General features: G+C 38.0%; 1 protein-coding gene across 3 annotated transcripts; it reads left to right on the top strand.

The window, feature by feature from the left end:
* The first annotated feature begins 84950 nt into the window (after nucleotides 1-84950).
* LOC145979814 (MFS-type transporter SLC18B1-like) lies at nucleotides 84951-143877 on the top strand. 3 transcript variants are annotated; one of them, XM_083112832.1, is made up of 13 exons: nucleotides 84951-85071; nucleotides 90506-91031; nucleotides 94165-94260; nucleotides 96435-96508; nucleotides 106946-107093; nucleotides 109395-109463; nucleotides 111010-111100; nucleotides 112054-112193; nucleotides 122351-122544; nucleotides 127097-127192; nucleotides 130820-130894; nucleotides 136023-136116; nucleotides 138249-143877. In XM_083112832.1, exons 2-13 carry the CDS (start codon nucleotides 90600-90602, stop codon nucleotides 138519-138521), a joined length of 1782 nt encoding a protein of 593 aa, XP_082968958.1. In that variant the 5' UTR covers nucleotides 84951-85071; nucleotides 90506-90599; the 3' UTR covers nucleotides 138522-143877. The 3 variants fall into 3 exon arrangements, with proteins under 3 accessions (XP_082968958.1, XP_082968960.1, XP_082968959.1); XM_083112834.1 differs by lacking the exon at nucleotides 84951-85071 and adding an exon at nucleotides 85196-85550; XM_083112833.1 differs by lacking the exon at nucleotides 84951-85071 and adding an exon at nucleotides 85196-85573.
* Nucleotides 143878-144179: the final 302 nt, after the last annotated feature.

The raw sequence follows: 144179 nt of genomic DNA, 5'->3' as shown, positions 1-144179 counted from the left end.
AAACAATTGCATTTCTTGAACCTTTACAATTATAAAACCAAGGTTTTTTCCTAGTGTAATCAACATAAGGACGATAACTTTAACCAACGCTTTCTAATGCATTATTACACCATAAGTTCCATTCTTCAAAAATTTTCTTCTTAACCCTCGGCAAAAGATCTGTGTAATGCAATGGTAACTGGATTGTTTCATTCAATTGAGCAGCTTGTTTTGCATATCTGTCTGCTTGTTCATTTCCGTAAATATTAATGTGTAATTTTACCCACACATAATGAACTACCTTTCCATTGCTAATTAAACTATTAGTTGCACGAATACAATTGATGACATATGGTGATATTTTAAATAAATTTTTATAATTAGAAGAGGAAGAAGAAGAATATGTATTCTATAGCATGTTATTGATTGGTTGTTATAGTATCCGTGTGTAAGATGTACGTGAATGGCTTCCAGGCATTAAAGTTATGTTGTTAATTTGAACCTACGTGTTTGTATGTCTGGTAAATGTATAGATAAGAATTCACACACAACAAAACAAGGCTTACATCTATGGCGCAGTCGTACAGGATATTCTTGGTGATTCTTCGTAAGAAGAAGTATGGATGAAGACGTCGCGAAGAGTACACGACGATCATCATTCCAGCATAGGTTTATGCAAGGAGAAATTGTGTCGGCTTGATCAATTTCTACGGTAAGAACCAAGATTACACGGTTTGTGTACTATTTACAATAATTGCACAAGGGTAAGGTTCAATCAATGCGATACAAATTGTGTCTACGGCGTAGATTACAATAATTGTACAAGAACAAAGTTTAAATCAGTGTGATACGGATTGTGTTTAAGATATTGTGATATTTAGTTGACCACAATTATGAATATGTTCGGTTTGAATTTATTCTCTGAGTTCCGGCCAGATTCGGAAGAAATAGAAGATTATTTAACGAGGTTCGAACAGTCTTGCTTGGCTCATGATGTTAATGAAGCCAGGAAGGTACCCATACTGATTGCAGTTATAGGGTCTGAAGCTTTCAAAGTGCTGAAGAACATCCTTGCACCTGAACCAGTCGAACGGCAAACGTATTCGATCCTCAAGAACAATCTGCTTAAACATTATGGCCAGAGAACAAACAAATATGTGGAACGTTTTAAGTTCAGGCAATGCATGCAGGAAAGCGGCGAGGATGCAACACGATTTATGGTACGTGTTAAGCAACAAACACTTAAATGTAGTTTTGGCCAGTACTTACAGGAAGCCATTGTAGAGCAAATAATTGTAGGCGTTCGGTCTGACGCCATTAGAAAGAAATTACTTTCTGAACCTACATTGACTCCAGCAAAATGTCAAGATATTGTGCTTCGAATGGAATTAATTGAACGGGAAACACAAATGTTCACACATCGTGAAAAGGAATGTAGTTCTAATGTAGTTGCATTTGCTGGGACACAGAAATTTAAACCATGTTTCCAGTCCTCGCAAGCGCACAAAAAGAACTTCGTTAATCCTCAGAATAGAAGTTATAAAAGCATTAAAGAATGTGATAGATGCTCCAGAAGGCATTATCTTGGACATTGTCCAGCAAAATATTCGATATGTTCATTTTGCAAAAAGAAAGGTCATTGGCATGTAAAATGCAAGTTTAGGAAAAATAATGGTGGAGTTGCGAGTAAGACAATTACAAGTGATCAAATATCTACGCCTAATATTAAACCTTTAGAAGCTATTGTTGAACAAAACATACATAACGAATTTCATGATTTGTCTTTATTGCACGTTGAAGTCAGTGATTCTCATCCGCCAGAAGATAGTACTTGCACTATTTCATCGAACACAGAAAATACGCAAGTGGAAGATGCAACACTCACTCGTTCAAAAGCAAGGAGTGTTAGTTTCAAGCCAAGAGCACAAGCTATAGATGGCACTAATGTTCTTGTGTCAGCAGAACCGTGCATAGTTGATTTGTGTATTGATAAGCGAATTGTACAATGTGAACTAGATACTGGATCTACAGTTACTTTGTTTAATAACAAGTATTTCAAACAATTGTTTCCACATAGGCGAACACAATTTACTTCACTAACGTTACGAGGCGTGAATAATGATACGTTAAAGTTGAAAGGTCAAACCTTAGTGGATTTATCATTGAATGATGTATTGTATAAATTGCCGGTTATATTGTGTGAAGAAGAACTGCGTTATCCGTTGATTGGACGTTCATGGCTCGACAGTATTCATCCGGGTTGGAGAAAACTGTTAACACAATGTAATACTGTGTTGACAAACACGGGATCTGAACGAAAGAATAACGGAGATATTAATACTAAAATACCGGAAAGTGAAGGTTTGAGAACAGCTAATTTATTATCTAGCAAATATGCTAGAGTTTTTGATGGTGATCTATCAAAGCCCATCACACCGTTTAAAGTTGATATACCTTTGAGAAGGAATGCTTCGCCTGTTTTTAAACGACACTATGAAGTTCCATATGGACTACGAGATAAAGTGGAAAGTGAAATAGCGAAGTTGGTCGAAATAGGACTCTGGGAGCCTATTATGTACTCTGACTGGGCATCACCTCTCGTCGTAGTTAAGAAAAAAGATGGTTCATTACGCCTTTGCGTTGATTTTTCTGGTACTGTCAATAAAATGACTGAAAATGTGAAATTTAACATAGCCAAGCCAGAAGACATCTTTGTAAAATTAAGGGATTGTACACATTATAGTATTATAGACCTTCAGATGGCTTATTGTCAGTTGATGTTGACTGAAGAGGCGCAGCACATCACAGTCGTCAATACTCATGTTGGATTATTCCGGATAAAGCGACTCTGCTTTGGAATCTCTATTAGCGCGGACATATTCCAGATGTGTCTTGCAAAGATATTAGGAGATACTCCTGGTGTTTCCTTTCATTTTGATGATGTAATCATCGGTGGAACTTCGGAACGTGAGTGTTACAATAGAACATGTGCTGTACTGTCAAAATTAGATGCACATAACGTAAAAGCAAGTTTAACGAAATGTGTATTTGTTGCCTCTCAAGTTGAGTATCTCGGATACACTATTAGTAAAGATGGAATTATTCCATCTGAGAAGAATTGGGACGCAGTGGTTAATTGTCCAGTACCACAGAATTCTTCGCAGCTACGTTCGTACTTGGGAATGTTGAACACTTTTAGAAAGTTCATCCCTAATCTTTCGGCCAAGATACGCCATATTACAGGACTTTTGAAGAAAAATGTAACTTGGGATTGGTCGAAAGAGTGCGTTCAAGAGTTTGCTCACATATCACAGGAACTTAAAGAACTACAACCTATAATACCTTATGATCCTTCAAAACCAGTAGTGTTAATTTGCGATGGATCACCTTATGGATGCGGAGCAAGACTTTGTCATCGAGTAGATAGAAAAATTCAAACAATTGCATGTGCATCTACAACGTTGTCAGAAGCCGAGCAGCGTTATGCTCAAATTGAACGTGAAGCATTGAGTGTAATTTTTGGAATTAAGAAATTCCATAAGTTTTTGCAGGGTCAACAGTTTGAAATTGTGTCAGATGCCAGTGCTATTAAGTATATATTTAATCCTGATAGAGGTATCTCGAAACACACATCGAACCGACTATTAAGATGGTCATTATTCTTATCGGGGTATAATTACCGTGTAGTTTCTTCGTCGCATGTACCTGTGGCGGACATGTTGAGTCGGTTACCACAACAAAGTGAAGCTCCAATAGACATAGACGCGACAACTTGCAACAGCGTTGACACACGTGATTCAAAAATCTCTTTGAATGAATTTAATAAAGCCACATTAGAAGACCCACTGTTAAACAAGGTAATTTTGTTTGCCAAACATGGTTGGCCAAATAGATTATCTGTAGAAGATATTCAATCCGGATTGGGTGTTTTCCTCGAGCGACGACGTCTTTTATCTGTGGAGGATGATTACCTTAGCTGGATGGGAAAAATTGTTGTACCATCCATATTACGTGAAAAGGTATTAAAATTACTACATTGTAATCATTCAGCATCTCGTGTTATGAAAGATGCAGCTTCGTCAATATACTGGTGGCCAAAGATGCTCAAGGACATAGACAAATATGTTGATAATTGCAATATTTGTCAATCGGAACGGAGGAAAGTAAGAAAAGGCCCTATAAATGAGTGGCCAGAAGCTTCACGCGTAGCAGAGAGAATACACGTAGACCACTTTTTCTTCGGAGGAAAGAAATTTCTTATTCTAGTCGACGCATTCAGTAAATGGGTTGACATATGGCCAGTTCATTCTCTAGATTCGGCGGAAACCATACGTTGGATATTACAATCTTGTTCTTACTTAGGCCTACCAGACAATATTGTGTCAGATAATGGTCCTGCGTTCAGTAGCCTAACTTTCCAGAACTTCTGTTCACAATACGGAATAAGGCACTTAACCATACCTCCGTACCATAGTCCGAGTAACGGAATGGCCGAGAGATATATTCGGACCGTTAAAGACCACTTGAGAAAATTGGTATTGGAACACCCCAATTTAAGTTCATTACAAATGGACGCGAGGATCGCGGAAGTTCTTCTGTTTTTGAGAAATTCCAGATTAGGAGAAACTCAAAGTTTGCCTTCTGCTTCCGTGTTGCGATTTCAACCAAGACTCTGGTGGATGGTAACAGATATGACTGAGCGGGAAAGGCGAATGGATCGCCCACCATTTCTTGGATCACGGCGGAGCCGAGTAGAGAGGAAGACACTTGACAAAACTTATCTTGCATATCTTCCGAATGATCCAGTCTGGGTGCAGACCCCGAAGGTAAATTCGCCCAAGCATGTACCAGGAATGGTATTGTCTAGAGTCGGCAACAGCCTAATATATAAAGTGCAGTTGTTCGACGGATCGACACGAACGGTACACGTCAGGTGGCTACGAAAACGTGAGTGTGAACCAAACACCTCAACAGATCTACCTGATCCAAACCTTGAATCGATACCAGAAGGACAGCCGGAGGATGCAGAGGGAAGAGATAACCAAAACCAACCATATACAGACGCTGGGCACACACCAATCAGAAGATCGAATAGACTTAGGAGACCTCCTGATAGATACGGTGAGACCAGCACTTAAAACAAAACAAAAAGAGACTCCAGGAGGAGATGATAGACGCATGATAAGAGGAAGAAGAAGAATATGTATTCTATAGCATGTTATTGATTGGTTGTTATAGTATCCGTGTGTAAGATGTACGTGAATGGCTTCCAGGCATTAAAGTTATGTTGTTAATTTGAACCTACGTGTTTGTATGTCTGGTAAATGTATAGATAAGAATTCACACACAACAAAACAAGGCTTACAGACATATGGTGATATTTTAAATAAATTTTTATAATTAGATTGTATTGCTTGTAAAACACTTTGCGAATCAACCAGTATTAGAAATTTCTGTTCAGGAACTGTACCAATATAAATCAAAGCTTGATATACCGCATATATTTCTGCTGTAAATATGGATGCCTCCACTGGTAACCTAAACATTTTTGATATATTTCTTTCAGTATCATAAAGAGCTGCTCCTACTCCACTTTCAGTTTTAGACCCATCTGTATATATATGATAAAAGTCTTCCCAAGATTCTCTAAACTCAGCTGAATGATTATATTTCGGGAAATATATATTTTGAATTGGTTGTGTGGAAAATTCTAACGAGTATACTGGCAATGTTCTTGCTATGAGTACTTGACTACATTCATGATGATATTTACTAAATAGTTGTACCCAAAGCGTAGCTGATTTATCATTGGTTATTCCTGAATCATGCAGCTCTAAAAGATTTAATAAAACATCATTGAAAGGATGCCATGGTGAATGTTGAATTTTAAATAACATTTTTATAGCAATTAACTTTATCCTCACAGAAACCGAACATTCTACTGACTCCATATATACCACTACATTAGGATTACTGTTCATTAATCCCAAACATCTTTTTGGAATTTTTCGTTGCTGGACTTCTAGTGGAGAAAGTTTTGTTACTGGAAGATTACACAAGACCATTAATCCATAATCTAATACTGCTCGATAATAATTCTTATAAAACATAAGCATGCTGGTAGGGTGTGCTCCCCATTTGGTATTCGCCATAGCTTTAAATAAATGAAATATTTTATCGGATCTATTTTTCATCATATTCATTTGATACTGCCATGATAATGAAGCATCAAGGTATACACCTAGATATTTTACTTGTGAAACAATTGGAATTTGTAATCTCCTAGGAATAATGTTGAAAATATTTTGAAGACCCTTATGCTTAAATACTACTATTTTGGACTTTTCTAAAGATATTGATAATTTTTTCTGCTTTAACCATTCGTTAAATTCTATTAATTTATATTCAAACATTGAAAAGTCTTTTAAGTGATTGTTTGAGTCTAAATATATACATACATCATCAGCATATTGTAGAAACTGAAATGGGGAATCTATTATTGTTTTAATATCTGATAAATAAACATTAAATAATAATGGGCTAAGAGGACTTCCCTGTGGTAGTCCTTGTCCAATATATATTGGACCTACCATTTCTGAACCAAAATGAAAATAAAGTTGTCTTTTAGATAACAATTTCCATGTCATTATGAGTATACAATGTGGCACTTTTAGTAATTGTAGTTGTCTCAATAGAACAGTAATATCTACGTTGTCATATGCACTTTGAATATCAATAAAGGCTGAAAGTACTGATTGGTTTCTTTTAATAACGCTATAAATATGAGAAGATAATGTTACTAATGCATCCTGGGTTCCATAACATTTACGAAATCCCATTTGTCTGTGAGAAAATACCTTTTGACCTTCCATAAACCACTCTAATCTTTTTAATAAAAGCTTCTCGAAAATTTTTGCCAGTACGGAACTTAGAGCTATTGGGCGATATGACTGACCCAACGAAGGGTTTTTCCCTGGTTTTAGAATTGGTATAATAATTTGAGAGGTCCATGCAACGGGAATTTTACCCGATAGGAATATTTGATTGAAAATTTTACATAACATGCTTAGTGCATTCTGTGGAAGATTTCGTACCATAGAATACGTAATTCCATCAATGCCAGGAGCAGAATCTTTAGACCCTTGAAGAATTTCATGAATTTCATTTACAGTGATAGAGGATGTGAACCCCTTTGAGTATTTTGATGTAGATGAGAACGTGCAGAATATATTAGGAGGTTCACAGGCTGATGTAAAGGGTGTAGGAATGACTTTATTAATAAAATCGGTTTTCCATTCAGTGGACAAAGGTAAAGTCCGACTTACATGTGCTTTTCTAAGTGATCTGAACTTGCGCCATATGAAGTCTAATTTTGTGTTAGGGTTTATTTCTTCGCAATATTTTTGCCATGAAAATCTCTTAGCCTTTATATATACTTTTCTAGATTTTGCAGTAGTTCGTTTCAAATTTATCAAAGTTGCAGGTGAAGGAGCACTTACAAATTGTTTCAATGCTTGTATTCGCTTCCTTTTTGCTTGAAAACATTCTTCATTCCACCAATCTATTTTAGGAAAATTTCGATCATATTGCGGTTTTAGTCGGGGACATGCATAATCCATAACTTGAGTTATTATATCCACAAATTTATCATATTGTACAGTATATTGGCTTTGATATTCTTTAGCTGAAAATTTTAAGTCTAAAACTGAATTATATTTCATCCAATCTGCCCTCTTTACGCTCCACTTACGAATTGTTTTTTGTTTTATTAATTTTGGAAATTTTTGAGATAATGTTAGCGTGATGAAACATGGAAAATGATCACTAGTTCGTAAATCAAAGTCTATTTCCCACACAAAATCAAAACACTGATTATCAGATATTAAAGTTAGATCAATAGAGGACATATTATTTCCATTTGGTGGAACATGTGTTGGAGATCCATCATTTATAACTGTCAAGTTATTATAATCCATCCAATCTTCAACTGTCTTTCCCAAAGTATCAATTCTATGATCACCCCACAATGTATTATGACAATTAAAATCTCCTGTTATGATAAAGGGATGTTGAAAGCCAGATATAAGAGAATTTAGATGAGAGCTCTGTATTTGTTGCGAAGTATAATGAGATGGAATATACAAGCTAATAATATTATAAAGTAAGTTGTTTAACTGAATTTTTATACCGACCACTTCTACATTATATTTGGAAAATAAATCATGTGTTGAATTAAACTGAATTTGTTGAAATGGTACACTTTCATGAACAAAAATTCCCACACCCTTATTTCTCACATTATAATCATTTAATATACTATGATAGTGAGCAATATGAATATTTTCTGATTTTAAACCCCATACCTCACTAACGCAAATAATTAACGGGTGACACTCATCTATTAATTTAATTAATTGAAGTTTCCTTGCAGAGAAGGATCTTAAATTCCATTGTATTATTAATGGCAAGTATTTTCTTTGCTGGTAACACATTGTTGTTTTAAATTAAGGGGTGTCCCCGAAATCTTGTAAGTCTTGAATTAGTTTTAAAATTTGTACAGAAATTTCGTTACATTTTAAGATTATTTTCCTAATATATAATAAATCATCACTCACTGAAATTGTTGTGGTAAGTTCAGCTATTAGATGTAGCAGATTTACTAGCGATTCTTTCTGAGAAGGACTCTCCGCTGTTGTCCGGCGTCCAATCGAATCTGATTTTCTATCCTGTTCCTTAGAGGAACACGTCGTGCTCACAGGCTCACTTGAATTAGCCACTGCTGATGATGTTGACGCAATTTGTGGATCCTTGTGTTTATTTTTGTCCTTTATCAAAACAGGTTTAATTGTTTTCCTCAATTGTGAAGCAGAATGCAGTATAAAATTTTCCCCGTGTTGTTTTTTAAAACTTTCATAAGACCGGTCAGATTCTGGTGGCACTTTCTTCCAACAGAGGTTACTCAGATATGTGTCATTTCTTCTATTTTCCCAATCTGTAACAGAATTTAATCTGATCGTAGTAGGACTTTCTGATGTGCAAGGACTTTCCTTGTTTATTGATTTCTTTCTTATCTCTAGCAATTTAGGAAAGTCTTTAGCAGAGGTCGCATATGTTCGCTGTTCATTTTGTGGATCAATTCCAAAAAGTACTTGTTTCCTAGCATCTTGATAGGAGATGTTGTTATAAGCAATCAGTCTTTGTATTTCTCTCTCTTGCTCCCATCTTACACATGACTTATCGGTAGATAAGTGGTTTCCTTTGCAATTAATACATTTAGGACTGGCATTGCAGATTCCATGTTCTGCTTGACCGCATCTATAACACACGGGAGAGGATTTACACTGTGTTTGTGTGTGTGAGAAACGGAAACATTTCTTGCATAAAATCACAGATTTTACTTTTGGCTTCACTTCAAATATTTGTCTCCACAACTTCACTTCTTTTGGTAACTGTTGAGATTGAAATGTTACACTAATCAGTTTAGTAGGTTCTTGCCTTACTTCCCCCTCTTCATTGAAAAAAGTTTTCTTCATCCTTATTACATCTATTATTGGAACTTCAGCTCTAATGTCTTCGATTATCTCGTCTACTGGGATGTCGGTAGGTACACCATATATTAATCCTTCTCTCACTAAAAGACCTTTAGGAATTCTGGCTTCTAAATGGTATTTTTCCTTGATGAATTCATTTTTAGCAAATTTATTTGCATCATATGCTGTGCGAAATGTCAATTTTGCCTGCTTCAAACCACTGTGTTTAACGAATTCAACATCAACCTTCTCCTTACACAAATTATAACCTAATTTTACCGTATTCAAGCTCTGTGATCCAGGTAATGTACTGTCCACCAACACGATGTATGGGCCTTGATGTCCCTCATAATATAAAAACATATCATATGCCTCATTTCTATATTTAGCAACACCAACCTTTGTACTTGCACTTACTTTCGGATTTTTTGGGTTTTTCTCCACTTCAGGTTCCGTGCATTCTTCCCGGTAACAGTAGTATAAGCCGGAGACGGATTTCTTAAAATTTACAGGAGAAAAGACGAGAAAGTACTTACAGAATTGTGTTCTTGAGGACTTTCTGAAGCCGGAGATATTGTTTTTTAGAATCGTGCTACGTATTTTGCCTGTAAATAAGGTATTTTTCGTCAATCATGCATCTCCGTTGTGCGATAGCTCGTGCCGCCATTACCGTCGACTACGTGAATCAAATGTTCCGTAACTCTAGAACTATTATTCTCAAATCAAACTTCAATTAATTAGATCTCAAACTAGAAAAACAAACAATTCAACACGCTATTCACACAGAATCCAAACGATACCACCATGAAAATCCACCTTCATAATCTGGAAATTCTTCTTCTTTCTTCTTCTTTTTTTTTTTTTGTCCCTGTCAGCATTATCTTGTCGACTTTGGACATCGTTATTGTTTTGTTTTTTTCCTTTTAATGTTTTCTTCTAAAGTTGGCAGTTAGTTTCACAAATGAATCGGAATCACAAATATATAACAATTATTATAAATAATTCACTTTTTTTGTCCATTTTGCTGTTTCTTAAAAATCACTTTATATTTCAAGTCTACATTTTCGAGAATATGCATACAGCATCCATATTACTGAAGGGGATAAATCTGTTAAAATGGATGATAGTGATATTGGAAATGGAATTTTTAAACGTTGAAAACCTTTGTAGAGTATGATTTGTTGATCTGAATAGATTGGACATTCTAGAATTAAATGTTGAGCATCAGGATTATTATTGCCACATTTACAATTTTCTTGAGTTTTAATTTTTATTTTTGCTAAATGTGCTGGTGTACGTACGTGTCCTGTTCTTAATCTATTAATAAAAACTATGACTTGCCGTGGGAGTGTGTATGAATTGAACCAAGGGACTTTAGATTTAAATTCTGCAATCCATCTATATGTGTTGCCCACAAACTTAAATTGATCTTTGCACCATTCATTCCATTGTTCCATAAGTTTGATTTTTACTCGTGGTAATAAATCAGTATACATTAACCTATTGAAACTTATGAGTTGTAAATCTCTGGCCTGTTTAGCGTATATGTCCACTCTATCATTTCCTACATTAATATCATGTGCTTTGACATGACTGAATTGTATGTCAATGTTTCTTTTGCAAGCAAGTTGAATTTGTTGAATAATTAAAATAATAAGATATGATTGGTGACATAATTTGGGATAGGATGTAGATAATGCTTGAAGAACACTCAGCGAATCTGTAAGGAGAAGAATTTTTTTAAAGTCTTCCGCTATTCCATATTGTAAGGCTTTGTATAGGGCGTAACTTTCCGCAGTAAAAATAGATGAATCTATAGGTAATCTAAATTGTTGATAAATGTTTTTCTCTGGGATGTAATAGGCACATCCTACACTATTGTTATTCTTAGAACCATCGGTGTAAATCATTACATGCATTGGCCATTTTTCTCTGTACAATGCATGTAAACCTAGATCTCTGAAGTGGATTGAACATTGAGTATATAATGGAATATCTAGTTGATAGATCAAAGGATGTAAGAGAGTGAAAGTATTAGATCGAAGTTCTGGAAATAAGTAATGACAGTATACAAGGAAATATGAGGTGGTATGAGGATTTATTACATCGGCTTCAGCCCATTGTTTTTGTATTTCAAACAATTTATTAAATGGATGAGGATGATTTTCCCATGATTTAAGGAGGAATTTTATTGTTAATTGAATCCGCCTGTGACTCAAAGAAGTCTCTTTACTCTCCATATAAACACTTACATTGGGGCTTGATTGCATAAGACCTAGACAAATTCTCAATGCTTTTCTTTGTAATATATCTATTTTGTCGAGTAGATTGGATTTTGCTCCCCCGTAGCTGAAAGCTGCATAGTCGAAAAATGAGCGAAAGCAATTTCTATAAAAGAGAAGTAAAATTTTTGGGTGGCCTCCCCATTTTGTTGTTGTCATGCTACGAAATATGTTTAAAAACTTTTGACCTTTGTTTAATAAATATAAAATGTGTGTATTCCATGTAAAACGTCTATCAAAATGTACACCTAAATATTTGTGAGAATCTGTCATTGGGATGTCAGAAATTTGTAAAATATTATTGGGATAACTATCTGTGCGTTTGTTATTAAAGCAAATGATTTTGTATTTATTTTCACTAAGGGTTAATCCTGCATTATGAAACCATTCTCTAATGGTGTTAATTAATCTCTGTGTTTTAATTATACCTTGGGTTGCATCATCTGTAGTACAGTAAAAACAGAAATCATCTGCGTATTGTACTAACTGGAACGGATAAAGAGGTAAGGAGTGAATTTCATTTGTGTAAATATTAAATAATAAAGGACTTAAAGGTGCACCTTGAGGAATTCCTATGCTAGTGAAACGAGGGTCACTAATTGTTTCTGAGAACCATCCATATATCTTTCTATTGGAATATAGGTTCCATATGATTAACGATAATTGAGGATGAATGAAAAGATTTTCTAATTTGTTACAAAGCATATGTAAATTGATAGAATCATATGCTTTTTCCACATCTATAAAAAGACTATAACAGTGTGAACGACTAATTTTGCTATTTTGAATTGCAGTGCTTAGGATAGCTATTGCATCTTGACTGCCATAATTGATTCTAAAGCCAAGTTGAGTAGGATAAATGAAACGTTGACGTTTAATCATAATCTGGAAAATATACACCTTTAAAGGTTCCGCCATTATCTAATTACAATTTGGTTAGCTCATTAAAATTGATAATCTTTGATTGGTGAGTTTATATTTACATCATAATAAATGCATGTGGCGTTAAACGAGCTGACTTTATTAGACTAATACAAAAAAGTTAATACATTAGATCATAAGCGCTCTGATTGGTGCGTTCACGTTTGCGTCACAAAGTGAGCCATACAACATGTATATTTATAAACAGTATCAAGCAATCAAGATGATACTACATCTTTCTTCTTTAAATATATATGTACATTCACAATCATAATGCAAAATTACAAAATGTGCAAGGTCGTAACAAGCAGCAGCAGCAGCAGTGATGATGATGATGATGATAATAATAATATTTATTTCAGTCATGAGCACGATTTCACAACCAGGTACATCACTATGACAAAATTGGCCATACAAAATTACAAAATTGAATACATAATTATAAAAAAATACAGTAGATTCTACAATCTTATAGATCATCATAAATTAAAATTGTAGGTTTCAACAAGATCAGCTACTAAACCTCTGGCCTTATTTAGACATGTAAGAACTGAGATATCTTGGAATTTTATAAGATATTAAAAGAAAATATTTACTGTCTATTTTGAAAGTTAAGATGTTCTGTACAAAATTCAACTGTGTTAATCATTCAGAGCAATGTTGGTCATAGTATTTTTTTTAAACTTTGTGCACAATAGCCTGATAAAAAGTTTTTTTAACGGATTCAACTTTTCGAAGGTAACTGATGGCTGTCAGAAACCATAATTCATTAGCATATTCAAGAATAGGACGAACTATCGCTTTATACAGGTATATTAAGATATCTTCTTTTTTTAAAACTTTCCATGAGAAAAATATGTAACCAAACATCTTCTTTACTCTATTAGAAATTTCTGAAATGTGCTCATCAAATATGAGAGAGCAGTCTACTAATATTCTTAAGTATAATGATAATAATAATAATAATATAAAGAAGTTTCTGAGACTCGGCCACTTCTGAGAAAAAATCCTACGGCGGCCTTGGATGAATGATGGAGTTGATGAAGAGACACTCGAAAGGTTCACGAGTCCAATTATTAATTCTCAGAGGCAAAAAGAGAAAATGTTAGTAGACATGGCCACGAAACAGAGGCTGTATCCGAAAGGTCCCTGACGGTCCGAACGAAGTTTTCCACCATGCGAACAAAAAGGAAAACTACACGTCATCAAAGACTACATGTGTAGCTGACCTTTTCATACATCTGCAAATAAGGAAGCATTCCTTCATTCTGCCTCCATCAGTGACACTTTCTCTGCAGTGTGAATTCCCATGCAGATTGTCAACCAGCGTTAATTTGTATTCAAATTGAGTGCAGGGGAAGACAACAAATTCATGTCGTAAGTCCTGAAAAGGAAATTGGAATTTTGTTTTTAATCCGCCATCAGTATTCATTGAGACCACGCTCTGTTTACTTCGGGCTGACCACGTAGGCAGGAAAATTTCAAACATGCCACTTGTAATTTTCTTCCTCGCTTCGTTTCTGACTATTTACCTCTGCACTTATAATGGCCACTGGCAGTTGCGGCGATTGGGTTCCAAAACTAGAGGGGCAAGGGGGGGGGGGGCAAGGACAGTTTACTTTCCCTTGGTAGATAAAGGTTTAGCATAGTGTGTGAGCAAAAGTGGCAAAAAGAGGGGGGCAACCGCCCCCTCCTAATCACCGACACTGGCCACTGATCAAGATACGCTCGGTACATTCCTTGAACTTAAATCTTGCAGAAAACGATCATATTGTGCTGATGTATGTTTACGTCCATGCCATATTTAGGCCTGTAGGCACAGTAGGCACGGGCCTAACGGCGCGCGAATTTCAGGCGGCAAAATTGCTGCATTAATCCGGGCTTCTCTTTCTATTTTTGCTTCAATGCCATTTCCTGCTCATTTCTCGGTCGTTGTTGCACGACATTGTTACCAAACGCCTCTTGTTCCGGAAATTGTGTGCCCGGTGGGTGTCGAAACAACTGACGCTCAAACACAAAGGAAACGCATGGGCACAGCGCTGACATTTCTGCAGCGTTACCATGATGATGACGATTTTCTCAACCGGATCATCACAGGGGATGAAACGTGGGTTGCATACAGTACCCCAGAAAGCAAGCAGCAGTCCATGCATTGGCGTCACAGTGGATCTCCATGCAGGACGAAGTTCAAACCGACTGTGTTGGCGCGAAAGGTGATGTGCACGGTGTTCTGGGACGGACAAGGCATTCTGCTCATCGAGTTTCTGCCCAGACTGTGAACGCTAACCGTTACTGTGAAACACTGTGAACATTGCGACGAGCCATTCAGAATGAGCTATGCGGTAAGCTCAGTGCCGGGGTGATCTTGCTGCACGACAATGCGAAGCCGCATTGCAGCCCTTCTGGACAGGTTCGGTTGGGAGGTGTTCGATCATCCATCGTACAGCCCGGATCTCGCTCCCAGTGATTACCGCCTGTTCTTGCACCTGAAAAAGTTCCTGTCCGGTCAACATTTTCACAGCGACGAAGATGTTCAGACGGCTGTCACACAGTGGTTCGGCGCCCAGGCGGCAGACTTCTACGACCCAGGTTGACAGAAGTTGGTCTCACGCTATAACAAGTGCCTGACTTCCGGCGAGAATTATGTTGACAAGGAACTGGACAACTGCTGTATCTATGCTATACTATCAGTGGCGGAGCGTGACCTTTCCAACAGCGTAAGCCTATCATGATGAAGGTTATTTCCCGTTGTGCTTATTTTTGGGCTGACATGGTTAGTGATTTATCCACACACATCGACCACCCCGCCCCCATTTTTTCAGAACACTTCCCTGGAATTTTTCACCAAATTAAAAATTCTGGATAAATCCCTGGTATTGGTGTTTTCTTTGCTAGGCTGTATATCCTACATTTAAACTGATAATTAAGTCAGTCTTATTCCTATCACAATGATTAACGTAACGATAAAAAATATGCAAAGTTAGATAAAATGAATAATAATAATAATAATAATAATAATAATAAAGAAACGGAAACGGAAGGAAACAGAAAAGTGCTGTGCTGAATACTTTTTTACAACCGCATAACCAAGTATCAGCTTCGTACCCTGAATCACAAATCAGCGCACTTTATTTTTCGTTTCTGTTACTATGCCTGCTAGAGAAGGAAGGGGTGGTCCTAACTACATCCACAAGTTTATTCTTGGCAGCAAAATTCTTGCTGGATAACGGCGTCTTCAACAAGTTCTCCACCCCACCGCACAATCACACTCATTTTATTCCATAATGCACTTCACTATCACACCACAGCACAGGGCCGACAGTCCGCTTTCAATAGATGGAATTCGCAAAGGCAATACCTCGACAACAAGAACGGGGAAACAAAAAGAAACCAGATCCAAAATTGGTCACTGCTCAAAGCAGTGATCTTTCGGACTGTGAGGGGAATATCCCTTATAAATAAATTCCCTCTCTTGCCTTAAAATTCCCTATATTTTAGTAAAAAAAAATACAATATTAATTATAAAAGAAATGCTCACTAATTGTAGGAACATATTCAGAAATTTCTATCAAAGGACATGTAAGTGCTTTCTTAGGATAATGTAAAAGCAAATCTAGCACCTAAAAGATCATAAACAGGCTTTTCAAACGCTGTTCGAAGAGAGTTTGAATCACGGACTACGTAATTAATAATATCTGGTTCACATTTGACATGAGATTTGTAAAATTGGTTCAATCTTCAGCTTTCATTAACATTTATTAATTTATATTACCAGCTGAATTCATACATAAACGGAAAACAGAGATCTTAATATTTCTGACGTTTATGCTCTCCTACAAGCTAAAAACAGAAACAAGAATTTAGCACATCAATATGAATCTAGTTTTCCCGTATCCCGCTCATTTTTAGGTTTCTCCTTTTTCCCCTTCCTGTTAGATTTTTGCTTCAGAATTCCCTGTTCCTGAAAAAAAACCTCCTTGAAGCACCACCGGCTCAAATTTCCTTTGCCGTCAACCATTCATACCCGACAACGCTGGAGTCCCTCCTCTTGCAGGATCTGTGTCTCGCTGGAGCGTATTCAGTGAAGCCAACCCAAGCATAATGGTGCTAAATCTCGCACAAATTTTAAAAAGTCGTTTGTAAGTTGGGGATATAAATAAAACAACAGGGCCACTTTTCGTTCTGGTTGAATTTTCTCAAACTTTTCACGTATAACGTCGAACCCATGCCGTTGGTTGAACCATTCGAATTTGTATTTATGTTTTTGTTATAAATTAATATTAATAATATGAAAATCACAGAACAATTTAGTAGTATGTAGCATAATTTCGGAGTTTAAACGACACCATGGATGTCCAGAAGGGGCAAGGCAAGGAGACACTTCCTGAAAAATGAATGTCAACCATTTTCACACATACAATTTCAATTCAGTCACATCAAATTGTTAATTATTGTAAGGGCGTTGCAGAAAAATGTTAACTTCAAATTGAATTAGTATATTTTGAGAAGGGAAATATACCTACTTTACCCCAACCCCTGAAAAAAAAAATACTTTGCTTAATCCTCCCTGGTGGACGTCCATGATCAACACTTTTTCTAAACATGAGGTTTGCAACGCTGCTGTAAACCTGTGGCCGTGGGTTTACAAACCTAGGGTTTGGCCCGCTCTTCTCCCTATATTCCTTGCTCTTCTCCATCCAGATACGGTAGGCAACGCTCCTTCGCGGTCAGAAATTTGAGTTCCCATGTGCCCCCTGGTGCTGAAGTGTTGCAATCTAACAAACAGGATCTCGAAGACTGGTATCGGGCCCAGTTGAACTTTGAAGTTTTTACGAACTTTGTCATATAATTACATACATTTTACTAGAATTAATAAAATGTAAGCCCGGCTTACACGGCTTACATGGACTGCTATGTATGCTATGTAACAGTAACTAACTAACTAACTCTCTAGCCTTCTTAAACCCGAAGGTTTACAGCTGCAGCAATACAAGCCTTCCATCTGTGTCTATTCTGTTCAAGATATATATAGGGGAAGGTGGGGGACTTTGCAACACTTTTCAGTTTAATTTTTTTTATTCAAAAACTGTTACAGTTGGAACAAGTTACAAATATGCTATGAAATGGTACATCTTTTGGCTACTTAAGAAACAAATATGAAATTTTAATTTTGAACCTGAAGTGAGGAAAGTCTGTTAATTTAAAGCAGGTCCGAGTGTTGCTATGTTCCCCATGCATGGGGTAAGTTGCAACAGTGTTTGGGGTACGTTGCAACAGGGATTATGCGTTGTCTGAATGACACTATTTGCAATCAATGCACACATAATAAGGATTTCTCTCCGCGCACAGCCAATGGGACCACATTTTGCATTGTTTGCACTGCACCCAGTCTTCTTCTTCTTTGTAGGATTCTCCACACACTAAACAGTGATATTCTTTGCAAGAACTTTGGAATAATGTTTTCTTGCACGTAATTTTCTTCTTGCCCTTTTCCTTTGCACTACTCTTTTTTGCATCTTCCAAAGCCTTTTTTTCAGGTGTGTCTGTTAGAATGGCACTTCGTTTACGTTTACGATTCGTCGTTTTCCTGGGTTCAGCCTTTGTGTATGGACGAACATTTTCAGGAGAGAAGGAAACTTTAGGTCTACTCACTACTGAAGACATTTGTGTGCCACTTGGACCCGGCATTTCAATTTGCGAAAGCAAATGTTCATTTTGAACATCACCTGAAGATGATTTAGTTGGCAGTGCATCGCACCTGGCAGTTTGGACTATGTCATCACTATCAGATACGGGAGGCCTACTATCTACCTGTCCTGCTGGATTTGGTCGATCTGAAACGAAACACGACGCAAAGTCGCTTTCTTGGAATACCTCAGAATTGAAGGGAAATATTCCTGTTTGAACAAAACCTGATGTTATGTTGGTAGGGGTAACTGCATTCAAAAATGCTGTTTTAACTATCTGTGGTATGTCGTAGTTTGTAAGAGTTTTTCCTGGATGATTCTTATGCAGAGAATCAATTGCCCGGCCACACACTTTGTAACGGTCCGCCCTGGATCGTACTTGGTTCGATGGGTCTATTGAGCCTCGGCTTCACGCTCAGTATCGCTTCGGGGCTTGAGTCTCCTCGGCTCAAGGTTCGGGTTATTCCGGCTTCTTCAATCCTCGATGTAAGGTCCCTCGTAATTCTAGGTCAAAGGTTCTCAATGTACTTATAGATCTTGACCAAGATTCTATAAGCAATCGACAATCCTTTTTCCCACTAGGTTCTGTCGATATTCAGTTAAGTACCCAACTTCCTTTTCTCTTTTCAGCCTCTGACCAGAGAACTGAAAATTAATCCGTGACCACAGAATAAGAAAAGGTGTTCCCTGACCAGGGACACAAACGTTGACTACTAACAGTCTATCGACCGATCCCGAATTCTGGTGTATCCTACGACAATCACAATCCTCTCAATTATATCTCCTGACCAGGAGCATAGAACCGAGAGAACATAAGCCTTCTGACCAGAAGAGCTAAGTAATTGTCCTAAGGTAATCCAGAATAAACTAATTCCTAGTAGCGACGTGGAAGTAAGCGCAGAAATACGGGTGTAAAAAGAAAAGACGGTAATACGAGTTCCGTATTTATCTGGAGTTCGAATACAAAGGCCACGGGCCATTTTTTTTTTTTTTTTTTTTTTTTTTTTCGTTGGCATGGCTTTTCTGCCACAGCATCAATTTTATTTTTAGCTGTAATCTCATTAATCTGTACATACTTGAGTGTTATTACAATATTTTACATGATAAAGTACTTTTTCCTCCCGCGACTGTGGCAGGGAGGTTACATCGGTTATGTTCCCTGACAATACAAGACAATACAATAAGCAACAACATAAAACATACATAATGAGAGACATGGATAATTCATTTACATTAAAGTGTCCAATATATTACATAACAATATATTGTTCTTGAATTACCTTTACAATGTTGTAAAAAGGAGTGATGTTACAACTGGTGGTTGTGTCGGTAATGTGTTGACCGTTGTTACAATCTTGGTAGCTTCATGATATTTCGCCTCGGTCTGATGGTGCCAATGTTCCTGATTAAAGGATTTACGTGGTGTGGAATTTTCGCCCATAATCGTTGCGTTGCTGTTTCAATTACCTGCGTGAGAGGTGGGCACTCGAGGTCCTCGTGCATTTGTACGATTCGCGTTGCTCTTGCGTATCCTCCAATTATGCGTAATGCTCTATTTTGGCTTATCTGGAGCTTTTTATGATGGGAGTTTGCCATGTGCCTCCAAGTTGGCCCTGCGTATGTTAGTATCGGTCGGATCATCATCCTATAAACGTGAAGTTTTGCTGACAACTGTAGTACTGGTGAGCGGAGTATCGGGTAGAGATATCCAATGCGCTGATTGGCCCGTCTGGTTGTTGTTTCCGTATGCGGTCCAAATGTCATGTGACGATCGAGAGTAACGCCTAAGTATCTGATAGCAGTTGCACCAGGGATGATGTTCTGGTACAATTTGAGCGGTATTTTGGTTGTCGTGGATCCAAGACCGAACTCTATGGATTGACTTTTTTCAGGGTTTATTTGGACTTTCCATTTGCTTGCCCAATCCTCAAACTGCTTGAGGTATCTTGTCATGGAGTTAACACTTGTGGTGAGTTTCCTTCCCCATGTGAAGATGGCAGTATCGTCTGCATATGTTGCTATCATGCCGGATTTAGGTTGTGGAATGTCAGCCGTATATATTGCGTATAGCAGTGGTGAGAGGACCGATCCCTGGGGGACTCCTGCTCGTACAGGTCGTGGCCCTGACCTTTTCTCATTGAATGTGAGTACAAATTTCCTATCCAGGAGATAGCTTGCTAGTACTTTGCAGTAGCAGATGGGGAATTTGAGGTCGTATAGTTTATACAGAAGCCCCTGATGCCATACACTATCAAAGGCTTTTTGTACGTCCATGAAAACTCCTAGGACTCTTTGTTTTCTATCCATTTGTACTGTGACGTTATCGATGACCCGCAGTAGTTGTTCGGTAGTGCCATGGTTGGGTCGAAACCCGAATTGATGGTTTGGCAATATGTGATTCGCCTCGCAGAATTGCAGCAGTCTTTTCCTGAGTACTCGCTCGAAGAGTTTTGCTAGGTGAGAAAGTAGACTGATAGGCCTATAATTAGTAGGTATTTCGGGATTCTTCCCGGGTTTTGGCACGGCGATGACGTTGGCAAGTTTCCAATCTCGTGGGTAGTAGCCGTTCTGCAAGATGCTAGTGAAAAGGTGAGCAAGGTAGACATGTCCTTTTCTTGTGAGTTGCTTAAGCGCCGTTGTAGGGATTTTGTCCAATCCCGGTGCTGAATTAGGCTTCATCAGTGCAGCGGCTGCGGCTACTTCCCTCGGGGTAACATGAGGGACGTCCAGGCGCATGGGGAGGCGTTTCAGTTCTTGTAGTCCCTGTTGAACGAGTCGTTCTGTGGCTGGGTGCTGGAGATGGTGATGCGGCACAAAGGAGTTAGTGAAGTGGTCCGCTAAGATGTTCAGCTGAGCTGGTGCATCTAGGATTTCTGCCGTGTCCGTTCGTAGAACTGGTGCAGTACGTGTCCTCTTGGTATGGAGTGATCTCGCTAGTTGCCAGAACGATGTATCCATTTGGGATAGTTGTCTGAGGCGTTCATCCCAGCGGTCCAGCCGTTCATTAAGTAGGTATTGTTGTAGATACTTCTGTACTGTCCTCCAGTCGGCTAGATGGACTGGTGCCCGGGATTGGTGCCAGCGGCGTCTCGTCCATCGGGAGAGTTGAACCAAGACGTGTAGCATGGGTGTTGAAGCGGAGATCTCCGGGTCTTTATGAAATGTAGTCGACTGGTACCAGGCTTTGGTGACTGTCGTGGTGATGTCCAGAACGGCACGGTCTATTTCTGCTGGAGTTTTTGGCTGGAGTCTGGGGTTGATGGCAGCATGGGTGATTTGTTTGTAAACATCCCAATTGGTAGTGATTCTTTGTAGCGTCTTGAACCTTTGGCAATAGATGCCCTGTGCCAGAGATGTGATCACTGGGAGATGGTCAGATGATAGATCCATCACGACGAATGGCGCTGTGCTGGTGCCAATGCCTTTGAGGAGAAGGATGTCCAAGACATCAGGTAGTCCTCCTTGCCTGGGATAGAAGGTCGGGTCTTGTGGCGCCATGATGTGAAAGTCAGTATCAGGGAGCGTGTTATATAATAGATTGCCCGCTACATTGGAAAGCCTGGAGTTCCATGACGGGTGCTTCGCATTGAGGTCTCCTCCAATGACTATATTGGGCCCCATCGCCTCCAATTTGAGTATATCTGTTGCTTTCAGAGGTTTTTGAGCAGAGCGGTAGGCTGATACGAGGATTAGTTCCATAGCAGGTGTTTTTACTTTAACTGCGAGTGCCTCTATGGAGTCAAGCGTAGGTGTGGTGATCTGTATGGCAGCAATGCCTCGGCGTATGATGATGAGGAGGCCACCTTTTCGCTGGCCCAGACGGTCGAGACGAAAATGGCGGTAATCTGGGATTTTCCAATTTATGTGAGGTTTTAGATGTGACTCGTTGATCAGTGCTATGTCGATATGGTGTGTTCGCATGAAGTGCTGTAATTCCAAGGTTCTGTCTTTGATGCCATCCACATTCAGTGTGAGGAGGGTAATCTGTCGTAGGAAGTTTCTCTGTTTAAAAACAGCCATCTTTCTGCATGTCTAAGAGCGTTTCGATGCATATGGAAACCATATTCATCCCAGATGGTGCTGCTGCGAGTCGCTGAAGTCCTCGAGTGACATGCTGCCATATTCTTTGGAGGTTCCATTTGGATGCCAGTTCTATGATGGATTGCAGGCCTTGTCCTAGGGTTGGAGTTGTAGGTTGTTGGTTGGTAGCGTTGGTGGGGCGCTGAATGGCCCTTAGTGCTCTGCCGGCGTATGTCGTGCTGGAAGTGTTGGCTGATGAGGTAGATGGACCCGCTTGCGATGCTGACGCTGAGCCGACAAATCTGGATTGGTTTTGCTGCTGCGTGGATGTTCGTGGCAGGTTAGTGTTGCTGTCTGCGTTGATTGCCCTCAATGCTGGTTTAAAGATGCGGCATCCGCGGTAGTTTGCCGGGTGCTCCTCACCACAGTTGACGCATTTAGCCGGTAAACTTCTATCTTTCTTTGGACAGTCTCTTGAGTCGTGTTGCGCAGTACATTTCACGCATCTTGGTTTGGCATAGCATTGTCCCGAGGAATGTCCCAGTCTCTGACATTTGAAGCATTGTAGTATTGTTTTGGTGCGGTATGGTTCAACGATCATGCTATACCAATCAAGGAATGCTTCCTTGTAGATGTCGGATGCGGTTGAAGTTCTGGTAAGATTGACGAGGTATAATGGCATCGGTTTTCTGGTATTAGTGTTGTAGTCCATCTGCTTGAGCTGGCTGACGGAGATGACAGTGTAATGCTTGGCTTCTATATGGTACTTGATGTATTCTGGGTCCAGGTCAATTGGTAGAAGACGGAGTACCACTTTGAGAGGTTTAGCTTGGCGTGGCGGTCCTATTGCGTACTCGTGATGTTGGGTGTGCAGTCTATCCTTCACTGCGTTGAAGTCCGCCTCTTCTCGACATTGAATTCTGACACCTGATGCCGTGACTCGGACTCTGGGTTGTTGTTTTAGTTCCCTACAGACTGTGGATACTAATAGGTGCGGTTGCTGTATTCCGTAAACATATATCGCTGGAAAATGAGTTCGGGTGGGCGCATTATCGCTTTCATCAATTAGCATATCTCGTACGTCATCTTCGTTCGAGCTGGAGCTGACATCATCGCGGGTTGTTTCTTCTGTTAGGTTGTTATACATATTATGGGTCGGGATTGGTGGCGGTGGGGCCTGCAGGAAGGTTGCTGGGCATGGATGTGCCGGGAATTGATAGGAAGATTGGTCGTCTTGCGGGAGTGAAGTTTGTTGCGGGATTGTCATCGGATAGGTTGGTTTTGGGTTGCCAATATTGTTGGATGCTGTTTTGGCCTTGTCTTCCTGGCCTAGTCGTTGTCTTTTATTGGTCTTTCCTTTGGGGATGGCCCCAGTAGAAGTTGATTTGTTTTGTTGTTGTTGCATCTCTGGAGCTGCTTGATCTGCTGTCTTGCTTGTGGTGCCTCGGATATTTATATCTGGGTTCGGCCTATCAGAAGAGGTTTCTGTGGTCCAATCAGAGCGCTGGTTTCTGTCTTGATTTGGAGCCGACGCATTGGTTAGTGTGGTCCTCGAATCAGAGAGCGAGCTTTCCGATCGTCTTTCTTTCGATTTATTGGCTGGTCTTTTTGGCTCGCGAGAGCGTCTGGGATTGGTCGGTTGCTTCTCACTCATCTCGCCGGCGCTGAATGGCTGCCCGGCGCGATGTTCTTCTTTCTCTGCACTAGAGTCTTGTTAACACCGTGAGGTAGCTGACTCTAGGTCCCTACGGACAGAGGCCACGGGCCACCGAGCTTCGCTGCTTATATAGGATTTCTCGGTGCCGTGAAGGATTTACAAACTTTTATCTTAACATCAATTTTACATTACAATAAAATACATATTAATAAAATATCAATGAGGAACATAATTAGCTACATGCAGAAATTACTATCTTTAACCTTCTGTGAATATTAAATATGCAATATAATTTTCATTGTTACACTCAGCATTTAATTTGACTAGGGAGTATGGCTTCTTCCAACTCCCCTCTCTCCCTGCAACGGCCACGCGAAAAGACAACAAAGAAAAGAAAGAAAGTTTACAACGTTAAAATGTTAAGCAAAATTTTTTTAAATACAGGTTTTGTCTTGCGCGGGCATAACTTTCGTTTACCTTAACGTAACTAAATTCTGATTGCACCGTCTTGCAGTAAAAGAATCAGAGATTAATATGATATTAGTTAAATTATTGTCCTCCAAGAGACACGACTGATATAGCGTGGGGAAGACAGCCTAATCTTTCGTCTTTTCCCCGGTTTCAACGTTTACATAAAGTTGAGTCTGCCTGGCTTCTACACAATAGCGATTGCTTTCTCGTGTGGCCGCGGTGGCTCAGTCGGTAACGCGTCTGACTACCATGCTCAAGGTCCCGGGTTCGATCCCCGGCCGGTTCAAATCCGGGAACTTTTCTAACGGTGAAAGCGTACCTGGGGGAAACCCTGGGGGGTAAAGGCGGTCAGGGGCGTGATGCTGATCACATCACCCCCACTTACGACCGGATCAAGAAAGTGTGGGGCGTTACCCCCACACCCCCTATACGCCTTCATGGCGTGGTGCTATGCACAGGGGAACACTTTACTTTATCTTTTTTTTCTCGCATTGTTGTCCCCGATAATGAAATTCCAGCTCAGCTTGCTGGCAGAAAGAAACAAACTCTTTGAACTTATATTTAACATCTGGATGTATACTCTATATACGAGGTGGGTTCCACTTTTCTTGGTAATTAACCATTAACACCCAAAAATTAAAAATACCAAACAAAGGAAAATATTAAGTTCATATATACATTTGTAACGTGGAACTGCTACACGTTACAACTTTCTTAAATGGACCAAAAACACTGACATCTAACGGTTGTAGTTGATGCGAATAGTGTGGAGGAAATGACAAAAGGGTAATATTATTATTTTTGCATTCATCTGAAGCTTCACAGCTGAGATGGGAAGAGTGATTATCGATGAAAAGAAGCACAGGGGAGTTTTCGTTAGGATTCACCTGAGAAATGAAGTGTCGAATGAATTGGACAAACGTTTCCTCAATCATCCAACCTGAACCAGTAGCTGCTCCAATGCAGTCTGTTGGGCCATCTCGAATGAAATGGTCCCGAAAGTTCTTACGTGGAAAGTAGTTGTATTTGTGGTGGGGACAGCGCGAGAAAGGAAGAGCATCCCCTCAAGCAGATTTGCTACACTTAAAACTTGCTCAACATGCCCATATGAGTTTTTTGAGCAAGTGTGGAATCTTGTCTAATTCAAGATTTTTGTAAAAATGCCCTCGGGAATTTTTCAGAAAAGAAGAGCTTCCTCAGATTGATTTGCACATACTTACAAAAGTTGCATCAGCCAGATTTTTGTTCATAAATTTGTCAAAAATTGATATATTTTTGACCACACCAGAAATTAAGCTTATACACATATATATTTACTTCTGGTTTAAGTTTAATTGGATACCATTCAATTTGCTTATCTAATATTAAAACAATGTAATATGTAGAGCCCTCTTCTAGAATTGCTCCGTGTTTGCATGTTTCCCCTCTGTGTCAGTGTGTGGAATTCCCGAGACGGTAGTATTGATTTTTTTCCTCAGCGCCAGTATTTACAGAAATTCCCGATTATTGCATCAGCCAGTTATGTGAGAGTGACTGAGGGGAACAGATGTGTTGATACAGTGCTTCTCATACTTACAGGCCTGTTTGGTTTAATTGAACATTATAAAATCTGATATTTGTTGTAATCCACTCATATTTAGAGTCAAGCTTATATTTGTCCCAGCCTGTTATACAAAAATTAATACATAACAAGGTCATTGCCATTCTATACATGCATGTCCGTGCAGGCATTTGCGGAATGGCAGTGTGAATGAATATTCCATTTGTAAGCTATTGGCTTTACAACCTGTCATAATAAGCATAGAGATTGATTTAAAACCCAGGAAATTTTATATAAATACCAAATCCAAAAATATTAAGTGTATATACACATACACACATACACACACATACAAAGCACAGTGCTGAACCCAACTGATATTTTTTATTCAGTATAAAGTTTTGAATTGAATCCCAGGAAATTGTATATAATAAACAACAACAAAAATGCCGAATCAAAAACATTGTAATCAGTGCAATAAAAATATATCCAGCTCTAATTGGGCCAGACACCAAAAGATTTGTAACCCAGATAAATACAGAACTCCCACAATAACTTGCCACAAATGCCATAGAAAATATAACATGGAATATTTCACATATAAACATAAAGATACTTGCTCTGCTCAATCATCAACATCTGGTCTGAAAAGAAGGCACGAAGCACCTGTTAATGCCAGAGCAGCAAAGCAGCCACGCTATGAACCTATCCATAGCAGTTTTAAAGGCCAATTAAGGGATCACCGGTTTGTATCAGAGCCAAGATGTGGAATTAATAATTTTTTGAACAGTGTAAATCCTAATCTCCAGGCAATTCTAAATGCACAAAATGGCTCTTATAAGTTGTCCCTTAAATTGTTTGTACAATATAAGAAGCCAAATGGCACAAAATTTACACAGCCCCACATAACAGAAACTGTACCGGTTTATTCAAATGCAAATTCAGACACAATAATAAGCAGGTTGATAGATCAACTGAATATTAAACACTCTGAATTTGCGGCAAAAGAGTCCGGATGGAGCCTATGCGGTTCATCACACAAGTTATATATTAATATTTCTGAATTCAGCCCATTAAAAGGTTCCACTTATGTGCCATTACCTGCTAATATCAAAAACAAAAGAGCCGTGGTCAATATAAAAAATAATGACGCGAAATGCTTTTTGTGGTGTATATTAGCTGCTCTGTATCCAGTTTCAAGGGATCCTCAGAGAATAAGTTATTACAAACAGCATGAGCACGATTTTGATGATGTAATGGAGGGTTTAGAATATCCAATGTCAGTTCAGAATATTGATAAATTTGAAAAAAAGGCCAGGCACATCAATGGCAAACAATTATCTATTAATGTATTTATTTGTTCCACTGGCAATTGCCCGATAGCACCTCTCAGAATCAGTACACTTGATGATGAATCTGCTATTCCGATTGATCTGCTCTTAATTGAAGAGGATAGCACATATCATTATACTCTGATACATAATCTTGAAGCTTTAGTGAGAACACAACTAGACAAATATAAAAAAATATTTAAGTTGTGCAGAAGATGTTTAACTGTATTTGATGGCAGGAAAATGGTTAAGGGGGTTCGGAAAGAGAGTGCAGAAATTGCAAAAAACAAGTTAATTGAGCATCTGAAATACTGTGGGAACCATAAACCTGTTCATATGGTGATGCCCAATCCAAGTGAAAATTGCAAATTCAAAAAGTATGAAGCCTTTTTGGAACACCCAGTATATATTGTCTGTGATTTTGAATCGAACGTCAAACCTCTTGCATTCTGCAATCCAGATCCCGAAGAATCTTCAATTACACCATACCAGCAACATGAACCTTCCAGCTTTTGTTTTATGGTTATACGGGATGGTGTTGTTATTAAAGAATATTCATACAAGGGACCAAATGCCATCAAAATATTTGCACATAGAATAGAAAATGTGTGCAGTGACATAGCATCTAACATCTTATTAATATCAAAGCCTATGTTGCCTTTAACAGAGAAACAGATTGAGGATTTCAACAATACAGAAAAATGCCCGGTATGTGATTGTGAATTTTCAGATACAAATATCAAGGTACATCACCATTCTCATACAGATGGTAAATTCTTAATGGCCCTGTGTAATAGCTGTAATATTAAGATCAAGAGACCAAGATTTATCCCCATATTTTGCCATGGAGCATCCAATTATGATTATCATCATTTAATCAGGTACGAGGGGTTTGACAAGCAGAATTTAAATATTTTAGCTGAAAATGATGAGAAATATATATCTATTAGCAAGATAATTAAAGTTGATGGTGTTCCTATTCACATAAGATTTCTTGATTCTTACAGATTTTTATCTGCTAGCCTGGCTACACTGGCAAATCAATTACCTGATGATCAATTCAAAATCACACGTGCTTTGTTTCCAAATCAGGACCTGAAATTAATTAGGCGGAAGGGTGTATATCCATATGACTATGTTACAGATTTTTCTAAATTTGATGAGTGTTCCCTGCCACCACAAGAAGAGTTTTACAGCAAAATCAGAGGATCTGGAATCACTGATGATGATTATCACCATGCCCAGTTGATGTGGAACAATTTAAATTGCAAGACATTTGGTGATTACCACATGGCATATTTAAAACTTGATGTCACCCTCTTAGCTGATATATTGCAGGCATTCAGAAAATCATCCATGCAAAATTATAAACTGGACCCAGTATATTTTTACAGTGCCCCGGGCCTAGCATGGGCCGCAACCTTTTTGAACACCAAAATGCAATTGGATCTGATCCACGATCAAGATATGTATCTGTTTATGGAGAAATGTATAAGAGGAGGGATGGTGCAATGTTCCCAGAGATATGCCAGAGCAAATAACAAGCATATTATGCTGCCTGATTATGATCCAGCACGGCCATCAAATTATATACTGTATGTGGATGCAAACAGCCTCTATGGTTATGCCATGATGAAAAAACTGCCATATGCAGGGCTTGAGTGGGTCGAAGATTTTAATATTGAAGATCTTCAGAATTTTGATGACAGTAACTACGGCCTGTTCTTAGAGGTTGATCTGACAATTCCAGATAATTTGCACAACATATTTTCTGATCTGCCCCCAATTCCCGAGGTTCAGTGCTCACCTGGCTCTAAACAGAAGAAGCTCATGATGACCCTGGAGCCAAAAGAAGGCTATGTCACATATTACAAAAACCTCCAGTTCCTGATGAATCATGGTGTTCAAGTGACCAAAGTTGGCAAAGTTTTGAGGTTCAGGCACTCAAGATGGTTGAAGCCATATATTGATACAAACACAGAGCTTCGAACATCTGCAAAGAGCCAATTTGATAAGGCCTTGTTTAAATTGATGGTGAATTCTGTCTATGGCAAAACTATTGAAAATGTCAGAAAACATACCGATGTTAAAATAATTACTGACCCCAGCCTGAGCAAAAAATTGATTGCAAAGCCCAACTTCAATTACAGAAGAATTTATGATGAGCACATGGCACTTTTCAACATGATGAAAACAAAGATCAAATTTGATAAACCTATTTATGTAGGGGCTGTGATATTGGAATTGTCCAAATTACATATGTTAATATTGTATTATGATGTGTTGAAACCTTTTTATAAGGATCGTGTAAAACTGATGTACATGGATACGGATAGTTTTGTTCTTGATATTCAAACAGAAGATGTTTATCAAGATATTGCACAGCCTGAATTGTTTCAATATTTTGATACCAGTGAACATACAAGGATTCAACCCCACAACAAAAAGGTGCCTGGCAAGTTAAAAGATGAGACATGTGGTGATGTTATTGTGAAATTTGCTGGGTTAAGTGCCAAGATGTACACTTTTGAGACATGTAGTGGCACTGTTGCCAAAAAGGCCAAGGGTATTGGCAAAGTAACTGTTGAAAAAGATCTTCAATTTGAAGATTATGAAAATTGCATCAAATCACAGAGTTCAATCAGAACATCAGAATCCAGAATTCAGAGTGTGGATCACTTATTGACTTCAAATATTGTAAGAAAAGTGGCTCTGGACCCACATGATGACAAGAGATGCATTTTATCATGTGGCATACATACTCTACCATGGGGGCATTGTGATTTGAAAAATGGGAATCAATGCCCAATTACAGAGCATGATTTGAAATAAATAAACATGCCCATGAACTTATTTGGGTTCAAAATTATGGAGCTGCCAACACCACAACCCTCTCCTGATATGCTGTCTAAACTGAGTGGCTTGTTAATTATTCATCTGAACAGCATACTTACAGATGTTGATGAAGAAACAGGTAAAACATTGTACATATTTAACAATAATTTAAATCATTACCAATTACCTGTAGGTGGGCAATTGCAATTTATTACAACCCCTGAGGGTGATGTCAAGATTTCAATAGGGAGAAATATTTATAGAATTAAGCACTCAAACATGGTTTCTGGCACTGTATATACTGTTTCTGCTGGTGACTGCTTATATATTGAGGTCCCTGGATCATATGACAAGCTTATACCCTTTTTTATAGAATTAAGAATCAGATACTCTATAATAAATAACCACTAAAAGAAAATGCCTAATGATATATTTGGCCATACAAGACATGAAGATCACAGTGATGAGATTCTGATGCTTGATGTCAGAGTCAAGAAATTAAGAAGTGATTTACAAGCTTTACAAACCACACTCAATGCCAGTCTTCAATTAGAAATTACAAATTTACAATTACAATGCATGGACACTCTTCTTAAAATTGATTCTGAACTCAAATTGTTGCTTCAGAAATATACTGATTTGGCAACATTAGATAATTTTCAAAGTTTAGAAGAAGCTGTAGCAGCTCTTCAAGCCAAATTTAAGACCCAGGCTAACAACTCCGAGCAATTGAAACAGCAATTGGAAGAGCAGATAAATAATGTCCAGGCACAGCTCCAAACAATTGTCAAAAGCATAAAATCACAAGAAGATTTTGATCTAGTGATTTCCACTCTAAAAGAACAGATTCAATCACTCCAGATACCTAATCTGGATCCTCTGCACAATGCCATAGCTGAGGTTAAAGAAAAAATTGAGACGCTTGAAAATTTTATGAACAATTTGCCATCTTCTGATGCTTTGAATGCAATAACTCGGAGTGTAGCAAATATTAAGCTGCAACTTGAAACATATGAAGATTTTGGAAAAATTCAAAGTACCATAACCCATCTTGAAGGTACAATAGCAGCAGTGCAAAGCGATTTGGCAAATGTACAAGAATCCCGCCTGCCTGGGATTGTAGATACCCTTGTCAGTGTCCAGCACCAAATCACAAAGCTTGAAAACCTCAACACTGAATCTGAACTATCTCATTTTCATCACTTGATCGATGATATCCAAACAAAACTTGAAATTTTACAACAATCAACACCCACTCAGGCAGATATAGCCCTGCTCCAAAATGCAATGCAAAATGTGGCTGATGCTTCTGAATTAAACAATGTAAAATTGGCACTTGAATTTTTGCAAAATACAGTATCAAATCTTCCTACATCACAGGAACTTAAAAATATTAAGAGGGCAGTGAATAGGATATTGAAATCAGAAGATATCAAGAATATCCAAGCAGAGATCAAACAACTCACTCAGACAGTGGCCACTCTTCCAACCAATCAACATATTAATGAACTGCATGCCCTGTTTGAGGATATCAGAAGACAGGTCCATGATCTTACTGCTCAAAATTCAAAATTGGCAGTTGTTGAAAATTTGCAGCAAATTGTAGCCAATATCAAGCAACAGCTAGGGACCATGGAATCCAATCAAGCAAATGCTCTGTCTGTTTTTGCCACCCAGCTTCAAGAGATTGTGCAACAATACAAGAAACTTGTTGTGGACATAAAAATTAAGCCAGGCCATGATGATGTTGTTAGGACCATCAATGAGCACCTTGAATCTGTAACAAGCAGATTGCTTACAGCAGAAAAAGAAATAACAGGCATAATCGAGAATCCAAAACATACAGTAATTCTTGAATTGTACAGCATCCCCAACAAAGAATATGATTCACCATTTACACCAGGTGGCAAAATATATATGCTGTCCCCTGCACAATTTTATTACCAGTTTTTTGTTGGGGGCACACTGAGACCAATCAAGATCAAATATTGGCTTCAACCACAGGCACACCACTACCCTACCTTATCAATAACAAATGCTGACAACAAACCAAAAATCACCAGTGTAGAGTTAGAGGATTTTACAGATCCCGATACATTAGAAACAGCCTATGCTGAAGATGATGGCTCTCTGGAATTTAAAATACAAATAGGGGACAAATTATATTTAGAAAATCCTGCAGTCTCAGCTGCTGAACACCCCATAGTTGCAATATTCTTGTTTACATATTATGTCTAGTAGTTGATGAATTATACAGACAAGCCAGGCATAATTTTAAGAGACTCCCAGTAGTCACAAAGGGCATAGATGATTTATGGCAGAGCGACTTGATTGAGTTGTCAAGTGGACAGTTGAAAAACTTAGACAAAATCAACAAGGGCTACAAGTATCTACTCACTGTAATAGACACATTTTCAAAATTTGCCTGGGCTGTGCCACTCAAATCCAAGACTGGAAAATGTGTTACAGAAGCCCTCAGGACAATCATCAATCATTCAGGAAGATCACCGCGCTATTTGCAAACAGATAATGGCAAAGAATTTTATAATTCAGTGTTTCAACAATTTATTAAAAGCCAGGCAATAAAACATTACTCGAGTTACAGTGATCTCAAAGCCTCAATTGTAGAGAGATTCAACAGAACCCTAAAAAATCTTATGTATAAACAATTCACACTTCAAGGTAATTATAAATGGCTTAATATTCTTCCAGAACTTCTACATAAATATAACAACTCTGTCCATTCCACAATCAACATGAAACCCTCTGAAGTAACTTCATCTGATGAGCAAAATTTGATCAGGACTGTTTATTATCCTAGATACCAGCCAACAACAAGAAAGGCCAAATACAAGGTGGGTGATCAAGTAAGAATCAGCAAATATAAACACTTATTCAAAAGAGGCTTTACCAGAAACTGGAGCACTGAATTATTTACAGTGGTTCAAGTTAAACCTGGGACCCTTAACACATATATAATAAAAGATCACCGAGGAGAAATTCTCAAAGGCAGATTCTATGAACAAGAGCTCAGCAAAACTAAGCAGCCTGACACATATCTCATAGAAAAAATCATCCGCAGAAAAGGCAACAAGTTACTTGTCAAATGGCTGGGTCATCCGGAAAACAGCTGGATCGATGCAAACAAAGTGATAATATGAGCACCTGGGATGTTATAAAAAGGCTGCCAGAACCTGAACAACAGAATAAGAGAAATGGCAACTTGCTGCCTGATAATATTAGGTGTCTTATTGTCGGGCCATCTGCTTGTGGTAAAACTACATTAATAATTGATAATTTTTTATTGGCACCCAACTGGTTAGACTGGAAAAACAGGCACTTGTATGTCTTCTCTAAGAGCTTGGAACAATTAAAATATCAGCAGCTGATGAAGCTATATGATGGATTGGATATTGCCACTTTTGAATCAGATGTTAAGCCACTTCATGAATGTCTCGATAATTCTGTTGTTGTGTTTGATGACATTATACTGGATAATCAAAACAAGGTTAGAAATTTCTTTACACAGGGGCGGCACAAAAACATTGATTGCTTCTACCTGGCACAGACTTTTTCTAAAATACCGAAGCAACTGATCCGAGACAACAGCAATTTTATATGTGTGTTTCATCAAGATCATACCAACCTCAAACACATACATGATGAATATGTAGGTGGGGACTTGAGCTACAATGATTTTTCCAAGTTTTGCAGCAGGTGCTGGAACCAGGACAGTTATGGGTTTGTCACAATTGATATGACAAGAAAACCTAGTAGTGGCAAATACAGAAGTAAAATCAACGATTTTCTAGACGTTGAAACATATATAAACAACCATGAAACGACCAATCATTGATGATCTTAAGTTAAGAGATTATCTTGTAAAAAGATTCAAGGGATGGAAATCAGAGAACCGTGGAATTTATGAAAAACACAAACAAACAGAACAGCCTGTAATTGATGCTATTAATAATTTAGGTAAGAATATCAAAACTGTTACAGAGCAAAATCAAGATTTGATCACAGAGCTTGTGCCTGTAGCTGCAAGGAACATATTAGATTATCCATTCACCCCACTTTCCAGTATTCATACACCTAGTCCTGTTGCTCCTAGAAGAATTGAAGCTACACAGGATCCTATTGAATTGGGTCTTCTTGCTCAAAAATATTTAACCACACCTAAAGACAACAAAGATGAGGTCTTTGGCTTATATGCTGACACAGAGCTTGATGGGAGCATCATTCATAGAATTGGCAATTTTAGAGTAACATTTATGGGAGATGATATAATTGTATATTCAGAATCTCGTCTCGGAGAAAAAGGTGCTTTTGTTAAGTACACCGGCACACCTGGATTATGGGAATTGATAACTAGGAAAAGGCCTGGCAGCTATACAGATCAAGATTATGAGGATTACAAAGAAATATTAATAAAATCAGATGCTCTATACCAGAACAATGATCCCACACAAAAAAGAGTCAAGTCTAGCAGTGGGGCAAAATACAATAATTTAATCAAGCCCATATGGTCACAGATCAAGACTGGTAGTGGAATCAAACAATACAACACCCTGCCTAAAGAATTTGTCTGGGTTGATGATGTCAGGAAACTTGTGGATAGGTTATTGGTGGTAGCTGGGGAGGAAAATGCTGGGAACCACAATTTTTACAATGAAAAGGTTGGAATTATGGACATGATAAGCACAAAATTGTCTAATTTTATAGTGAATAACACTAAGGGGATTGGATATCTCATAAAAATTATTAATACTCTACCACCTAAATTTTGGAATATTTCTGAGGGTCGGGGCCTGGTTAATGACATTATAAACAAGCTGCCATTTGAGGTACACATTCCAGGCTATCAGTATTGTGGTCCCGGTACAAAATTGGATCATAGATTAAACAGAGGGGATCCTGGTGTTAATCCTTTAGATGCTGCTTGTAGAGACCATGACATAGCATACAACACACATTCTGATCTTGACAAGAGACATGTTGCAGACAAGAAATTAGAAGAGGCTGCATTTGGTAGATTTGTAAGCAAAGATGCTTCTTTAAGTGAGAGAATATCAGCATTGGGGACCACCATAGCTATGAGCACCAAACAAAAACTGGGGTGGGGGTTGTGAATATGTATATAATAAACCTACAATGAAGGCCAAGGGTGTTATGTATCAAATACCTTATGCAGGTCTCAAATCTCTTAAAACTATTGACAGTCTTTTAACCAAAAAGCAGCGGAAGAAAAAAAGCTCTTGTCTTGCAAAGGGACATGGTATGAAATTGTTGCTTAGTACCCCCCAATTAAAAAAATTACAGCAATCAAGAAAAAAATTGCATACAGGGGGTTTCATATTTACCATCCCTGCCATCTTAGCAGCACTCGGGGCTGTTGGGAGCTTGGCTGGGGGATCAGCTGCCATAGCAAAAACAGTAATAGATGCCAAGAAAAATAGGGCAGAATTAGATGAGCAGAGGCGCCATAACCTGGCAATGGAGAAAAAAGGCAAAGGTGTTAAGAGAGCCATGAGTAAGTTTAAAAAAAACAAGATCCGCTTACAAACCAAGATATTGAAGCTTTAATCAAGCCACTGGGCATCAAACATTTTAGAGGTGTGTACATGTCTGATTCTTTACCAGAACAACCACTCAACAAAGAGTGTGGCATTGTTAATTTGGATAAGTACAAAAATCAGGGCACTCACTGGATCTGTTATCTTAAATATTTAAAAAATGAGGCATTTGTGTTTGATTCCTTTGGAGGTGTTCCACCTGAAAATTTAATAAAATATCTAAAATCACCTAATCTTTATTACAATAATGCCCGTGTTCAAAACTTCAAAGATGTTAATTGCGGACATTTGTGTTTATCTGTTCTTAGATATATGTCTCAAATAAATAAACCATCAATTGAAAATTTTCAAAAGACCTTGTGGTATCTGAAACATCATGGAGGTATTCCATCTCACCAGCCAAAATTCAATATTGAAACTCAAATTGCATGATGACATAGTGTATCCCAAAACAATAGCTCTCAGAGCATTTTATGGCTAGTACTTGATCCCTAATATTACACACCACAACAACAAAATTGCAGTAGGGGATCAAAAAATTGTCATCACTCCAGGGCAATATAATCTGTCCACTCTAAATGCTCAATTACCCAGAGGTATAGTGTTAAGTCAAAATTCTGTCACTCACAGAGTAGAAATTGTATCTGCTACAGAAACAGTGGATCTGGGTACTATAGGAGAGCTGTTAGGCTTTGAGAACAATACAAAACTCGAACCGGCCATCAAACACACTGCTATGAATATACCCAAATTCTTAGCCATAGAGACTCTGAATATTCACTGTAATGTGGCCGAGGGTATGATCACCAAATCAAATGGCATAGGCACTCACAAACAAACCGGCATCATTGCAACATTCAAACCTAATTCTGAATTCATGGAGCCCATCATCTACAATCCATCCCCAACATTATATTTTCCTGTGTGCCATAATAGAATAGATTACATTGAATTGATGGTCACTAATGAAAAAGAAGAATTAGTTGATTTTGCTGGAGCCACAACAACTGCTATCATAGAGATTAACATTTAAATAAAAATACATACAATGGAAAATATTGAGAGTTATGAGCTACAATCATTCCCTCCAAACAGGAGGACATTTGCAAATTTAAATCAACCCAACACAGAGATTGAGGTTGATCTTGATGTAGGGGATGGATTTATACACCCCCACAGAGCAGATCTATACATCAAATTTGATGTTGTAAAGCTCGATGGAACAGATTATCCGGCAAATTCAAATATAAGATTGGTAGATAATTTTGTACCACATCTGTTCTCTGAAATTGAGATCAGAAAACATGGCGTTGTTATAAACAGAATAGATTATCCCGGCATTACCTCCACAGCTTTGGCCACACTAAAATTATCCAAGACCGAAGCTTCATACTACAAAATCGGTGGATTTGAGGCTGGTGATAAGATATTATCTAAAAATCACACTGTACTGTTCCCCATGCGCCTATTGCCAGGATTCTTCTCAGATTACAAAGACATTATGTGGAAGGGTGGTTTAAGAATTACATTTAGAAGAGCTGCCAATGATAACAATGCTTTGATGAGGTACAGCACATTAAACCCTACAGGAGAAGCTCTGCCCAATACCTTACCAGATGCAGGAAAATGCATTATTCAGACTATGGAGCTAAGAATCCCAGTTGTTGAATATGAGGCCAGTTATGCTCTTAAATACAAAGCTGATATAATAAAAAATCCACAAATTCCTCTGCAATTTTACACATATCAATGCGTACAGAAGCCCGCATCTGGTACTTATTATGAGTTTGATGCCACAAATTCATTCTCCAGTATTCAATTTGACATGCCCGATTTTGTAGTGGTACTGTTTCAGACTGGAAGACACAATAATCAGGAAAAAAATTCAAGTAGATTTGATAACTGCAACATCAAAAATATATATCTTAAAAATGGCAGAAATGAGGTATTTCCTAGAGAAAATTATAATTTAGACATTTCCAAGGATGATTTTCTCAAATTATATGAAGCTTTTTCGGCTTTCAAGCGCGTCACTACTGGCAGTACTGACCTGTATTACGCACCAGATGAATTCAAAGCACGGAGACCCATGTTTGTAATTAACACTTCAAAAAGGAAACAAGTTGTGGTGAATGATAGAACAAACATTAAAATTATCTGTGAATTCCACGAGGCTTTACCAGATGACACCATATGCAGTGTCATTCTCATAGGTGAAAAATCATATGTTTATGATGTAAGAAATGAGCGGGTCACAGAGCAGTTCTAGAAGCACGATTCAAACACAGAAGCCCTTTGGATATAAAACAATACTTTACCGTCAGTTACCTACCCATTTTATACCACCTCTGCTCGTGGCAGATACCTACCCAAAATACAATACATTTGCCAAAAGTTGAAATACAGAAATATTACAATGATTATTCTGTAAGTTAAAGACTTGCAACAAGACGAAACCTTTGCATGACAATATCCATGAAGAAATTTCCTCAATATGATGGAATAGTCCCTGAAAGGGGGGCACAGTACAAATAAGAATTTCTCTTTGAGTCCCATGACAAATGACATGTAATTTCCCTCGGAAAAGGCACAGTGTAGATAAGAATTTCTCTTTGAGTTCCATGACAAATGACATGTAATTTCCCTCGGAAAAAGGCACAGTATAGGTAATATCAACAGATATAATCACTCAGGCATTTACTAATGTCTCTTTGATGATGAATAACTCTCTGAAAGGACACAATAAAGATTTTATCTGTTGGCATACAACTCCCAGGCTAGCATGATTAATTGTTGGCAGAAACATGGGACTGATCAAAAGATTGGAAAGAACATGGAATGTTTACTTGACCTCCATTCTATTGTATTGATCAGGCAGTTTTGCTCGTATTGTTGAGCTGATATTTTACCCAGATAACAAAACTCTGGTGATTCTTAATAGAGAATAATTTTGCTCTGTTGTATAACATTTTTTACCAAATTTAAGATCTGGGAGCTATCAACTAGCAGTAATTATTCTCAAAATCTCACATATAGAATGCCACATCTCTCAGGACTCGAACCCAAAGCCCCTTGTTTACAAAACAACAATATTAACATTTTGCCATCAGATTTTATGAGGACTCAAACCCGAACCTTTTGATTACAAGGCAATAAAAACCATGCACCACACTCCACTCGGTCTCAGAACCCAATAGATATCAATTCAAGATTCCTGGGATTTTGACAGAAAAACATACTATAAGCTTAATTTCTGGTGTGGTCAAAAATTGACAAATTTATGAACAAAAATCTGGCTGATGCAACTTTTGTAAGTATGTGCAAATCAATCTGAGGAAGCTCTTCTTTTCTGAAAAATTCCCGAGGGCATTTTTACAAAAATCTTGGATTAGACAAGATTCCACACTTGCTCAAAAAACTCATATGGGCATGTTGAGCAAGTTTTAAGTGTAGCAAATCTGCTTGAGGGGATGCTCTTCCTTTCTCGCGCTGTCCCCACCACAAATACAACTACTGTGGAAATATTAGCATTGGAGGTATAAAAGTCCCTTGAGCACTAACTGCCACTGCAACTGTCACAAGTTCACCTCTTTCTACACTGCTCACTATGCCAATCTGTTTTGTTCCTTTTTCGAGCTACAACCTTATTTTGTTTCATGACAGTTGTGACACCAGTTTCATCCATGTTCCAAATTCTTGAGGATGAATAATTGTTTCTGGACAGAACTTCGGAAACCTTGTCAAAAAACATGCGCACATTTTCTTTGTTGAAACTGGACATTCGTGCTAAAGACGTCGTGGGCAAGCGCACCGAAAGATCTTTGTTTCTCTGTAGGAATCCCCTGAACCATTCAATACCAGCCATTCCGTTTACCGACCACGATGAAGGAGCACTTATATCAAACTTAACTGCACAGAGATGAGCCAATTTTCGCACTTCCTGTGGTGTTAATCCAAACATAATCTCACTGGAACGCTGCAAGTACATTTTAAAGATATTATCTTCTTCCTCTGAAAACACTTTCCATAACCACAACTTATGTTCTGTAGCTCACGAGGACCACTATCTTGTAATTTCTTCTTTTGTATGTATCTTGAGAGGGTTTAATAATGAATGTTGAACTCTGCAGCCACTTGTCTTAAGCTGACATTTTTGTCATCTTCGTGTTCCAGGACTACATTTGCTCCTCTATCCATCACATCAGGCGGTGTAGTCCCCTTTTGGGTCTTCCTCTTGTAGTTCCTCATCTTTCAGGCTACCTGAAACAATAGAAATAATAATGCGTGTAATTTTGTATAAGAATAAATAAGTGAAAATTCAAAATGTGTGTTGGTTACTGAATATAGGACTAAATATACGCGATCACATTTTTCTTTTACTTGAAAAGATTGTAAAATTAGTAAACAATAAACCGTATTTCGATTTATCACATTCGGGACAGTGAACAATTACATTCAATATCTTATTAAAGCGCTGGTCTGTCATGGGGCAGTTTGCAACATTGTGGGGTTAGTTGCAACATCTGTTGTAACTTGCCTCACCGACATGTTTGATTACGAAAGCTATTCTTGCCTCCACAAAAATTGCATAACATAAAAAGCAATATCACTTTCCACACCTTCAAAAAACATGCTTTCAATTGACTACATGTCGCATGCTGTGGTCATTTATAGGAATTGCGTAAGTAGATAGTAAGTATCAGGGTCTTCTTCCGACGAAGAACTACACAAAAATGACGAAATACAGATACAGAAAGATTACCAAAGATTAGCCTGTGGGAGCAACTGGAAGAGAGTGGCTATGAAAAGAAAGACAGACACAACATCAACAGAAGAATGAAAGAAATAAAAGAGAGAGGACCGGAAGAGAAGGAAGAAAAATAAAGATGGTTTGGTATAAGAAGTATGGGAGAGACCACAGAGAAGATATGCAAAGTGCTGAGGAAAGTGGGTATAAGAACTTACAGGAAGGGAGGACGCACTGTTTTAAGTACAGCCAGCAAAAAAGAAGGAAGAAAAGAGAGAGGAAGAAGAGGAAGGGGTTATCTACGAGTGAAGTGCAGAGGATGCGAAAGTGTATATATAGGGGAAACGAAGAAGAGGTTGAAAGACAGATTAAAGCAACATATGGATGATGCGAGATTGAAGAGAGACAAGAATGCCATATTCAAATACACTAGAGAAACGGGACATGAAGTAGAATGGGATTCGGCTAGGCGAATAGGAAAAGAGAAGAGAGAACTAGTGAGAAAATGGAAGGAGGCCAAAGAAATAGAGAAGACATCATGAATTGGAATGGAGGACTCAAGATAAACAAGGAATGGAAGAATGTGTTAGAGAAAATTTAAAGGATGAGAAGAAGGAAGGAAGGAAAAAGTAGAAGAACGAACAAGGAAAAAAGAGAAGAGAAGAAGTCCAGGGGAGGAGGCATTCATTTATACCCAAAAGGCAGGAGGGGTGGGGGAATGATAAACAGGTAGTTCCAGACTCTTGCTAATCTTGACCTGTCAATCACCTGTCAATGTGGTACGAGGTTCACTATTTATATTTTGAGCCTTGGCAACAGTGATTGAAGTTAGGCGCGATTTGACGTTTGCACGGAATCGTCTGGCATTATTGACCATAACGTACTTCAAATGTTTTGTCAATAGCTTGATTTTAGTTGTTTATGTTGCCTTGGAGATTGGGCGACAACAATAAAATGGAATTAACTCGTGAACATTTTTGTGCGATGATTTTTTACGATTTTCGGCGTGGATTATCAAGACAAGAGTGCATCGATCAACTTACTTCCACATTTGGCGATGAAGCCCCATCCTTTGTCACTGTGAAACGCTGGTATAACAAATTTAATCGTGGCCGCCATTCGCTCACCGACGAGATTCGCGAAGGTCGTCCAAAATCAGTTGTTGTTAAAGAAAACATTGATGCTGTGCAAAACCTAATACTGCAAGATCGTCACGTGACATACTGTGAGATTGAGGCAACCATAGGCATTAGTTCCACCAGCATATATAAAATATTACATGATCATTTAGCTGTGAGAAAGGTATGTTCTCGTTGGATCCCACACAATTTGACAAAAACTCAAAAAGACGCTCGCGTCAATTGGTGCAAACAAATGCTCAATAAATTCAATCGTGGTGCTTCAAAAGACGTATATAAGATTGTAACAGGTGACGAATCATGGCTATATGCATATGAGCCGGAACGTAAACAGCAGACGACTGTATGGGTGTTTCAAGATGAACCCAATCCAACAAAGTTGTTCGCGCTCGAAGCACATCGAAACAAATGGTCGCCTGTTTTTTCGGGAAAACTGGTCATGTGGCAATTGTGCCTTTAGAGGAACGTAGAACGGTCAACTCTGAATGGTACACAACAATTTGTTTGACAGAGGTCTTCGGTCAAATACGGAAAACAAACAAACGCCGTCGGATCATTCTTCATCAAGACAATGCCGGCTGTCACACATCTCGTCTAACAACCGACTTTATGAACAGTCAAAAAATCGAATTGATGGGTCATCCGCCGTACAGTCGTGATTTGGCACCCAATGACTTCTTGTTCCCGAATGTCAAGAATAAATTGCGTGGACAACGATTTTCGTCGGCAGAAGACGCCGTTGATGCGTTCAAAAACCATATTATGGAGGTGTCTCAAGAAGATTGGAAAAACTGCTTTGACAAATTGTTCGAACGAATGCAAAAGTGTATTGACCATAAAGGAGAATACTTCTAAAAACAATAAAGCAGTTTTCAATGCCAAATTCCTGTTTTTTCATTGTTAGGCTCAAAATATAAATAGTGACCCTCGTATGCCCATTAGTCAACTGTCAAGAGGCGATGTGTGTTTATTTCCTTTAGAGAAATCGTCCAAGATAAGGTCTGTCAAGATGATTTGTTTTTGTGTGGTTAGTCACCCTGCTATGTGTATGTAATCTTTCTGTATCTGTATTTCGTCATTTTTGTGTAGTTCTTCGTCGGAAGAAGACCCTGATACAGGGTTGAAACGTTACTTGTTAAGTGTTTTTATTTCTTAATAAATCTGCCTTGGTCAGCAACTTAGTGTTTTTAATATGGAAACAAGGCTTAATTATATTACCTCTTGAATTTGAAATTAGCGCATTCCTGCATATCCATGTAAATTACTGTGACTGAGATCAAATTATGTGTGTGAAAATGTACTTTTAGTTTGACATTTTGCTTCTAAGGCGACTTTAGTCATCCTTGCCTCCCTTTCCAGACGTCCAAGCCCCTACATTATTATATTTTCAGCTAGAAATTTAGGATAGATTAATCTTATCGCCGTTATTAAACGATATTATACTCTTAAAAACCCAGCGGTAGGAGCTCAGATGAGTTCTTTTCCGAGGCGAGCCTCAGCAACTGGGCGGGTCGCAGGTGGCGGATAGCGAACGGCCATCAGATATGATGGTTAGCTGCGAATAAGGCAGTGCCGAATAAGCAGTCCCGGACCGAGGCGGCAGTGCTATCAGGGTCTGGGAGAGGTTGGTTTTTGGCAGGATCATCGTCAATAAAAACCCAGAAAAGCCCCTTTGATAACACTGTGTCATGGCGAGAAAGTGCCGCCATTAAATAAGCACTGCCCCTGCTGCCTTGCAGGGAGGGGAGGGATCCCCAAAGGCTAAGGGAAGGAAACCCTAACAGAAAACCAAGGGTAGGGAGGACTCTTTAGGCATGGTGAAGCCAGCCTCCCTAGGGGAGTAAACCCCAAATAAAAATCCTGGTCCCCCAAGCTTGGGGGTTTGGCGTGGGACTGACCATTCTACCCAGTAAAAGCACCTATTGTTGAGAAGCCTTCAAATCAGAGAGCCGGACTGGAATATGTAAGACGAACTGGCAAGAATAAGGATATGAGAGTAGGAACATGGAACGTATTATCTCTATACAGAACTGGAGCCCTAAGAAACCTTACCGAAGAGTTTAATAAATACAAGCTTGATATTCTTGCATTACAGGAAATTAGGTGGACTGGGAAGGATGTGTTGGAGCAGAAAGACACAGTAATATATTATAGCTGTGGAGAAAAACATGAGTTTGGAACAGGTTTTTTAATAAAGAAGAAGATGAAAAATCTTGTAATGGATTTTAAGGCAATAGATGATAGAACTTGCATTTTAAGAGTTAGGGGAAAGTTCCATAACTACAGCTTGATAACAACCCACGCACCAACAGAGGATAAATCTGAGGAAGAAAAGGATGCTTTCTATGATAAATTGGAGAGGGCTTACGATTCATGCCCCCAATATGATATCAAAATAATTCTTGGAGATTTTAATGCAAAGGTAGGCAGGGAAATCTGGGCTAAACCTGTGATAGGATCTCATAGCCTGCACCATGAGAGTAACAATAATGGAATAAAACTGATTGATTTTGCAAATAGGCATCAAATGATCATAGCAGGCACCTTTTATCCTCACAAAGATATACATAAAGCAACATGGAGAACTCCAGATGGGAGATCAAGTAACCAGATAGACCATGTAATTTTAGATAGTAAACATAAATCAAGCATTTTAGATGTACGTAGTTTTAGGGGAGCAAATGTGGACACAGATCACTACCTGGTGATTGCTAAGATCAAGAACAAAATATCATGTATACACAAAAGGCAAGAAAGTAAAATCACAAAATATGATATATATAAATTGAAGGAAAGAGACAGAAAGAAAACATATCAGCAAAAGATTACTGACAGACTGAAAAACCTGGAAGATGGCGTGAACAACACCAATCCCAATGAAGAGTGGTGTAAAATACGAGATGTAATAATAAAAGTAGCAGATGAGGAAATAGGGGAAATGAAGAAACAAAACCGTAATGAATGGTTTGACGAGGAGTGCAAGGAGATAACCAAGCAGAAAAATGAAGCATACAGAAATATGATACAAAGTTATTTTACAAGAGCAAAGCTAGAAGTATATAGAGAACTGAGAAGGAAGGAAAAGAAAATACATAAGAGAAAGAAAAAAGAGAGTGTGGAAAGTAAAATGAGACAAGTGGAATCATTTAATGGAAAACGAGAGAGTAGAAGATTCTATAGAACTGTCAATGAAATGCGAGGATTCCAAACTGGAGCATATATATGTAAGGATAAAGACGGACGACTGTTAAGTAATGACCAGGATATTTTAATTAGATGGCAGGAACATTTTAATGAACTTTTGAATGAACAAAACCAGAATGGAAATGGAATGGAGCAAGAACAGAATCAGCATACGGAAGAAGATCAGAATGTAACAAATCCCCAGCTTAATGAACAGGAAAAGCAGGGACCTAGCCTTGAAGAAGTTAAGAGTGCCATTGAGAAGCTGAAAAACAATAGAGCGCCAGGATCTGACAAAATAACAGCAGAGATGATGAAACTTCACGGAAGGGATTTCTTGAGAAGCATTCAAAATCTACTAGATAAAATATGGAAGGATGAAGAAATCCCATCACAATGGGAAGAAGGTATAATATACCCCATATATAAGAAGGGGGATCGCCTAAAAACAGAAAACTATAGAGGCATCAGCAAACTTAACACCGGATACAAAATTCTCTCCAATATACTTTTCCGAAGGCTCTCCCCGTATGTAAACAAAATAATAGGTGACTACCAATGTGGCTTTAGAGAGGGAAAATCGACCTCAGACCACATACATACAATTAGACAGATATGCGCAAAGACAAAAGAATTTGGAATAAATACATATCACCTCTATATAGATTTTAAATCTGCATATGATACCATACGAAGGAACGAGCTGATTGAAGCCATGAGGGAATTCAACATCCCACAGAAATTAGTAAATCTAGTAGAAGAGACTCTAAAAAAAGTGCGATGTAGAGTACAAATAAGAAATCAGCTATCTCAAGAATTCGAAACAAAACAAGGATTGCGTCAAGGAGATGCCCTGTCATGTATGCTATTCAATATTGCACTAGAAAAGGCTGTCAGAGAATCAGGCATAGACATTAGAGGAACTATAATAAACAAGTCAGTGCAAATGATGGCATATGCAGATGATGTGGTTATAATAGCTAGAACAACAAGAGCATTGCGTGAAGCTGTAGCTAATCTCCTTACAGCAGCACAAAAAATGGGGCTTGCAGTAAATACTGCTAAAACAAAATATATGGAAATAACCAAAGTGCATACTAGTACCACACATTTTGAAGTTAACGGGCTCTCCTTTGAGAGAGTACAGGAATTTAAATATCTTGGTGTGTATATAACAGAAAAAGGAGATTCTCTGACAGAGATTCAACACAGAATAAGTATGGCAAATAGAAGTTACTTTGGACTTGGAAAACATATGAAGTCCCGGTATATCAGAAGGAAAACAAAAGTTAAGCTATACAAAACGTTAATAAGACCTATTTTAATGTATGGATGTGAATCATGGATTATAACTAAGAATGCTGAGACAATGATCGGAAGTTTTGAAAGGAAGATCCTGCGCAGGATCTATGGTCCTATATGTGAAAACGGATTTTGGAGAAGAAGATACAATAATGAATTATATCAACTCTACCAAGATATAGATATTGTGAAGGAAATTAAACTAATAAGGTTAAGGTGGCTAGGACATATATACCGAATGCCAGATAACTCGATGTGCAAAAAGATAACGTTTATGCATATGGAGGGCAGGAGAAAAGTAGGAAGACCACCTTTAAGGTGGGTTGATTCGGTAGAAGAGGACCTAAGAATGCTGGGAGTTAGGAGTTGGAGAAGGAAGGCGCTGGATAGAGATGGATGGCGGAAGATTTTGAAGGAGGCCAAGGCCTGTGATGGGCTGTAGTGCCAGAAAAGAAGAAGAAGAATACTCTTAAAAAAAATTAAGTATTTTCAAGCCAATGAAAGTTCAAAGCAACTACGGGGAAAGGGGGTTCATTTTGCAAAACTTTGGATCTGAAAATTTTCTTGCTCGCTTCGCTCGCAATTTATACATATATGTGTGTGGGGGGAGGGGTGTATATATTGTATACACACACACACACACACACACACACACACATCAATGCAATAAAACTTAAACAGTGAGATAAAATTAGGTTTTTCTTTCCCGATAGAATCTTCATCAAAGCTTTTGCCCAATACCCGAATCAGAGGGGCTGCGCACGCCTATGCTTGTGAGGCTATCGCTTTGAATACGTAGTGTGGAAAATGAGCCAAAAAAACTAGTTCCCGAGACGGATGACAACATAGATGGCAGTGCGATCAGTATCGCAACTAATTTTCTTATGAAAGTAATGCAGCTTAGTTTTTGGAAGATTTGTGTAGAGATTTGTTTGTCTTGAAAGGCGATAAGTGAATTGATGGAAACAGTTATATTTGTGGAGTGATTTGCAGTCACGAAATGGCATTAATTTTAAAAGAAACCTAAAATAAAATAACTAAATAGCATGCGTAACGCAAGAAGAAACATCGCAATGTGATTCCGCGCGTCAGGTGTTGAATTGTGTACTAGAGTTTATTTTTCTATGTTGTTAGAATATAAATAGTATTCTGAGAGATATTTCATACCGAGGCGACAAATCACAAGTGTCGCTTGGAAGCGGTCAGTCGGTAATCAATGCAGCCTGACTGTGACCAAAGCGCTACGCGACAAACGATATGGGGATTTCACATCAAAGCTACACGGTTCCTTCGGTCCAAGGCAGCTTTCAGACCGAAGCGACACGCGACACATGTTGCTTGGAAACGAACCAATGAAGAGCAACGTTGCACACCGGAGCGGCATGACGGGCAGCACAGGCCAGCGTTCGGTTGGTGAAATCCTCAAGCGATAAGTGTAGCGTGCCGCTTGTCGCTTTGGTGCGCAATCTCCCTAAAGCAAGACACTCATTGCATCGCGCATGCGCGAACAACAAAACACAGCAACACGTTTCAAGCTATTGAGGGAATATCCCAGTTTGAGCGACAAAGCGACAAGTGTGGCTTATCGTGTCACCAGATCTGTTGTTCGCACAATTAGCAGCAAACGCTGAAGGCATCAGATGCCTGCAGTCTCGTATCACTCCTTGCTTTCGTTTTGAAGCCAGTGAGCAGAGCTTAAGTTTGTCTGCGTAAGATGGCCGCATCTACTTCAACCAATGATATCAACAGACAGAAGAACATCGCATCGGCTGCTGCAAGCACAGGCGGCTGGAAGGAGCATGGAAGTAGGATCCAACTACAAACGCAAACTCGAGGTTTACTTCACACTTAAATACTTACAAAACAAACTATAACTAGCGTTATATGCTTATGGAATATTATTCCTTCAGGTTTTCTGTCGCTTCTGTTAGTACAGCCGTGTGTTGAACAGGCACCATTGCTTCCTAAATCTTATTCAAAAGTATACAAAATTCCATGCTTTCTTACGGCGTCTTCGAATGTTTTGGTCTGACTTCTCCGGTTCTGTCACGTGACCCGGCTTCAGAAACAGCGCGCAGGGCTTACTCCTCCCTTTCTTACCTCCATGGAAGGCATCATGTCGTTGTATGCAACGTCGTATTTAGAGGGAGGGTTCTGGGAGTCAGGCTCCCCCGGAAAAGTTGCCAAGTACTAAACTTTAATAAGCAAAGTACTTGATTACAGTATGACTTAAAATACACCCTAAGAGCCTCCCCGAAGGCGCAATAGTAGCGTCGTCGTCTTGTAATCAAGTGGTCCCGGGTTCGATATCTGGTGGAGTCACATAGTGGTTCGGATCCCACTTTAAACTGCAGGTTCAGTCCCGATTAGCCTTACTGTGCATATAGTGGACTTAAAACAACAAATCAATCAAAAAGGCACCCTAAATTAAAAATAGGCATTGAGCATGAACTTATTTCAATTCTCTTCTTGCAATTTACAGTTATACTATATTAACATTATATAGAAGTACGCTAACGATTCACCAACTTTTGATTGAAATTCACATTTGCGGGGGAAAATCAATAACTCTCCTCTCACAAAAATAAATTGTGCTCACGTCTGCTGCGTGCATAATTGTTAATAACTTATGAGAAAAGAAATTGCACCATCAAAAGAAAATATATAATTGAAAGATGATCCAATTAAAATTTCTCTGAAGAAATGAAATTGTGTTCCCATTGCACTAATTGCGGCCAAATGTTTCACAATCAATTGATAATAGTTTGAATCAAATCCTCATTTGCAGGGAAGCTAGTATATAACACAACCTGGTTAATGAAAACACTTTTGCCTTGTAATCAAGTGGTTTTGGATTTCGATACCAACTGGAGGCACATGGCACAGTGGTTCGGATCCCACTATAAACTGTAGGTCCAGTCCCGATTAGCCTGCTTTGCATAAAGTGGATTTAAAACCACAACTCAAACAGTTTAAACCACTTGCATATGTTATTTTTTCACGAGTAGTTGGGGTGCTTATCTGTTTATTCACATGAAAGTTTAGAATAAATAACATCATTTGACTTAGGCGTGTCCGAAAGATGCAAAACTGTACTTGAAGCGAGCATCCTCCGAGTATGATTTGGAGTACGGTCTTCAAGTCGTGTACTTCCAGTCCACGTCTTTCGAATTGCACTTCGACCGCAGCGCCAAATACGATCAGTAGATAAAACTGAGTACTCGTTCTTTTCCTCACGTTTTAAACACTTGTTTTTCACCATAGAAATCACATAGCATTTTCAAATGTTCGTACATATACATTTCCACACATTAGAAGAACTATAACCAACAACTTGCTGGCCAATAACGTATATCTATCTACCTGTGTCGCTGGCTTTCTACCTCCATGATTTTAAACAAATGAACAAGTGCGGAAACCACGTGACCTAGACACCAACCATCTGCACTGCGAGCTGTACACTTGCGTACTTCTGTTCTTGGCGCTTTCGAACTGTACTAGGTGACGTCACTTCCGCCAAGACCATACTTCAAGTCTGTACTTTGTACATTTCGGACAGAGCCTTAGTGTCAGTGCTCGAAGTGAGGTGGAATGCCGAAGGATGTCATCCCTGCAGCTCTCGCATTGTCACCATGTTAAACCATAGAAGCATCCTCCCAGCTAACCCCAAGTCTCGACTAAACATCTCTCCAGCTAACATATTCCACAAACGCTGCTTACTAGTATGATGTTTTAGATCACCCGCCTATCAAATCTATCTGCTCTCACTCTCTTTCTACCGTCTTTACAGAACCAGGTGACGTCTTGCACTTCCTTACCTCCCTTTCTTCTCACCGAGCATCTGGACCAGACAATATTCCTACTATTTTCCTTCAAAAAACAGCTCACTCGCTAGCTACTCCTCTTGCAATGTTATACAATAGGTGCTTCTCTGAAGGCTGCTTTCCCACTCAATGGAAGAAAGCAAATATCATTCATATTTTTAAATCTGGCAATGCAAACGATACTACATGCTACAGGCCCATTTCTCTCCTTTCCACACTTGCTATTGTCTGTGAAAAGATTCTAAAGAACAGACTTCTGAAATTCACATCCCCTTGCATTAACCCAGCACAACACGGCTTTCTTCCAAATTCTTCATGCCTTACAAATCTGTCTTCTATGCAATCCTATGCCATAAACGCAATTACTAATCGTAATCAGTTGGATGTTGTGTACTTTGATCTGTCCAAAGCTTTTGATTCAGTGGATCACCATTATTTACTGCATAAATTAGCTAACAGATTTAATATAACTGGAAACACGTTAAAAATAGTGAAAGACTATCTAAGAAATAGACAACAACGTGTTATACTTCCTGGAACTAATTCTAACTGGCTTCCTGTTATATATGGTGTGCCGCAAGGAAGCGTTCCTGGCCCTCTGTTATTTGTATTATATCTGGATAATCTCACAGACCTCTTTAATTCCCCCATCTCAAGCACAATTCTAATGTTCGCTGATGATTGCAAGATTATGAGAGAAATAAAACAGCCATCAGACATGCAATTTCTCCAAAATGACATAAATAGATTCTCTGAATGGTGAAAGCGATGGAAACTGACCACAAACCCTTCGAAATGCTCTTACATAACAATTTCATTGAAGAAAAACAATCTTGAAGGTAATTATACACTCACCGACATCACTCTAACAAAAGAAGCACAACACCGAGATCTAGGTATCCTCATAGATTCTAAACTAACTTTCGATAATCACATATCAACCATCACAAAAAAGGCAATGCGTATGCTAGGCTTACTTTACAGATTCACTGAAATCCATAACCCGAAAGCACTTTCTATTTACTTCAAAACATTTGTGTCCCCCATTCTAGAATACTGTTCACCCATCTGGAACATGGCTGCTCCTTCTCATACCTCCAAGATCGACAATGTTCTCAGCTCTTTCCTCTCATCGTTCGATATAGAGTGTCGGCCCTGAGACACCTACCTAAGAGAGATCTGCTTATAAACTTAAACATAAATACTCCAGAATCACGTAGATACGTTGCAGATATGAAATTACTACATAAGATAATTAATGGAAACCTAAGATGCAGCATCCCAATCCACGAACTCTCCCTCAGAGTGCCCAGACATAAAACACGGAACAAGGAAACTTTCCACACTGCAACTCCAAGTCTGTCACTCATTCAACGTTCACTATTTCATAGACTACCAAATCAGTTCAATGTCATCTCAAACCAAACCGATATATTCAGTTCATATCCATCTTTTATCACCAACATAGAAAAAATTGTATATATGTAATGCTTTTGTGAAACACATCTGTTTACCTTGGAACTGTCTTGACTTGTTTATGTTTTATATATATATATATATATATATATATATATATATACCATCAACTTTGGGGGGGCTATGTGCTTGATAATTTGGACCTGAGAGAGCTCGTTAATGAGTTCATAAAAAAATAACCCACTGCGTAGAGCAACTTTTGCTATATTTTTAAATCATGTTCATATTTTTTTGTTGTGTATGTCACTTTATATCTTAGTGTACATGCTATTTTTATTATTGCAAAATTAAATTTAAAAAGTAAAAAGTAAAATATTGGAGCAAGAACAAAAAAGTAAAACTATTTTCCTGCGATTTGTCTTAGCATTTATGTAAAATTAAATAAAACTGTTAAATATTCGTTATTTTATGGGTTATTTGCAACTCATCACATGTATGTTGCAGACATTAAAACACATTTATGCCCTCGCTGGGACTCGAACCCGAGATCTCTGGATCAAAGCGAGTTGAGTCGACCACCCAACATGCTCGGCTACCGTGGCCGGCATAAAACTGTTAGGTTGGTCTCTTAATGTAAATACATACTTTTCAATAAAAATGTTAATTGTTATCTAAAAAACAAATGAGCAGACACAAAAGACATAGAGAGACTTTGAAACATTTTCTAAACGTTTTTCATGTTACATTTCATTTACATGAGAAATATACTAGCTGCTTAAAAACTTCTATACGAAGACGTAATTTTTATTTTTAAAAAAGGGAGCGAGTGAGTCATTCATTCATTTATTTCAGTGATCAGAGCCCCCCCCCCAATAATTTTGACAAGTCGGCGCCCCTGTTTCACACATACAATAATGCAAATAAAATCTGATTGACTCAGTACAATCTTTCAGGTGGGGAAAAAAGTGGGGTTGGAGTCGTTTTGTCCAAGAATGAGTCACCAACCTGTTGTCCAGTTTGCTTATCCTAATCCAACGACATTTGGTATTTCCAAAATTCTTACATCCATTGAGACCGTCAAATCTTGCGAATGGCAGATTTCAGTCAGTTCAACATAAATAACGGCTTATCTTCTCAATATATTAGGTAAAGCCAAAGGCGCGTTTAAAAAACTGAAGTAAGCAAAAATGGTAGAATAGGCATTCTAGGTACGATTTCGCAAAATATACACACTAAACCTCAAAATAGGCATTTATAGGCACTATAAAAATGGAACGAACTTTAAAAATTAAAGTCTACGTTTTCCTGCAAAGGAATTGAAATAGCAAAAATCCGCACCCCTCGAAATTTGCAAAAACAAATACCTCTGCTACGGGTAGATATTAGAATGTGTTATTGCTCATTAATGTCGTCCTGGCTTGGTGAGACGGAAATCTGCGTGCGAAACGGAAATATGCTAGCCAAACCCCGTTGTTAGAACCCCCATGATTCTCACTTATCGCCCAACACTTGAGCAACCTTGTGTTCTAACGTCACGGGAGAAGGCTTTTAAATTTTAGGCTAAATTCGTACGTTGTTAGGTTAGGCAAACTATGTTTAGATCTCTTAGCCTAAATAATAATTTTTCATTGAATTTATGCTAATGAAACCTAACCTAACCTCGTAGGCAATCCTCGTCTGACGTCAGTACACAAGGTAGCAAGACTGTTGTGCGAAGAGGAAGCGCTGGCATGTTCTGAAATCCCAAGCGGTTAAGCATAGGGGATAAAATGCACGCCAGTGATTGGTGCTGCCAGGTGGTGACGTCACGAAATGCGGAGGGTGGAGTTTGGAGTTTGGAGGACATCACTGATGGTTAAGTTGTAGCGCGTACAGGCTAGCCAGGAATTCTTTGTAGGGGAGGGGGGTGCGAAGTCAATACTAGAGGGGGCAAAGTTTTAATATATTGTGTCGCATTGGCAGATATAGCAGGGCACACAGAGGCACTCGCCCCCTCCCCTAAAAGAGATAAGTAACAGATAAGGGATGATATCTTGAAACTGCAACGAACAAGAAAAAACTTCGAGTAACATCAAATAGCAACATTTCGATAATGACTTTTCTAGATTCCCAAAGAATATAAAGTTTAACATTAATAGGCTAATAGGGACTGTATGTACTTGATATTTACAGGTCGACGATTAATATATACCAACAGCTTTGGGCCTCTCTGCAGAACTGATTAAGGGAGCCCTTTATAAATCATGCTTCATAATGATTCCCTCTAGTTTCCAGTATGGAAGATTTTTACACACAAAGGAATCTAACGAGAATCCAACAACGCCAGTGTGTTGTGTTATGCAAGAAAAATAGAATTAATTAAATAATAATGGTTACATATTATCTACACTTTGATGAATTGTGTAAAAATTTGAAATGCATTTTTTTGTGCTTGCTAAAATATTAAAACATGGGTCCCTTTGTCCACCACGGACTCAATTTCCTTCAAAGGGGAGACTCTTGCATCATTACAGACAATGTTTGCCTACTGGTTACGTTAACCATTTTGCAAAATATTGTGTGAATTGTATTATATTATAGTTGAAATACATGTTTTGACACCTGACAAACAAATAGGAATCCATTGATTGAATGACTACTTGGATTACAGTGCCATCATTAATATTTCATAGTAAGTTTCATAGAAAGAAATTGTTTTAATAGGGCGCAAATAATTTTACGGGGCGCCATGACATTCTCTTTAATATTTTTTTTTTCGTATAGATCATTTGGCTCCCAGGGCCGACTCCCGCCGCCCCATAGCTATGGTTATGAACTTGGACTATACGAATAGCAGACATTGCGAGCGTAGCGAGCAAGAAAATTTACGAAATGTATTTTTATTTGTATAAAATTTGAAATCTATGTGGGGGGCAATTGCCCCTCTGTGCCCCTTGCGAGTGTCCCTTGCAAGTGCCCTTGGCCGTCTGGAAGAAAAATGCAAGGAACACGTAGAAACTAATTCCATCATGAGTATCCAATTGTCCTGCTATTTTTAGATTCTCCTAGTCTTGTTTTTTTTTTTACTTCAACGTTTGCTTCCCCTAGAATAGACTTCCGTCCAAGGTCGGGGAGACAATGCCCCCTTTCCCCATGTGGTTGCGGCACTGTTTATGAGTGCCTCTTCATCAATTTCACGTCATCACTCGTTGTTGCGATTAGCTAGAAGTGGCAGAAAATCAACGTTAAGTAACAAAAATCAAATATCCATTCCCTCTCTCTACCACATGAATCACTATTTTTTATTTTTTGGTAGGGCACAGGGGACGAGGTCCTCCAGCCACCTCTCTCCTTGCTCACAATGTAACCCTCTCTCCCAGCTTAGTTGCCGTAGATGGCATTTTATTTTTGCCTATTTTTCACTGTAAGCGGTTGTGCCCCTCTAGGATTATGGTTTTACTACAGTGGAGTTGGGAAAGGGAAAGATTAAGCTCCCTTGGTTCCTGAAGATTAAAACCAAGGTCTGTGTACTACGGGTTCCTATTTGGTTTTCGTGTTTTAACAATAAGAAATACAAGATGAATAATATATGAAAAATACATGTATAAGAATAATATAATATGACTATTAAAGAATATAGTGAAAATATAATTTAATATTATAATCTTAGATCAGTGGTGTTTAATGAAATAAAGAATTGTATGAGTGGAATATAATCTGAGTGTTGTTCAGGTTGTGTAACAGACACCGTTTGGGTCCGTGGACCTGTTTCAAAAAAGAAGTAGTTATGATGTATAAGGTCCTTAGACCCTTAGCTTCTCGATGTGAGGAGAATTGCTAAACTTGTAACCCTTAGAAGGTGGGTTAATCGCTTCTTCTTCTTTCTTCTTCCAGTTCCATTTTCCCTTCCTTCCTTACCTCTTTAAGACAGTAGGAAAACATACAAAGAACACCATTAAAAATAATATATACAAAAGAACAACATAGAATTAGAAGAAATACAAAGAAATATTAAAATGAATATATATAAGTAAAAATATGAATTGTAATAAAATGAAAATTGCTAAGACAATTTAACTTCCTTGATGGTAAGAAGACCATGTCCTTAATGAGGTCCATGGAAGAGAGAAAATAAGTGATATAGATAGTGATAATCTGCTTTATGTTATAATCAATAATCAGGTCCATAGACCTGTATTATCAGAAGAGAAAGTTTAAAGTGTTTGGTCTTTAGACTCTCAGCTACTCGATGTTACGAGAATTGCTGATCTGGTATCCCTTGGATGGATTACTCACTACTTCTTCTTTCTTCTTCCGGTATCTTATTCATTATTCTTCTGCACCCATCTCCTGCCTTCCTCATCCAGTTCCTGGTAGTGGTAGTAGTAGCTCAGGCACATCGTTCGGTCATCCACACTGCTTTACCACACTTCACTAAACATTTTCTTTTCTTCCTCTAGCGGAGGTAATATAATATTTCCTTCTGTTTATTGCGGTCGGTACTTGTTCGTAATACCGTACCTCCTTCTCGTCTGGTTCCTCATTCTCTACAGCTATTGGATTCTCATTCAAGTTCTTAGCACTCAATCTGCTGCTACAGCGTCTCTCGCTTGTTGCTTCCAGATCCGGATGCAGGGTTCCCGCTTTGTTGCCAGCGACGGTGTTGTCTCTATAGTTGATCTCTTCTATTGTGGATACTGCTTCAGCTAGTCTATTCACAGACTGGAAGATGGCTGGTTCACTTAGACGTTCTTGCAGATTGACTCCACTCACACTTTGTCTAAGAGTTACAATTTGTTGGTCCGTATGTTTTTTGCACCGCAGCAGGGCGTGCTCAGAAGTGTCTTCTACTTTGCATACCCTGCATTCATTCGACGCACTAAGACCAAATCTGTTCAGATATGAGCCATATGGCCCGTGGCCGGTAATAAAGTGCACCATGCCTTTGGTAGGATAAAGCATCCTGACGCCTACCAACTGTTTCACCTCTTTTAAATACTTCTTAGTATGTTCCGAGCCCTGAGACTGGGCCCACTCATTCTGCCACTGTTGCCAAAGATGCTGGTCTATTTCTCTCTTGGTGTTGAATCTTGTAATCAGGAGTTCCTCAATCTTGTAGTATTGCTTCATCTTCCACCAATATCTTGTCGCTCTGCGTAGCACTTCTAGGTCCAGCGGGAGAACCCCCGCCACAGCTGTAATTGCTAGAGTCGATGAAGTTCTAAATGCTCCCGTCATCCTCAAGAGGACATTCCACTGGGATGCTCTCAAGATGCTCTTAATTTGCTGCTGCTTAACCAGGTGCGGAAATGCGGATGCCGCATAACAGACAATCGAAACAAAAGTTGCACGATAGTATATTAATGGGATTTTAAGAGGTATCTTTATCGTTGAGTTGCTCATCCCCAAGATGTTATGTAGAGCCGCTTCTACGTGCCCTTTCAGCTTCATTCCTGGGTCCACATAAACTCCAAGATATTTCAGTATTTTAGTGCTGGAAATAGAGAGTCCTGCAACTTTAACTATCTGCGTCCTCAGTAACCTCCCTTTAAGGAGGACCTTATGCTTTTTGTGTCTGGCTAATAACATCTTCGATTCCATGGTCCAATTATTGACCAACTCCATTGCCTTGTTGGCTCTCCTCTCCAGCTCCTTCCTGTTGTCTGCTTCACATAGAATTACTACGTCATCCGCGTAAGCTGTTACCAGGAGAACATCTTGATGTTGGTTCAATTCATCTAGTAGAGGTTCGATATTCAAGTTCCACAATAAGGGACCCAAAACGGATCCCTGAGGACATTCCTTATTTAGATCCTTGATTATCCATTCTTGGCCGTATGTGTAAAACGCTGATCTTCCATCCAAGTAGTTTTGGATTAGTGTGTAGAGTGGTCTTGGCACATCGAGGTCCCTTAATATCTTAAGCACGTAGGGCCACCACAGGGTGTTGAATGCCCCACTTATATCTAGTGCTATTCCTAACACGTACTTCCTTTGATTCATTTGGACAGTTCTTATTACTTCATTCACAGCATCCTCTGAAGAACGTCCATTTTCAAATCCATACTGTCTGTTCGATCTTTCTGTTAGACTCAGTCTTTCTTTCAGTCGCTTAAGTATTAGTTTTTCCAGAATCTTGCCAAAGTTATCTAGAAGGCAAATTGGTCTGTATGTACCAACTTCTGTATGATCCCTTTTTGAATCCTTTGGGATGGCCACTAGTCTGGCAATTTTCCATTGTTTAGGAAAAACTCCCCATACCAGACATTAGTTGTATATCACCTGAAGACCTTCAAGTAATTCATTTTTTAGAATTTTGATTGCTTCATTAGTTAACGTATCTGGTCCTGGGGCCTTCTTGCATTTAAGAGAGTCAATAACCAGTGCAATTTCCTCCTTTGCAAATGGAATTACCAAGGGTTCGTTGTTGTACGGATTGGTCAATTCCTTCCTAATCGCCTTCTGTATTACAGAATCCTCTTGTGGCACATCTGTTGGTAAAAGGTTATCCATGAGATATTGTATTGTATCCTTTCCTGTCTCTGTATATGTCTCATCACCCCTTCGTAAGGTGGGTATGGCTAAACTAGGCTTAAGCTTATTCGAGACTAGTTTGTACGGATATCCCCATGGATCTCTAGCGATTTCCTTCTGCAGGAATCTAACCCAGGAATTGACTCGATATTGCTTTATAAAATCTGCGTATATTTCTTTGGATCTCCTGTATTTTGCAAGGTTGTACCTTCGGTCTCGGTCCGTCTTGGACTTCTGGTATATCTTTTTTAACTTCCTCGTAAGGGTCCTTCGTTTTAATATATACAATGGCCATATTGTTTTCTTCTTGTTTTTGTTAGTGTGTGGGATGGTTCGTATTGCACGATCCAGTGTGTCTGTTAATACCTTCAAATTTTCGACTAATGGTTGTCCTGTCTATATGGGTTTTTGTAGTAATAACTGATTCACGTTAATCCTCAAAAGAGATTGCTCAACAGAGGTCCATTTTCTCCTAGCCGGAATATCTTGGTCTGCGTTAGAACTTCTTCCTGAGTTAATATTCCAGCCAACCATATTATGGTCACTTTGGGTGATATCCCTTACCCACCAATTGTCTATTAAGGTCCTACCCAAATGATTGGCGAGAGTAATATCGATGTGTGATTTGCCTCCTCTTGAGTTACAGAAAGTTGGAACACTTGATTTTCTATTCATCCATGCAGGTCCCTGCTGGCGATGTAATCCTCCAGCTCCAAGCCCTTTTCATCAGTATCATTGCTGAACCACTGGTGGGACTTGGCATTGGCATCCATTGATATTAGAATTTTGTGCCGAGTAAATCTTGTAACCAGTCTATCAATCATCTGTATGTATGGCTGAATCGGGTCCTTATATTGACAATACCTGTCTACCATTATCCATAAGTCCTCACCCAGCTTAACCTCTATTGCCACACAGTGTGTAGTAGAGTAATCACGTAACCATACGGCATCGATGCTTGAATTGGCGACTATTATTGCCACCTTTGATGATTCAGGCATTAGAAAAGATCTCATTCTATCAGGGAGTCCTTGAATCTGCCCTCTCACTTGATAGGACTCCTGTATTAGTGCTATGTCTATCTCATTATTTGAGATATAATGGATGAGTTCAATCATGACAAGTTCCGATCCTTGAGCGTTTATCTATATAAGCCTAAACTTGAAACAGTTCCTTTTCATAACCTAACTTTTACTAGCCATAGTCAGTGCTTGCTATCAGTCTATCGTATAAATCTTTATATGTTGGGCATTCCTGTCTTTGGCAATTACGGCTCTGGATCTTGCACGGTATGCATATCCTTACACTTGAGGAACATTGCTGTTCCTCATGCTGTTCTCCACACTTGTTGCATGTCTCTTCTCTAGTGCAATATTTCCTTATGTGGCCAGGATCGTTGCACTTAAAACACTTGAGAATAGAGATGAATTCTTTTAAATTAACCATACGAAAGTTTAAGTAGAGTTTTTCTTTTCTGAGAATAATATTCCTCATTATCAAGGAGTTTTCCAGGACTACATGTGATGTTTTTTTCATTCCGCCTACCAGTCCTAAAACTTATTTTCATGTTACTGGTGAACTCCTCTTCCGTCATTATATCAACAAAGTTTAAGTTATACAATTCTTCTGCTAGATCTTTGTCATTAAGTGATTTAGGTACATCATAAAGGATTACTTTTAATTATTTCTATCCTTGGTTCCATTATTAAGCCCTCCGATCGCAAGTTCTGATAGTTTATCATTCTTTGAAGTTCCTCTTGTGTTGCTACTTCTACTATAACTGTGTCTCGTGTAGCTCTAATGTCAGTCACTCTAATTTTGTCTCTTACTGGGACAATTTTGCTTGTTATGATGGACTGCATTTCCTTAGGCGTTTTCTCTCTTGATTTTATAAATACCGTTGGCTTTGCTGGTCTTGAGGGTTTTGGTATGTTCGCATTCTGCGGTTGGGCTTTCAGTACTCCTGCATAAGATGCACTTTCTCTATGAACCTCCTCTTGTGAACTCTGCTTCTTAAGAGTTTCTTGGAAGAATGCCTTATCACTTTTAAGTTCCTCATTTAGAGATAGGGCCACTTCACATTGCGTTTTAAGGTCTTCGTACTCTGCCAGGATTTTACTAGTGATTTCTGTCAGAAATGTCTTTGTTGACACTGGAATCTTTCCCTCCCAATTGCTGATTGCAGTTCATTTACTAAAAATCTAAAATTATTTGGTATTTCCTCTAATTGGGTTTCTACTGTCTCTGTTTCGATTTCACTCAGTTTTTCCGAGTCTTCCCCTTTTTCTTCTAATCTTCGTTTTGGGGTAGAGGTCTCCATATTATTTACGTGTCGTTGCTTATCCATTTTCCTTTTCAAAAAGAACTCTTAACCATAACCCATTAAACCTCACACAAGTACACATTACTCACTAACAAATTGTCCGTCACCTCCACCTCCACCTCCATCCATGAATCACTATTACGAAAAGGTAGACTTGGGAAACAAAAATTTAAGCAGTTACAAGTTCATATCAACACATACAAGATAAACATCCGAACACATTAGGCGCCTTTAATACAAGACTACTCAAAATGTCACAACTGTTCTAGATACTGAAAATTGCTAAATCATTTCCCGAAGTGTGAATCTGGAAGGGAATTTTCCCCCTCAATCCTGATACGACGTTATACGGAATCCCATACACACTAATAAATTACAAAATCAATAAGTGTCCTTGTTATGTTGCTAGAGTAACACATAATATAATTGTAAAGATTAGTGAGAATTCCAGGTAGGAATGTGTTCTGTATTTTTCACAGGGGGGGGGCAAAGCAGGTTCTCTAGCTACGGGCCTGAGCGCGTAACTGGATTCCGCATACCTTTACGAATTGTCATTCATTTATATAAGTTCGTGATCGTAAAGAAATGTACATAGCTATTAATATACAAGTTAAGTAGAAAGAGAAAATGAAACATATTCAAGAATAGTTGTGTAATGCCAAAGCACAGTTTTGTAAAAGCTACTTATTTAAATTCCTTCAAAATTCGCGATTGTAGATAAAATAATAAAAAATAAAATCACAAGTTCTAAGTCCCACGTAAAAGTGGTCTATTTTTATTTTGTACATTGTACGTCACTTTTCAGCACGCTTTTGGGTTAATAGCGACGATGGGGATGCAGTGATTAATCCACACCCTTATTTCTTTTTTCAAAACACCCAACAATTTTCATGAAAGCCATATTCATTGTGAATTTTGGCACTAAATGTACCCTTATTCTCTCCTAAATACGACTTTTCACCCCAGAGATGGAAAAAATTTGTATAAACCATTGTTGGGATGGTGAACAAATGAAAAGGATGATAGGACATACCACTGCCGTGGACAAAACACAATGACACGTCATACATCCATCGCGTCAACAGGAGGTTTGTTTTCCGTGATAGGACTAATGGAGGCAACTCCCTCCAAAGAAGACCGCTTCAGTTGGAAGATATCGTATTCTTGCGATGACCTACAACAGTCTTACTGGAAATTATCAGTACCTTGTAATAATTAACGTCTTCCTATGATAGTACATAATATTTACACTTGCATTTTTACGACCGATTCTTGTCTACGGTGAACTCTTCGCTGGAATTTCCGCTGTGGTGAATGTTGTTGAAGCAAGGGAATGCTTTATTAGATTAATTGTGTGGGTTTGTTTGAGTGACATTCTGACGTTCTGGCACCCCAGTCAAGGAGCACGTGAGTGCAGTGTATTCGCCCCCCCCCCGAACGTTCGGGCAAACGAGTGTCAAGCAGGGTGTTGCACTGATAATTCCGGGTTCGAATCCTGGTATTGTCATGAGCGTTCATTTGAGGGTGTCTGGCTCAGAAAGCACTCACATGTCAACCTCTCTTCAACTTAGCACACCCTGAACTGATGCAGGCTAACGAGGCATTCGCGCGTGGACTCACATTCAATATAATCCTCTGTGGCGCTCGTCTTGATTGATTGGTTTGGATTATTTTACTTCACCCCTGCTACTTTTGTCTAATCGCGAAGATAAGGATGAGTGATGATATGATGAAATTGATGAAGGGACGCTCACAAAGAACACACATGACCAGGTCAGGATTCGAACAATTGTACAATTAGTTATAATGTATACTGAGAAATCCATCTTCAGGGCTTCACACCTTTTTCGCTTGATTGCGGCTGCTGATAAGGGATGTCCGCCCGAAATAAAATTCTGGCTACAGGTGCCTGTCCTCCCCATTTTCGGCACACAATAGTCGCTATTGATTTCCTATTCTGCAAACAATAACAAGAAATTTGCTAGAAAATGAAGTTAGGTAGTTTAATTACATAGGTAATAATACACCCCTTTCATAGTTTGGTTGGAACTTTAGTCGGCTTTGAAAAATATTTAATTCTTTAGAACATAGCTACTATAATAGCGGTGATTATATTCCTCTACACTAAATTTCCAAGTTAGAGTATTAGCGGGACACCTGCCCCTGTTGCCAGCCCCCCTTGCGCACACCTATGACGTACAAGTTGCTCTTTCAGTACACTGCTTCACCTACACATGTTTTACGATTGAGAGGGAGAGGCAATTGCATTTTCACCAAATATAGATTAGACAAGAGGTACGTCTTGAAATTAATATTAGTTTCGGGCCAAGTTCCTTTTGTGTAATTGCGATTTCATCATGCTTCACATGCATTTTTTACATGTTTGATTTCTATTTATGTCCGCTAAGAAGACCATTAGCCATACCCAGAGGCGCCGAGACCCATGGAGGAGGGTAGTCCCCCCCCCCCCAATTTCGCCTAACAGGCCCAACGTATAACTTTCAACATTATTTAATTTTGCAACAATATATTATTTGTGTGATGAGAATTTCAAAAATTAATCGAGGATTCTGTGTGAGAAGATTCTAAAGTGTAAATCACCAACCCTGAGACCTTCTGTAAACAAACGGTCTTACCGATTCTATGTATCACTCCGCGTCAGCTGATTCATGACCGCAATCATCTGCTGTTACACTTATAGTTCGCCGCACCTATTCATTTTATATGAGAGCCTCTGAATGTGAGAATCCGCTCTCAAAACATCAGACGAATATGCAGCCGCATACATTGTTACTCTCCCGGTCATTCTCTCTTTCATAACCCTTAAAACTGCAGACACTGACACACCACTGCACTGGGATACCAACTTAACCACTTCATTTACTGGTTTCTCAGCATACCACTGACAGAACGTTACATAAATATTGAGTAGAATCTGTTTCTCACCCCTTTTCAAAGGCTGTTCTTGCTGGTGTTTTGAAAACAAGCTCGGAGAACACGGAGACCTTCCCGCACGCATAGAACTCGGCATGTTATTTTTCTAAGGATAAGTCAGGCAATATTATTAAGTTGCACTACTTCCTTGCTGTTCACATGATTATTTTTAGAAAATAACCAATGTTATAAAATATCATTATGTACACAAATCTCTAAGCTCATTGAAAGTTACAATGCATATTACTACAAAATGTTCACACTTATCTTGCCTTGCCATGTCACCAAGTTATTTTACGAAGTGCACTGTATTTGGCGGAACAAAAATCGTTATTAGAATGCTTGTCAAAGTTTCCAACCGCAATAAATTTACGAACTTTCTTTGTCTTGTTTTGATCATCATCATCAATATATTTATTGGACTTACAGCAATGCATATGGCTGTTTATGCCCATTATATATTTTATTTACATAAGATACAATTTACATAAAATCTAACTAACTAACTCCCTAGCCTTCTTAAACCCGAAGGTTCATGGCTGCAGCAACACAGCCCTTCCATCTTTCCCTATGTTGAACAAGTTCTATATACTCTTTTCCATCCCTACCGATTTCCCTTAGGTCCATCTCAACGTTGTCCCTCCATCTTCGTCTTGGCCTTCCTACAGGTCTCTTACCATCAGGTTTCCCAACAAGAATCCTGTCAACTTCTCTTTCCTCTGTCCTTCGTGCCACATGGCCTGCCCATCTAAGTCTTCTTGATTTAATTATTCTAATAATATCTGGACATGAATACAAATTATGTAGTTCTAAATTATGTAACCTTCTCCATTCACCTGTCTCCTCATCCCTTTTAGGTCCAAAGATTTTCCTAAGGATCTTATTTTCAAATACTCTCAATTTATGTTCCTCTTTCAATGTAAGGGACCAAGTTTCACATCCATAAAATACTACAGGCAAAATTACGGTTTTGTATATTTTAACTTTTAGTTTCTTAGATATTAAACGAGAAGACAAAAGTTTATGAAGAGAGAAGTAACATGCATTTCCTGAATTAAGCCTACTTTTTATTTCCTCTTTAATATAATTTTCATTTGTTAATATTACTCCTAAGTATTTGAATTTGGAAACTGGTTCAAACGAGTTGTTATCAATAATTAGATTTTGATTATTACCTAACACTTGGTTTCGGCCTGTAAGCATATATTTAGTTTTCTCTTGGTTAACTTCCAAACCTATCTCTTTAGCAGTTTTGAAAAATATATTTGCATTATTCTTAATTGTATTCACATCATCCCCCAGTAAGTCTACATCATCTGCATATGCTAACAACTGAGTCACACCATTTAATTTTAGTCCTTCTTTAGTTTCTTTTACCTTCCTAACAGCATATTCTAAGGCAAAATTAAAGAGCAATGGAGATAATGCATCTCCTTGTTTTAACCCATCATGAATTGTAAATTTATCAGACATATTAATACCCATACGAATTTTACTTTCTGTTTCGGTGGTGCATACTTTTATCATACTAACAAGCTTCTTAGGTATTCCAAACTCTACTAATATATTATATAATTTATCTCTTTTGACCAAATCATATGCTTTTTTGAAATCAATGAATAGCTGATGAACATTTTTATTATATTCCCACTTTTTCTCAAGTGTCTGTCTGATGTGAAAAATTTGATCTGTAGTTGATCTGTTACGTTTAAATCCACATTGATAATCACCTATAATTTCATTAGCATATGGAGTTTGATATGATCCATATTTTTGTGTGACGTCATCAGTAGAAAATGTGTCACTAATATATTTATTTTGTGAAAGAAAGCGTAACCTCCTTGCTATTCTACGTAATATTGCGCCTTATTAGTAATGTATATCTTTTGTTTAATGTTTATTGTATTTTATGCTACATTATGGGTAATTTAATGTATCTTCATGTTTGCGAGAGTTCACTATACGAATTTGTATTTCTAAACATGTATAGATGTCAGTTTTGTTGTAGTATCCTTTTGTAAATAGTGAGTGATTCATGTGTACTTTAATCTGTGTTCTCAAAAATAGTATAAAAGCGAGGATATCGCGTAAGAATCATCACACTTTCGCCACGGATCGTCGAAGCTTTTACACTTAAAAAGAACTCCTCGGTGTTGTGCATACATCCTGGTATGGTAGTTCGGGGCGCAAGCTAGGCCTATGTGAACATAGGTACGCCGATAGCCATGCATTGATGATATGCACAATACTGCAACCATTCTACGTTAAATAATAAAGCTAGCCTAAGGATTAATTTGGAAATAAAAGGCTAAAGAGCAAATATTGGCTCAGTTATCATTGCATATCTCTTGGTGTGGTAGTTCGGGGCGCAAACTAGGTCTATGTAATCATAGGCTTGCCGATAGCCACGCATTGAGTTTATGCGTTTTAGTTGAGTCAATTCATCGACAAAGCGAAATCCTCGCCTTCGTCTGAAGTATATTTGCACTATAATTACAATAAATAAAGAATAAAACCTTTCAGTTTATACATACTGCAGTAATGTGGTTTTATTTCTCTGTGCTGTGAATATTGTCTTTGCCTAACACTACCCCTGTACCTGAGAGGAGTCTGTGTACTTCACCGAGTCTCATCGTTCACCGCTGAGTATTATTAAGTTAATATTAATAGTATAATAATACGACGCGTCTAATTGAATAGAACGTGTCAAGTGGCAGCTCAACGTGTTGGCTCGATTTTGTAGTGTACAATTGCAAGACAATTGTTTAAAGTTGAGATTAATTGTGCAAGAGCACTGAACTTTCATATTTATTGAAAAGCACAGAGTTATTTTGTTTCGATATGGACAAGAAGCATTTGCGTAGCGCAAATAAAAATCTCACTTCGAGTTCAGGACTTAATGTTCCCGATTGTTGTCGGGACATTGATAAAGATAAAACCACATTTGTGTGCAAGAAATGTACAAAGCTTCTACATTTTGAATGTTGTGGCCTAGATATTCGAACTGAAAGCCACGAGTCTACCGATTTGGTTTGTAAAGATTGTGAATTATTGTCTACGGATAGTTCATCTGATCCATTAAATATGTTCAAAGCATTAAAAGCAATGATTGAAGGAATTAGCAAACAACAAGTCGAAAGTATGGGAAAATTACAGGCTGATATTAGCAATGATATCTGCAAACAGTCCGAAGCACTGAAAGCTGATATTAAACAGCAAGCTGATTCCATTACCAGCTTGAAAGCCGATATCTGCAAACAGTCTGAAACATTGCAGGCTGATATGTGTAAACAGTCTGAAGCACTGAAAGCTGATATTAAACAGCAAGCTGATTCCATTACCAGCTTGAAAGCCGATATCTGCAAACAGTCTGAAACATTGCAGGCTGATATGTGTAAACAGTCTGAAGCACTGAAGGCTGATATCTGTAGACAATCTGACATATTAAAGGAAGATATCCTCAGACAATGTGCGTTGCTAAAGGATGATATCAGTAAGCAGCACGATGAATCTATAAAAGTATTAAGAGCTGAAATAGGCGAGATGGCCTGTGAGATTCAACAACTGAAGTCTGAGAACGAGGAAACTAGGGCTCGATTCTCTGAAGAAATCCGGCAGGCTAGAGAGATAGACTTTGATGACTTCCGGCGCAGCTTGGCAGCCGATGTAAATAAAGCGACGGAAAATGTTCGCACAGATGTGGAGGATATTAACTCGAGATTCACTGGAGAGTGCAATAGGATTATCGAAAAACAGCTGACAATAGAACAGATGTTGGCCGAGGCCGAGACTGACAAAATACAGTTCCGGGCTGAGGTCCAAGAAAATATTAGTCAGATTTCAGTAGTTGTGTCTCAAAGAAGCAAGGACGTTGAGGAAATAAAAACTCAAGTAGAACAACTTACGAATCAGTTAGAGACCATGCACGTTACCCGCCAAACGGAAACAAAAACTGGATCTCGAACAACTGGTCATCCGTCTGTAGTTGCTGAGAGTGCAGCGTTACCAACCATGAACATTGAACTAAATGAAGCGATGGACAGAGTCGGTGGAGAGAGAACTAGAGAAGACAAACAAGTCTGTCGCCCACGAGTTACTGCTGATTCAAGAGCTAATGAAGTGGCGTCTGCTGTTCCACCTACCTTTAGTCTTTCGGGCGATGACAGAAGTTACAGAGAGCGTGAATCTCGCAGGGCCCGGCACAGTCTTTATGAAGAAAGGACAAAGAGGAAACGTCTAGAAAGAAAGAAAGATCGCAGTTCCTCCTCTTCCAGCACCACCTCTGACTCTCAGTATCAAGCAAAAATCAGGAAGCGAACACGAAGGCATGGAAATTCAAGGAGCGGGCCAGATGAGTCGCCGCCAAGAACTCAGCGATCAGCAATGACTGGAACTCCAAGGATGGCAGACCTTAATTCCTTGTCGACGTTCAAGGGAGACCTGGAAGCCCAGAATGCTGAGCAATACTTAAAAGAACTTAATATCAATTTTGATTTAATGCAGATTCCATACGAATACCGATTGGAAATTATTCCTCGGCTTTTCAAGGGCCAGGCTGAGCATTGGTTTCGAGCAAACCAGTTAGAGTTCAAGTCCTATTCTGATTTCTGCCGTCGTTTTCGCAAACAATATGCTTCAGAAGAGGCCAAAGAGAGGCAGCTGACAGCAGTGAGATCTCGCCGATACTTAAAGCAGTCCGGTATGAGCATGGAGGAATATGCCTGGTCTATTTACTCAGCCTACCGCAATCTGTCTGCCTATTACATAGAACCTGAGATTGTGAATTTAATCATCTCCCAGCTTCCATATAGAGATCGAAGTCTGAGTCTAGCTAATTCTCCTCAAACTGTACGGCAGCTAGCCGACTTTCTGAAAAGGTTCGAGGTGCTTGAAGAGCAGGACAGTTGGAAGCCTGTGTGGAATAGGGAAGGTGCAGGCCAGGGAAATGCTCCCAGACAAAATAGAATTGGAAACCAACAACCCAGAGTCAGACAAGTTATGCAGAACCAGAGGAATGGATATTCCAATTACAACAGGCGGCGTAATCCTCCGAGAAGGGATGGCAGGAACAACTACGCACGTGGGCCGCGTCGTTCCAGATCTGATCCAGAAGATCATTCCCGTGACTCTTCACGTAACGCCTCTGAACCCAGTAACTTCAGAGCGACGGCGCCTCCGTTTGAACCTTCTGCTTCACGTTTGACGAACGAGCAACGTCAAAGCGTCGACATGACAAGAGACTTTTGTTGGGCACCATCGACTAGTGCTAATCCGAGTGGTATGTAGTCGGATTTAGCCAGTCGCCCAACGTGAATTCTTCGTTCCCGATCACAGTTGGGCTAAAATCTTGGACTTCTCTGGGAACAGATGACAGCGTTATAAATAGTGAAGACAATCATCTTTTTGTTGTGCTGACTCTCAATGAAGGAGAACAAAGTTTTGATAGAGCACTACAACAGGCAGTTAGAAAGGAAAATTTACCCAGCACTCCATTAATTTAGCCAACTGTAACAGGCGTCGAGTTTATTTGTGTTCTGGACACTGGCAGCGAATGTAATCTCATGAGCTACGCCATTTGGAAGAAGATTAAAGAGAAGCTGCCGTCATTGCAGTTACAAACATGTCCAGATGTTAGGCTGACTGATTTCACTGGGAGAGACAAAACTAGAGTTGTGGGATGTAGACAAGTATATCTGGAGATTGCTGGAAGAAATTTATTGGAGGACATGTTTGTCTTGAGAGGTCTCGAAGCTGACTTTATTTTGGGCTACCCATTCCTCAGGAAATATGAAGCAGGAATTGACCTACAGCGCGAGAAGTTATCCCTCACCGTAGACGGAGTTCCGGTAGAGCAGGACCTCGTGAATAATGGATCTTCGACAGGGACGTATGTAAGAAAAGTCCGTGAAGATTCCCATGTCGATCAGTGGACGGCTAGTCCTGACGACATTCTGCAGAAGGTCAATGCGAATGAGATTTTATGCGAAAGGGGTAGAAGCCAATTGAAAGAAGTCTTATTGAAGCATAGAGATGTATTTTCCGAGAGACCAGGTACTATTAAAAACTTCCAGTGTGAGATTGAACTCACCACCACAGAACCTGTGTATCGATCTCCATATCCCATACCTATAGCAAAAAGGAAACTCCTGGAGGAAGAATTAGAAAGGTGGAGACAATGGGGTGTTATAATGCCTTGTAATTCCCCTTACTTGAACCCTTTAATTGTAGTCGACAAGCCTGACGGTACAGTACGCCCATGCATTGACTTCAGAAATTTGAATAAAATTGTACGTGTTCCACGGAATTCAGTTGAGCCCATTTCGGATGCCTTACAAAAATTTAAAGGTGCTCGTTATTTTACAAATCTGGATCTGGATTCTGGATATTTACAGATCCCTGTAAAAACTTACTGCCAACCATGTACTGCCTTCTCCTATAAAGGACGTCAGTGGATGTTTGCTCGAATGCCTTTTGGTATCTCTAGTGCTGTGTCAATTTTCATAGCTGCCATGCATGCTGTATTTGGTCCTGAAACCGAAGAGTATCTAACTCAATATATGGATGACTTGCTGATTTTCGACAAAGAACTCTCCAAGCATCTCGAACATCTGGACGAAGTGTTGCAGCGACTCCAAGAAGTGGGGATGACTGTAAAGCTGCGAAAATGTGAATTTGTCAAAAAGGAAATTACCTACTTGGGTCACATTGTTTCTGGAGATGCTATCAAAATCCAACCAGACAAAAATTCCGCCATTAAGTTATTTCCTAAACCTAAAACTAGAAAGGATGTTCGGAAATTTCTTGGCCTCGCCAACTGGAGGCGGAAGTTCATTGAAAATTTTGCAGCTAAATCTGAACCGCTCACCAAGCTGTTAGGTAAAAATCAACGTTGGATTTGGCGAGACGAGGAAGAACAAAGTTTCCAGCTACTGAAGAATGAACTAGTAAGAGATGCTGAATTAGCACAACCTGATTTTGAACAGGAATTCTGTATCCAATGCGATGCTTCTGGGAAAGGATTGAGTAGTATTCTTTTCCAAATGGATGGTGAAGAGAGGAAGGTCATTCAGTATGCAAGCCGAAAACTGAAGGAGAACGAACGCCATTACTCCATCCATGAGTTAGAATGTTTAGCCATAATCTTTGGAGTTGAGAAGTATGCTGTTTATTTGAAAGGTAGGCCTTTCACTATCTACAGTGATCATAAAGGGTTGGTATGGTTACAAGACGCCCGTAACTGGAACAGTCGTTTGACTCGCTGGTCTCTAAAACTCCAACAGTACCAGTATAAAATAGTATACGTCTCTGGTCGCCAAAACGATCTGGCAGATATTTTATCTCGGTATCCTGCTGATGATATACCCCAGATTCAACCTGAAAATAGCCAGCAGACATTCAGAATAAACTACCTGTGGGCCGAAAGAGGAGAAATAGATGACGTCGACAAGTGGAGAGAGGCACAATCTGAAGATGAATTCTGCAAAAATTTACTCCAATCTCTAAATTCTCAGGAACCTAACCTCAGATTGCATCGTTCCTATCGCATTCAAGAAGGAATTTTATTTAAGAGAGGATCAGACAATCAGTCCCTTTGGAAACTGTGTGTTCCGGTGGTAATGAAGCAACCTCTCTTGAAAATAATTCATGATGAAGCTGGACATTTTGGAGTATCCAAGACATTGAAGCGACTTGCAGTACGATACTTCTGGAAAGGCATGAAGGATGACGTGATACAGTACATCCGAGATTGTGAAATTTGTGCCCAGAGTAAACCAGACAAATTAGGGATACTCAAGGAGACCCTTCATATCAGTCCCAAGCAACCTCATGAGATGCTTTCTCTGGACTTGATTGGGAAGCTTCCTCGGTCTAATGGATACCAGTACATCTTGAGCCTTATTGATGTGGGTACACGTTTTGTCTCCGCATATGCTTTACGGACTGCCAGCACCACAGAAATTATAAACACGCTTCAGAGAGGATATTTTGCTCACTATCCAAACGTTACGTTTACCCTAAGCGACAGAGGAGCTCAGTTTACCTCGAAGCAGTGGAAGGAATTTACCAAAAGCCGTGGTATCCATCATGTTTGCACAACAGCTTACAATCCAAAGGGGAACATGGTAGAACGAGCAAATCAAGAGATAGTCAGATTACTTCGTTTATTTTGTTATCGAGAACATCAGACTTGGTCGCGATACATATCAAAAGTTGTTTGGTTAATTAATTATTCTATTTCCGAAACAACTGGATATTCACCTGCTGAACTATTCTTCAATCATCCTATACCCAGAGAGATCCTAACTCATTTCAATTGGCCCGAACGGGAAGAAGCCCAACCGGATTGGAAGTCCAAATTATTCTTAGCCCAAGTCAGGGAGAAGAAGAAGCTGTCGAAGGATTTAAAACAGAAGGGAAACGCCAAGACAGTGACAGTTGGAGACTTCGTGATGGTTAAAAACCATTCCTTAAGCTCCTCACTAGATAGGACCATTCAAAAGTTATTTATGTTGTGGATAGGACCTTATCTAGTAGACAAAGTGGAAAATAATGTTGTGACATTGCTAATTCCAAGGACTAAAGAATTATATGATAAGGTTAACTTGGATAACCTAAAACTGGTGCGTTTTTCGGAGGATAAAAAGAAAGAGTTTGTACTTTAAAACTAAGTTTCCTCCAGGTAGATAACTTCCTTCCTGAAACTTAGTTTTCGAAAGGAAGGGGCAGATGATATGATCCATATTTTTGTGTGACGTCATCAGTAGAAAATGTGTCACTAATATATTTATTTTGTGAAAGAAAGCGTAACCTCCTTGCTATTCTACGTAATATTGCGCCTTATTAGTAATGTATATCTTTTGTTTAATGTTTATTGTATTTTATGCTACATTATGGGTAATTTAATGTATCTTCATGTTTGCGAGAGTTCACTATACGAATTTGTATTTCTAAACATGTATAGATGTCAGTTTTGTTGTAGTATCCTTTTGTAAATAGTGAGTGATTCATGTGTACTTTAATCTGTGTTCTCAAAAATAGTATAAAAGCGAGGATATCGCGTAAGAATCATCACACTTTCGCCACGGATCGTCGAAGCTTTTACACTTAAAAAGAACTCCTCGGTGTTGTGCATACATCCTGGTATGGTAGTTCGGGGCGCAAGCTAGGCCTATGTGAACATAGGTACGCCGATAGCCATGCATTGATGATATGCACAATACTGCAACCATTCTACGTTAAATAATAAAGCTAGCCTAAGGATTAATTTGGAAATAAAAGGCTAAAGAGCAAATATTGGCTCAGTTATCATTGCATATCTCTTGGTGTGGTAGTTCGGGGCGCAAGCTAGGTCTATGTGATCATAGGCTTGCCGATAGCCACGCATTGAGTTTATGCGTTTTAGTTGAGTCAATTCATCGACAAAGCGAAATCCTCGCCTTCGTCTGAAGTATATTTGCACTATAATTATAATAAATAAAGAATAAAACCTTTCAGTTTATACATACTGCAGTAATGTGGTTTTATTTCTCTGTGCTGTGAATATTGTCTTTGCCTAACACTACCCCTGTACCTGAGAGGAGTCTGTGTACTTCACCGAGTCTCATCGTTCACCACTGAGTATTATTAAGTTAATATTAATAGTATAATAATACGACGCGTCTAATTGAATAGAACGTGTCAAGTTAGTCTTGTTAAAAGAATGTTAGATAATATTTTATATGTTGTTGAGAGTAGAGAAATTCCACGGTAATTATTGCAGTTCATTTTATCACCTTTTTTAAACACAGGAACAATTATGGATTCTTTCCACTGTTGAGGGATTTCTTCTTTATTCCATATTAAACAAATTAATTTATGAATTTCCACCATATTTAATTAACTCAGCTGGTATTAAATCAATGCCAGGTGCTTTGTTATTCTTTAGCCTTTTAATAGCATCCTTAACTTCAGTTAAGTTCGGTTCTGGAACTAAAGGTTCTGCTGTGTGGACTTTATTTACTTCTGATTTATCTCCTACATGGACATTTAAAAGGTCATTAAAGTAGTTCTTCCATCTATTTTGAATATCGCTTGGGTCAGCTAGAAAATCACCGTCTTTATCTTTTATCAAGTTTACTTTAGGTTGCCACCCCTTTCTAAACTCATTTACACCTTTATATAAATCTCTGATATTTTTATTTTTGCTGTTTGTTTCAATTTCTTTAATTTTGCTTTTCAAGTAATCTCTTTTTTTACTTCTAAACGTGCGGTTAACTTCTCGCTTTATTCTATTATAATTGTTTACATTTGTATCATCAGAGTTATTTAACCACCTAAGTCTAGCCTGATTTCTTATTTCTATTAGATTATGACATTCATTATCAAACCATGGCTTACTTTTTCTCGGTTTATGGTATCCTATACTTTCTTTAGCTGCTGATTCTATTGCATTACGTATGTGCTCCCAATTCTTATTTACATCTGTTTCATTTATATTTTCATCATCATTTAAATCCTGCAAAACATCAAATCTATTTGACAGTTTAATTTGGTAATCTTTCTTAATTCTTTCATCAGTAAACTTTCCTGTATCAAATTTTATAACTTTTAGATTTTGTTGCTTATGATTTATCACTGAGAGTCTTTCTCTTAATTTAGCAATTACTAAATAATGGTCACTGGCACAGTCAGCACCTCTATGTGTACGAACGTCAATTATACTAGTATGCCTTCTCTTATCAATGAGAATATGATCTATCTGATTATGAGTTTTACCATCTGGAGAAGACCAGGTATATTTATGGATATCTTTATGTTTAAAAGTGGTACTTTTCACAATTAAATTCTTTGAGGTTGCAAAAGTAATAAATCTTATACCATTATCATTACTTAATTCATGAAGACTTTCTTTACCAATCGTGGGTTTAAATGTCTCTTCTTTCCCAATCTGTGCATTACAGTCACCTAACAGAATTTTCATATCATACTGAGAAAATTTATCAAAGACCTGTTCTAACTCTGTATAAAAATCATCTTTAGTATTATCATCTTTATCTTCCGTTGGTGCATGTATGTTTATTAAAATAACTTTACACCACCTACCCTGTAAAACTGCATATGATATCCTATCATTAATAAATTCTACTGTTTTAAGAGCCGAGATAATTCTATTATTTTATTTACATAAAATCTACAAACAAATTTCAAATACACTCCTATCTATATCATCCTTAGAAATATACATTACCATGTTATATCATTTTGTCTAAAAAAATGCAAGTAAAATATATTCAATTCGCATGCAAGAAAGAAGCCAAATTTATGTGAAATGATTACTGGTGCAAAGAGTTAACCATAAAGGTGAAGCAATAAGTAAAAAAAGAAAGAGCATTGGGTTTAAAGTGAGACGTCATTTGCGGCAGCGTATCCCATACTACAAATTGGCCATTGTTTTACCTTACGTAATGAATCCTGTAACAACACTGGATTTTCGTGTGGATTATTTTACTTCTATGAGTTTGCAATGCTTTCTGCATGCAGGTGGTTTTGTTTACAGAAGGTCTCAGGGTTTGTGATTTGAACTTTAAGTCTTTATTTCCTCAGATTTCTAATCCTTATTAATTATTTTATTTAAGTTTACGAAACTTTTGCACACAGGAACTTTGCAGACAAAGAGGCGGTAAATTTAGCAGCACTACCTTTCGAAATGGGCATAGTAACAATGTGGAGTCTATCACCCAATTGAGTCTTTGTTTTGTAGTGTTCAGCATGTCTGTGCGTTTGTTGTAATTTAGTATTATTTTCTTTCGAACGTACATTGAATCTTGAAAAATGCATGTTGTATTAAGATCTTGCTCTTCTCCTAATGGCTCTCCATCCAATAATAAACATCTTTTCCCAACAAGATGATTCGCACGTGCTGCCACCAATTTTAAGGACCGATCAAACGAAAAGAAATCGGTATTTATGTTTTGCGTAGCTTTTCCATCCTGCCCCCCATCAAATATCGGAAGAAGTCGGCGCCTATGACCATACCACTTTACATTTATACTGATTTTTCGATACTAAACGCAAGCAATGCAAATTAATCATATCTTGCACGATTTCCTCATAAATTTGTTCAAATTTGTAAAAATTCAAGCAGCCGAAATCCACTATAATCACACTGCATGTAGCTATATTCTCACAGAAATATGAATCTTATTTTACGATCGACGTTCCCCTCACATCCGTGTCGTTTATTATCTATATCTGGTATTACGAGGTTTTACTATTCGTACAAGTTAAATTTATTTTTATTTTATTTTACTTTTCTTTAAAACTAAAAATTCGTCATTTAGACCTAGGGCGTGCCCACTTGGGGCAAGGGGGAACAGTTGCCCCTTCTAATACTCACTTAGACATTTAGTGTAAAGAAATTTTATTACGTTGTTAATCAATATTATTCCTTTTAAAAAATTAATTATTTTCAAGCCCACGAATATTCTCAATTCCCTATGTAATTGGACTATCTCATTTCCTTCTCCAGCATTTACTTGTTAAGACTCATGCATTTTATTCGTTATCTTAGTTGTGTTACACCTATGTGGTCGCAGAATAAAGTGATTACACAATGGAAATGAATACATTATGTGTAGTTGTTTTGAATCTGCTGTACGAAATCATATTTACGTGTAAATTAGTATGAGGCACAGAGAAGGAGAATAAATAGGGAGGGTAACAGAGTACTTTTGAGCCACGGAAGTTGGAATTCTTCTAATACAGTGATTTTCGGCGGGTGCTATCCCACACTGTATACGCCCCTGTTTAATACCCCAAGACAGTGATATGAAATGAGGTTTTTCTCTCTCCGACTGAACTTTCAACAAGGCTTTTGGCCCCCTTAATCAGAGGGTCTATGCCTATAATTTAGACACTTGTTCACAATTATAAACATGACGTTCAACTCCGTATGGGGATAACTTCCTACAAATTGGCGATTCAGCAGGATTTGTAAGTCATATCTGCAGTATATTTATAAACAAACACAAAAATCAGGATTTCTGCACACTCTTCTCTTTCGAAATGAAATACATCCGTAATGCAACATATTTACAGTAGACGACAAACGGCAGCAGAACCACGGCAGAACCTCCGATGAGCCTGTGACGTCATAACATTTGCACCAATCAGTCTTCAGTTTAGAACTGCCTATTCCGAACCGCTTGGGTAGTCTTGTTTTGAAATTAGGTAAGAGTTTTCTCTCTTGCGGACACACAAATCAAATTCAAAATTTCTGTTTAACGCAAATCAAACGTCATAAAGAAATGATTTTGCTTACAAACCTTCTCGAAGTTGGAAAATTGAAATATGCATTCATTTTACGATTTTAATGAGTGGATTTTATTTTAACTAGCTACATATACTTTCCGATGAAAATACCATTAGAGTAAAAATACGCATTGTTATTAAATTTTTAGAAAATACATCAAAACACTGCTAGCAGAAGACGAGTTTTGTTACGTCACTTCCGCCAAGTAGACCAATCAGAGGCAATAATTCTTCCTCCTATGCTGAACTGAGTGGGATACAATTACCCACAAAATTGCCTGGAAGAGAAGTCAGGCTCTTGCCAAAAAAAGCTTTCAAAAAAGCCAAAAAAAATAGCCTGGATAAATTATTGTAACTCTCTAGGAAATGCTGAACCTATAAAACTCGTCTGGAAAAAAAATAATTCCTAAGACACCCGAAACTAAGCAGGAAACAGACAATTGATGTAACCTGGCAAAATGATTTTTTCTCCATGATTGCGCCTCCAACAGTAAATTTAGAATATCAACCTCTGGTTCCACAACAAACTTTTACAAGAGACTTTCCACCTGTGACTGTCATACAATTACATAATATACTACATAGAGTTAAAAATTCAGCACCAGGAATGGATGGAATTCCATACCAAGCTATAAAGAGCTTACCTAAAAGGGGATTTGATATTTTAGTCGTTATATACAATAAAACATATACCGGGGGTAGTATACCTTCAGAATGGAAAACACATGTAGTAATGGACATTTCCACTTTGACATGAAAAACGTTTTAAATCCATTCATTTTACAGATAATGACACAAACATGAGATGTGCAAAATATCTCGGCGATATTTGTTTCGGTTCTAGAGAAACACTCCTTCAAACACCGCTGAAATTCACCTACTACGTCACGGATTTCAAAACGTCCTCTCCACAGACAGGAGGTCCTCTGACGTCATCACTTAGAAATACGTGCAGGCGGGGCTTCTGCGCGTCCCGACAACTTAGTATGAGCCGCGGAAGCGACAGAAAATTCACTTGTTACTGTGTAAAACAAGTATCTTACAAGCCCGACCCTGTGGCCGAGTGGTTAGCACATCGCGCTGCGACGCCAAGGGTCCCGGGTTCGAATCCCGGTCGGGTTTGGTTGTTTGTGAATGTCCATTCATCAATTTCATCATTTCATCACTCATCCCCATCTTCGCAAATTAGCCAAGAGGCACAAAACGCGAAGTAAAATAAACTAAATCAATCAATCAATCAATCAAGTATCTTACAACTTCCAGTGCAAAAATCTGTGCTCCATTTCTTGGAGATGAATTATGCCCTAGCAGTATAGTAGTATTTACTATAATTGAGCCACTCGGTAGAGGGTTTTCCCATTAGGGTGACAAAGCAAACCTTGGAACAGTCAATGGCTGAACACGTGAACAGCCTTGTTCATTGCGAATACATAGGGTAGTTCTGACTGGCAAGAACTTAATATTATAGGAATGCCCTTTCTGGAATTACAGTTATTTTCGTCATAATATTTTCTTCACAAATTTTAAGATAATACTTTTAGAACACACTGGTTTATACGCCAATTTCTGCAATATAAGAGGTGATACGGTATAAAAAGATACGGTGAGTTTTTCAATTTCCTGCAGTAAATGAAAGTTTTCTTCAGTTAATATATATATTGCAAATTTTTGTATTTAGCCTACTTTTACGTCGCTTTTCCGTCACTTTGCTTAACCGCAACGATGAGAACGCATGGTTAATTTATTATAATTTATTTATTAATTATCATCTCTAACATCACATTTCTTCACACTTTTGGCTAATCGCTACAATGAAGATGAATAACTACAAGCTGTATTCGAAGTCGGGGTGCAGGAGTACATCCCCCCCCCACACACACACACACTACCACCAACTGCACAATCTAAGTATCACCCAACCTGCCATGATAAGAAACGAACTTTTTCTTCTGTCCCATCTCATTTCGAAAACGTTCACTTGTCCCATCTCCTTTTATGAGACGAGACGGAACATGCCTCGTCTCGTGAGCAACACTAGCATTAACAATAAGGCATCCCCTAGCTGTCCCCAAAGTCTCGAGCAAACATCTTCCCATGTAACAATTTCCAGTTCAATGAAATGTCACTCACAAGGAAACAGTCATGCCCAGGTCGAGAGTCAAACCTGGAACATGCGACTTCCTCAAATAAATCATGAATTTTGTGTATAATATTTACAACGCCAGTTCATTCCTGGAAATTCTGAATCTGCGGTTTGGTTTGCATAGATAAGCAGGATAATATTCAGTTTTCGAGGGCTCGTACCGTAGAAACAAGGAGTAAAATAATAATAATAAGTTTTTTTGTATTTATAATGATAAGCCTCTGCATACGTTGTTAATTCTATATTTTTCTAGACTTGAGACGAGAACGAGAATTGCCCTCCCAAACCGAGACGGATGTTTGTAAATTGAGACGAGACTGTCAATGAGACATTTACAAATAAAAACGAGACAGACATTTACAACTCTCAACGAGAACGAGACCAAGGTTGCCATGTCTCGTCTCGATAGGATCCTTAGTGGTGAAGTTGTGAACCAACCAATTAATGCGTTCGGGGTAACGAGATGAGGCGGCTTTTTTCGCAGTACAAAATTCAAAATAATTATATCGTACCATTTCAGTATGGGATATTGTTATACACATGGGCGTATATATAGTTCACGGGGGGGAGGGATGGATCAACTTTTGGTATGATTAGGGTTGCTTTATTTCGTAAGTGAAAATCCAGGACACTGCTGGCCGGAAGCTTGTTGGGGAGCATGGGTGGAGGGGATGTTAGACCCGACAAAGTTGTGTGTTTGTAGTCACGAAGTATTGATACTTTTCTGTTCATCTTGTGTCACTACGTTTTTAAGAACCAAATTTATTTAATATGATTCGAGGGGGAAAAATAACTGATTTGATAGTCTCAATGCAGTTTCTTATCGCAGAAATTCCGAAACTATCAGGAAATTGCAGATATTGGTCTACAGTCCCATCTGGTGTGTGGAATTACGAAATTTCCTTCCCATCCGTATCCCGTCCTATACGTCTCTAATTTAAGAGAATGAAATAAGTCCGAAGGAATTTTTTATGAACAAGCGGATAGAACAAGGAAACTGGTAATTTTAGTGAACCAAAAAAAAGAGAGGGGTTGGACCCGTTGAATCCCCCTTAAATACGCCCATGGTTATACACATTATTTCCTTGTAATAATTATGCAAAAACTAAGTATAGATATCTACTGTGCAACTAATGTAATCTTCTCAGTGCATTTTCTCTTATCTGCACAAAAATGATTGATCATAATTTGCGCAACAGAAATGGAACACACACTGAAATTGCTTTATGGAAAAGAAAGTTAAATAGGCTTTATAAATAATGTGAAGAATGTGAAAATTCCTACTTTGCACTACATAGGTTACGGTAAATATCGATAAATATAAGTTTAAAAAATATTTTTGAGTGTCTGGTCAGCAACCAATTTTATAAGCAATATTTTTCGCATGGCCTGAGAACACACACGCAGCTGAACCCTTTCATTTATCTTGCACGTGAGCAGCACGAATATTTCATAGAAGAATGATCATTACAAAGCATAGCTGTCCTTTGTCCTATAGCTCCTTCTTCCATTATTTAAATCGGTACAGATTTGTAAAACTGCTGCACGTGTTCGCTCACCGTGGGCTACCCATCCGGAACTGGACGCTCGAAGCAGACGACAAAAGAGCTCTCCCTAAGAAGTGACGTAGAAACATGGCGGCGGCGTGTTTTCAGCGCAACGCTAGCCTCCCAGCTTTGGAAGTCTCGTTTCTGCCTTAAACTGGACGCAGAGAAACGCGAGAACTTGCAGGGGTAATTTTTCCAGGGTGTAGTTTTTAAAATTGTTGTAAAAAAATTGAGTGGAAATGTCCATTCCTATATTAAAGTCGAATAAACAACCATCAAATGCCCATTCCTACAGACCAATAGTCCTAATTTCAGTATTGGAAAAATTATTCGAACGCACGCTACAAAAACGTCGTATGTGGACTTTAGAAAAACAACGATTCTTTCCCCCTACGCAAATTGGTTTCAGATTACAACATAGTAGTCAAGATGCCATTGCAATTCTCAACGCTGAAATTCAAAATAATATTGTTATGAATTCCTATTAAAAAAAAAAGGTAAAGTGTTCCCCTGTGCATAGCACCACGCCATGAAGGCGTATAGTGGGTGTGGGGGTAACGCCCCACACTTTCTTGATCCGGTCGTGAGTGGGGGTGATGTGATCAGCATCACGCCCCTGACCGCCTTTACCCCCCAGGGTTTCCCCCAGGTACCCATGTTATTCGACGCTGGGTGGGCGCCGGGGCCGCTTCCACCGTTAGAAAAGTTCCCGGATTTGAACCGGCCGGGGATCGAACCCGGGACCTTGAGCATGGTAGTCAGACGCGTTACCGACTGAGCCACCGCGGCCACCTATTGTTATAGTTTATTTATCGATGTGGAAAAAGCCTATGATGCTGTACCACTGATGCAACTTTGTCAATTACTAGAAAGAATAGATATATCTCCTATGATTCCCAGATTAATTTGGAATTTATATGCTGATCGAAAATTTTTTGTCTGGTTTCAAAATTCTATTCAGGGGCCTAGATTTACAACTACAGGAATTCCGCAAGGAGCTCCACTCAGTCCTATATTATTTAATATATATACACAGTCTCTACACTATGAACAATTGGAGGATTTTGAACTTATTCAATATGCAGATGATTTCTGTTTTTACAGAATTACTCCACAAGCAACACAGGAACAAATATACGAGGGAGAATCAAATGAAAACCGCAATTAATTTTTTTCCACTATTTTGATGCAGGGATAATGTTTGATTGTACATTATTTTTCTATATAGTCCCCTCCCTGTTCAATGCACTTACGCCATCAGATAGGTAGTGCTTCGATACCGCGTGAGAAAAATTCTTTCGGTTGACTCTGTAGCTACTCGTGTACCGCCAATTGGACGTCTTCATCAGACTTGAACCTCTGCCCTTTAACGTGCTCCTTTAATGGACCAAAGATGTGGAAATCAGATCTTGCCTAATCTGGCGAGTATGGCGGATGTGGTAGGCACTTAAAGCGTAGGTCGTCGATGGTTTTCATGGTTTCACGAGCAGAATGAGGACGGGCGTCATCATGTTGAAGCAAAAACGCCTGCACTCAGCAATCCCCTTCGCTTTGTGCGTATCGCTGGCCTCAAATTGTTCTTGAGAAGGTCGGTGTAGGTGGCACTAGTCACTGTCGTACGTGGGGGCATGTACTGTTCCAGAATAGGGCCTTTCTTTTCCCAGAATAAAGTCAACATGACTTTCCCTGCAGAGCGCTGGCTGCGAAACTTCTTTGGTTTCGGCGAAGACGAATGTCGCCATTCTTTGCTTGCACGTTTCGTCTCTGGTTGAAAATGGTACACCCAACTTTCATCCCCGTTGACAATGTGAGCTAGAAAATCCTCACCCTCCTCTTCATAACGACTCAGCAGCTCTTGACATGCGTCAACCCGACGGACTTTCAGTTCCTGTAGCGGAGTTCGTCATGCGCTATGTGTTGTACTGAACCGAAGCTCCTATTCAGCAAGGAAGCCATTTCAGCCAGGGTGACACGCCGGTTTTCCTGAATAAGCCGATCTGCTGCGGCTATGGACTGACTCCTCTGTTACAACTCGATGAGCCTGCCCCGGACGGGAAGCATCAGTCAATAAAGTCTTCTGCGAATTTCTTGTACATATCGTAGACTTGCCGCTGTGACAGACAGGTATCCCGATACTTTGTCTGCATTCTCCGATGAATATCAACCGGTTTCACACCTTCACTCCATACAAATCGAATAACTCCACGCTGCTCCTGCTTGGTGCAACTGCGTAGTGGTGCCGCCATCTTGAATCAGCTGTTACTCACATCCAACCTCACCTACCGGTACTGCTTCGTACTACCAGCTCGGAAAGACGTCAAGGACTGTGTCTGCAAATTTCCAAACGACTAGAGAGAAAAAAAATATTTTTAATGTCACTTTTGCGGTTTTCATTTGATTCTCCCTCGTACATGACACGTTTAATATATAAACTTCAAGTATGGTTATGGTTTTATGAAGTAGGTTTATCTTTCAACCTTAATAAATCTCAAGTTATGATTTTTAATTCTCGTAGCCAAAATGTATTTCCTAATAATATTAATCATTCTAACATCCCAGTGGTATCTACATGTAAATATTTAGGAATTCATAGATTATTTAATAAACAGAGAAAAATCTATCCTAAATATTCTTCGTGGATTGGCAACTACTAAGTGGGGTAGTCAACCCACAATTATGTTACTATTTTACAGAAACTGCTTTCGCTCCTTATTTGAGTATGCGTCTCTCAGTTACGGTGGTGCGTCCCCAAAACTGTTACAAAAAATTGATGTACTACAACGCAAAGCATTAAGAATTTGCTCTGGATTAATGAACTCTAGTCCAAACGTAAGTGTTTATATGGAAAATAGAGAGATGGCTCTATCTCATCGGCGTAAACAATTAACAAATAAATTTCTTTTTCAAGCCTGGGAGAATCATAATCACCCCTTTAATTTGCTATTTGAAACACAAAAACAGTGGGCAATTGTAAATGTTATAGATCCGATCAACCCGAAATTTTATTTCCTCCACTGTTATTGTATGGATCCTGACGCGTACCAAAAATTCTTTCACATATCATTCACTTCCAGTATATAAAGTAGATTTTCCTCTTTATGCTCAGGCTAACGTCCAATTTTTAGATCATGGTCAGCATGCTCGGTATAGAGAAATATAGCCAGATTTAATTTTCATTTATACTGATGGCTCAAAAAAATTTCAGGATGTAGGTTGTGCGTTTTATATTCCTGAAATGAATCAACACGAAATATTTAGGTTACCAGCAGACACTACAATGTTTACAGCAGAGTGCTATGCAATTTACCGTGCATTAACTTATTCCATACAAAATAACTATAAAAAAATACTCATTCTAACAGATGCGTTAAGTGTCTTACAGGCACTAACATCATCATATCCCCAACTATGTCGTCAATCTATTTTCATTATATTGGTTATACAACTAACTCAACAAGCACAATCCAAAAATATAACTGTTCAGTTTACATATGTCAAGGCACATCATATTAACCAGAGTAATATTATGGTAGATATGTACGCTAAGAGAGCAAGGGATTTACCTCAAATATCTTTCATCAGACTCCCTTATACAGATCTGTTACCTAGAGTTAAAATTAAAATAAAAAATCACTGGAATATTTGGTGCAAGGAACAATTGACGATGGTAGTCATACATATAGATGGCTGGCGGAATTTGATGCAAGATGACCATGGTTCCACAGATGTCCTCTTCCAAGGCAGGTTATAGTTTTAATTAATAGATTGCGAACTAGTCACGTACGCACACCAGCACATTTAGCGAAAATAGGTATTATACATCAAAAAAATTGTACATGTGGTGAAGATAATCCAGATGCCCAACATTTATTTTTGGAATGTGATCAATTCTCACACCAACGAAATATTTTATATAAAAATCTGATAAGATTAAAAATTCCATTACCTATATCTTTACTTCATCTTTTATCTGATTTATCAATAACAATTATTTGGATTTTATATGGTTATGCACGAAAATGTCAAATCGAAATATAAACAGACCATAGAATGTAAAAGTGTAAAAATGAAGATTTATTAGTGTCCTCTGTCTTGTATCGTATTCGTATTACCATATGGTATTACACGGGAACTGGAAAAGTTGTGTAACGGAAATCCTATACCACAGATTACTACTGTCCCATACTACAAATACAGGAACGTTGGCCAAAGTCGACAGTGTTTTGTCTGACAGGGTCAGAAAAAGAAGAAGAAGATGATGAACTGCGTGGGATGCGCGTGGCGCCTACCGTTGCCGTTATTGACAGTAGACAGTAGTGAACAGAAGATGTAACAAATTTTCCTGTATTGAAAATATATTGAAATCAGTTGCTGGCATTATCGAAATGGTTTCTTTTTAAAGAATGTGGAATCTAATAACATTTGTCATTATGTAACTTAATTGAAATGAAATATATAACGCACGTTAAACAGAACTACATGCTTTTTGTTGACAACAGTTGACGTGGATCAATTGTAAGATCGTTGAAAGTCAGAACTGGTCAAGGGTCTCCATTATCGCACACCGTGAAGAACACATTGCGTTCTCACGTCAGAAGATCAAAGCTTATGTTGTTAGGTCAGGCCTGTAAGGTTTGGTTCTCTAAGCATAAATACACTGAAAATGCATTATTAATGCTAAGGAAACTACAGCTAACAAGTCCAATCCAACAACTTAGGCATTTAGACTAAAAGTGAATAGTATCCTCTATGACGTCAGAACGAAAGGTTGTCCTCGCATTGTGCGATAAGGGTGACCCGCTGATCAGCGACTATATCGACCTATAACGATTTGGTGTCAATGATGAATTGTAGTAAATATGGTGTTCATTAAATGACGAGGTAAGATTTTCGAAGATTTCGCGAAAAACACACTATCTGCTTCCTTCTTTGGAGCGTAATTGTATGAATGACATTCTTTTTGTAGACCATGTTTTGGTGTATTAAGTTTCTGGATGACGACTAAAATCTATGGATCATGCTGCTTGCTGCTATGAGTAAATTTGGAGTAAAAAAGTGAGGGGAGGGAGAAATTGAAAGTTTAAACACGTCGTTGCACCAAAGCCTGTACACAAGAACTGCAGAATATGAAAAGAAATGCATTGTTGCATCGAAGTTTGGAGACTTATTTATATCCTCCACGCAATTTTGCTTCATTATATACATTTGTTCGTAGTATATTACAGTGGGTTTAGTGTTCACGCTGATATGGCCAGTTCGGAGTCGCCAGAAAAGGAAGAATTAGTGCACGTTCAGTGACACATGCGAAAGTTTTTTTTGATTGGTTACAGTAAAGGAACGAGTTTGAAGCAGAATGTAGGGTAAATATGCGATAACGCCCGAGGTAAAGTTTCATTTGTAAGAAGCAGCAGTATTATGGCTTCAAAAGAGCGTGTGCATATTTTTTTTTTTTTACTTACCAATTGTGGTCAATTTGATTCAATTTTGTAATAACAGTAGAAATACCGCAAACACACAATAGCTGAAATTCAGGATAGTAGTCATTAAAATTTCGGTAACCACCAAACGTCTCTAATTCCCTTATTTTCGAATTTTTCACATTGATACTTACATATTCTGCATTCGTAAGGATTCTTCTATTTCACATTTCGTTTTTTGCAGGCAAATAATCTCAATTTTCGAAATATCGAGTATTTTTATTTTGTTCGCTTTTGCTTGCGTTACACGCGATATGGCGGAGAAATCTTGACTAGCGTAGTCCATGATCAGTGGTTATGCAGTGTTGCACCCTTCTTCATAGAAAAATACCTACTTTCGTGGTACTGATTTTGTATTTTTTCCAGGTTCGAAAACTCCATGAACCATGCACGGATAGACCCACGAACTATTCATAAATAGCCCCACGAACCATGCACGGCAAGGTTAGGTTACGTTCTGTTAGGTTAGGAAACATAGTTAAATTTGTTTTTCAAAATTAGGAATTTTTTTTCGGGTTCGAAAACCCCACGAACCATTCATAAATAGCCCACAAACCATTCACGGATAGCACCACGAACCATTCATAAATAGCCCCACGAACCATTCACGGATAGCCCCACGAACCATTCACGGATAGCCCCACGAACCATTCATGGATAGCCCCACGAACCATTCATAAATAGCCCCACGAACCATTCATAAATAGCCCCACAAACCATTCATAAATAGCCCCACAAACCATTCACGGATAGCCCCACGAACCATTCACGGAGAGCCCCACGAACCATTCATAAATAGCCCCACGAACCATTCACGGATAGCCCCACGAACCATTCATAAATAGCCCCACGAACCATTCATAAATAGCCCCACGAACCATTCACGGATAGCCCCACAAACCATTCATAAATAGCCCCACGAACCAATCATAAATAGCCCCACGAACCATTCACGGATAGCCCCACGAACCATTCATAAATAGCCCCACGAACCATTTACGGATAGCCCCACGAACCATTCACGGATAGCCCCACGAACCATTCATAAATAGCCTTAGAGATACTGGGCGAAAGGGGGGGTTATAACCCCCATCAACCTCACATTGAGCATGCCACTGATCCTGTGCACATCATGTTGTCGCAAGTTCGTAATCAGAAATGATGAACAGTAACTCACGTTTATTTACGTTCTAGAACTGTTACACAGTTACAAAACCGCGTATTTGGAAACACTGACCGGTTGTTACGTCATGAAACGCTCGCAAATATTTGGTTCACGTAGTAGACGGACATCAAGGGAACAGCTTTCGTGCATCGAAGTGACATTAATGTCGAAAATTACATGATTTACCGGCAAAAAAATTTCAATGAGGTTAAAACAAACTTCCAAGACCTTCCTAAAGTATAAATAAACCCATTTCGGTAAGTACTTTCTCCTGTAAAATTGAAGAATTACGTTTTGGGGATACGAAAATTTTACCTACGAGTCATTATTTATCTTCTTTGTTCCGCTTGGGTAACAGACAATATGGCGTGCACTTGTCATGGATCATCGTGCGCCGTGCTTGTGTTTTATCGATTTGGAGTGGGTATGCAGTGTTTCAACCTTCTTAACCGAAAAATACCTACTTTCATGTTCATTATGTCATCACAAACCATTGACGGATTGCCCCAAAAATCATCCACGATAGCCCCATGGACCATTTCTGGCAAGGTTAGGTTAGGTTAGGTAAGCAGTTAAAAAAAAGAAGAAAAAAAAATTCTCGTAAAAAAAGGCATGTTTGGAAACACTGGCGTGACTGCATGACTTTCGACGCTCGCACCATCTGCAGGTACATAATGGAAACAATGGCAAAATGTTGTCGCTTTACAGAAAATGCAAGTTCCTTACATAAAAAGTGATTATTTCTTGTTCTGCAGCATTCTATGGTGAAGTTTTGAGTTTCCACGAAAGAAAATACCTCGAAGAACTTCGACAATGCTACAGAAACTGATTTCAGTAAGTAGTTTCTCCTGTAAATTTGAAGAAATCTGTTCGGGCTATATCGCATATTTACCAAATTTATTTTAAGGCTGTAGAGAAATCTTCTGGAATTGTATTCTCTAAAGTTGGCAAGCATATCCAGGAATATGATTGTTTGATTTTGTTTATTTTACATGGGTTTTCTGCCACTTTTGGCTAATTGCAGAGATAAAGATGAGTAACGACATGATGAAATTGATGAAGAAACACTGGTAAACACCCATGCCCAGCCTGGGATTCAAACTTGAGACCCCTGGCATCATAGTGTGCTGTGCTAACCACTCCGCCACAGAGACTGGCATAGTGTGAATGAGTGGTGTAGGGCTGTGTATTCTCTGTCTGCCTGTTACCTGGCGCCAACAAAATGTATATTTAATAAAAATGAATATGCAAATGCAACATGATTTAGTGTACTTTATAAGATACAGTTGCACACATTACTAAATGTAAAAGTATGCCTTGTGCAATGAATCAGAGTTCCCACTCATGTGGATAAACCTGAAAAATCAAGGATATTGTGTGGTTTTAGTGCTTGCCAATATTAACCCTCCGTCGTCCGTGTCATTGCAGCACAAATGTCCCGTGTTTGCGGCACTCGACAGATTTCAATGTTTTAAAGATAAAAAGTGGTTCCAGTGTTAGGAAAGCAAAAGTAACGGAGATATTTGGTGCCAAAGAATGGCCCACGTAAGTTAAAACCTGCAATTTCGAAGTATTTTCGCAGCTTTTTTGTAGTAAAACTGTTCGCATGCACACTAAAATAGCGAAACAACGTGTCGGAGAAAAAGCTGATTACCAAACCTAACAATCCTAACCTAACCACGTAAAATTATAGCTGCTGTTGTGGAAAGTCATTTTGGGAGCTAATTTCAATTACATGAAGTCTTCGGGCTGTTCTGCTACACAGTAAAGTAACATGCTAAGGCAACAGACTTACTTTACTTCACAATAACACATTTCTGTGAGCAAAAATCAACTGAAAACGTTCATAAACAACAAAAATCTTCATAAACCATTTCACTTTCTCCAGGGGCTACAGAGGGTCAAGGATACCCATAGCTACAGTAAACAGCATATTACAGCATAATTTTCATTTGAACTTTTTACTTTTTTCATGGAGGTTCAGTAAATTATTGCCAGAAGAAGTATTTATTTATTGAACTCAACAAGTACATACCTAATTACAGAGCCCATCTGAAGGATGCATAGTGAATATAATTACATATATTTCTGTACTATAGAGATAGAAATTATGTAAATACATTTAAAATTATTTTCTATATATAGATATATACACACTTTATCACATCATTTCATTAGGAAATTATGTGTTTAAACTTAGGTCATTGTGTTAATAGTGGCTTTACTGAGATCCCTTAGGTTCATAGAAAAAATGTCAATGGTGTTATTCTTGATTAGCAATTTATTGTAACTGGTGCACTTCTCCACAGTGGAGATTTCTTTTTAATTTCCGATCTAGCCTTCTTTATAAGAAAAACTTCATTCTTGAGTCTAGTTTACGACGACGGGATTAAAAAAATTTATCTGGCAGAGTAAATGTTCAGCATCTACTTCGTGATTTAACAACTTCCACAAGAATACTATTTCCTGTAATGTTCTTCTATGACATAGCTTTGTAAACCAACTTTCATATATTAGGTTGTCGTATTGTTCAAATGTGGGGTAAACTTTCTGAAATTTGTATTTTAAAAATCTAAGAAATCTTGATTGGACTCTTTCAATTGCTTCACTGTTCTTTGCTGTGTCTGTATTCCATATAACAGATGCATATTCGAGTTTTGGTCTTACATATGAATAATACAAAACTTTTAGTAGAAATTTTCAGCGAAAAATGCAGGCTCGACCAGAACTTGAACCCTGGTCTCTGGCATACCGTGCCATTGCTCTAACCACTGAGCTACCGAGCTGGCCTGGCCTCACCTGATTTTCCGCTATCGCGAAAACAGAGATAGCGAAAAATCAGGCGAAACCAGGCCGACTCGGTAGCTCAGTGGTAAGAGCAATGGCACGGTATGCCAGAGACAAGGGTTCGAGTCCTGGTCGAGCCTGCATTTTATCGCTGAAAATTTCTACCTAATATTCTTGTCTCTATACTCTTGAAATCCCTCCCCATTCTAAGAATAAACCCAAGGTTCTTGAACGCTTCACTAATTATTTGTTCTACGTGTTTATTAAAAGTAAGATTTGAATAAAAAAAAAACCTAAATCCTTGACTATAGAATTTCTTGCTAGAGTATGGTTCTATTTACCTATACCCGCCAATCCAATATAAAAGTGCAAAGATGGTTTAAGGACATAAATAGCTGTAATTAATCTCTGTAGCCAGTTGACTGCAGTAGATTTTGTTGAAATAGACTGCATATTAGTGATGTATTCTCCAATTCATATATGTAGAAATTTCTGGAAAATTTTAAGTTGTTGGACTTCTGTATTTGTTTTACTTGCATGCCTCCATTGTTTTTTTTTAAAATCCATTTTATCTAAATGATATAAATATGTACAATAAATAATATTTATTGCAGTAAACCGGGTCAAATTTTCAGAATATGCCACCGCTGGATATTTAGACATTTAATTTATAAATCCAGGACATATTCATAAAAATAACAAAATGGAAGAATTTTGCATTAAATTACATGCTATTGGTAGATATATCAGATGTGTAAAATTTTTAGCAATTTTACCACTCTCTCTATATCAGCTAGTACCAATAGGGTGCCACTTAATTTCATTTTAAGTCTAGTAAGTTCTTGTGTGCTACCTTATTAATGTCATGTTCTTAACTTTCTTTCAGTTTGTGTGTAGCAGCTAAAATGATAAGAAATGGTTCTCTAACAAAACTGGATGTGCCTTTCTTCATGTTGCACAGGCTTTAAACTTGAGAAGCCATGAGTGATACAAAGAAGTTAAGTGTGCATATAGACCCTAACCCCCCCACTGCTGTTCATAATGACAATAGCAGTGATGATGATGGTGAGGACGTGGCAAATCACGTTCGAACCGAGCAGTGGTGGCATCGGGAAATAAGGAGCAACTCGGAATTCTGGGATAGAGATGACGAGGGGAACACGTCGCCCACCATTAATTTCCGTGGCAATTACGTCAGGAGTCAGTCGGAGTTTGGTTTCCAGCAGAGACGGTACTCGATAAGGGAAATTCAAAGAATTCACGAGAGGTTACTCAGAACTCAAAGGCGGCCACAGGCTGGTGTGTTGAAACATTTCTCAAGGGGGCAGATGGTGACGTTGTTCTCCCTTGCACTTGTTGATTTTAGTAGCTACTGTGCTATGTCTATTTTGGCTCCGTTCTTTCCAAAAGAGGTAAGTTTACATTTAACATTTTTATATCTGTAAGGTATGTATTGTTATGACAATTTAGTATGTTTTTTTTTTTTTTTTATGGAACAACTGGGCATATCCAGTGGACAGTCATGTAATAGATAATTGGTACACCTGAGTGTGCTCCTTCCTGTTCTTCTATACTTTTTTTTAATCCTTTCTTTTAATCAGTATGCAATTTAAAGCTTCCTTTTCGATTTTCAAAGGGGCAGTAATCGAGAATGTATGGGATCCACCGCCAATTACCCTAAATGTACCTTCATGTCACAGGGCTATGTACAAGGGGAACGTTATCTTATCTTATTGACAATGTGTAGCAAGAAATATATATTATGATGGGACTGTTCACCACAAGACTGGATCTCTGCAATATGGCAACACAATAGTATGTTTACTAGAGTTAACCGATACTGATGCCAATACTCTTACAGATTCCCAGCGATACTGATAAAATACTTTCAAAATATAGATCAATAATGGTGTGTAAATATTCTTCCATTTTCTTCATCAATTTACCAAAGAATTTGCTTTAGAATATTCAAGAATTTCATCAGAATATGAAAATAGATGTCATGTAATCGCAAAAATACAGCTTTTCGTGCAAAATTGGTGCACAATATAAATGGACTATATCGAAAATTTGATATCGCAATGTAACGTCAAGAAAATATTCATGTTAGGGGGAATAAAAAACGTGCTTGATAATTGGAAGACGTAAGTGAGTTAATAAAATAATTTATGCAAAACTTACTTGTAAATATAAGCATAAAGTTTCCCAATTGGATGGTGGAAGAGGCCACCAAAATTAATAGAACATGTACAAGTAAGTTTCGCGGAAATTATTTCAGTAACTCACTTATGTCTTCCCTAAGAAAATATTGTCACAGACGATAGGATATATTTTTGTGCGTCGTGGTATTGGCGATATATTGTCTCGATGATAAATATCGCCAAGTATCGTGACGATATATCGCTGGCATGATATTGATTGATTTGCTTTATTTCACTTTGCTTTTTGTGCCACTTTTGGCAAATTTGCGAAGATTGGGATGAGTCATGACATGATGAAATTGATGAATGGACACTCACAATTCGAACCTGGGAACCCTGCTGTCGTACCACGATGTGCTAACCAGTCTGCCATGGGGGGGGGGGGGGGCAGCTGCTGGAACAATTTATACTACTGCGTACAAAAAGTACCTGGAATTTGTGAATAAAACCCAAAATACGTGGTTAATCATCAACATTTATTTTGTCGCCTTCAAAATAGGTCCCATCAGATGCAACACACATATACCAACGCTTAACCCAGTCTTCAAGGCACTTTTCAAACGCAGAAGACGGTATCACCCTGAGTTCCTTCCTCTTTACAGCCTTAGCTTTTGACTATGGTATGAAGATTCTGTCCTCAGTTTGTCCTTTCCCCATATTCTGTGAAGGGCAAAAATAGCCTATTTGCTGATGTGCCCATAATATGAATGTGGTATCTCTCTTCAAAAGCTTTTGCCCATCTTGCTACTGTTGTTTGTGATAATTAGGGCTTGGAAGTTGAAGACCTATAAATTGCCAAAAAAAGACCTAAAAATCTCAAAAAGACCTAAAAACTAAAAAAAGGATGTATAAATGTCATCCAAATTAATTAATAACTTCAGTTTTAATTACATATTTAATGAATAAAAAAATACCAAATTCTGCTGGTATGGAACACACAGTGCGAAAAAACTACTATATGAATGAAATGCATCTTCTTTCAGACATTATATATTTTTTAGATTAACATAATTTGAAAAATCATATTTGAAGAATCATATTTGGCCTAACCATACTAGGGTTACAGAAATAGGACTTCGGAAACCTTACCTCAGTTGGCATTGCAGTATATCCCAATAGTAATCTCCAGTGTGACCTACCAGACAAGTTAATGTTCAAGGACCTTGTACCGTACCTGCTTCAGTCGTCCAAAAATGTTTTTCTCTCGTTTCAGGGATGGTTCAAATATATATATATATATATATATATATATATATATATATATATATTTTATTTCTTTACTACAGAAAGGATGTTTAAGTGGTGATGAACTGATGATGATTCGAATTGAGAATAGGCAGTAAAAACATAGTCGAAAGAAGGTGAAGTTGCAAAAAAAAAAGGCTGAAAAAGGACCAATAAGCCAAGAAACACCAAAAAAGGACCAATAAAACCCACCTTTTTCTGGCCTACAATGGCCCAAAATGAACATATATTATGTTGGGCCTCGTCTTCGGACACTAGGGGGAAAAAAAAGGATTTTTCCTCAACTTCCGAGCCCTAGTGTTGACACTGTCATGAAGTATTACATCTGGAACTTTGATTCTTTTATCCAACACTGCTGCTCCAATTTCCAAAACTTCATGACTAGACCAGCATGTAAAAATTCAGCATTCTTCTCATTACTATTCACACACATGCAGTCAGTGGCAGATCCATAAGTTATAGTTGAGAGAGGCAAATTTAAGTCTAGTACCTCACTTCACCAAGAATAAATTCTAACATACTCTTGGTTTTACGTAAACAATATGTAGTACTGCAAACAGAATCCAAGATGATTTCCATGTTTTAGAGATTATGGCATTACTTGTATTTTGCGAAAATAGGGGTCCAGGACTGGAATAGATGGTTATTTTTTTATGTCGTTATCATAATTCCTCCTCTTGTAAACAATTAGACATGAGGACTAAAGTGAATAAAGAGAAAACAAGAAGGGGTCTGAAATTCGATCCGCCTTTGAGGCATATTACACAGTGATTAGAGTCCAAATATAAACTGTGGGTGCCATTCCGATTAGTCTAGAATAAGCCGAAAAAGCTTAAATCAAACTCTAAAACAATATTCTCCAGTCTGTTAAACTTGATCAGACAGATCATTTTGGTCTTCCAAAATTATAGGCATTACAATAATATATAAAAAAAACTAGCATTCGGGATGGAGGCTTGCTAGATATCCAACCGACATGTCACGCAAGCAGCATAAACTTGTTTTTTCATTGCCATTATTAAAATTCCAGGCTTCCCATAATTTTTAATGTAGATAAAATACATTTTATGTACATATCAAGTTCTCTTTCTCTTTACAGGCTGCTGCAAAAGGAGTAAGCGATACAATATCAGGATTTATATTTAGTTTTTATGCCTTCATGATATTTATTTCGTCTCCCATTTTTGGGAAAATTGTAAGTACTACAATTTTGAGTGTTTTATTTATCTATTTTGTACGTTCATGTGTTCACAATTAGGTGTAAAATTTAAATGGAAAGTTCAGTTACAACCAGTGCTCGTATTTCTTAAGCTTCGTCTTGTTTGGGGTAGGTGAGGGGATGCTTGTAATGTTTAACATGGGGACAGTGATGCTGGGGATCATCCTTTACAAGAATTGTCTTAAATTTAAATGGGCAGATGGCTGGCACCCCCACCCCTACTTCGAGCTAATTACACCACCATTCATAGTATTCCAAGTATTTTGAGATGCATGTTTTAAAATAATTCTTGAAGCTTTCCTGGCGGCAAATATTGAAGAGGTTTTCTCGGGCAATCAGCCAGGTGATTTCCGGATAGACTTCCGAGCTTTCAAGAACTGACGTCACTCTCATCTTCAGGGATTGTAGTGCAGAGATAAGTCAGGGTAAAGTTATATATATGTATTTGGTATGGGGACTGGATCCAGCCTGGTTAGTGATAGTCAACTGGGAGCGTGGACATTGGAGAAATGCCACCTGATTGACCCGCCACCTACACCGGACCCCTCCCACACCAAATACATATAACTTCACCCTGACTTATCTCTGCACTCCAATCCCTGAAGATGAGAGCGACATTAACTCTCAAAAGCTCGGAAGCCTATCTGGAAATCACCTGACTGATTGCCCGAGAAAATCTCTTCAATATTTTAAAAGTTTATTATTTTTCCAAAATTATGTCTAGCTGGAACATAACTATGCAACAATTTTCATGTTTGTATTACCTTTTAAATATTTCGGTTCTGTGCCTGTTTGACCAATTCACAGAATTTAGACAGAAATTGTGGTGGTTATTTTGCAATAGAACTTAACAAACTTGAGAGGTGTAGACAGTATTTTGTTGCTTCATGTCTTCAACAAAGTTTGATTGTTGTAGAACTATATATCATTTGAGTAACACTTTAAATGAATTTGTTAACACATTATTACATCAATTAACCAAAAAAATTAATTCATGTGGTTATTTTTCTTATGTGTTTGCAATTTAGATTTTTCCCACGTAATATTTTTTCTTCGGTTAATACATTTTTACACTCTCATAATTACTATACGGCGCATGCTTTTAGAAGGAACATGAGTTCGGCCAATACCCAGCCAGTGCTACTGCGCTGTTGTCAAACTAACTGCTAGCGCAAGGGAAGGACAGAAGATTCGCGATGTGTCCATTATTTTGATAATGCATGCACAGTATATATGAGTAAAGTGAAATAATATAGTGAATATTTCTACACAGGATTATAATATCATATCACTGTAGCATATACGAGAAACCCGTACCTGAAAGAAGCTTGAAGGTATTTATTCATCACCGCTCTCGTTGTCTTCCTCGGTCTACGTGTCACTGATTTCACTCATTTCCGAATCACGCTCCTGAAGGTTAATGATTAGATTTTGCACCCTTGGTGCCTGTACTACTGGTGCTAGGTTTTGAGAGTGACATTATTTAAAATAAAAAGAACACATGGAACACACACTATTGCACGAAAGGACTGTATTTAATCTTTTCACAAACTGTTCTTTGTGGCGCACGAGGGAACGATTAGCGAATAATTTTACACCGTCCTTACTACGAAAATGCTGAACTCAAACTGACCCAGACTTTCAATGTTCGAGAACGCCCAGAACAATGAAGCGTCGTTGTTTATATCGAGGCGAATTTAACACCCACAGTTTTCCCTAGACACAACAACTCGGCTGCGTCAACATGGTGGCAACGAAAAAAAACAGCGCGGAAGGAAATGAAAGGTGATGTTTCCCTTGTTTCTTGAAGGAACGCTAACTCCGGCTGTATGCGACGGAAATTCATGGGACTTGGACCGTCAGGTTCAAAATGTATTTCCCCATCTTATGATGGCGATTTTATGAAAACTTCTTGCGTGCAAGAAAAATACAGAACACGGCTTTTAACTTCCACGCCGCAGTCTCCTAACTGTACAACGTTGCACTCCTGCCATTGGCTGATCGCCATGCACACACTTTGTGTGGCCCCGCCCGATATTGCTTCTAAAAGTGTGCGTCGTTTAGAGATATGTAAAACTTGACTCCATTTTTGAAGTTGTTGAATTATGGAAGATGTACTGGGTGTAACAGTTGATAGTTTACTTTTTCAGCTGCCCAACGTTGGTGCCAAGTTTTGCTTCCTCTCCGGTATGTTTGTAGCAGGGAGCTGTAATATACTTTTTGGGTGAGTATTTTCAGTTGATGTTAACATTGTCATCATTAGGGAGCGGAAGGTGATGAAATGTCATCTTTTTTCTGACATCTCGAACACGATGCTCATTAAATATACACAATATTACACTTCGTCTAGAACCCAAAAAAGGTAATTTTAAAGTACATTCTTTTGCATTTTTTGCCAATTTTCAGGTTTTAAGTCATTTTCACCGATTTTCGGCATTTTTCGCAATATTTGGTATATTGTTTCGTCATATTTTGTCACTTCTTTCATTTAGGTAATATTCTTGAGTCTTTTCACGAAGGTGATCTTAGGCCTATATATATATCTCGCAGGATTGCAATTTACGAGCAAAAGAAATGCTGAACTGGTGACAGTCTTTGTTGTGTCGGGGGAAACTACTTTTTCATAAAACTGTTTTAAAATTATTCGGTTGTTTCCATTGGAAATCCTCGTTGCATATTTTAATTGAATGTGTATGTGGTATTATTTGGTGCCTTTTTATTTAAAGCAAGATTGCATTTTGTTTAGTTTCCTTTTCATTTCAATTTTTAACCTGAAACTAACAAATTTAGTGCTCATTTTTTGCATGTTTTACGTCATTTTTTCCCATTTTTTAGGACATTCTATAGGTCATATACCTATATTTTTAGGTCATCAACTTCTGCACCCTAGTCATCATACTAAGTGTGGGTAGGGTTACCAGATGTCCAGATTTTCCCAGACATGTCCTACATTTTAGCCTTATGTCCGGCATCCGGGAGGAATTTGAAAAATATAAATGTCCTACATTTTGAGCGTCACATAATATTAATTAGGAAAATACATAACAGAAAAAAGTCATGCAAATTACAAGTCTATGGACTGCACTTCCAAACTCAATAGTGAAATTTATTTTTATTCAGTCATTGCACAAAAACAATAAAGTTTGTCCTGCTATCGGGAAAACGGAAGCAATTAATGAACAAAGTCTTGGGACCACATTCTGATAACGTCACTGTTCAATGCCTGAGCAGAATTTCTTGCCTTAGGGTTTAAACTGATGGAACAAGGTGTTGCCCATTCGTATTCAATATAATTTGATTGTAAAGCAGGGGTATAGAGAACAAAGTTATTCAGGGTGTCTGCCAGTCAAGAAAGTCATGGAAGTCAAGAAAAAGTAAAAAATCAACAAGTAGGTCAAGAAGTTACAAAAAAAGGCAATAATTTAATCTTGTGGTAAAGAATTTTTGCTATTGATTGGTTGATTTAGTTTATTTTAATTCACTTTTTTCTGTCCCATTGGCTAATCGCGAAGATGAGGATGAATGATGGTAAGATAAGATGGATGAATGGATAGTCTCAAACACATATGAACAACCGACACAAACCCCACATAAGATTATACTGGCTGTTAGTCCAGACGCCAAAGCCTCGCTTGTCTGCCAAACACAGTTCAGGATGCATTAATACGAAATAGCAGAGCTAATTCTCTTCTTAAATTCAGCTTCAGTTTTCATCTTAACTGGCCCTTTGATAGGGATTTTCATTATATAAATATTTATTTTCTTAATTACTAATTTCCAACTTTACCTAAGTAGGATCTAGAAAAGTCCAGAAAAAGTCAAGATTTCTGGATGTATTATTTTGGTAGACACCCTGTTATTGAACTAGAAACTACCCCAGATGAAACCATTTTAAATTACAGTAATTGCCGAATATTTGTTAGCCATTACAGGTCATAATTCAAATGTTGAGAGAGTATTTCATTACCATCAGCACAACAGACTCACGAGAGATTTTTTTTTTCATAAAGTCTGTAAAATGTTTGGTATTGGTCCCTATAATTTCAACGAGTTTGACTGTCCACTCTAATATCAATATATAGTTTGACTAAACCTGAAATTTTGATAAAAATTGTCTCCTCTGAGAAGTACCACTTAAAACAATTAGTAAGAGGTGCATTGATTAGTATGATTGCAAGTTTTAAAATTTTGCATTTAAACATTCGTTGGGAAATATTTTTTTTAAAAACTGAAAAGTGTCATTTTTCAACTACTTCCTAACGTGTTCTATAGAAATATGTATTATTTATTGAGAATGTGTTGCATCCTACATTTTAACTTAATGTCCTACATTTTGGGACATCATTTCCTACATTTCCCTTACAGCAGTCTGGTAACCCTGAGTGTGGGTCTGTTCTTACTGGCCAGTGCAGGGTATAAAATTAGCATCGAAAGATGTTTGAAAATAATTCTTGAAGATTTCCTGGCAGCGAATGACGAATTAATTCTCTCAGGATATCAGCTAGGTCAGTTCCGCTTTTTGAGAGCTAACGTCACTCTCATCTTCAGGGAAGTAAAGAGTGAAGAGATATGTGTAACAGGCACATATCTAAAAATATATTTGGGGGGGGGGGATTAGGAACAAAGTGTCTCATAATAAGAATAACATAATGTTTACATTAAATAATTATATTAGATTAATTAAAATATTCAAATTAATTAATACAGTTCAACCTGAGTTATACGTATGTCAAGGTGAAGAGAAAATAATATGTATAACTGACAAGGGAGGTTATCCAAGTGTCCCCCTCCTATTTCCATGAAACTTGACAGGTGTATAGAGGGGCCCAAAGGAAGAAATAAGTGTTTTTGTGTTTCAGCTAAAAAACTGTTTTAGGGGGCAAGACCCCCCCCCCTCAAATGTCAAGATGAGGACAAATTGAAGTGGGGATCTGACCCCGAAACACGTAAATATGGCATAGGAAGAACATGCACATATAATTGGAACACACACGGCACAGAGCTGTGTGTTGCCAGTGATATGCCCTTCATATCTCAAGTGTCCCACTTGTGTATCTGCGAGTACTTGAGTTTGGTACTGACAATCCTACTGTTCTGTGCTGTGTGTGTTCCAATTATATGTGCGTGTTCTTCCTATGCCATATTTATGTGGTTTCGGGGTCAGATCCCCACTTCAATTTGTCCTCATCTTGACATTTGAGGGTGGATTTTGCCCCTAAAACTGTTTTTTAGCTGAAACAAAAAAAACACGTATTTCTTCCTTTGGGCCCCTCTATACTCCTGCCAATTTTCATGTAAATCGGAGGGGGACACTTAGATAACCTCCCTTGTGAGAATTACTTACAAATCAGATTTAGATATCATGTCATATCATTATTGAAATATGTAATTGTATCTATTGAGGAACAAGATGTACTAATACAGGTTATTTTTGTCATAAAGTGGTAAATTGATGAATCTGAAAGTTTTATTCTTAAGTTTTATGTGGATGAGCATCCACTTCCCGCTTAAATTTTACTTCCTGATCAATCGTTTAACTTTTCCTCTTTCTGTTCTCCATGGCCAACCAGTAGCAATTGAAAACATTCACTGAAGGAACCGCTGTTCTGTTTTTATTATGGAACACTGCAAACATCAGATATCTGCATCTTTTTAACTTTTGTACTATTGTGATTGCGTGCAAAAGAAAATGCATCTCATGTTCTGAACAACTGCAGCAAATCTTTCTCCTCTGATTTCATGCCACCTCTCCTTGCCTTCTCTGGGACACCGCCACGCCGCAACCCTTTTTTTCTCGCTACTCGAGACCGACCGCCGCCATGCACGGTATCCTGTTTTCTATTTGAAACTCACCTTGTGTTGTTATAACAACAAGATCACTTCACTTCTTTGGCATTGATGTAGCTTGTTTACGTATAACTCAACTGGAATTTAAGAAAATTAGTACATACATATAACACTGAATTAAGTATAAATGCATTACATACAAATACGGTTTAATTAACACAATTTTAATTATATTTTGCCGGGACATACAGTAACTTAAGTATAAAACAGAATTACGCCAAACTGAGTTACTTCTAAAGCAGTCTCAAGTGTATTATATTTTTATTACATAAATAGGTAAAAAGACAGTATAAGGATAGTGATATAACAGCACATATTCATTCAGGGTGGCGACAGACCTGGAAAACCTGGAAAACCGGGAAAAGTCAGGGAATTTGAGGTGTCAAAAAAAGTCAGGGAAATGTCAGGGAATTTAGTCTTCATTGACTTCGAACAGTCTTTTGACGAAAATTGTTATAACTCTGGCACTATGGGAGCAATCTACTTCGGATAACTTTTGTTTTGCAGCTAAAACATCAGCGCATGCAATGGTGTACAATTTACAACACCGGATCGAGGAAGGGGGCTTGGGGGCACGTCCCCCGAATTTCAATGGAAAAAACAAAAATCTGGAGTTTGCCCCCTCTTCTCCCGCTATTTTGGGGAGAAGGCGCAAACTTTAGTATTCTTTTCAAAGAATGGACATTTCTCAACAGAATGAAACATGTTTTATGTTCTTGGGTGCCATACAAGTTGAATAATAAGCCAAAATGTGATTATTATTTTTTTACGAAATATATAAGTAATTTGCATTTTTGGAGAAAAATTGTTATCACTCGGGCACTAAGGGAGCAATCTACTTCGGATAAGTTTTGTTTTGCAGCTAAAACATCAGAGCATGCAGCGGTGTACAATTCAGAACGCCGAACCGAGTAAAGGGGGTTTGGGGGGAGCGACTACCGAATTTCAGTGAATGAAAAAAAAAATATGGAGTTTTCCCACTATTCTCCTGTTATTTAGAAAGAAGGTGTGAACTTTAGTATTCTTTTCAAAGAATGGACATTTCTCAAGAGAATGAAACATGTTTCATGTTCTTTGGTGCCATACAAGTTGAATAATATGCCAAAATGTAATTTTTCCTTTTTTTACGAAAAATAGGTAATTTCCATGTTTGGAGGAAAATTGTTATAACTCTGGTACTATGGGGGCAATCTACTTCGGATAAGTTTTGGTTTGCAGCTAAAACATCATAGCATGCAACCGTGTACAATTCAGATCACCGAACCGAAGAAGGGGTGTTTGGGGGCGCGACTACCGAATTTCAATGAAAAAAAAAAAACAACATAAAAATCTGGAGTTTACCTCCTCTTCTCCCGCTATTTTGGGGAGAAGGCGCAAACCTTAGTATTCTCTTCAAAGAATGGACGTTTCCAAAGAGATTGAAACATGTTTCATGTTCTCGGGTGCCATACAAGTTAAATAATAAGCCAATATTTTTTATTTTTTTTATTTATAACGAAAAATAGGTAATTTGCATTTTTGGAGGAAAATTGTTATAACTCTGGCACTACGGGAGCAATCTACTTCGGATATGTTTTGTTTTTCAGATAAAACATCAGAGCATGCAACAGTGTACAATTCAGAATGCCGAACCGAGGAAGGGGGTTTGGGGTGGTGCAACCCCCGAATTTCAATGAAAAGGCAAAAGTCTGGAGTTTGCTACATTCTTTTCAAAGAATGGACATTTCTCAAGAGAATGAAACATGTTTCATGTTCTCGGGTGCCATACAAGTTGAATAATAAGCCAAAATGTGAAACTGTTTTTTATAAAAAATAGGTAATTTGCATTTTTGGAGGAAAATTGTTATAACTTGGGCACTATGGAAGCAATTTACTTCGGATAAGTTTTGTTTTGCAGCTAAAACATCAGAGCATGCAACGGTGTACAATTCAGAATGCCGAACCGAGGAATGGGGGTTTTGGGGGAGCGACTACCGAATTTCAATGAAAAGAAAACAACATAAAAATCTGGAGTTTAACCCCTCTTCTCCCACTGTTTGGGAAGACGGTGCGAACTTTAGTATTCTTTTCAAAGAATGGACATTTCTCAAGAGAATGAAACATGTTTCATGTTCTTTGGTGCCATACAAGTTGAATAATGAGTGAAAGAAACTCTGTTCGGAAATGTGGCATGGATATGTTGCGGAGGGGGGGGGGGGGGCTTGGTCATCAATATGAATTTCCCAGGCTTGCTCCAGACCTGTGTCAGAGTTTCCACCCAAACATAAGAGTATGAAGGTCCAAAAGGCACATTCATTTCGTAATCAGCACCATGATACCATATGGTATCATCGGGCCAGTACGACCTTACCCTGATGATACCATAATGGTTGGTATCATTGGAGGAGTAAAGGTTAAGCCTCTAAATATTATGTGGTGAAAAATGCATTGAATTATCATTTTTTCTTGTCCGTATGGGAGTAGTAAGGGAACTTGTCAACAGATGGAGGGGATGAGAGCCAGTGGCGCTGTCCGATAGTTGTCGGACGTCGTAGTAAGGCATTTTGTTGGGCAAACTGAAGGAACATGGAAACAAATATGTTCCATTGATACATACGATTTTTGTCGAATATCACCACCCGACAAAGTATCTCACTACAACATGCGACAGAAATTGCATGGACTGCAACATCCAACAAAAATCGAATGCATAAACAAGAAGAGCTTTAGACTGCAAATATGCTGCTGGAATTTTATTACTCTTCTGGCTCACTTCACCTTATTTAATGTAGCAGTGCTTACTAAGGTTTTCTTTCATCATCCTGACACATTACTGGTTTCGCACAAGTTAACATACGTTTACAATGACATTGCACTGTTTTTAGATATCAAGAAGAATCCAACCAAATGGGACATATATTGAATAATATCACGAAAAAGTCAAACATAAATCTGCATTGGTGAACGTTATAAAAATTGGCAAGTGCATGCTCCCAACCTCATTTACTGCAACACTAGTATTGCAATGAAATTAACGCCACTCTCTGTCCTGTCTGTTTAAACTCATGAGAGATGATCATTAATCTCTCACTGAGTAAGGTTATTGTCCAATATTATGAAATAATATACTAATAATAAATACGTAAATATTTTAATATCATATTTACTCGAATCATTCAATCATAAAAGCAAATTACTTTCTTCAAGAATTGACTTTTCTCTGCCAGCCCTGCTAAATTCTCACTTTCCATCTACTGATTTATATGAGGGGTGGCCAGAAAGTAATTTCCAATTAGTAGGGACATTGATTTTTTGCAAACGCCATATGGTAATTGCTGCGAAGTTATGTTTAGGAATGTGCAGTGATGTCTGGACACATTTTTCGCCCGTTCGAAATATCGAAATAATGCAAATTTGGCAACAAAAAAAATGCAAATTGTAGGCATTTTTAGCGATTTTTTTTAAAAGAAATATCCTAAAACAATGAAAAATTCCATGAAATCCAACATCCTTGTCTTTTCTAGACCATGTTTGTGTACAAAGAACATTCAAGTTTTCCAACATTTTACTCAAGAGTAAACTATAGAGTTATACGTACGTGAAATGATTCCGACAGCCACATTAAATCATTTATTTCCCACGATTTTTTCAACTTCTATCAAAACCATTTGCATCACAGAGCAAAGTGGCAGGGTTCTAACAGGAGATCGAGTGCTTATCTACCGTCACACGGGAGCCACATCTTCGTATTTGTCGCACGACATATGTTTTGAATTACCAAGCCAAGTGCGTACTATCGGCATTTGTCGAGTGAGTAATAATGGAGCTGAGTCGTTAGGGCATCTGACTACTATGCTAGAGACCCGGGGTCGTTCCCCTGCGGGGGAGAACCGGTATGTTTTCCACCTATTCAAACTGCTCTGGCACCCACTCAGCATCATACAAAGCTGGTACCTTGAGGAAACTTTGAGGGATAAAGGCAGCCAGGAGTATGGTGCTGATCACGTCATCCCCACCTTCAGCCGTGATCAAGAAAGTGTGGGGCCCTAACTCCACACCAAAATTTCATTATTTAAAATCCTTACCTTAAAATTAATAAAGGGGTATGGAAAATAACTTTCCCAAAATAACTTTCAAGATATCAAACTCTCACGAAGAGGCATAAGCCATGTGACTTACAATTTGAAACAGTAGTTTAAAAACACCATGAAGGTATAATTTCAGATATTTGCCAGAAAATGCGCTAAAATGAAAATGTGAATTTTGGGAAAAATTTTCGGCATAATCACCACCGTTGTTCTGGCATGTGTCGCAGCGTGGCACTAAATTTTGTATGCCCATGGTATATGTGTCTGACAGCAAATACTGGAACTATCTCTACCGCAATGTAGCTGTCAAAACCTTGCCTTGCCAGAAACCTCTTCAGTTAAACAAAGAGATGAAAGTAGGTACATTCAAGGCCAGGGCTGTACAGGGAGTGGTCCAAGATCTCTCACCTGAAGTGATGCAAAGGGCCCGTGTGTACTCAGCTGTATGGGGTTGTGCACATTCGATTGGCCTTCCGTGAATTGTCTGCACCATCGTCTGACCATCCTATCACTCACGACGTCCGGTCTGCACAACTCACACGATTTCTCTGTGCCAAATTCTGAGCATGCAATGTAGGCTACATCGCAGTTGGTGGGAGACTTTATGAGAGCTGCAATCTTTAACCTAGAACTGTCCTAAACCGGCTACATTGCAACTGTACCAGATTACAGCTACATGCCACTTCTTCCTGCCTGTATGTGTGTGTGTTGCTCTCCGACCACTAGTGCTGCGTATAGGCACCATTGGAGCTTTTTCAGGATGCCCCTCGTATATGAACTTTCAGAAGCTTTTATTATTAGAGTGTTCCTGTTTTAATGTGTTGGTTAGCTAAATCAGGTACCTATACAATGCAATTCTATAAATTCCTTGCATTAAATTTCTACATACCCTTTTCGTCAGCATTAATGGTATAACTGCATGTTGTCAGTTTCACAGCACTTCACTTGGATATACTGTACTGAAGCAGAAACCCCATCGATAATGTAAGGAAATATGACACTTTCTTTTGTTCGATTCAGTTGTTTCACTTATATGCAAGAGTTAAGTTGTTTGTTTTACAGAGAAGAGAGAAGTAGCTTTATGCATTGAAAAATGAGTCCGCACTCGTAGTTTTTTTGCAAGCAGAGGGTTCCAAACCTCAGTGGAAATATCAACATATAATACCGAGAATGTATAAGGAGACTGATAAATTACAAATTGTATTTCTTAATCAATCACTCTTATCTCATTTAGTCGTAACTTTACAAATAAGCAAGTATTTTATTTTAAACTTACTGCGTATGACAAAATTCCATAATCCTTCCTTAGCTTGTGAATTGTAATAATTTTCCAAATTCACTATTTTGCAGTTTGAATTCAAGTCATAGAGAATAGAGAAATTAAGTCAATTTAATAGAAGATAATATTCGTACTTAGCAAAACCATATGTGGATCTGTATGAGTTTATTATTTCCATTTGCAAAAACATCGATTTAGTTTAGTTTGTAATTGTCAGGGAAAAATGTAAATTTTGTCCTGGAAAACCTGGAAAAGTCAGGGAATTTCATTTCTGCTTGTTTGTAGCCACCCTGTTCATTATATAGCTTACGTATAGTTAAGGGGGTTAAAGAAAATGTCATAGCAAGGAAATACATGTCAAATAGATAAATAATTGAATGTTTATTGAATATCAGAAAAACAATGTTAGACCGAGTTGACAAAAAGTAAAGTTCCTGGTAATATTTTATTCATGTTATTATAAATAGTAATAAATCTTGCATAAACCTTTGGTACTCGAACAAGTGTTCTCGGGTTACCAGCCTGGTTAAGTCTATGTTGGCTTCCAACATTTCGAGCGCATACATTGCTCTCATCATCAGGGAATATAGAAATGGAGACCAGTGTAGGGTTATATATATGACTATGATGGGGCGGAGTTTGAACTCTGTCTTCCTATTGGCTCACTCTGGATTCTTGTGTTCTTATTGGCTGTAGTTTTTATAGCACATTAAGCCTTGTTTCGATGTTTGAAAAACTCAATATGCTGACCAAGGCAGAAATTTGTTTTATTTTAAAAACATAAACTAAACGTAACGTTTCAACCTTCTAGCAAGGTTTTCTTCAGACTCTGTACCAATGGTGCTTTCCCGTGATATGGCTATGGCTTCTTTTACTCGGTCCCAGTAACCTGCACATTTGGCTATTATTTTGATTTCAGCTAATAAAATCCTGTGTGTTCTGCAAGTCCTGACTTTTCTGGTTGAAGAACACATGTTCGAATCACGTCGCCAGGAAAGCTTCAATTCCTGTTTTCTTTGTTACTGTCATTCAAAGTTGTATGATCCCAATATAATGCTTGCCTTCCAATACGTTTGGCAGAGATAAGTAACTCTCGATTAAGCAACAAGTATATTATTCACTATTTAAATTTACTAATTTTATTTCTTCATTATTTAATTATTTTTACTTAGTAAATGTTTCATCGGATGGGGTCCAGACCCACTGATTATTGAGTCTTTATCTGCAGAATTATCTTCTTGTATTAGGAAAACTTCCAGTAGAAGAAAATCTTTACATCTTTATGACACACGTGTAATATTTATTTCATGATTTGTTTTTTAATAACTATTGAAACTATTTTCTGAGAAAAATATGCCATTTATGAAAAGAATAACATTAAACTAAACGGTAATTTGAATGGGTTTTAAATGCTAAGTGATGTGTGCATTAGTCTAGTTTTTTACGTGATTTTTTTTTCTACTTTCAGGTTGTTGGATCGTATTGAAGATCGCCTGATGTTCATTGTGTATTGTTTTCTTGTGCGTGGTTTCGAAGCCCTAGGAGCAGCTTCATTCTCTACAGCGAGTTATACTTATGTTGCTGAAATTTTTCCCGACAATATAGGTGCTGTTATGGTAATTATAAATTCATTTGTATATTCATTAATTTTATATGAAAAGTGTTGTTTCACAATAAGTATCTGAGCATTTGAGGAATTCTTATTAAAAGTTTGCATAATCACTATTGTATATTACAATAAGTCTTACTTTCAGTAAGACTTATTGTATTATTATATTATCCATGTAACGTTGTGTGTGTGTATGTGTGTTGTGATAGTCCTGAGGGGGAACCAGGACATAACATCACAACAAAAGAAAAGGATTATTTTTCGAGTTTAAGGTTGTTACAAGCTTTGAACATGTATTTTGATGTAACTTTCTGGAAGAAACGTGTCCCTTCATCAGACATTTATTTGTAGTTTTCAGTTGTAAGTATTTAAACATGTTCATGTTTATTATGCTTTATTTAATAACTTCTTGAAATAAATATGAAATATCATTTTATTGAATTTTTTTGTGGGGGGAATATTATTTTTTAATATTTCTTTTAATTTTCTGATCGTTTTACAAACATTTTCTTTTCTTCATGATGGATGCGGTTAACGTGGTTTAAGAATTACTCGCATGAAATTTCACGTGAGTAATTTTCTTTTTTTGAGAAAATATTCAAGTAATCAAACACAAGAAAACTGTTCGCAAGCTATGCTTTCATTTACATTATTTTGTTCACGATTCACAGTGGTAATTATCATCAAAGAATCTAAAACAAAATATCTTGACAATTCATACAGCAAATAAAAAAGAACACGAGGCCATTTGCCAGTACAATATCTTTGCTTATAAGGCATGTGGAAATCTTCAAAACTTTGAAGCACTTTTCCTCGGAAATGGCTGGCTAGTGCATGCTAGTATATTGGCATATGAATACCTGGAGGATACCCTACCATTACATGAAGTCCCATCCCAAACTCAATTTCCCAAATAATGTCCTCTGCTTGTTAGTGTCTCGCAGACTCTGCTAAATGCATAATTTTCATTATTTTTGCAATAACACTGGGGAGCATTGGATTTTGTTATTAAATGATTATCTCACATGGAATTCTAATTATTTTAAAAACAAATGCAGATAGATTGCTGTGATATAGTTTCAATGAAAAATGTACACAGTGAAAGTTATAAATATTCTGAACTACTTTGAATTATTACAATTTTGAAGTACAGTATTAGTATCAATTGAAACTGGTATTGGCTTAGCTGTAGTTAACATTAAGCAAGTTAAAGAATTTCAGCCACTGAAGAAAGAATGGTTCTTATTAATAATAAAATTTAGTATTAATGCAAATGGTAATCATATGAATCTATATGTATATCCCCCCCCCTGTTTGTGTGTGTGTGTGTCTCTCTCTCTCTCTCTCTCTCTCTCTCTCTCTCTCTCTCTCTCTCTCTCTCTCTCTCTCTCTCTCTCTCTCTCTCTCTCCCCCCCTCCCCCCCCAAACATACCATTTTTCTGCCTTTTTGTAACACACTGATCATTTCAATATACGAGGGTAAGTAATTAAATAACAGGAATTTTATTCTAAACTTCCTGGAGATTTACGCACAATGAAAAATTGTATTTCGGGACTCAAAATGTTTCCTTAGCAACAAGCCATAAAGGTGTCATGACGATCAAGTAATATATGTCTGTGCAGTAACTCATACAACATGGCTGCTCTAATGTTGACTTGCACCGTAGAAGAGCAACGAAGTGTTATTCATTTTTTGCAGCCTGAGAGAGTGAAAACTTCTGAAATCTACAACAGAATGAAGTTTCAGTACAGAAACAATTGTTTAAGTCAGAAGAAAGGGTCCTAAATTAATGGTTTGCTGTTTCACTGCCTCAGTTAGCCACACAAACTGACTTCTCAACCTGGTGTTCATCACTGACATTTCATCTTCCGTCTTGAAATCTTTCCATCCATTCATACTCTCTCCCTTTACTTAAACAATCGTCTCTGTACTGAACCTTCATTCTGCTGCAGATTTTAGAAGGTTTCACTCACTCTGACCACAAAAAGGAATAACACTTCGTTGCTCTTCTACATCATGACATCTTTAAGGTGTGTTGCTAAGAAACCGTTTTGAGTCCTGAAATACAAATTTTTGTTGTGCATAAATCTCCATGAAGTTTAGAATGAAATTCCTGTTATTAAATGAATCCTCGTATTTAACTATTTTGAAATATGTATTTTTGTAATTCAACATTCTTTTTGAATGACACTGTATATGATATGCAAATGTAGTAACTTGGAATGGGTGGACTAGGAGCTATGAATAGGTTGTGATTGACTGGAGTCATTGCAAGAATTTCATACTTCCTCTTTTGTTGTATTTCAGGGAATCCTTGAAACTTTTGTAGGTTTGGGAATGAGTGTTGGTCCTGCTCTCGGCGGTGTTTTATATGCCGTAAGTTTTAATTATAATTATTAGTAGTAATATTAATTCATATCACTTCTTTCTTTGTAATGATTGAGCTATTAAGGACACAAATGGGCCTCCCTGATGGCGAAGTAGTAACGTCGTCGCCTTGTAACCAAGGGATCCCACTTTAAACTGTAGGTCCAGTCCTGATTAGCCTAACTGTGCATAAAGTGGACTTTAAAAAAACATAACAAAAATATATATTTACAAACAATTTAATTGCCATTTGATGTACGTACCATACAGTACTTTTCAACTTAGGTACCACCATTGTTGAGGCAATTGCCACCACATGGTAACAGCTTGTTTGACCTTATTTATTCTTAAAGGTTCACATAACCACAGCTCAGGTGTGTGTGTGTGTGTGTGAGTGTGTGTGTGTGCATGCAAGCATACACATGCACACACAGGCAGGGATTTTTTAAAAAATCACTCTTTGAAAACAGGAAGCACTTGGAGGAAAGGTCTTGAGTTCAAATTCTGAGTACAGTGTGAATGTTTATGACTTTTCTCATCACTACCATAAGTTCGTTAGCCATTTTTTTATTGTCGTATCTCAGTTAATGTTCAAAAACCAGAAAAATAACCTGAAATGGTAAAAGTGTAAATTAGCATAGCGATAAAACAGATAAGAAGTTTTGTGTACGTAATTTGACCCTTGTACAATTTTTCCAATGTACTTTTACAAAGTACAATACACCAACCCTCAACCCTCCACCCCCACCCTGCCACAAAAACACAAATTTCAGATTGTTAGGCTTATCAAAATGTGTTGATGAGTTCGTACTTGAGGACAAAAGATTAGTGTATTTAAAGATAATTCTACTAAAATGAAAAAGTTTTTTTTTTCTTGTTATTTAATTTCCTTCCTTGAGAAAAATGAACTGTTTCCGGTAATTTCGTGTGCATACCAAATACTCACTTTTTCATTTCATAAATAATGAGTCTTGAAGGCATGTGCTATTATACACAAATATAATGCGTAAAATTTGAGATGGAAATATTGGAATTACTCCCCTGAGCTTCTTGGGTGAAATGGTGAAAGGGGAAACCAATCCTCTTATCACCTTATGTAGGTGATAGACTGGTGTGCACATGCACGGGTTTCAACCATTGCACTGGCTGGAGGGTTCAGGGCAAGGGGTGGGGAGTAAACACAGCCCTTCCCTTTCCTCAGCAGCCTCTACCTTAAACTGGTCTGGTGGTCGAAAAGCCCACTAGAGTATCTCCTTCCAGCCTGCCTGGTGATCGTACCAATGGGTGAGAAGCAAGTGAAGAAATGTGTTGCATGCGAACTGTGGCTTCGAAAAGGCAATAAATATTGCAATTTGAAAATAATAAGATGTGTGAGATCATTGATCCATCACTGTTAGACTCGCTACTCCTCAGTGCACATCAGTGACATTAATAAAGAAGCTGATTATTCACGGAATATTTATAATTATATTACAGAGTATTAGTTTTGGCAAAATGCCCACATTAGACATTAGTCCACCTTAATTGATACTCTTTTTCTTTTCTTTCTTTGCAGCTTGGAGGATTTAGTCTTCCATTCTATTCACTTGGTATTTTGATGATAGCAACTGTGCCTCTTAATTACATCTTACTTCCTTCTAGTGATGGTGAGTTTGTTCTTACTTTCGGCATTTAATACATTTTCTGATAACATTGCATATTTCAAACTACTTATTTTTTCTTTCCCCGAGATTATGTGCAATGTAATTTACACATTCTGTGCCAGCAATATAAACGTAAAGACAGATTGTATTGCAGAACTGGCCCAGAATCACATAATTGCTCATTTTTAAGTTAGATATATACAGGGGTAGAAGAAACTAAAAATAAATCAGGTGCCAGCTTTTTTTTTCTTCAAATATAGGTCAAGTAAAAACATGAATCAAACTAAGATAGAGCTACACATTTCAATTAATACAAGACTGAATTAAAAGTAATTCATTTTTTAAGAGACCCTTATGGAAGTAGCTATCAGTCAGCTTGCAGTCATCTTTACGTAATTGCATTATATGTGTGTATTGTTTTTCCACCAAAATATAGAAACAACACAAACCACAAAAGCATGAACTGTAGTCTGCTATGGGTCCCAGGTTCGAATCCCAGCTTTGTCATGGGCATCCTTTGTAAGTGTCCCTTCATCAATTTTATCATATGATCACTCATCCTCATCTTTGTGATTAGTCACAAGTGGCAGAAAAGCAAGCAAAATAAACCAAATCAAGTCAATATGCTGTACACATTATTATTATTATAAAGTAATTAAAATATACGTAAGCACCATGTGATGAGCTGTATAGTAAATTCAGATAATTGGGAGAGGCGTGACACCAAATGAACCAAAATCTGTAAATCAGAAGAGTGGAGATACACTTTCCAACTCTCATCACTAGTAATATTGATTGAGCTAGCTATATGTGAGGTGCCTCTCTTGTGAGAAAGACAAAGCAAAGAGTAGATTTTTTACAAAGACTGAAGCATTTGCATAATTTCTCTCACTATTTGACTAAAAAAGAGATACGTGTGTGCCTAAAAATGTATTCTTTTGTACCTTTTTTTTTAGGTTCGAGTGTAGGTAGCAAATCAGCCTCATTTTTAGGATTAATCAAAATACCATCTGTTGCTGTGATAGGCCTAGTTATTGTGGTTTCTTCCAACACCTGGGGATTCTTGGATCCAACGTTAGAGCCTCATTTAAGAGAGGTAATTCATTCATGTCATTCATTTTTTCCTGTCAAACTTAATGTTTTTATAAGGTGTTACATTTGTGGTGCTAGATGATTTTTATCTCTCTTAGTTGCATGGTAGATGCCCTTATATAGAGCAACCACATGGAAAGGAACCTTTGACCAAAAGTCTCCGTGCACTTTCCCCTACATTGGTTCATCTCTGGCCATAAGGAAGCCTGATCCAGTCTGCCACTCCACTCCACGAGGGAGTACGATGCACAGGAGTCGCGGGTCTTTGTAGGATCGTTTGTGCATGGTTCTACTAAGCTATTAACCTTTAAACAGCCAATGGGTCATATATGACCCATAGAAAGTATAGGCGAAAACAGCCAATGGGTCATATATGACCCATAGAAAGTATAGGCGAATACAGCCAATGGGTCATATATGACTCATGGTGCTGATTACAACATTCACGTGCTTTTAGGACCTTCATACTTGTATGCAAGGTTGTAAATGCTGACATGTTGAGATAAGACTTTGAAATGTCATGTGGAAGAGTGGAAGAACCCCCCTCCCCTCTTTCTCTAATATGCAAATTAGCTATTTTTAGCCAAAATGCAGGATTGTACATATTGCATCATATTTCAGCCTGTATGAGGACTAGAGACTTAGAACAAGTTTCACTTTGTTGCAAAAGGTCTGTTCTTTGAAAACAATGCAAAAGTTTGTGCCCTTTTTCCAAAATAACTGGAGAAGAGGGGGCAAATGCCAGATTTTTTTTTTTCATTGAAATTTGGGACTTGGCCCCTCCCAACCCCATTTTTCTCAATTGGGCTTTCTGAATTGTACACGGTCACGTGCTCCGATGTTTTTGCTTTCAAACAAAAGTTATCCGAACTAGATTGCTCAAATAGTCTCACAGAGATATACGGTTTTTCTGAAATAAGTGTAAAAATTTAAAAATCGTGCGCATAGCCTGTGATGAGAAAGGAGTTACTTTCGAAAACCAGCTCAGCTGTTTAAAGGTTAATTTAACGAATGCCAGAATTAATAATTCACATTTGATGTTAATAAATTTTGATTAGTGACAGTGATTCTTTATTAGGATGTCATGTTAATTGGGCATACTTTGTTTAGTGCTTTTTAACTATACTTCTAGTCGCCGGGCTGAGTTTTCCTCCTCCCACCTGGCGAGTCAGCGAGTAAGAATTGCCTGCCTAGGTATTGAAGCTTCAAGTATCCAAAGCCCATGGGTAACCGGCAGGTCTTGCATGCTTCCAAAGGCCCACCTTGCTGAACGATCATTCCAGCTCCAGATACACAAGTCACGCCGTCACTGTTGCCAACTTTTAGATTCTAAATTTCTCAAGGAGCACATGATATGTTCATCACATCGAATCAATTTGAAATTAGCAGATATATATTCTGTGGTAGAAAACATTTGTATTACTCACCAGTATAAAGGAGTGTGAAGCAAGTTACGCAAGAAATGCCATGGTAAATATAATTTTGGAACATTGTGTGGTTATTGGTTGTTCTACATTAAACTATTTTACGAAGAACTTTGAAAACTTTTGCTACAGGTTTTCTCTCTGGTGAAGTTTTGCTAATATCCGAATTATAGCTCAAGATATCCCCTCCTCTTTTTTGAAAATTTAGTGTTATTATCCCCTGAAAGGCACAAGGATCAGTTGGTTTATTTTCGTAAATTTAGTAGCGAAGGGAATTTTATCCTTAATTTAGGTGCGATGAAGCACTTATTCAACCATTACATTCTGTCCATAAAATACGTGATAAAATCAGTATTGACACTACATTGTGATCTATTTCTAGCTCGTGACGTTTCAAAGAAGCATGCTGCAGGTGATTTTCTTTCCTGCATTTATAATCCCCCCCCAACCCCCACATACACACATACACATACATTTTTTTTCGGAGGACTCAGAAATTATAAAAGTCTGTATCGCATAGCTCTTTCTAGGGGTATTATTTTTCCTGTAGTTTACGGTTATTACAAGCATTAGAAAACAGTTTTTCGTTGTGACGTTTCAGGAGAGCACTGTTTTCTAATGCTTGTAATAACCGTAAACTACAGGAAAATAATTCTACAATGCAAGCAATCCGTACATACAAGAAAAACTATTTTTCTAGGGGGCTTTAATAAACATTTTTTTTCCTTTTTGGAATAGCCTCTTTCAACCTTCGTTTTTAAAACTGTTGAAAGACTAAAATGGTAATCAGAGGCAGGATGCTCTCTCGAAACATAGTGTTAGAATTGAAGAGGTTTTCTCGTGCAATCAGATCTAACGTCACACTCATCTTCAGGGATTGTAGTGCAGAGATAAGTCAGGGTGAAGTTATATGTATTTGGTGTGGGAGGGGTGCAATCAGGATCTGGTTAGTGATAATTGACTGGAAGTGCGGATGTCTGAGAAACGCCACCTGATTGGCCCACCACCTACACCGGACCCCTCCCACACAAATACATATAACTTCACCCTGACTTATCTCTGCACTTCAATCCCTGAAGATGAGTGACGTTAGCTCTTGAAAACTCGGAAGTCTATCCGGAAATCACCTGGCTGATTGCCCGAGAAGACCTCTTCAATATTTGCCGCCAGGAAAGCTTCAAGAATTATTATAGTGTTAGAATGTCCAATTAACATTGCATGGTAATAAGGTTACTATATTCCAGTCCACTTTAAACTTTAGGTCCAGTCCCTTTATCTGAGCATAAAGTGTGGGTTTAATCTTTTTGGAGGATTGCCTGTAGTAATATATCCTGTTGTTTTTTTAGTGTGGGTTTAATCTTTTTGGAGGATTGCCTGTAGTAATATATCCTGTTGTTTTTTGTTTTTTTTAATCGACAATTTTTGTATTTTAATAATGACTGCTCAATAAATACACATAAACAAGTTACTTTTTTCATGAGACTTACTTTTAACCTTTTGGTGCCCAAGGCCATTTTCACATGTAACCCCCTTGATGCCCAAGCCGATTTTGAGCAAAATGCAGAGTTTCATTTCAATTAAATGAGTGTAGATCGGAGGCTAATTGCCCTAGAGAGATGAGTGATATACCGTTGTACGTGGAATGAACCAGAGATTCAAACTATATAAAATGTAAGCAAATTCGGCATATATGTGGCGGGGAGGCAGGGGGCTAACTCTCAAAATTCCAAAATTTCGGAAAAAAAAATTAGGTTCCCCCGCCCTCCTCTCAAGGAAAAAGTACATGACAGTGTCGACATGCACATGGAAATGATCGCTGACATGTAAGGAACACAAAAATATTTGCATTATTATCATATGACCAATGTAACTTGAGTTGTACCCCCAAAAGGATTGGTCGGCACGCCACCGATTCAAGCTTCAAAATGCAGCAGTACCTTGAAATGACTTTAGCTCAGACTCTATTGGCCCTGGAGATATGAACAATATACCGTTGTACGCAGAGTGAATCACAGATTCAGACTATATATAATTTATGCACATTCGGCATATATATGGAGGGGGAAAGGGGGGAAATCCCCTGAAAATACTTTTTTTTTTAAAAAATGCAGTTTCTCCCCCCCCCCCGCCCCCTGAAAAAAAGGATATGAAAAGTTCAAAATGCACATAGAAATTATCGCTGGCATGTAAGAAACAGAAAAATATTTGCATCATTGCCGTATGACCAATGTAACGCGAGTTGTACCCCTGAAACGAAAGGCTTGTACGCCACTGTCTCAAGCTTCAGAATTGAGCGAAATGCTGAGTTACATTGAATTGACTACAGCTCAGAAGCTAAATGCCCTAGAGATATGAAAGATATACCATTGTACGCAGAATGAATCACAGATTCGAACGATATATAATTTATGCACATTCGGCGTACATATGGAGTGGGAAAGGGGGGAAATCCCCTCAAAAATACTTTCCTTAAAAAAAAAATGGTGTTTCTCCCTGCCCCCCGAAAAAAATGTCAAAATGCACAAAATGCAAAATTTATGCAAATTTGGCATATATATGAAGGGGGAAGGTAGAAAACCCCCAAATTATTTTAAAAAATTGTCACCACCCAAAAAATGTCCTCGCACTTGGGCACAAAACGACACCTACGCACAACATTCACGGACGAAAAGCTAGAACGCAGTGAAAAACGAGCGCCGATTCTTGCAGCTGCTTGAAATTCTATTTTTAGACAATGCAGGGTAACCCCTGTTGCAACTTGTGGACACTTGTGCTAAAAAAAAACAAAGGTTTCCTTCAGCGCGCTTCGAAATTCCATATTCACAACGCAGATTCAACAACCAGTCTTCCCCCTCCCCCGACCCCCTGCCCCCTGCTTTCGCCCTCACAGAAAACTTTCATTTTGACATGGGATACTAATAAACAAGCTTCCTTGGAATGCAGTTAACAGGAGGGAGTGAAAAAGCATTGCTTTAGAACAACAAAGCTGGTCTTCCTTTGTCGGTCAAAAATTTGACCTTGAAAAGAGATGCAAAAAAGAAGTCACTTTTCCCATCTTTTCCATCTTTTCCCCTCTTTTCCCCTCCATTTTCATGAAGACAAAAAAATGCAAAAAAACATTTCTGTTAAATACATGTGTTAGGAACAATATTTAAAAAAATCTAAATTCTAGCCAAAAATAGAAAAGTTATAACGTAAAAACTACGACCTTGACACAGCATCTCGATCGAGATGCTTGGGACCGTGAGGGTTACATTTGGGTATCTCGATCGAGATGCTTGGGTCCCAAAAGGTTAAACTGGATGGCGGCATGGTCCACCGAAATTAATAGTAAGTCTCTAATACATTTGTTTGCGTTTACGTACATTATACAACCATGTATTTTATTCCCCTGAAGTAAGAAAGATAATTGTTCGTGAACAGGAGAATAAAGTAGGTTTTTTTTTTTTCCCAAAAGTCACATGCAATTTATATATTTTATAAGAAGAGAATCTGTATTTCTGTGAATTTGTGATACACTATTTCCCCAATTATTCCAGTATTTTTATCCATGTGATCTCTTTGCAAAAGGGCCACATTTAATTGTACAAGGGTTGTTGAAAAGTTTGTGGCCTGAAATAGAAATTGACTGAGCTTGCAGGACTTATTTCAGTGCCAATGAAACAAAATCTTTCCCTACAGAACTTTCAGCAGATGAAAAATAAAGCTGAAATGTTGCTTCATAAAGCTTTTATACTTGTGTCATTGGAAATGAAATAAAATAGTAACAAGAAATGCATGTCATCAAGAAGAAGTACCTGGCTTGATGTATTTGCTCAAGGTCAGATGTTGCATTTTCTTATGAGTAGAAAGAGCAAAGAAGTATTCTTAATAGGGCTGAGTCGATACTGATTCCAATGTATCAGTATCGGCCGATGTCAGTAGTATCGGTATCGGAAATTACAGTTGGAATTTATTTACAGATACTTTACCAGCATCTTGGTCTTTCATCTTTATTCTTGGTCCATTTCTGGCTCTGTTTCTTGTTGTTATTAGCACCTCAATCTTTTCTGCTCCAAATTTCATTCCTGCTCTTCTGATTTTCTCAACTATCAAACTGTCTCTGTACTTCTTCTTCCCTGTTTCCCCATATTACTAAGTCATCAGCAAACAACAGGGCCTTCATCTCTTCCTCTCCTATCTTCTTCCCCACCTCTTCGTTAATTGCATCCATTCTAATTATGAAGAGCAGTCGGGAAGGAGCCCTTCCCTGTTTAAGTCCATTACTTATACTGAATCGCTCTGTTCTTCCCACTACTCTGGTTGGCCTTGTATGTGCTCTACACTCTACACACTATCTCTTCCTCGACTCCTTTCTCTCTCTTAGAGCGTTCCAAATCCTTGTTCTGTCCATGCTATCATATGCCTTTTCTATATCTAGGATTGTCATAATCAAATCATTTCCATACTCGTAGTGCCTTTCCTGCATTTGCCTAATTGTGAATATCAGATCTACTGTTGATCTGCATCTTCTAAATCAATACTGTTCCTGTATCACATCCCCACATATTTTGCCTCTATATAGGAAGAACGTTACGTGCGAACATCGTACCATGCAGTGGATAGTTTGACTGCGCCCCTATTTTCCTAGAGCCATATAACTACGTTCCTAGTAGTGAGAGCAATAGACCATATCAAGTAATTGTAAATTACAAGCAAAGGTATCTTTTCAAATTCATGTTTATTACAACCAAAGCATTAACAAGTAAATAGTAATTACTAATAACAACAATTCTAACATCATTAACGTTTCTATAAATAACCAGTAAATAACGTTGAGTTCTTGGCACTTAGATTGAGTGTTCATCCCCTCCGTATATGTTGAAATAGGATGATATTAATTCTTTACATTAAAACACATAATATTATCAGCCATAAAAAAGCTATGGAAGTTTAATTTAAGGAAAAGAAATACTCCCTCTGTCCCATAATTATAGTCCGGTATGCCAAAATGGTGACTTTATTTATGTTCTTTTGGATATTTGATCGGCCAATTTGTACTGATCCTTGAGTAATAATGTTGTATGATTTATTCCAGTGTTTCATTTTCTTCTTCTGTATACACCAATGTCACGGTTTGCATATCGGACAATTATTATGGGACAACAAACAAAAGTGTACCGGACAATAATTATGGGACAGAGGGAGCAAAAATAATAAACCCCCCATTTTAAGTAGGTTCATTCTAGATCTAACGGCCGATAAGTAGACTAACGTGAATTATGTTATTCAGTAAATCATAGTTTAATTGAAATACCTAACTGTAGTAGAAATTTCCCCCAGTGTATGTGTGTAGCGATTCTCCTGGCTCGGGTGGCCTCAAGATTACGTAGCGTGACGTCACAGCATGTGATGTAACATTGCCAAGTTTATCGTACAGCTATGAAATGGGTGGGGGGTGATACTCTCTCATGTTCAGCTCTGTTACTTCCCTTATTCTTTTCTCTAATATTTCCTCATACACCTTTGCTGAGTGGCACATAAGTGTTATTCCTCTGTAGTTTTACAATTAGTTTCTGTTCCCCTTCTTGAGTATTGGAACTATCAGTCCCTTCGTTCAATCTCTTGGCACTTCTCTTTCTTACCACACTGTACAGCCACTGTACACCAAACACTCCTGCTTCTAGTATCATCAAGTATCACTGGCACTTCATCTACTCCAGGTGCTCTACCTCTCTTCATTCTCTTCAGTGCTTTCTCCACTTCTTTCCATGTGAGATTCATTTTCTCCTTCCAGTTTTCTTTTTTCTTCACTTCTTCATGTTCATTTCCTCTTTTCACATTCAACAATTTCTCGAGGGTCTCCCCAATGGCGCAGTGGTAGTGTCTTCACCTTGTAATCGAAGAGTCCCGGGTTTGATAACTGGTGGAGCCACATAGTGGTTCGGATCCCACTTTAAACTTAAAACACCAAATCAATCAATCAATTGTCCTTCCATATACCTTTCCGGCTGCCTCTACTATTTCTGTTTTAAATGTTGTCCATTCTGTTTGTACTCCTTTGGGTTCATCTCTTGGCACTTTAGTTTGCAATATTTCTTGATATTTCTCTTTTATCATCTTATCCTTCAATTTCCAAACTCTTATCGTTCTTTCTTGTTCCTCCCTTCTGTCTTTTATTTTCCATCTCCTACTAGTAGCCTGTGGTCACTTTCTAAGTTCTCACTGGGTATTACTTTAATGTTGTTCATTATCTTGTTTACCAATATACCGGGTGGGCCATAAGTCAGTTGTCACTAGCAATCATTAGACTTTGTTTTGCCTAGCTTAGTGGAAGTCAGTTGGGAACTTGACTAGCATGTATTACCCAGCACTCTTATATTGGGTAATACGCACTAGTCAAGTTCACAACTGACTTCCACTATGCTAGGCAAAACAAAGTCTAATGATTGCTAGTAACAACTGACTTATGGCCTACCTGGTATAATCTATTATCGACTTTTGTTCATTATTCCAACTGTATCTTGTAATCTTATGGCTGTCATATTTCTTCTTAAACCAGCTATTACCTACTAACAGTCCGTTTCTCTTACAAAAGTCCAGTACCCTCCTTCCCTCATCATTCTTCTGTCCCCATCCATCTGCTCCAAGTACTTTCATATACCATTTCCTGTCTCTTACTACTTGTGCATGAAAATCACCCATCATAATTTGCCATTCATTTCCTACGTGTTCTTCCAAGTTTTCTTCAAATTCTTCTTTCTCCTCTCTTGTACATCCTGTTTGTGGGGCATACACTTGAATTATTTCTATTACTTCCCCCTCTTACATTCATTTTTAGTTTTATTATTCTGTCATTTACCCTTTGTACTTCCTCACTTATTCCACTTCTGACTACAAATCCAACTCCACTTCGTCTGCCCTCTTTAGTCCCTGCCCAGTACAGTTTATAGTCTTTCCTCAATTTCATTTCTCCTCTTCCTTTCATTTCATTTCACTCATTCCAAACATGTCGATCCCTCTTCTCTCCATTAGATCCACAATTTCTTCAGTCCTCCCTGTCAGTCTTCCAATATTCAATGTCCCTATTCATAGCCCGCGTCGTCTCCAATTTCCAGTCTGGCTTGCTTCTTTATTTTCTCTAATTGTTTCTTATGTTTTCACCTGTCGGCTAATCAGGCCAGTTCTCAGGTACACCCTTGTTTTCTGTCAGGGTGCCAACTCCCTTAGCCTTTCTGTATCCCTCCAGGCCCACAAGACAGTGGGGGCAAACACTTTTATGGCGGTGTTTATTCTCTATGACACAATGCTGTCGATTTGCTGTGGTATTTGCTGAGTATGTCCATATCACTGGACACCTCCACACCCTGATAGGCAGCAAGCCTCAGTCCGGGACTGCTTATTTGGGTTTTCACTTATTGGCAGCTTCCCCTCATGTATGAGGGAAGTTTCACTATCCACCACCTGTGACCTGTCCAGTTCTGAGGCTTGCACTTTTTACAAAAGAAGAAAGAACAGTCATGTGTGTAATTCACTCTAATAAGTTCACGTTTCATTTTTTCACAGTTTTTGTTCGTGATTCCTGTCGGGTAGCTTTGTCAGGTGTGTACTATTTACAGTACATGTGTAACTGCCAAACGAAATATTTATGTACAATGTAAACCACGTGTGTACAATGATCATTTCAAACCTTAACAGAAATAAATAAGTTTTACTTAAATATGTTGTTAATGATTTTTTTGTAAACTTGTGTCTATTCCAAATAATGTGTGTAAATTATTTAGCATAATAAGGGAGATGTGCTAATTTTTGTGGAATATGGGGTGGGCCTATTTGTGACCTCACCAGAACTAGATCTTTGCCAGCCTTTCATCATTCAAGCTGTAGTACCACTTCAATGAGGTTGAAGTAACTAAATTGGATCTGAATTAGTTGTATGATAGAGATGGAACAGATTAATCGGTGCTCTATTGAGATCAACCAATATAGGCATATTGGTTTATTTGTGAAATTACCAGTTACTACGGATTCGATATATATATCTATAAATATCTTCTAATTTAGTGCAATATTCTGCCATTTTGTTATAATTTTTATGGATATAAACATACAATGTCCATGCCCTAATTTTATTCAAACTAAATCTCTAAATATGCAGCTTCTTTTGCCTTACAGTCATCTGCTGACATTCATTTATTGAGAAGATGAATGAACAATTTAGCTTTTACAAAACTACAGTATTTGCAATTTTATATCGGATCAGTAGAATGTCAGTTATCAATATTGGTAAATTTCACATCAGCCCATCCCTATTTTATGAAATAGCTTATGGATGGCTCAGGAATCAAACTTGTTCCCTAACTGCAACTCCCTTGTAGGGCCTCACCGATGGTGTAGGGGTAACATCATCACCTTGTAATCGAGGGGTCCTGGATTCGATACCTGGTGAAAGCACATAGTTGTTCGCACCTGACTTTAAACTGTAGGTCCAGTCCCGATTAGCCTTACTGTGCATAAAGTGGACTTAAAACACCAAATCAATCAATCAATTTGATATCCCTTATATAACACAAACAAGTAAACCTCCCAATACCGTTCATCACCAATATGCAAGAATAACTATAATTTCTGCACATTTCAAGAGCACTTGCTATGTCAGGCCATAAACTTTCCAAACAACCCTTGTAATTATGTTAGCATACAATATTCAAGTTACTACAAAAGTTAATAAAGATATTTTGCTTCTCTTTATTTGCAGTTTTCCTTAAGCCCAGAACAAATAGGACTTGTTTTCCTTCTGTTTTCTGCTTTATATGGAATATTTAGTCCTATTTGGGGGTGGCTAGCTGACCGTATAGATAACCATTGGTCCATGATGGTGATTGGTCTTGTGATTTCTACTGGTGCATTGCTGGCATTGGGACCATCTCCATTGTTACCATTCCTTGAAAAGTGAGTATTACTATGAGATCAAGTCAATATATTAGAAACTTTCCTTCCTTCACAGAATAGTACAAATGCAATATTGTTACAGTTTTTACCCAGCAGCCTTTTAAAATATTCTTAAAATGTCTTACTTGTTTTGGCTGGGTAGACTGTGGAATGGAGAACACTGAATGAAGCACAATGTAGGCTTCTGTATGCTCTAGTAGGTAGACTGAGAAAGATATATAATGTTACATGATGTAACAGAAGAGTCATTACATATGAAATCAACACAGCCTACAACCTGACCAAATCAGATTTTCATGAAATTTGGGGAGTTGAAAATATGCATGGAACTTAGTACCTATGAAAATTTTGAGTCTCGTGCGTCTTGTAATTGTTAAATTATTCAAGGTCAAAGTTAGCATAAATTGCCCTTTTTGAGCCCGCTTAGCTATACTAAATGTGCTGTAATTCCACCCCTATTTTGCCTAGGAAGTTTACTTTATCTTAGTAGTCAAGGCTTAGCATTAAAAGTCTATAGTGCAGGGGTAAAAAGTATGGGGAACTGTCCCCTTTCGCCGCCACTGTCTGCAGGAAACAGTGACATCAGACATTTTTTGTTTTGTTTAAAGCTTTGATAAACATCATATACTTGGAGGGAGGGAAATTGACAGAAAACGTGTTTCAAACATGCCAGTCATTGGATTATTTTGCCACCAAACCTAGTAAATACCTCTGTGAGATATAAAAATCCTGTAAAACCTAAAAAAAGTTTAATTTAGGCACATAAACCAAAAATAGGTTCTAACAAGCAAAATAGGTTATTTTAGGCTCTATAAAACTTCGTCAGTTGTTTCGTTTTTTAATGAAACTCTGATATAACTTGTTTATTTCCTATTTACCTGCAAAGGAAAAAATAGGTTAAAAATCTAAAATCTAAGGTCTACTCATCATGCATGAATCTTCATCAGGTCCTTGCTTCATTATTCCATATTCTAATTATAAAAGTGATCAAGACTTCCACACATGAACATCTTAAAAAGCAGCTTACAGTGACATCGTTTTTAATCACCGTGTAGATAAATATTTGTTTTCATCATGTCAGTTAGTAAGAAGTGTATGTGCAACATAAAAGTGGTTTCATTTACTTACATTTTGTCAAAAAACATGTGAAGAACATTGCATTTTTTAAAAATATGCCTTTTCAGTAAAAAACACAATTTTGTGTCATAATGGTTGGATATTGGTTATAGGTCGAGGCATGCAATTTTATGTTTTTGGCAGAAACACACTGTAATGTCCATTTTTCATGTTTTTGAAAGGCGTGAGGTGCATTTTCATACCATAATTTGTCACAAAATGATGCAAAATGAACTGCAAATTGCAAATAAAGTCTTAAACACGACATTTAGAGTTTATTTACTGACGTGGCACTTTCTGAAGACTGAATTATCCTGAGAGTTATGCAAGTCGTGCAAAATTGATTAATTCTGCTGTAAATATTTGAGAAGCAAATTGGACTTCTTTACACTAGATTAAACGTAATACTCTGACAACTACATAAATGTATTTGTTAAAAACAATAAAGACGCACAAACAGCACGATAAAAACACTTTATCATGCTGTTGTGTGCTCTTTATTACTTTTAACAAATATGTTGCCGGCACGTGACATAAGAACTTTTTTACTATCATACATAAATGTGCTTAAGCTTCTTATATAATAAGTAGGGACATTGAATTTTCGCGATTCGCGAAATGTGAAAAAGAGATGCAATTTTGAACATTCTGCATGTAACTACACTCCCAATGATGAAATATGCATGAGTTTTATTCACGAAGTAATGCGAAAAGTGTGCTTTTTCACGAAATGAACGCTTTTTCATGAAATAAACGTGAAATATCATCAAATTAAGTAGAAAACATGCAAAAACCAGCAATCGAGGTTGTGCACGCAAACTGTCGATTTATAACGATACGTTTGCATAAAGTTTCCTACCACTTGCAGCTGAAGAACGTTTTATCTTCGATCACATCAGGAAGACGTTGCAAATTTGGATTTCCCATGCACATAATCTCAGTTCGAAAACTTCGCTCCCTGTCAAGCTGCATTCCTTTCTTCCCCCGAATGTCTACTCAACTTCCAGTTTCATTGAACTTGCTAGCTGTAGCAGCGATAAGATTAGTCTGTTCCCGCACATCAAGGGAAACAATGGTGTCATTGGTGTTCAGTCATGAATGAATTTTGTTTATCATCATGTGATTTTCAACATGTGTTTGTGTATGTGCAGTAGTGATTATTTTATTTGTTGGACAGCAAGGTATCCTTTAAATACATACAATGAATAAATCACTTAAGATATGCAATTTAGAAATGAAGTGATTTTGTGTTGATGTTTTCTTTCTGGTTGGACAGCTAAGTACTTGTGTATGTGTACAGTATATAAAAATGAAGTATTTTATCAATTTATAGCTCTTTTGTATGTTGTTTCCTCTCATAATGAAAAAGTGTGTGCCAATTTTTTTTTTCACCGCTGGTATATACCGCTGATCTAACATTTTATTTACTGCTCTCCTCAGTTTTTATTTACCATAAATTTGTCTCCCTAATAATAAGTATAGATTTTAAATGAAATTTAGGATTTTATTCACCATATTAACACCGAAATGCCATTTCATATATCCCACTTTTGATCCCGAAGTGTACATGGGCATCCGGAAGGGGGGGCAAGGGGGGGCCGTGCCCCCCCCCCTGGAAAATGAAAGTCAACCAAAAAATATGTATTTCACACATATAATTTCATTTTAACCACAATAATATGTGTTAATTATTTATGAAAACCATAAATTCAAATATAAGCTATGTTTTTTAGGGAAGAACAATATTTTTGGGTAAAATTTACCTTCGTTGCCCCCCCCCCAGAGAAAAATACCTTCCTTGCCCCTCCCTGAAAAAATCCTGCGGACGTCCATGGAAGTGTACCCAGTTTTTGTACCGAATTCTTGATCTTTTATTCACCATAAATATGTAGCTCTAGTCATAGGTGATCAGTAAATTTTATGTCAATACTTTATAGGTATCAGCAAAAGTTTCACATGATTGATTGAGTTGGTGTTTTAAAACCACTTTATACACAGTAAGGCTAATCGGGACTTTACCTGCAGTTTAAAGTGGGATCCGAACCACTATGTGCCTCCACCAGGTATCGAACTGGGACACCTTGATAAAATTCACATGAATTCACCCGCTTACAATGTAATTCAATGCAAAACTAATTGCAGTGATCCTGAGTTTGTGTTTGGGGTGAAGCATGCATGTTCCTGTGTTATTATCTTTAGATCTCCTGAAACTGTTTGCTTTATTCCTACAGTCATCCTGTTTACCATAATTAATATAGTATTTAGTTGCACCACCCCTGTGTTTATTGGTAAAAAGATGGTATTTCACACCACCTATCGTCAATATTTATTTATTTATTTGATTTTACTGCTGAAAAACAGCGTACATGCCTAATACAGCAGTTGTGATGATCTATACACAAAATTAAGATGTGTAGTACATGAAAAAATATAGTGAGAAGACCAATTTCATTAAAATAGAGAAATATACAAATTTAAAAAGCACAATGTAATCACATATGTTAAAAAACATGTTATTATCATAATAAAAGTTTACTAGGCTCCAGTGGATTATGACCGTATTGGGATATAAAAAAATTAAAATACGTATTATGTCTAAAATAAGAAGCGACAGAAATTGCAGAGCAGTTGTTTCGGAATACATAACGACATGTCTTTAATGTAATTTTAGATAATAAATATGGTACATCAAGTTTTCCATTAATTAATTTGGAAATATAATTGTAATCGTTAATATTTCTTCTTTCAAAGAGAGACAAAATATTAAGTTTGTCTAATAAATTATAATATTCATAATAAAACCCCAAAAGTAGAGTTTAAAATATAAAAATGAGACAAATCTTTTCTGTACATTTTCCAGTATTACAAATTGAGATAAAATAACAACACATACCTTATTTTGTTCTCCCAATTTTTGGATCAGCCTTGATCCTTCTTCAGGGATGAGGAGAGAAGGGTTAAAACATTCATGGTGTAAAGTGGCGTAACAGCCCATGAGAGCCAGTACCTACCTACCGGCTGCCAGCCTCAGCAGAGGTGGACGATCATCCAACCAGTTAAGGAGTGATGTGTGGTCAGCACGACGAACCCTCAGTTGTAGATTTTCTCCCAATTTCTTCATGATGTCAAAGGAGAAAAGTTGTTATGCTTCCCCCAGGAGACTCGAACCTGCACACATCCCATTGCCGGAGCCCAAAGCATGATGCTTTAGATTGCACAGCCATGGTGTGGCACCATTCATGGTGTAGTGTACGTAAAGTTTCATATTACTGAATTGCTGAAATATTAAATTGTTTTGTAATTCTACATTGTGTTTTGTCAGCCTAAAAATAAAAGCTGACAAAACAAGGCACAAGTTGTGATTTTATCTCAGTTTATGAGTATTGATTCATTGTAAAGACAGCTGGGTTTTCCTCATGTAATGTTTTATTTTCAGTTCCATGTGGTTGAATCTAGTAGCATTGTCTGCCATTGGAATTGCTGTTGCATTGGTTGTGCTGCCCACCTTCCAAGGTGTATTAGATAGTGCTGTGTAAGTATGCTGGGTTTTTTTTTCAGTTTATCAAAGCATGTGTAGGAAATAATTACATTGAAAATTTGGTGAAAAATTACTCATGGGTGCATGATATTAACATTAATTATGATTTATGATTTCCCATGTGGTTGTATGGTCAGTACCTTGGTACATGTTGCCTATGACTGCACAAAAGCATTATATCCTAACCCATCAAGTGCTGCACATGACTTCTATTGGCCACAAACCACAGATTAGCATGGCTCTAATCACCAAACTGCAAATTATGACTATCAATAATTTCTCATAATATTTCTATGTTGAAGTAGGCATTCTGGGGCAGAAAATTGCTAGACTTGAGCCATGAATTAATTTCTAGAATTTCCCATATGTGATGGCAGAAGTGTTTTTTTATTTATAACTAACTAAATTAATGAGATTTCATGGTGCAGGAAACCTAGAGTGAATATATCTCCTAGTTTTGTTTATAGAAAGTTTCCTCATGGTGTCAGTGGGAGAGAGTGCTTCTGGTAGAAATAAACTCCATTTAAGATGGTATTGTTGGACATTTTAATGATGTTTTAAGGGTGGGTACAGAAACATTCATCTTTTACGTGTTTCTGTATATTGTTTCTCTTCAAATTATATTCTATTTTCTGAACTAGTGCAGTTTGAAACAAGCCAGTGTGTTTCATGCGAAGAAAACAACTTTATGAATGCCATAACAAAGTTCGCGATCTTCACACTAGGACTTGTTGTTGTTGTTATTTTAATTAGTAGTAGTAGAAGTAGTAATAGTATTTTCCCAGATCTTTGACTATGATAAATTGGCCATTTAAAATTTTTCATAATATTTCATAAGCTCAAGGTGGGTTTTAAACTCCGTAACCCCCCCTACCCTTGCGTATGCCACTGGTTACTTCAATTTGTCTATTTAATAACCTACAAATACTACAAAGATAAAATTTTGTGCAATAAAATTGGATTCCAATGCTAATTAATTATAGTACAAAAGGCATTCAAATCAAACCTTGACTTTTGATTTTTCAGAATAATGAAACACATTTGGACTTACAGGATGTAATCCTCCTCTATCCACTTATCCCATTGTTTTGCTAGTGCTTGGATGCCAGTAGTGTAGATAGATTTCTCAGTACACCGTGACCATGATCAGACTGCTTGTCTCACCTCTTTGGCACTTCTCCAAAAAACTTCTTTAAGAATCCATACAGTTAAATGTTACTTGGCATGTAAGTAAGGGGTGTGTGGAAGTAACTTCCAGCTTGAGTACCTACAGTGTGCACATCATGTAATAGGCAGTATGAGAGTGTGCATTGTCTTGCAGAAACAGAATGCCTTTGGTGATTGAAGCAAGCTTTCTTCCCCTCTCAAGAGCATTATGCACATTCAAGAACCTGGCAGTAGACAACCTTTGATGGTTACACAAACAGGTGAGCCATGTCACGGAATGTTCGCGGGAAATACTGCAGTGGGCTCCAAGTCTTACATTGATGTATGACCAGACTGCCTTTCAACAGTTTGCACTAGTCAAATGCTTCACTGCAGCTAAGATTCCATCACTATACTGTACTGAAGTCTCCTGTGATTTTCATTCAGTTTTACCCCTTCATTCACAAGAAAATTCATCACATGCTGTGCATTCACAGCCTTGTCTGTTATGTTGTGTAACAAGTGACTCACGTTGCCTGCAACATTAGCACTCCATATGGTAATAGTAAACACTTGTCTCTTATAAGTTTGTTCCATTATTCTGAAAAATCAAAAGTCCTAGTTTGACTGGAACTGTATAATTTATCTTTGTAAGTAGTTCTTTAAACAATGTACAACCATTTAACCAGGCGATATACCAGTGTACTGATTACTACCCTTTGAACATATTGCAATTATCTAGTAAATGCAACAAACTCTCTCATTTCTAATGATAATTTTTCACTGAGTTGACTTTTTGAGTAATCTTACGAACCTCATATGTTTACAAGCTTGTTTTCAATAATTTAATATGAAATGAAATGCCTGTGTCCACTAAACTATTTTAATATGTAACTCAGTTTAATATAATTCCCACACTAGCAGGAAGATGACACTACTTGTCCCATTACTAAAAGTAGTAGTTACAGTCAATTTGATGCTGCAAAATACTTGAAATGGACCTACTAGCATGGACAGATATCTACGTAATAGGTGAGGCTGCCTTGGTAGCTTAGAGTGATATGATATGATGGCACAAAGTAACAAAGGCAACGTTTCAAACACAGGTTGAGCATCAAATTTTTACAAGTGTTTCCAAAAGTTACTATTTATTAAATTTTTGTGTATTTACCTTTTTATCAAACAAGAATAAATAATACGAGGGTTGCTGGAAAAGTTTCTGCAAACTACCACCAACAGTGGCGCTAGTGTTCCGCTATTATAAAAATCTGAAGAATAGACCTTTTTTATGTTTAAATTATCTTTGATTGTTTGTTCAAGTCTATTAGTTTCTTTTTCACAGCAGTTTGAAGAAGTAGTTTTGTGTGAGAAATGATTTTTATGATTTCAAATGTAGTTTAACACCGAAACAATGCATCGAGTGACTTCATTTGGTTTCTGGTCCTGTCTGCTAAATACAATAGGACTGTGTACAATTGGTTTTCCGACTTCCACCGTGGTCGCACATTTCTCAGTGAAGAATTTCGTGAAGGTCGTCCATCCACGTCTGTTGTTGCCAGTAATGTTGATGCTGTGCGTGAAATTATTGAGAGAGATCGGCATGTGACATACCGTGAGGCATCCTTGAACATTGACATGAAAGCAATACATATGTTTTTGCATGGTCACCTGAACGTATGGAAACTTTCAAGCTGTTGGATCCCACACAACTTGACCGAAGCTCAAAAACAGGTTTGTGTAAATTGGTGAAAAGAAATGCTCAAACAATTCAACCGAGGCAAGTCAAATTTGGTGTACTACATCGTTACAGGGGACGAAACTTGGATCTATTCATACGAACCCGAAACTAAACAGCAATCCACTGTTTGGGTGTTTAAAGTGAGCCGAAACCAACAAAAGTTGTTCGTTCAAGGAGTGCTGCCAAGCAAATGATTGCTTGTTTCTTCGGTTATACCAGATATGTGGCAACAATAGCTTTATAAGATTGAAGGACTGTAAATGCTGAGTGGTATACAACAATTTTTGTGCCAGAGGACATCAATGAATTGCATAAAACAAACCCAAATCGTCACATTATTCTTCACCACGACAACGCCAGTTCCCACTCAGCACACCAAACTGTTGATTTTTTGTCCAGTACAAATGTCAAATTAATGACTCATTGTCCGTACTCACCTGATTTATCACCCAATGACTTCTTTTTGTTACCACACATGAAAAATAAGATGCGTGGTGAGCAATTTGTGTCACTTGAATCAGCTGTTGACACATTCTGAACCGCGGTTTCTGAGGTATGAGCTTCAGAGTGGAAAAAATGCTTTCGAAATTGGTTTGAGTGTATGCAAAAGTGTATGGATCTTAAGGGTGAATAGTTTGAAAAATTATAAAGCCATTCCCAGAATTACACATGTCTTTTTTCATATTGATTGCAGAACCAACAGCTCTCGTACTATCATTGTTCCTTTGTTATTCCAGGGAAGCTGGCTGCTCTGATGAAATTGGAACTCACAGCATGGTTGCAGGCTACTGGTCATGCATGTATTCACTAGGGTGAGTATTTTTTTGAAAATTTTATTTATATTTTGTAGACCTCATCATAGGTTTTTAATTTACAGGATGCTTGAATTTCAGAAATTTTGAGGTTGTTTTTGCTTCTATGTGAATTTTGTTTGTGTATATGAAAAATTATCTACACTGAGATTTCCCTAAACTTTAGCAGACAGGACCTGTTACGCTATAAACCCTCACCAGTCAGGTAGGTCTTAAGGCCTCAAGGAACAGTTTCAGTGTGGAGAAAAAAGGTCTGTTCGCACGATAGTTATAGGAGGGAGAGGAAACTTAGCATTACGCTTATGGTAGTATTATTTTACTTGTGCTCTTCAGAATATCAAACTTCTGTTAGCAAACACATGAATGGAAAGAAGACACATGAAAATTTTATTTGTTGTCGTAAAAGTCGCAAACTCCTATTTGATTAGCAGTAAGTCAAAGTTTTTTCTCCATAAGGAATACATGGTTGATTGATGGATTTGCTTTATTTTACTTCGCTTTTTGTGCCACATTTGGCTAATTTGCAAAGATGTGTATGAGTGATGACATGATGAAATTGATGAATGGACACTCACAAACATCCATGCACAGGCCAGGATTCGAACCCGGGACCCCTGGTGTTATAGTGCGATTTGCTAACTATTCTGTCACGGGGCCCAGCATGAATACATGGGATTATGTATGTAAATACGTATTCATCATATTTGTTTACAGATCATATCTAGCTTAATAATCAACATTTCCACTTGCAACATGGGTTTGACAATATTGAACCTGGTGGCAAATGTCACTCTTCGCCTTAAAATGTGCTCGCATATAAAAGAGGATTATCATAGAGGGTGTTTATTTGCAAGGATCAGCTTCTTGCAGGAAGTGACATCTTGGCATCCCCTTCCATGCAAATATTTAGAAGAAAAATAGAATTTTATACAAAATTTCTCCTTTGGCAAATCACAGACAGAGCCGCAATGATGATTGTTTGTTTGGGGGGGGGGGCAAGTACCATGATAAACATACCAATAATAATAATTTTAATAATAAGGCTAATATTATTAATGTTAATAATAATAGTGTTATTATTATAACATTATTATTATTAATAATAACACTGGTCAACAAGATTTTGCTTATCATGGTTTTGTGATGAATTCTTATAGATTTCGACCCACTAAACACGAATTCGACAACGATTTTGTCGAAATATCAACATTTTGAAAGATATTAGCATGTTTTTTTTCCCTCGCACTGCTGGCTTAGCCACAGCAATATGGGTGTATTTACTCCTAGTCGCTAGATGGAAGCACAGTTGCTGTTGATTTGAACTCGTATAAAGGTTCGAAACTCCCCCTTCATGTCTATATATATACTGCGTGAGGCACCTAAAAGTACCACCTGAAATAGCGAAGAAACCAGAAACAGTAGCGATGTGAGGTTTGCGGGAAACAATAATATCAAATGGGGAGCAAAGTCATATTTTTTTAAATGGAACGATATACAATAGCATGCATAATATAAAAGAGCACATGCAGAGAAACACAACGCCGTTGGTCTCATGCATCTACTGCACATAGGAACGAAGATATGGCCATGTGAAAATATGTAAACAAACTAACAAGTGGCCCACTTGACCGTCAGTACCACGGCATGTACAAGTATGAGATGTCGGAAGCCATTGGACAAGATGAAGACAGAACGTGTTAAAGGAAGAAAAAATAAAGTAGACATCGTCAGCACCATGTATTTGACAGTGTGATAGCATAATGAAAATGACCATGACAGTATGCCGAAGAACCACTGCGTAAGAAGCGAAAACCTGTCAAAGTGTGTGTTCAAAGTGGTGGACGTCAGCTGCGATACAGGCAATGAGGCGCCCACGCAAAGATCGTTGCACAGAATGTAGCATCTCGCAGGGAATGTCCCTACAGGCTGCAGTAATGCGGTGTTGCATATCCTCTGGAGTTGTTGGCACATCCCGGTAGACAATGTCCTTCAGCTTTCCCCACAGGAAAAAGTCTAACGGTTTCAAATCTGGGGAACGAGCCGGCTATTTGACAGGCCCTCCACGTCCAATTCAACGATTTGGAAATGTATTTTCCACACATGCTGTAGCGCATCTTGCACTGTGAGCTGGGCACCCGTCATGTTGGTACCACATTTCCCTCCTTGTCTGAAGTGGTATGTCCTCCAATAGTACAGGCAGTTCATGTTGTAAAAACTGTATGTATCGGTCAGCATTCAGTGTCCCTTGTATAAAAAAAGGGAAAATGAGATGTTCACCCACTATACCACACCACACGTTCACACTCCATCACTCCATGGGCGTTGGCGTTCCCACTTGGCGAAGCCAATGTGGATTTGTCACCGACCAATAGTGCATGTTCCTTAGATTGACATTTCCATGATTGGTAAAAGTTGCCTCGTCAGTGAAGAGGATACGTGACAAATCGGGTGTGTCGTGTCGTAACAACCATGTGCAAAACCGAACACGGTCCACAAAATCATTCCCGTGAAGATCCTGATGGAGGGAGATATGATATGGGTGAAACTTGTGTGTGCAGAATGCGCAATACACTTCGCTGACTCATCCCAGCATCCCTGGCAATTTCACGGGAGCTAACGTGCGGATTCACAGCAACAGCGGCGAGAACATTTGTTGCACCTGCCTCACCTGTAGTTGGCTTGTTCCGCACACGTGCTCGTGGTGTTACACGTCCGGTGTCTCTTAATTTAATAAATAACTTACCAAACAGACGTCGAGATGGCTGTCGTCTGTCCGGATATCTCTCTGCGTACACACGGTAGGCTTCTGAGGCATTCTTTCGGCATTCCCCATAAATCAGGATCATGTCCGCTTTTTCTATGTTTGTGAACCATAATGATTGTTACTTTTGCATGATCGACCTGCCACATTTCAAGAGAGGGAAGAACAGGCGTCAGCTACAATACCTTGACATACCATCGCCTCCAATCCAAACCATATTTGCGGAAGAAGGTAGTGATTTGGACAGTTATGGTGACCTGTTACTGATGATGAGGATAGCAAGAAACCCCATTTACTGAACCAGAAAGAGCTAGGTGACCTTATTAGAGACCTGAATTTACCAAAATATAAGTCTGAACTTTTAGCTTCACGGCTGAAGAAGTGGAACTTGCTACTTCCGTTCTGTAGAATAACAAAATTCAGAAAGAGACACTAGGTGTTTTTTGCTGTGGAAGAGTCGCTGTGCTACTGTTCTGATATAAGTGGTCTCTTTAGTGCAATTGGATTTCAGTACGAACCAAAACAATGGTGTTTATTCATGGACAGTTCCAAAAGTAGTCTGAAGGCAATTCTTTTACACAACGGCAACCAGTATCCTTCAATTCCAGTCCCGTACTCCATTCACTTTAAAGAAAGTTACTCAAGTGTGAAGTTGATGTTGGAGAAAATCCAATATGAGAAACACCAGTGGGACATATGTGGTGATTTCAAAATAATTGGTTTTCTTCTTGGGTTACAAAGTGGGTATACAGAGTATTCTTGTTTTCTCTGTCTCTGGGACACTACGAGCAAACTGTGTGGCCTGAAAGAACAGAGCTAATTCCAGGAAAACACAATGTGATAAGCGCAGCTTTAGTGCCCGAAGAGAAGATTCTCCTACCAACGCTGGACATTAAACGGAGGTTGGCAAAACAATTTGTGACAGCATTGGATAGTGAGTCATCTGCTTTCTGTACATAAAAGAAATGTTTCCTAATCTGTCGTAGACAAAAATTGTGGGTGGCATTTTTACAGGACCACAGATTCGTTTCAAGCTAAATAGTAATGAACTTAAACAAAATATGACCGAGCTGGAAAGAAATGCATGGGAGGCCTTTCACAACTTGGTGAAGGATTTCTTGTCCACAACAGAAGTGAAGCTCTTGACGATCAATTTAAGACACTAATTGATAGATATAGAGCACTGGGATGTAGAATGTCTGTAAAATTACACATGCATCATTCGCATCTTGATTTCTTTCGGCAGAATTTGGGAGAGATAAGCGAAGAACACTGCGAACGTTTTCATAAGGACATTCAATTCATGGGAAGCAGATACCAGGGAAGATGACTCTGTGCCATGATGGGTCATTACATTTGGGGATTAGTTCGTGACGAAGGTGAAGGGAGTGTTTCCCAAAAAGGACAACGGACAACAAATATTCACTCTTGAGCATGTTGTCACATAAGATGAACTAAATTAAGGGACTGATGTGTAATATTAATGTATTCTGTTCATTTCATTGTATTGTTTTAGCTATTTTTCATTTTTATACTGTTCATTATATATGTAATTTACTGGGTACTGACTGTACTGCGTTTGTAATTTTATGTATTTCTACATAATACATATGACACATAAGCTACACGTTGCACTTTGAATAAAAATAATAAACGATCCATATTATCTGAAAAACTGATATTACAGCAAAACCAATGTCATATTCGTGTTCAGCGGGTCCAAATTATGAAAATAAGACTGAAAAATATACATAAGCAGAAAGTTCATTAAAATTTGTAGACCAGTGTAATAATTTGCTATATTTTACTTCGCTTTGTACCACTTTTGCTTAATATAGACATTTGGGTTTCTCTTTTTCACAATTGGAGAATGCCACAGCCTATGAAATTTACGTAATTCCCCCCCCAAAAAATGAAGCTTTGTAAGGAGAAAGAGGTTTTGAATTGTCTACTGATATTTAGTTTAACAAAATTTAGCATCTTCTGATTTTTATAAAACAATAGAACTTCTTCCTCATTTCACTATGAATGCACTTGTTAGGGTCCAGCAGTGTAATATTAGCTTATATGTCACACAACATTATTGACAAGATTCACCGCATAACTGTTTCCTTTTACTTTAAAATCACAATAAATGGCTGATGAAGGGAGCATGTGAGCTCTCAAAATATTAACGTCAAGAAGTGTGTTTACTTTCTTGCAACAAATTAAATTAAATTAAAGAAATAATTTTATAATGTAACAGTGCATACATGCAAGAAGAGTTTATATTTACATGAGGTGTATCATATTCTTAATACTTAATACTACTGAGTAAAAATATTCCAGTTACATGATTCTTACACTTATAAATTGTTATCCTCACAGTGAAGTAGTTGGTCCTTCTTTGGGAGGTGTACTTATGGATCATTATGGATTTCCTATTTGCTCAACTGTGATGGCAGGTTTAACTCTAGTTGCTGTAAGTATATCCAGCTGTTTTTCATCATTAGCATTAGTACAATAAGTAATGTTCATTAGCTGTGCTGCCATTGTACTGTACAACATTCAGTTATGTTTGTAGTAGTTTGGTAGTGCAATTGGTCTAACTGCGATGTGGAAAACCCAGGTTCGATTCCCAGGATGGATGGTGTCAGATTTCCAACCATCTTTCTGTTGTTGGCAGCCTCTTTTCAATTGGTATCTGAAGAAGGTTGGGTAAAGATGGCCAGAGTATCTACTTCCACTATGACCAAGATTGAGAATGCATGGATCAGTGGCGTAAATAACTCCCCTGTGGTGCGAGGGGTGCAGTAACAATGATAAATTTGGAAATACCAATAGTTCACAAAAGTTTAACTTTCGGTGTTAAATACATTTTCAACCAAACATAACTGCAAACAGAAGATGTTAATCTCTAGAAAAGTAGAAAGTGAATTACTGGATTACAGGAAAACTTTCATTTGCTGAATAGTTCAAGTCATTGATTACGTCACTCAAGTGTAGACGACAGGCAAGAAAATACGCTGATTTTAAAAATTGCAAATAATGTTGACATGTAGGCTTGAAAAGTTCTAAAAATGACTGACAGATGGTGTCTGTAGTGTGGAATAATGCATGATACCTCCCCCACCTTTCGAGGGAACACATTCACATTATCACCTGAGTGTCTTCACATGTTGTGTGTCGAGAAGCAGGAACAGCAGAGCAGATATGGGTTTGTATTTTTTCAGAATAATTGGAGATGAGAAGAATGTCTGCAATTTAGGTGCTGTGTCTGTTGAAAGTCAGTCAGAAGTGAATGTGGATGCAAGTGTCAATGAATGTCTGACCTGTTCTGAGAAGAACACAACAAATTTTGTGTGCAGATTCATAAGTACAGATGAAATTTGGATACATTACTTCATGCCAGACAAAAGAACAATGACGACAGTGGAAGCATCATGATTCACCACCACCAAAAAAAGCGAAGGCTGTCAACTAGGTGGGAAAATCATGGAATGGAATTTTTAGGATGCGGTTGATAAATTGTCTGCAAACTGGATATACCATGGGCAATACCATTCTAGTTTTTCTTGTATGTACGCATTGCTTGCATGATAGAATTATTTTCCTGTAGTTTACGGTTATTACAAGCATAAGAAAACAGTTTTTTCTTTGTGACGTTTCAGGAGAACACACGCTCCTTTCATCAGACATTTATTTTCATTTTGACTAAAGATACAGTTATAACAATCTTAGTTATAACTGTATCTTTAGTCAAAATGAAAATAAATGTCTGATGAAAGGAGCGTGTGTTCTCCTGAAACGTCACAAAGAAAAAACTGTTTTCTTATGCTTGTAATAACCGTAAACTACAGGAAAATAATACCATTCTAACCTGGACCAACTAGATAGAAATATTCGTACAAAAAAGACCAGGATTAAAGATGAAGGAAATCATCGTGGGCAATGACCACCCACTCGTTTGTTGTTGCAATGGCAAAATTTGCCCAATTGAATTATTTTCGGCTGCCACACAGGCTCTTATTTGCTTGACCTGACACCCTCAGACTTTCATCTCTTTCCACAGCTCAAAAGAATCCTCAGTGGAATGCGATTTTCATCACATGAAAATGTGAAAGCAGCAGTGGGGGTTTGTTTTGCAAGCCTTGAGGATTCTGTGTTTCTTACTGGTGTCATGGCACTGGAACATCTCTGGGTGAAGTATATTGCTCTCAAGGGAGACTATGTATAAAAATAAAACCAAATTCATCAAGTAACCATGATTTTTCTTTGCCATTCATTCTTAGAACTTTTCGAACCACCCTCGTAACTTAATTGCACTTGAATAAATGGATGATATCCTTTATGCTGACCCTTCTACTACGTTCCAATCCTACCCTCTTCTTCCCACACTCTCCACTTACCCTGTGGTGTTCCGCTTGGACTTTTAAAGTGTCCTTGTGCACTACCATCATTGGAAGTCTTCATATGCCTGAACCAGCTCAATTATGCGTGGTCTGTTTAGTTCTTCAACTCCCCTCATATCTCCTCATCCCATATCCTCTCTCGTCTATTCTTCCCAGCTAACTCCTTAAGAACCTGAGCTAATTAACAATATTGCAATTTCAGGCAATTGTGTGCATAATCTTCTTCTCTGTGAGAAAGAAGACTGAGTCAAAAGATAGTGAAGAGGCAGAAACCACGGTCACGACTATAGATTGTAGTTCATCTAATGGTTCCGTCAATGAAAGGTCCTCCCTGTTAAAGTCTGAAGAATATGAAGGTGTTAGAAAAATCAAATATCGATATTACGATCGCACAGATTCAACAGCAGATTGTGATGGTATGACAGACATACGAAAGGAGATTACAATGACTGCCGGTGGAGCATGTGAGGTTTAAGTTACGTTAATTTGTTACAGTTAGAAAAAGAGTAGTTTATTCTTATGATTACACTGTGGGATAGTTGTGTAACAAACTTTGTAAGGAGTGCCATTTGGCATTCCACTACCCCAGTCCATATTTAAAAATTTTCTCCGATCCTGTAGAAAATATGAATTTAGCACTGCCTTATCCAAGTAACAACACTTACATTAGTTGTATGAACTTTTAATATAGTTAAGTATTGTATTATGTGTGGAAGTTTCAGATGAGAAAGGTACAGTGCACATTGTACTTATAAATCTGAAAATTGGTTAATGTTCTGTGGCTACATAAAGTGATATTTATATAATCTGCTAAGATTTTCTGTAGTTTTCTGTAACAACGATCTTGAATAGGAATGGCCAGATGCAGTTAAAATTATATCTGGATATTGGATACTGTTGTATCTGGATTGCAGAATTTTTGTTAATAAGTATTTAATCTGTGTAGATAATACCTTGTCCCAACATATTTATTACGATAATGTAGTTTTATTTATGTTTATACCACATAGTAGCTTTTCTTACACGATATTTAATTGTATCGAACAGTTTTTGTGAGGTCATTAACTCTATTTTGATGTACATCTTAGTTTAAACTTGGTAGTGTGTCTGACTGCCATGTGGGAGACCTAGGTACGATTCCCGGGATGGATGATCTAAGGTCGGAATTTTCCTGGTCTTGTCCCCACATCAAGTGGCTCTGGGACTTGCCCTCCTCAAATCAAGGGGTACCTGCGGGTAAAGGCAGTCGGAACGTGGTATTGATTACATCACCTCCCAAATGACCGAGATCGAGAATGTGTGGGGCCCCTACCCCCACATCCCCTAAATGTGCCTTCATTGCACTGTGCTATGTGCAACTTGTAGTTTAATTACAACATGATATCTGTTTTATGCAATTGAAATATTGTGAGAATAAGGATAGTACCTGCCAGAAATATAAATGAAACGCATACATGTTAATTCATCATATAGATATTCCATTGCTCGAGGTGCATATTCCTAAGTGAAGTGATGTTCGGTTGAGTTTTGGGGATAGGTGGGGGAAGCCTCTATGATTCAACATGAGACAGTGCACGAGAGATGTTTACTCAAATTTTTGTTGCTCTCCCAGAAAATGCTTAATGCAAGATTTTGTAAGTGGGTAGATAGCATCCCTCACTGTATATTTGTTTCATTTATCTGAATATCATGATTAGTTTATGTATTCCTTTCAAGACAGCTATGGGATAAATGGAAATGTAGATGACCGAACCATCCCTAATTTTGAACTTTTTTTGGTATCAAGTGAAGTATCATTTTAATTTTTATAGTAAAGTAAGTTCGGTGCTATTTTGTAAGACAAAAATTGCCAAAGATAAGAATTGTACTACAATTTACTGTCTGATATACTAACAAATAGTATTAAGTGGATGAACAGAAAAGAAATACTAACAAATAATATTAAATGGATGAAGAGAAAAGATAAGTTTTATTTTATCTTATTTTATTCTAGTTATATATGTATTTGTGTCTGTGGTTCATAAAAATACAAAAAGTAGACTGATTGTGGAATTTACGTGGGTTGGAGATTTAATAGTGGCAACAGTGCTGTGAATACACTATGAAACGGAACCGGTGGTTCTTGCTGATACCACATGTTAGTTTGATACCTAACCTACCTCCAAGTAAATGGACTTTTCCTTCCAATAACCTACCTCCAAGTAAATGGACTTTTCCTTCCAATACTGGGCGCATTCGCAGTGACAAGAGGAATAGAGTATCATCAGAGTTCGTGGTCTAAAGTTCTGTAGTTGTGTGGTCAGAACCCTACTAATGTGAAAGTTATGGTAATCCTCGTGTATGACTGTGATGGTGTTATGTTAACACATACCGCACCTCAAAGACAGACCATCAATGTGCAGTATTACTGCTCATTTTTTAAACATAACCTGCGACCTGCATGAAGGAAAAGACGACACTTTCTGCTGAATCCTCCCATCATTTTGCAGGACAATGCTTGGCCACTCCATTCGAACCATCAACAGAACAGGCACTGCTACAGAAATACTACGACTTCCACATCGCTGGCAATGGGTGGTACACAATGTTGGTGACTACATCGAAGGGCTGTAAAAGTTTCATAGAGGTATCTCTTTCGTATCATTTGTAAATTAGTAGTTTCCACTATTAAATCTCCAACCCACGTATGTTCAATTTGAATACTAATGTTAAAGTGATCCTACTAAAGATGAATGTGTGATGCCCACGTGGGTTTTTATTTTGTGTGCACTTGAATGTAAAATGCAGCGAAGAAAGTTGAATGAATCAAGACCAGCGAATAGTCTTTAGACAATATGTAGTAATTTCTGTGTAGTAAATTTATCTTCAGTGTTGCAGAGAACTGTAAGGGAGAATTCAAACCGAAGAGACACGCGACATGATAGTTTCACACCGAAGAGACAAGGTGCACACGACACACGGCAAGCATCACTTGTTTCGTTGCTCAGTTCGCATGATGGTACCAATATAATTGCATCAATGAGTTTATTAGTCACCCTAAAAAATCGTAAAGAGACATTGTTACATGTAAATATCGTTGTAAAATTTGTCCAAGTTATTGAAACTCGGGAGAGGCATGTTGTGCATGAGAAAACTGAGAAATCCTATGCACACTAAAAAATGTTGGTGTTAAAACGACACAGAGTGTGGTCCCTGGAGATCCAAGTCACATTTTGGTCAACATTTAACCTTAGTGGTGTCAAAAAGGTGTTGATTGCAACCATTTGTCTGGGTTATTTCAACACCAGTGGGGTTAAACGTTGACCAAAATGTGGTGTAGACCTCCTGGGAACATTCGCCAAGTTGCTTTAACACCAGTGTTTTTTTTTTCTTTTCTTTCAGTGCACTGACCTCAAACTGTATACGCTAGACTTTCCAGCCTGGGTATAGCAAATACCTAAACACTAGAGATATGGTTCTCAACCTTCGTGAAACCATGTCCATATTTTTTTTAAGTCGATGCCCTTAGCCCAAGGATTTTCCTTGTAAATACCTTTACAGTATTTAAGATTTTATGCATGAATTAACATATAACTATGTAATTAAATATTGATAAATAAATTCTGGCATAATCATAAAGAGTAATAATAGTTTGATTATTTGTAGGATTGTTGACAAATATAAAAATATGGATGACGAAGTGGTAACTTTGTCTCCTTGTAATTAAGTGATCCCGGGCTCGATAACCAGTTGAGGCACATAGTGGTGCAGGTCCCCCTTTAAACTGTAGGTCGAATCCTGATAAAAATAGACTTAGGAAAATGAAATCGCTTAACTCAAATATGATATTGGGATTATGATAGTTGTCAACCACTTTCAGCAAAACCTTTCGCACCTCAGTATAGTTGATATGAGCGCATGGTATCGGGTCGTGGCCCAGTGGTTGAAAAAAAATGGACGATTACTTTACCATGTTGACGGATCTATTTTGGACTAAAGTGCCTCCATATGCTGGCTTTTTCAAATAAAAGTAGTCACGTCATAAATGGCCAAAACACGACCTGTTTACACGATGTTGAAGTCAAATTACAGCCGATAACTGCATCAAAAACTTGATAAAGCAAAAAGAATGTTGCATTTAAATCGTAAAACATTTTACATATTGATACTTTATTTATATCAACAAATTAAAGGTTGATATTCCGGTTGGGCTCTCTTCTAGAGTTTAAATATAGCTCATTGGAATGAAGCATTCACTGCGCATACATGAACAACAAACTCAGGCAACACAATGCACGGAATTGAGAAAGTGGCCCAGTCTGAGAGACACATAAGCGACATGCGACACGTGCAGCTTGCCGGTCTCTTCAGTTCGAAAGGTTGGATTAATTACTGAGGGTTCACTTCCAAGCAACATGTGTCGGATGTTGCGTATCTCTTCGGTGTGAATTCTCGCTAAAAGTACAGGGGAAAGAGAAAGACAATAGATAGATTGAACTGTGATTAATTCGTAAATTAGAAACTTCTCTACAGCCATAGGTTAATGACTTTTCGAAATAAGGAATGAAAGTATAATAGCAGATTGACACAAAGAATATTTTATTCCTTGTGAGTAATAAATTGGTAAAAATACTAAACACGGTTTTGTATATTTTAATGTATGCCCTCCAGGACCACTCAATTTCTAAGAAAGTTGAGTTGCTTGACCGCAGTATTTTACACCCATGTAAATGTGTAGTGTGTAGCTGTCAAGAGATGAATGTGTTGCATAGTTTTCATACAGCACCTCACACTTGCTGGAAAGGCAAAGAAAGTCTAAATAAATCTACTTAAATTATTCTGCGGGTCTACATCAATTTTAGAAAATGTAATTGATACTACTTTGTTTGCATTGTATTATATTTATATGTTTGTTCATCAGATGATAGGAAATGTTGTAATCCTATCCAAAAACATTTCTTCAAATTCAAGCCACATTGGCAAGTTAGAATGAATGAGTTGCAAACATTTATGAAGCATTAGCTTAGTTCAATATCAGTTGGTATCATTCATAAGAATAACATATGTTCATTACTCTTTTTTATATAGATCTCTGCAAAGTGCAACCACATCGAAATGTATACGCAGTTCCATCTGTTCAGGACTTTTGTTTATAAGTATTTTCATGTTTTGTGAGTTTGGGCTGTAAATGTATCAAATATAAAAATTGTAATACAGATTTTTCTCCCTTAATCATATCACCCACTGAGACGTGAGGAAATGCACCAAGAAAACTTCTGTTGTCTGCCTGCTTCTATTGAAATCATCAAAGCGTGGGATTTCCATGCCAAGTCTTCTAGCGTGAAAAATTTCAATTTTCTGCATCCCCAAATGCCCTCTTCTTTAATTCCACGTCTCTTCGTTTAGCTCCTGCAAGAATCATGCTCGGCCCTGCTGTTGCCGAGCATGGAAAATGCTCCATACTGTGGTGTGGTTTGGAGCGTTGCAGCATGATACATGGGCGCACTACCCTCGGAAAGGCACATGGAATTTTCCACTCGAAGGTTCGTGGTGGTGCATTTCCATAATCTCACTTGGCATTAAGCTTTAGAGGTTGAATTTCGGAAAATCCCTTCTTAGTGGGTGCTTATGTCATAAGAGGAAGGCACCCCAAACTTTCACATTTCTAGGTACATGGGTTTTGTCTATGCATTTTATATATTATCTTACTGCTAGCTTCCAATAGCATACAAATGTGTGATCAGGAGAGCACAGGGAGGTTTGTACGACTGTTGTTAGCTGTCAGTATCTAGGTGGTAAGTACCTCCACCACTGGTCTGCCAATTGATTGTCCTCCAACATTTGTGTTCCTGAGGTGTCTACTGTCGTGGAACGTCTTCCGTTATTTGTTTCCAGAAAGAAGATTAGTTTCAATGACCATTTAACCTTTAGCAGAATGATGCTTAACTTTATACCTTGTGTTTTTCTGTTCTTCCTATAAAAGCAGCAGGAATAATTAAGGATTATAGCAACTCATTAAAGAGCCATGGCAGTCTAGTCAGTAGGGCATCTGACTGCCACGTGGGAGATGCAGGTTTGAGTTCCAGGGTGGGTGATCTAAGGTCGGAATTTTTCTGGCCTTGCCCCTGCATAAAGCAGCTCTGCGGCTCACCCA

The sequence above is a fragment of the Lepisma saccharinum genome, chromosome 26, assembly GCF_977018435.1.
Source record: "Lepisma saccharinum chromosome 26, izLepSacc3.1, whole genome shotgun sequence".
NCBI lineage: Eukaryota > Metazoa > Arthropoda > Insecta > Zygentoma > Lepismatidae > Lepisma > Lepisma saccharinum.
The sequence above is the reverse complement of the archived record's forward strand: the minus strand, read 5'-3'. Positions and strand labels throughout refer to the sequence as shown.

Coding starts and splice junctions, on each gene's coding strand:
- LOC145979814 (XM_083112832.1), top strand. CDS start 90,600: ATGAGTGATACAAAGAAGTTAAGTGTGCATATAGACCCTAACCCCCCC. Junction 112,194..122,350: donor TAGAGCCTCATTTAAGAGAG/GTAATTCATTCA, acceptor CTTTATTTGCAG/TTTTCCTTAAGCCCAGAACA. Junction 127,193..130,819: donor GGTGTATTAGATAGTGCTGT/GTAAGTATGCTG, acceptor TTGTTATTCCAG/GGAAGCTGGCTGCTCTGATG.